General features: G+C 34.8%; 3 protein-coding genes and 3 long non-coding RNA genes across 9 annotated transcripts; 2 read left to right on the top strand and 4 right to left on the bottom strand.

Moving 5' to 3' along the window:
• Window positions 1–12553: 12553 nt before the first annotated feature.
• LOC127880589 (uncharacterized) lies at window positions 12554–69308 on the bottom strand. 4 transcript variants are annotated; one of them, XM_052427906.1, is made up of 4 exons: window positions 39742–40227; window positions 37721–37733; window positions 13842–14847; window positions 12554–13152 (listed from the first exon to the last, which is right to left on the bottom strand). In XM_052427906.1, exons 1-4 carry the CDS (start codon window positions 40074–40076, stop codon window positions 12794–12796), a joined length of 1713 nt encoding a protein of 570 aa, XP_052283866.1. In that variant the 5' UTR covers window positions 40077–40227; the 3' UTR covers window positions 12554–12793. The 4 variants fall into 4 exon arrangements, with proteins under 4 accessions (XP_052283866.1, XP_052283864.1, XP_052283865.1 ...); XM_052427905.1 differs by lacking the exons at window positions 37721–37733; window positions 39742–40227 and adding exons at window positions 16142–16251; window positions 68803–69308 and having other exon boundaries at window positions 12557–13152; window positions 13842–14860; XM_052427904.1 differs by lacking the exons at window positions 37721–37733; window positions 39742–40227 and adding an exon at window positions 16142–16719 and having other exon boundaries at window positions 13842–14860.
• Window positions 31187–33625, top strand: LOC127880618 (uncharacterized). Its single transcript, XR_008049656.1, has 3 exons — window positions 31187–31699; window positions 32947–33128; window positions 33322–33625. It is a non-coding gene; the product is annotated as an uncharacterized LOC127880618 (long non-coding RNA).
• Window positions 34636–37710, bottom strand: LOC127880597 (uncharacterized). Its single transcript, XM_052427918.1, has 2 exons — window positions 36715–37710; window positions 34636–36095 (listed from the first exon to the last, which is right to left on the bottom strand). The coding sequence occupies exons 1-2, from the start codon at window positions 37634–37636 to the stop codon at window positions 35710–35712; spliced, it is 1308 nt and encodes a 435-aa protein (XP_052283878.1). The 5' UTR covers window positions 37637–37710; the 3' UTR covers window positions 34636–35709.
• A 2606-nt stretch (window positions 69309–71914) lies between the features above and the next one.
• LOC127831121 (transcription elongation factor A N-terminal and central domain-containing protein 2-like) lies at window positions 71915–82547 on the bottom strand. The gene is made up of 3 exons (XM_052356110.1): window positions 82526–82547; window positions 72906–72994; window positions 71915–72154 (listed from the first exon to the last, which is right to left on the bottom strand). Exons 1-3 carry the CDS (start codon window positions 82545–82547, stop codon window positions 71915–71917), a joined length of 351 nt encoding a protein of 116 aa, XP_052212070.1.
• Window positions 82548–100590: 18043 nt separating this feature from the next.
• On the bottom strand, window positions 100591–107891 carry LOC127832229 (uncharacterized). The gene is made up of 3 exons (XR_008026752.1): window positions 107767–107891; window positions 105790–106799; window positions 100591–105104 (listed from the first exon to the last, which is right to left on the bottom strand). It is a non-coding gene; the product is annotated as an uncharacterized LOC127832229 (long non-coding RNA).
• A 3746-nt stretch (window positions 107892–111637) lies between these two features.
• LOC127831927 (uncharacterized) lies at window positions 111638–115711 on the top strand. The gene is made up of 3 exons (XR_008026569.1): window positions 111638–111742; window positions 113260–113328; window positions 113579–115711. It is a non-coding gene; the product is annotated as an uncharacterized LOC127831927 (long non-coding RNA).
• Window positions 115712–133204: the final 17493 nt, after the last annotated feature.

The following is a 133204-nucleotide window of genomic DNA, read 5'->3' as shown; positions in this document are numbered from 1 at the left end:
AAAACTTTGAAAGTTTTCACAAAATAGGCCTTATATAAGCATATGTTCAATTTTGTGACCCCGGGGCAGAGTCAAATTGGACCCCAGGGGCATAATCTGAAGAAATTTGGAGAGGACTATAAGATTGTCTCTAAATATCAAATTGATAGCCCTAGACCCATTGGTTATGGACGAGAAAATTTGAAAGTTTTCACAAAATAGGCCTTATATAAGCATATGTTCAATTTTGTGACCCCGGGGCAGAGTCAAATTTGACCACAGGGGCATAATTTGAAGAAGAAAGAAATTTGGTAGAGGACTATAGATGGATCTACATACCAAATTTTATAGCCTGTCAATGATTATGGATGAGAAGATTTTTGAAATTTAACAAAAAAAAGGCCTTATATAAGCAAATTTTCATTTTGTGACCCCCAGGGCAGAGTCAAATTGACCCCAGGGGCATAATTTGAACAAATTTGAAAGAGGTTTACCCCAGAAAACATTCTGAGAAATTTTATCAGAATTGGACCAGCAGTGTAGGAGAAGAAGATGTTTTAAGGAAAAGTTAACGCACGCACGCACGGACGCACGCACGACGGACACAGGACCATGGCATAAGCCCCGCTGGCCTTGGCCAGTGGAGCTAAAAATAGTATTTTGGCAAACATTACCGATGTTTATGCAGTTTGTGTTATTATTGCAAAGAATACACAATAAACTATACATTGACCTATATTTTTTATGTTGTTCAATCTTTTAAATTAAAATACATTAAGATAGTTTTATTAAGAAGGCCGATACGTATGCACATGCGACAACTTTTCAATAGAATAAGAATGCCGCTCACCTGAGACATGCATGTAAAAACTGTAATAAGACTTTGTGATGTTTTGTATTAGCTGTGATTTTATCTAGGTATATAATGACAAGTTTACCCCGAGGCTGGGTCAATTTCAATCCCAGGGACATATATAGACTGAACAAACAGATTGTTTAGTTGTTTACTATATAATATAAAGAAGTGAAACTCCAGCTGCTGGAGAGTATTGAATTTTCATAAAAACAATTAGTTGGTCCTTTATTTAAGGCAAGTGACCGATTGCCCAAACAGTACAAAACAGCACAATACAGCACAATACAAACCAACATAAACACAAAATATGAATAAAGCTGGGGTCACCGCCTTGGAACGGTCAATGCAAAGCAGTCTATATTAAAGCATGTGACCTCGAGCGCCTGGTTAGTTTTGACCCGATGAACATGATTTGAACAAACTTAGCAGAGAAACACTGTATGATGTCACACACCAAATGTTAAACGCCTTACCCTTGGGGTTTCAGAGCATAAGATGTTTTAGTTGTTTACTATATAAGTCTATATAAATCATGTGACCCTAGGGCTGGTTAGTTTTGACCCAAGGAAGATGATTTGAACAACTTATTTTGTGGAAAACCATACACACCATATCTTGAAACCATGACCCTTGAAGTGAAAGAGATTGTTAAAGTTATAATATTAGTCCATATAAATAATTTTTAAAATACAAACTTAAGTTAACAGTATAATACTGTTGAGCATGCTTTGAGTTGTCAGGCAGCCATGTGACAATAACTGACGGTGCAGAAGTTTTAGACTTTCTGAAAGAAACAGTCTCTCAAAACTTGCCTGAGATTCATAAGGCAGTACAATGATTCGTGTCTTGCATTGGACGAAGGACATCGACAACTTTCCTGACCTGTAGAATGCGTTGTGAGAAACATAATTATTTCTAAGACAGACTGTGTGAACATTTGCTGTTAATAACATCTTTAATGATGAATTAAATGATGTAGTTTTTTATCAGGCTACACAGTTTAAGCGACATTCCAAAAAATTATATGGACACTTTTATAGCCTATGCCCTATTTTGTATTGACATTTTCTAAATGTTTGGTCTTTACTTAATATTTATGACATTAATACAGAATGTTCCGAATCTATTTAAAAATATATTTATTCTATCAATCTATGGACAAAATAAAACACCGTTATGCAAATGTTAAAATAAAGACAAAATGTATTATACAATAATTTTGTAAAAGTACGAACAGTTAATTTACATTTTAACCCTTTCCCACTCAGAGGCAAAGTGTAAACAGCATAGAACCACAATAGCCTGCGACAAACTCAGTCTCTTCAGGTTGTATGCTGTTTGCTGCTCATACGTATCGAAGGGTTGGAAATGATTCAATTAAAACTCGAATTAGTAAGAAAGGTTTCAATTAAATATAACTTTCTAAGGTACTATCAATGCGTGAAAATAAGTGTCTAAGTTGTAAAGGGTTAAATTGAGGTAAACATTTTTTCAAGATAAGCAAGATTGGACAATAAACTAAAGTTTACTTAACTAAAGATGTCACTTACAGTAAATCCCCTATAAGTTTATAAGCCTCGTCTTGGAAAAACTGGGCTTAATGCATGTTCCTAAAGTGTCGTCCAAAATAAGCCTGTCCAGAAGAAGAGAATTCCTTCAAAACAAAAAATACTTTAAATGAACAGAATCTTCCCTGATAAGCATGCGCAGACTGCACAGCTTTATCTGGGATGACACTTTACATACATAATTAAACACCGTTTTCCGAAAGCCAGACTTTTATTTTTTCAACAAGGGCCAGCACTATTCCAAAATGGCAATTTAAAAAAAAACAACGATATATACAATGTTATAATTTCCAGCTGATGTGTAAATAAAAATTAGTTATGAACATGTTTTATTGTTATCATCATGACATTTAAAATAAATACATCATTTAATCAACATGTTTTGCGAATCAGGATTTTGTGTTGGTGTTCACAAAATCTGTTAGAGTGATTTCCCCTGCTAACACTTTGGTCCGTATATCCGCTTGATTGCTTAACACAAACAGGATATTTATAATAGTCCGTTTATGTGCGTTGCTAATGAGTCTGTTTTGTTTGCGGAATGTCTCAATGCCCTGGGCATGCTCACTGCAATAACACACACATATGAGCCTGATCTAGGAAAAAGGGGCTTAATACATGTGTGAAAAGTGTCGTCCAAGGTTTGTCTGAGCAGTCTGCAAAGCTTATCTTAGCAGCACTTTCCACTTATATGGTAGTTGTATATCAAAGAAGTCTTGTCTTAACAAAAATCAATTTTAGGCAGATAGTGGTGTCCATGATTAGCCTGTGTGGACTTAAAAGGCAAATATGGGACGACATTTTACGCACATGCATTAAGCTCCGCGTTCCCAGAGGTTGGACTTTATCAGATAACAAACACATAAGTGGTCCTCTAAGAGACCAACGTTATTAATCAGATACCTTGCTATCTTTATGGAAAATGTAATCATCACACAATTAATCAAATTAGAACCTCTGAGAAAAACTGACTAATGCATGTGCGTAAATGTTGTCTCAGATAAGCTTTGCAGTCTGCAAAATCAAGCTAAACAGGGAGACACTTTACGCTTTTATGAAGTTCGTTGTTTAAGGAAGAAAGTTCTAAGCAAAAATATAGTTTAGTTGGAAAGGTTCGTTCCTGATAAGGCTGTGCACAGGCTAATATGGAACGACAATTTACATACATGGATTAACCCCACATTTTCCTAGAGCAAAGGTCATATAAAACCAAGAGAGTTTAAAAAGAAAATTAAGTTCTCGCCAATTTTTACCTTTATTCTGAACCTTTTGTCAATATTTAATAAGCGACATAAAAGTTCCTTAGAATTCATGGAAATTACAAGGCAGGTCAAGTATTTGGGCTTGTGATATGCAATTCGTCTACATTAAATTCCTGCCGTGGCATTTAAAATTAAATTAAAAAGTATGCCTCTGAGCTTCCACAGAAAATAAGGTTGTCAGAAACAAGTTTATTGCAAACTTTTGCATTTACATCAGCACCCTCTTGGTGAAAAACAATATTTACAAGAGATAAGAACGCATTTGGGCAAAGAATTGATGAAAAACATACTGTGCAGATACCTGGTCACTTTTCCTGTTTTTGTGAAGCGGCCTTGACCCCCCCCCCCCGTATTTTGTGAAAAAATGAGTCGTGAACTGTTCAAAATTGTGTAAATGAGTCTCAACCTTTCTAAAATTATGAAAGTTTGAGTCACGAACTTATTGAAATTGTGAAAATTTGAGTTGCGAACTTCTTGAAATTGTGAAAGTTTAAGTTGCGAATTTCCCAAAATTGTGAAAAATGGTCATTCTTACAGAAGGAAAAAAAGTCCTGGAAACTGTTAAAATGGTCAGAATTCAGAAAATTCACAAGACAGAAAACAGCTCAATTGGGTTAATTTTTCAAGCAATAGAATTCGGCTGTAATGAAGTAATTGGGTTGCGCTCTCATAGAACCAGGCTTAATGCATATGCGTTAAGTTGTATCCCAAATTAGCCAGTGCAGTCTGGAACGGTACTTTTCGCTCAAACTTGGCTTTTACTAAGAAGGGACGTCCTTTAAATTGGGCCGACGCTTTACGCACATGCAGTAAGTCCAGTTTTCCTCGAGCGAGACTCAACTTATGATAGTTGAAAAGACAGAGCATGAACACAAATGCCGTATTCTACCAGAGCAACACAATCAACCAATAAACTTGCCACCTTTGATGGGAAATATAATAAATAACAGTGAATAAGATGTAGGTAATTTAGTGACCTTGTTTAGCAACACTGCAGAGACACGGATAGCACCGGATAAGCACGGACCACACGTTATCTTCACGTTATCTACACGGACCCTACCGTATCTTCACACCAATTGCAATCACGGTAGCGATACAGACCACACATGATTTGCCCGTAACTGATAATAACTTGTATTAAGGCAGATTGAGTGTAGGTGACTACATCAATTTGGCTGTCCGGTTATTGCTATGATTTGTGAACACACTTCGCATCTTTCCGTGTTTGAGTCTTGTTGGTGGTCGCCACTACGGACAGGTGGGGTTTCCTTTGGGTACTTCGGCTTTTCTAACAGCACAAGACCACACCTCAATTGTATTATTTTAATAAAACACAAATATGTGGAAATTGTAGTTATGATCTAGAATTATACCAAAGTGCCGACCAGCATGATATCTACTGTTAAAGTGCACCTTCTAGTTTCTAATGATCGTTAAAGGCTCCAACCACTAATTTCGTAATCAATTGTACAGGCAAATGCTTTTAAAAATAACATTTAAAGAAATGAAAAACATATTTCATGCATTTGAAATATTGGAAAAATGTATATTAAACAATTTGAAAAAAGGCCCAGGATGTAGGTCATTTTAACATTTTCTTATGAATTCATACATAATATAAAACTCGAAAGTCCATCAGGCAAAATATTGTTTTCTTTTTCTACATATTTTCCACGCACACGCTTAAGATAAAATTAAATTGGGATAATATATAAGTAAAAACACGACTAAAGTTAAAATGTTAAAAAACGACACCACACTTAAAATAGGAGAACACTTGGTTGTACTTTTTTCAAATTCCAGTGGGAGATAATTGTCTTTAAATTGTGTTAATTGTTTTATGGATTGTACGGGACTTTTTTGTCGACTTATTACAAGAAATTACTTTTCATTAATTTATTTGAAATTGAAGTATGACAAAGTAAACTATTACCAACTTTTACACAAAATCTTTCGAATGCTTAGGTATACTGCGCAGCATAATACTATGAATGGACCTGGTCCTGTTACTTAATACATGAGACAGAGCAAACAAGTTAAACCACTAAGAACCATGTGCTGTATTTTCATGTTGGCGTACGTGCCCATCACAGCTTTACCCAGGTCTCACAGCATTGAAATGACGTCCGTGTCTGATTAATTGCCAGCTTTTATCAATAAAGTTACATCGCGTGCAGTGGGTTTTCTTGAGAAGAGGATTACCTAAATTTTATATTGAGTGTCATTTAACCCGATATTGGTATTACATTGATATACACGTTGTACTCTTAAGCTCAAAGAATGCGTTCTTGTTGAAAACTCTCCTGATAAAACTTTCCCACTAGGTCACAATATAACGTAATCGACATTTAAAAAGAAATGAATTTAGTTACATTGTTTGGTTGCCAGTTTTAATAAAATGTTCTGCTATTTACATTCATGTACATTGTCATATTGTAAAAACATCTACTTAATTCAGCTTTAAAACAAATCTGACAATTGATGGAATGGATTTACGATGTTTTTCATGCATATGTTATCAAATTTACTAATGATATGCATGTGCGTGCCCGGCCTACGAACACTAACATAGTGCAACACATAAGTTGTCGTTAATGGCACACAACCTCAAAGGTCTTTAAGGGTGAACCAATCGTTGTTATCTGTAACTGAACTTTATATTTGCACATATCGTAGAGCTTAAGTCAATATAACCCTTCAAATAAAGTAAATGTGATGATCATACCAGTCTTGCAGGTTCTCGGGCGTTGGCACTTCTTATTAGTTATTCCACTTTTTTCCTACGTGTTTTAAGTGTGTGTTTTTTCTAAAATGCTCCTAGTGTAAATTTTTGTTCAACATTATATTAAAAAACAACGCCCATTACCTTTTGGTAATGAAGGGTGTGGTCCCTGACACACAGTGTGCTATCCAACTATGATTACATTAGATAAGCCTTTGAAATAACCCTTATACTGAAGATTATGTATTATCTATATATCAAATATTAGACACATACAGACACATAGCAAATAGTTTTGAATATAATATATACATCATTCTGTCTGTATCTGCTTACTCAATCATGTATATTTAACAATCCTCAGATGTTTGAAATCATATAAACTGTAAATTGATTTTGAGACATACGGTCATTGTTCTATGTAAAACACTTTTTAAAAGTTGCATATTTACTGTGTCATTATTTTCACAAAGCAGGACGTTTCCACAAACGCGTGCAACACATTTGGGGACCGCGGCACAGGACGCTGTTGGTGCACAGATGTAAGTATCAGGGTAGTGGAGAAAGCCATTTGAAAGATTGGTTCGCTATAAACCTGTCGCACGCTATTATAGTGATGTTTGTTTACTACTTGTTCGCTATCAAAATCAATAAAGTCCTTTACTCGTGATGTATACCCTTTATATCGGGCACTAGTTACAAATAGCCTTGTAAACATTTACCCTGAGGCCAAAACTCCGATCATATCGTGCTGAAGAAAGAGAACTCCTTATGAAAGATTTGTTCATTTTTGTTGATTAGTTTTTAGTTGTTCTTTGCGGACACTTAAGGTAAGTGGTATGTGTTGCAAGTCGGTCTGCTCTTAACTACGCTAAGAACGATAACCATCGCATCTGCCTGTTTATACTTCACCACTGGCACACTGCAGACAGTGAGTGTGTGTATGAAACCAACAGTGTTTAACAGCTTGTGCGACAACATGGGCCAGTTTGTCATTGAAATATGTACATATGGGCTGCTTCCAGGGAAAACGGGGCTTAATGCATGCCAAATAAGTGGTATCCCAGATTAGCCTGTGCACATTGCAATGCGCACAAGCTAATCAAGGACGACACTTTCTGATTTTATGGTGTTTTTCGTTTAAAGAGAGTTTCTAGTACTGGGATGACAATCAATTCATATGCATTAAGCCCTGTTTTTCCAAAATGAAGCTTAAATTATCTTGTCTATTTATGATTTCAAAAAAAAGATAAAAGTTATTACATACTGTGTAATCCGTATACAAACAGATGCCAAAAATCAAGATAGATTTCACTTTCACAATTATCAGTTGAAACACTTTAATTGTCCTTGAATGGAATGTGTTGTTTTAGGACTGTATTTTTGTTTAGTTTAAACCTATTTATTTTAGCTCGATTGCATCGAAAGCTTTAGACTAATTTAAAGTTTTACTTCTTTATATTATATAAACGTTCTTGATTCCGTTTCCTGTGCCTAGAACCAGTACTTCGTGTCTTGGTGGAGATCTAAAGAACGCTCCCACGATGGAGATCGAACCCGTGACCTCCCGGTCGCTAGGCACACAACATATTCATTACACCACGGCGACCTGTATTTTTGTTTACAAAATATTACATTGTTTATCTACTGAAGAAAATAAGGTAATAAGTTTAAATATAATCTAACCAACACCAAAAAGTGTCATTTTAGTCTCGAAAAGCTTTTCTATACTAAAAACAGGGTTTCTTACTTTTTTAGAAACAGTTTATTTGTATTAATACTTGATACGAATAGAAAATTAATTTTACTGACAATTTAAACATTCATGTCAAGTCAGATCAAGTCAAGTAAATTGTATTTGCAAAGTCGGATACACAAACAATTAACATAACCTCTAATGAGCTTTTTAAACCGACTTACACGTACATATATATTATACACATAAAACATGTTAAGATCACTGTTAAGATAATCTTAAGACAAACAAATTAAATAATGCATGTATTATCACAGCCAATATATATTATATATATATATATATATATACATATATATATATATAATATATATATATATATATATATATATATATATATATATATATATATATATATATATTTGTTAATATAAAGCTATTGTAGTACATCAAAGAGGGAAGGTACTTGGTAGGATATAAATACATTAAACATATAAAACCTGACATACAAACATTATACAAATATTACAGAGTTAAACTGGTGGTGTAGCTGCTGATCTTGACTATATGTCTAAAACCACCATAAAAGAAAGAGAGTAAAAACACTGAAAAACGAATATTGACACAACAGTGCAACAAGTTAAAAAATGTTGTAAGAGATCGTCTATCCCCTCAAATTTAATTTGTGAGAAACTAAGCAGCAGCTACCTAACAAGACAGAGAATACGTATAATTAAATTGATGCACTTTAAGCAAAGATTGCACATTGTTTAAGCCGAACATTCAAAATAGACATACGCTAGTACAAGTATGACTAAGGGCATATGATTAAGACATGTATTATAAGGAATTTAAAATAAATGTTAAAAAACATTGAAGAAGAAAAATGAAATGAGGATATGTATGCTGAAAAAATAGTCACATGAATTAACAGTGTTAACATACAATAAAGAAAAAAAAATACAATATGCAGGTATCTGTGGAGATTTTCTCTGGACACAGTCGAACAGTAAACCAAAATGTTGTGAAATTATGGCTTCAGTCAGAAATCAAACCTTCAATTGGAAAACAAACCTTCAATTAGAAAACAAACCTCTAATTGGAAAACAAACATTCAATTGAAAAACAAACCTTCAATTGGAAAACAAATACACAACAGATTAACAGTCAGATTTGGTGACTAATATGGACAAACATTTTAGAAGGCAAAAAAGAAGCACATAATGAACTTAACGTAGGTAAATAAGTACAGATTTTGATACCATTATCTTGTGTGCATAATTATTTGGTAAGAAATATCCTCAATTTATCCTCAATTTATAATTGGCTACCAGTCAAAAAACATGTTCATGCTTGGAAATTAAACTTACCTTACCATATACGTATAGATGTTTTGTTGTTAACCAAATTTCATGATAAAAGCAACTAGACTGTTTACATCAAAATAAAAAGCAGTGATTCGATCCCACCTCTGCGAAGGGTAAATAATAACAAAAATGTATTTCTAACAATCATTTGGATTGCTAATTTTGCATTCTATATACACAATCGTCTTAAGAAATGTGGAATCTTGAAAGACTTAGTATACAATACCACATTAGTCGTATAAGTAAATATATATAGAGTGTAGTTAACAAATCTGAAACAAATCTACCAGAACAAATGATTTTGTATCAAAGTTTTAAAGCAAAGGTAATTATTAATCACACTTACGTTGTATAAGCCCCACTCGTAATCACAATTACTTTGTATAAGGCCCGACAGTTAAAACCATTTTCTTTGTATAAGCTCCGTACTGAATCATACTCACTTTGTATAAGTCCACTTTTAATAACACTTACTTCGAATAAGGATACACATTTAACCACACTTAGTTCTTATAAGGCCCCACTCTTAATCACACTTACTTTGTATAAGGTCCCACTCTTTATCTCATTTTATTTGTATAAGGTCCCACTTTTTATCACACTCACTTGATATAAGGCCCCCCCCCGACTTAATCATGCTAACTTTGTATAATGCAACACATTTAATCATGCGCATTTTGTATGCGGCCCCACACTTGATTACATTTAATTTGTATAAGGCCCCACACTTTATCAAACCTACTGTGTATAAGGCCCCACACGTGATCACACTTAATTTGTATGAGACCCAACACTTAATCACATCCACTTTGTATAAGGCCCAACGCTTGATCACATTTACTTGGTATAAATTTATATAATTCATAATATTTTTATATGAATAAAGAGTCACTTAACACAGCCATATTCAACAAGAAACATATGAACATAAAATATATGAAAAATGTGTGTACATATTTGCATAATGGACTTTTTCTGCCATGTGCAATGCTTATGGATATGTGTCAATATATTTACATAAACACTTCAGCATCGTTCTTGAAAAACTGGCAATCCACACAGGCGAAAATCTAGTTAATGCAGAAAGTGCCGCCCCTGATTGACCTGTGTTGACTGAACAAGCTTATCTGGAAATACACTTTACACACATACATTAAGCCCCGTTTTCCCAGAGCATGGCTCATTTACAAATGCCACAACACCATTGTACAGGTGTGTTATGGCAATATTTAAACCGAAGGTAGCATAATGAATGAGACATTAATGTGGCCTCTACAGAGGTATCAAGGCTATTTTAAGAATTAACTAAGTGATCGATTACATAATTTGGAGAGTTCTGTTGTTGTCGTTATATTTTGTTACGATTATTGCTTATATAAAGTATAACATACATCCTTCATTGTATGAGCACGGATGGTCGAGTGTTCTCAGTGGTAGACTTTAACTCCAGGACTCCAGGGATCAGTGGTTCGAGTTATGTTTTATTCTTGATTTTTACTGGAGCCTTTTGAATCCAATGTTTAAATTTATAAATATAAAGCATTAACTGACAAACTTCAATACATGAAAAATCGGAACATATTTATGTATAGAACACAGGCCTGAAGTAAAATCTTAAAAATCCACTTCTTTAAAGCTACAAAGGCTAGATTTTAGGTAGTTTGAAACAAGGTAATTATGACTCTGTGATTATTTAGTTACAAACCAGATTTAAATAATGGCCAATATCTCTTGCAACAGACTGAATCCAAAGGGACCTTTTCATCTTTTGATTAATCAATTAACCTGTACATGCATGTAATTGTTATATTGGAATATATCCAACTCCATTGAATTTGTTTACAATGTATTTCATTACTATTTAAAACCGGAGAATGCATGGCAAAATACTAACTGTAATCAATTCAGGTTTACTGCATATCATTTGAACTGATTCTAATTATTGGTATTTCTAAAATGTTTTACAGCTACTTGTTTTCACTTGAATGCAAAAAAAACTAACTATAAAAGGAAGAACAAATTAAAACACTTACCAATTGCAATGTATGAACTCAAATAGTTGTACATTGTTTGTCTTAAAGGATTAAGTTACACTCAAATGTGTTTATATTGTTACGTCTGTAATGCCATATTTGTATATTTTTTTCGTAAGTTTTTATGAATAATAGGATGTATATCAAATAAATAAATGACAACAACAAATAAAATGTAATAATAAAAAGAAAAATGATACGACGATGTGTGTCCCCTAAGTTGTGAACCATCATCTCTTAGACCACACAAACCGTTTTTATCGTGTGATTTTAACAACAGAGCATGTCTAGAATTACGGGAGATGGAATGCATTGCATTTTCCGAGATGTCACGATTATACTGTTGGAATGCTGGTTTTAATCAAACTCATTACGTTTAGATGTTTGAAAGTCAATAAAAAAAATGAATTTGCATAAGTTCATGTATATCAGGGTAGGGAAGAGTGAAGAACTTTATGCTATAATTTATACAAGTGCACATAATGCAAAACATGCAATACCAATTGTTTAATATAAGAACACCATTTGCAAGACAAAACGCTTTGGCCGGGTTACTCAATGCACCGTTAAGATAACATTACCGTTTACCTCCGTTAAGTATGCAAACTCAGCGTAATTTCATCAGCCGTAAACTTCATGTTGCTTAAACAGTTAAAACGCTGATGTTAATTAAATATAAGGGAGCTTACACAAAATGTATTGATTTTAAAATCTTGGTCAAATAGCTTCGCACTGCAAACTCGGGTAAGCAATATTGCAAAATGCAATGCTGCATCGCTATAATTGTCATATATGCCGAAGCCGAATTAACATTTATTCATTTCAGTCAACTGGAAGAGAATATGAGAACATTTAATGGGTTATTAATTTTGATCAAAACCTGAGTTAAGGTCACTACAATTTATTAACAAAGGTGTTTTCAGTGCAGAAAAAACACTTTTCATCATACTTCAAAACCAAGGATCAAATAAATGTTAAAGCAATCTTCAATACATTTGAAATGTATGCAAAAGAAATGACAACCACTATACATACATCTAGTGTGATTTTAATGTCAGGTAAAAAAAACATAAATTATTCTCTGAACTAAAATCATTTAAACGTGTTAAGTGAAATAGAAATAATAAAGAATTGTCATAGATGTAACAAGTTCATACATTCATAGCACTTCTAATGTTCACATGAACTCTTTATTAATACTATCATTGTTATAGTATCATATCACAATGTTCTAATTGTACAACAATATATTCTCATGGCCATTTTAAATAATCTGAATAATAAAATAAGATGTATGCTAAAATACACTATTGTACTTTGAACACCAGGATACTGTTGTTTAATAAAAGTCCGACAACAAAGCAGGCGGTGTGTCTGTTGTAGCAGACTGACCATGGGCCATCCACTCCATCCTCCTCAGTAGCAAGAGTGGCCAGCTTCCTTCTCCCCTCACTGTCCACCTGTGTGATGTAGAAGTTGGGGCGTAGGCCTCCACATACCAGCACCTGGCCTGCAGGTGTCACGTGTACAGCATGTGGGGCGTTGAGTGCAGGGTCAGTGAAGGTGGCCAGGACTGACCCATCCCTGGCCAGGATGAGGAGCTTGTCATGGGATAGGTTAATGATGTACAACTTGTCCCCTGTGGGATGCACAGCACACCTCCATACTGAAATACAGAGTAACAACAAGATATTGAATAATCTGTATAGTAATTGATAACAGATCTTTTTGAAAATGTATTAATAATAGATTGTTAAATCAAATAAAGTATGCAGCAAATGATTAAGGTCTGCATTAAAATCTAATAAAAATCATTAATTAGTTTAGGCAGGAAGGTTTGTTTCAGCGTTTTGTTTTCTATCAATGTTTGGGATGTTTGTGTGACTTGCTGTCTACCACAACAACAAACACGGAGATACTAACACTGCAAAATGCACATGAATATATCAAGTGATGTCACTACATGCAGTAATAATATCCATACATATCCACATGATTACAATGTTAGTGATGCTTATATTGAGATATTTTACATTACAATCATCCACAACAGTAACTTTTAAGTATTTTAGTTCCTGAAATTGAAATATTATATATAGTTTCTTGATCAATTACAGAAGACAGCTGTTTTCTTTACATGTTACATGTTCATACTCAATTGTTGAACATCTCAAACACACCGAAAACAATTGACTAAAGGTAACAGTCTTTGAAAAAACAAATAATGTCTATTTATAGACATGTCAAACACTGAATGAAATGAACTTGACAGTATATTCTTTACTATGGCTGGAATAATACTTTATTTTTATTTTTATTCAACCTAACGATTTTAAGATTTTTTTTAATTCTGACCTGTTAATTTGCCTGATGTATCTTCATACATCTTGCTGACTTGTTCCCCACTGAGTGTGTACTTGTATAGTGCTGTGAGAGCAGTAATATACAAGTCTCCCTGGTGGAAGGCAATACCACTACATGTATGTTGTAACTGAAGCTTTCTTCCTATCACCAGCTGCCTGTTGTTGATTGTGATGAACTGGACCTCATCTGTGTTACTACAGATATTATTCAGAGTCACAGCCACCTCACTGGGTGTGATCTCACACATACCCGCTGGCGTGCCAGTAAAACTCCAGTGACTCACCACCTGGTACTGCTGGTCAAGAAGCTTGACATTCGCATTAGAGTTGTCTACAACCACAACCTGTCTGTCTGGGAGAACACAGATGGCTTGGATACTGCATTTATGTGAATCACTTGACATTTTCATATTGTGTACAGACTTCCCCTGCACAGTGAACACCTTGTTCGGATCTGATTGCCCCATCAATGTCTGGGTAATGTGTTCAATCTTGCCAAGACCTGACAGTTTAGACAAGTACTGTACAATTTCACGGTTAGGCAGAAATGTTATTGAAACTTTAGACTGAAGAGAATTTCCCTTCAGATATGTTTCAGACTGCTGTATTTTATCATTGCATTTCCTGATGGCTATAAAGGATAGTTCCAGTGTGCTTTTATCACTGATATCCTGTATGGCGTCACGAAGTTGTTTAAATTCATCCCTAAGCCTGATGCATTTGTCAACAGCAATTTTTGAAGAGGCGTGTAGTTTGGTCAGAGTATCTTTCATTTTCTTCAGTGTCTTTTGTTCGATTGTGTCTAAGGCTGAATTTATATTTTGGCGAGTTTTCTGTATCGTGTGTAACTGCTTATCATATGAACTTTGAACATATTGAATGCTAGCCTCTTGGTTGTCTTGAAGTTTTTTTATTTCTTCCAGAATAGTTTTGATAGAAACTGACAGTTTTTGAAGGTCTGTGGACTGACCTTTTACTTTGTCGGATATAAGAGTTACCTTTTGGCAGAGTCTGAAAAAAAAGAGAATTAAAAACACTGTAAACTATATACAATACTAAAATACTTTCTTTACAGCTTTGGCATGCGAATCTTTAAGTACTTTGGCAACATCAGAATGAGATTGATTATAAAGTCAAGCATTAAGAGTCCAGCATTATATTCACACATATGGCCAGTTACAGGGTCTCTGATTTAGAAATAGGTCATGGGATTGTATCTCCATACCCGTTTTATATCCGATATTAACACAAATTAAGATATATAAAGGTACCTTATATATTATTATATATAAATACCACATTTATTAAACGTCTTATACAAGAAAATGTATAGCAACATTAATTGCGAGGCATATTAAATTTCAATTTCAGACGTGATTGTGGTTTTCGATTTAAGACCTTAATAAGGCATTTAATTGAATTACCTCCCCTACACCTCCTCATAGTAATTGAAGGTGCCTTGAATGCGGGGTTGTATACTGACCCCGTTTTGATACTGACCTCGTAAGTATAGTTTGAAAACTACAGAGACCGCGTAACTGGCACTATGAAATAGTATATATATTATATATATATATATATATATACATTTATATATTGAAATCAAAAACCTAAGTATTTATTTCATCAGTTATATTACTGGAGGTATTCAAAGCCCCATTTAGTGATTTACTAAGATGGCTTTAAACTGCAGTCTTCTATTTATAATTACTGTACATGCAAAAATTAATAGTTTCTTGAAATAAATAAAAAATATTTCATTGATATTATAAACAAGAGCTGTCACCATAGGATGACAAATGCCCCCTATAAACGCTTTGATAGAAGTTATGCTTATTTTTCGAAACCTAAACGCAGATTTCGAAACCTAAACGCGGACCCTAAGCTCAAGGTCAAGGGGTAAAAATGTGAATGCATTTGGAAAGGCCTTGTCCATATACACATGCATATAAAATATGAAGGTTATATCTCAAGGGGCATAAAAGTTATGAGCAATTTTCGAAAACTAAACGCAGATTTCGAAACCTAAACATGGACACAAAGTTCAAGATAAATGTCACAGATGTAAATTTTTCACGCAGATTTCAAAACTTAAACCTGGACCAAAAGTTCAAGAACAAGGTCACAGGGGAAAACATTTTTGTGCGTATGGAGGGCCTTGTCCATATACACATGCACACCAATGATTTTGCTTTTAATGTTACCTTCTTGCAACAAAGATTAAAAACCCTGCATTTTTGTAATGGTAGTATTTTTCTATAATTAAAATGAAGAAACAATATATTAATATACCTGTGTTTAAGGAATGCACAATTTGTGCAGCACAGCTCACTGTGTTCATCACAATACATTTTCAGGCTTTCTTCTTTATGAATATCACATTTTAGAAGAAAATCTTCAACCTTCTTGGACACTGGCCATTTCTTCATATTTCCCCTTCCAAAGGGGGCATGTTTTGTAAACAACTTGTTGTGCATGTTAACACATTCTCCACAGTAAAACTTCACACAAGATTCACAGTAGAAATCAGCCATTTTATCCAGTTTTTTTTCTTCGCAGGTCGAGCACAAGAAGTCTTGGATCATGTCAGATCCCTTGTCAATAGTGGATTGTGAAAAGCTTTTTGTAATGTCAGATCCCTTGTCTATGGAGGATTGTGAAAAGGTTGCCATTTTACTAAATTAATTTTCACAAACACGGCAGCTAAGGATCCCTTTACCTTTGTTTCAACTTAAATATGTTAGTGCCTCTTAATGATTGTCAGCTAAATTAAACAGCTCAACAAATCTCGCCCATCCAATTGTCCAAAGCCCGTTAACAAGTTATGCATAACATAACCAGTATGAAACAAATATAAAACTCCTGTTTGTTTGAAGGTTTAAACTTAAGTAAACAAAGTAACTATGTAATCTGTGAATCGTATGGTATGATAAAACCACATGGTTAAACCTGAGTTTGCCATTGGTTTACTTGGGTATACAAAAGGAAAAATTTCAACTCGAGGTTGCATTAAATCAATAAAGCAAGAAGAAAAATTGCTTTAAGTAGCATCGATTATATGGGTAAAATATGAAGCATGTTAAACAGTATACCACTTGAAAGCCTATATAGGCCTTCAACCTAGCTGTAATTAATGTAATTTTCACAAATAAGCATTTCATTTAGGGACAATTTTATTAAGTAAATGATAAATTGAAAATCAATAAAACTGTCTTTGTCACGCCTGAAATATTCCACCTCATACCTATTTGTCTGAAAACATGGGTAGTTAGGTTTAATAGGACGAACTATATATAAAACAATAATTCCGCTCACCTGAGACACGCAGGTAAAAACTGTTATGTGCTGACTTTGTTGTTTTTTTACCAAGATTTTTACTCTGTGTGACACAGATTTCGTATGGTTTAAAACAATGTTTGAATCAATTAAAATATTTAGTACATTATAAGTTGTTTACTATATACGTCCATATAACACGTGTCCCCTCATGCCTAGTTAGTTTTGATCCCAGGGGCCTAATTTGAACATTTTAGTAAAAGAAACCCACACACACCATGTCTTGCAGTGTCAGAGATTTTTTAAAATTTTATTGTATACGTCTATATACATTTTGTTTGGAATACAGTAACTTTAGTGATTACAGCATTTTAAAAGATACTGCAGTGTTTTGCGTTTTCAGGCAGCCATGTGAAGATAACCCACCGTGAGGTTTGAGACTATCTGAGATAAACAGATATCTCAAAACTTGCCTGAAAATTCAATCAGAACAAAGATTCGTGTTTTGGATTGGACAAAGGACCTGGGTAACTATCCTGACCCCTATGGTGTCATTGTAGGGGCTGACATTGTTTACATTCAAGAAGTTTCTTAATATTTATTGAGAACTTTGTTTAAACTCAGTCACAAAGACAAGCTATTTCTTCTGTCCTGTAACATTTTAATGAACGAGACAATAATTTCTTAGACAGACTGCGTGAACATTATTCTTTGAATAAAATTTTGTATGATAAATTAAAGGATGTGATTTTATGTCTGGCTACAGTGTTACAGTGACATGCAGGTGAATAGATGCTGATTTAAAAAAGAATACTATTAAAAAACTATATGCAATATTAAAGCCCGGATTTTATTAACACTGTATACATATTCGATCTTTACTAAATATAATAGAAAATAATAAACAAGGCTCAAATTTTTTAACGATCGTTTATGTTTATCAATCTGGGGACAAAATAACATGAACATATAAAACTATTAAAAGAAAGACAAACGCAATTATACAATACATCCATACACATGAAACAATTATTAACAGTTTAAATTGAGGCAAGATAAAAAGTGTAGACAATAAACTTTTGGACCCATTTTTGGAAACACAATTTACTTAATGCATGTTTGTGAAGTTTCCCGGATTAGCATGTGGAGTGTGCACAGCCTTATCAGAGTCAACACTTTCGGTGTAAAGTAGATTAACCACTAGGAAGAGACTTCTGTTAAACACAAACTACCATAAAAGCGGAAAGTATTATCCCTGATTAGCCTGTGCGAACTGCACAGGTTAATCTGTGACAACACTTTAAGCATCAACCTTAACGCAACAATAATAAGTAGAGCTTTCCTCGGTTTGCAACAATGGCCGCCATTCCTCCAAAATGTTAGTATAAATACAATCAAAGAAGTACACACTTTTATACGTGTGTTTCACAGTTGATATGTGATAAGTTTCGCGTTTGAACATTGTTTTTAAAATCGTCACAATCAAGAACTGTGTTTAATCAAAATGCTTCATGGTCTTAAAAAATATGTTAAAGTGATAAACCCAGCTAACACTTTGGTTCGCGCAACCGCTTCATTGGTTAATAAAAAGACGAGATTGATTTAGTGCTCTAACTACCATTTTCATTCAGAAAAAAACGCATTTAAAGGTTTAACCTTTATTTTCTCAATTATTAAAATGTGGGAGATAGAGCAAAGTGGAATCGAAAAAGTTGTTCTGTGATGACTGAATATTGAATCCGATTATGTCATATTAAAGATATCGTTCTCACGAACACATCGATATAAAAAAATCATTTTTGAAAAATTGAGATAGAGCACTACTGTAGCAATAAAGCGACGATGTGTCTCTCTCAATTTCCTGGACAAGCTCACTGCCGTCCTGCAATAAGAAACATATATCATCTTTGCTATTGGAAAATGGTGTTAAATGCATTTGCGTAAAGTTTCATACAATTGTCGTCCCAGATTAGCTCGTGAAGTCCGCCCAGGCTTATCAGGAAGTTTCTAAATATTTGCTGAGAACTTTGTTTAAACTCAGTCACAAAGACAAGTTTTTATGGTATTTTTTTATTAGGAAGTCCCTCCTTACAAAAAGCATCCGATTAATGAGGAAAGTGTCTTCCCTGAATAGCTTATGCGGACTGCACAGGCTAATCTGTGACAACAATTTACACTCAAACATTAAGCCCCGTTTTCCTGGAACGAGGCTAAATGAAGTTTGGTAAAAACTAGATGTTGGAAGTTATCAGAGAATGGATACAAATGTGGTCATTAAAGAGACCAACATTACCAACCAATAAAAACTTCCATTATTGAAAATTTAATAAACAGTTAGTGAATAAGTGAATATATATTAAACCTTGTTTTTAGAAAACTTGGCTTGATGCATGGGTGTAAAGTGTTGTCCCAGATTAGCCTGTGCATTCCACACAAACTTATCATGGACGACAATTTCGACTTTAATGGAATTTTTCGTTTGAAAAAAGTCTCTTCTAAACGAAAATCCAGTGCAGGTGGAATGTGTCGTTACTAATTAGCCAGTGCGGACTGCGGACGACACTTCACGTACATGCATTAAGACCCATTTTCCCAAAGCAAGGATCATATGTTAAGTCTCCCGCATCGAAACGTTCTGTGATATCTGAAAGAATTTCTCTTGTGTGTTAAGAAGTACCTGAGTTGGTTTTGCGGAAAAAAATCCTTCGTGAAACTGTCAAAGTCATCACTTGAAGTGAAATTTTCAAAGTCATTACTTGAAGTGAAATTTTCAAAGACATGACTTGAAGTGACATTTAAAGTGATCACTTAAAGGGATATTTTTAAAAGCATCACTTAAAGTGAAATTTCAAAGTCATCACTTAAAGTGAAATGTTCAAAGTCATCACTTGAAGTGAAATTTCAAAGTAATCACTTGAAGTGAAATGTCAAAGTCATTATTTGAAGTGAACATTTTGAAGCCATAACTTGAAGTGAAATTTTCAAAGTCATCACTTGAAGTGAAATTTTCAAATTAATAACTTGAAGTGAAATTTTCAAAGTCATCACTTGAAGTGAAATTTCAAAGTCATCACTTACCGGTATCTGTAGCATTTTGTTCAATGTTCACATGATACTATAAAATCATTGTTATTCATTGGACGTAATTTTTTGTTGATCGCGTTGGTTGACTTATCCAAGAATTTTATACTAAGACATCGGAAAATGACCGAGGCAAATTCTCACTTTTTCTTAAAATCAGTAATCATCGAATGTTCGTGTCCACTGAAAAGTCGTTTAAACGATAACACAAAATTTCACACCGGCGACTATAAATAATGTTACAGAATACTTTGTGCCCACTGAAAATTACTTATACTGTTTATTTTGGCTCAATGAGTCATTGTCGACCTGAATTGCGCACAAGTCATCCGGGGATGACTAGAAGCCGATTCATGTCAACCTGGGGTGACTTCAAGAAGATTCTTGTCACCCGGGGATGACTAGAAGCAGATTCATGTCACCCTGGGGTGACTTCGAGCCGATTATTGTCATCTGCGGGTGATAGAAGCCGATTCATGTCACCTTAGAAGCCGATTTTTGTCACCCAGGGGTAATTAGAAGCCAATTCTAGTCAACCGGGGGTGACTAGAAGCCAAATTATGTCACCCTAGGGTGACATGAAGCCGATTCTAGTCAACCGGGGGTGACTAGCGTCGGCTTGAAGTCACCCCAGGGTGAAATGAATCAGCTTCTAGTCACCCTAGGGTGACTTCAAGCCGAATCAGATCGACAATGACCTAAGGAGCTTCATTTTGCAGTTAATATATGTACTGGGTTGTGATAAGGTTTGAAAAAACGGAAATCTTTGAACAGTTTTCTCAGGTCTAGTCAGTCTAACATTAACTTGGAAAGCGTTGTACCTGATTCGCCTGTGCGACCACAGAGGCTAACCTTGGATGACACTATGCACATGCATTAAGCCCAGTTTTCCCAGAATTAGGCTCAATTTTTTAAGAAACAGTCTATAATATCTACTAATTGATAAGAATAAAAACATAATTTTACTGAAAATAAAACATTCATGCAATGTTAGAAAAATTTCCGTAGAGTAAATGGAAGGTTTCAATTTTTTTTTTTAGATCTCAATATTGTGTTAATTTCCCATCCATATGAGTTCAACCTTAGTAAATAATTTACTGGACACAGTTGTATCCTCATTTTTGAAGCATTAAATAGCAAAACAACAACAACACTAATTTTTCCGAATTTACTCAAAACGTAGCGAAATGTTCCAATCCACAGGGACCCGGCCCTATTCCCAAAGCGTTGGAAAAAAACCACTGCCTATGGTGTTCATTGTTAAGCATTTCTAAATGTGACTAGAGATTTCAATAGCCGCAGATTATAGCATTTCGACGCAATTAAATTGAATTTTCTTTGTTTTTGACAGAAGGGATTTTTTTCTTGAACCAACTCATCAAAATTGTGACTAGTGATCATTCAACATCAATAATTCACATTATACGTGCCAGTGTAATGACCCAGCTATGTAACTAATTGACACCACCCCTGTGTATTGAAAACACCCTCTATGAATAAAAGTAACCCCATGGGACGTTACTTATCTCGATTCCATTCATGTCACTTAAATAAATTTGTATGTGGGAACAGAACAACATGAGCTGTTTTTATATTTTTCTCTTTAGTATGTGATTTGCAAAGCATTCGATCCTTTGAGTTGATTAAATTATTTAACAAGGTTGAGTGCAAATAAATAAAAATCCAATTATTCTATGGTCCAATTATATTTGAAATCTGTGAAAAAAACTTTCAATAGCTCAAAACTGAATTCATCCTCCCAAGTGAATATAGTTATGTTAAATGATGGTCTCATCAAAAAGCCACATGCTTCGTTATAATCACACAATATTGATTATTTACACTTAAGTTGTCAAAACTATCAATAGGATATTTCAGAATGGTTGAATACGGTTATATTCGTGCAAACTTAATGATCTGCGTTAAATATTTTCTAAATAACATCGTTGTATAACTCTTTGCGAAATTGTCATGTCAGGCAATTTCTTTTTAAACCCGTTGAATACTTTCATTACAAGTTTTACACTCATAACATCCATGAAAAATAGCCCCATATTTTGAATGGAATCAAATTACATGTACAGAAATCCTATTCAGTGAAAAAATTTTAAATGTACTTCTAATTAAAAAATCTTCAAATTGTTATCCATAATACTTATTTTTTAAATTTATTTCTGTTCTAGTAAATTTTGCCGATAACTGTTTCGACCCCTGAGAAATATTCAATGACTGTTCATGAACTATTCATTTACATAATAGTCTGTTCATGAACAAGTCATGAGCCTAACCTTTAGATGTCATGATCAAGATTCAACACAATCATAAACATTACGTAAATGACCTGTAAATAACTTAAACAATGCAAATTCACATCCATAAGATTTACATAAAATATGTTGACTTAAGCCATTAAACTGAGAGGATAACACATTCAATATGACTCTAAATTATAAGATGTTATTTATCATCATACTTAAGCTGTTTTTTTATTTAATAACAATTCAAAATATTGCGAATAGATATAAGTTATTGTTTATGATGAGACAATATTTTCTTTGGTCACATTGTTTAAAAAGGCAACACAAAATTGGACCCTACATGGTAAACCGTAAGAAGTTTGTTGTATTGAAAGTATTCAATGCCAAGTATTTGGCAAGATTTACAGAAAATTTCTAAAAATACCATGAACTGTACTTAATTAACTACAAAGTTCATTTACTGTGTATTTTATGACCAGTATCATTCATGAAATTATCCAAATGTTAATGAACATTTGGTTAATGAACTTTAAGTTTATAAGATTGTTTTGACTTTGTTAATAGCCATTTGTTATTTTTATTCGTTTTTTTCAGACGCAATTTTGCAAATCAGTATGGCTAAGCTACGGTAGCCCGTAACCCATGACTGCCTGTGTGGATAACTGCAGTAAAATTTAGCAGACGACACATGTTTAAAGCGTTTGCTCAAGCCACCTCATCTGCATATTTTCTTATTCTGAAGGTGGTCCAAGTCTGAAGGTCGTCTAACTGTGACGGTCGTCCAACTCTGAAGGTCGTCCAACTCTGAAGGTCGTCCAACTCTGAAGGTGGTCCAACTTTGAAAATGGTCCATCTCTGAAGGTCTTCCAACTCTGAAGGTCGTCCAACTCTGAAGGTGGTCTAACTTAGAAGGTCATCCGACTCTGAAGGTCTTCCAACTCTCAAGGTCGTCCAACTCTGAAGGTTGTCTAACTCTGAAGGTGGTTCTAACTCTGAAGGTCGTCCAAGTCTGAAGGTGGTCCAACTCTGAAGGTCGTCATTCAGGGATTTCATTAGACTTAAACAACCAGGAGCCATATGACCATTGGTAAGGACTTTTGACGAGTCAACCTTTATAGTACAGGAGATATAAGTAGCACAGCTAAAATTATATTTACGTTTACAGCAATTGCAACACACCATATAAAATCAAAGCGCTGTAGGCGCTGAAGGCCTGGAGCTATATTTAGTGTGACGTAAAATGCATTTAGAATGTTTTGTCCGAGTTTTTCCCTTTGTCGGATTGACCCTAGCTGTTGAGTGCAGCAGCTCAGAGACTGTAAGAAAAGACAATATTTGTGTATATACTACAGTGTACATAGACGGTGGAGGACAACACGATACTGGTTGTGGAAACGAACAGGAAAACACTCATAGTTCCTTTGCAATGTGAAAACAAAGAAAATCGACTTTAGCCCAAGTTTCACTTTGCTAACGCCGGTCGACCGGCGAAGACCGGGATGATTCGTTGATCCCGGTGAAGTCCCGATTGAGCCCCGGTGAAAGCCGGCAGCGTCCCGGCATAGCCCCGGTTGTCGACGGTAGTGACGGGGTTGAGCTCCGGTGAAAGCCGACAGCGTCCCTGCAGAGCCTCGTTATACCGTAACACCGCACTCACCGGGGTTATACCGGCATCAGACCCCGGCAGAGGTACGGCAACGCCCCGGTTTCACCCCGTCGTCGCCGGTAATGCCCCGGCGGAGCCCCTGTGTATGCCGGTGGAGTCCCGGCAGAGCGCCGGTTTACTTATGCAACGTAGCTATAGCGTTACTCTAACGGCATTCTCGGGGCTCCACCAAGGCGTTGACGTAGCTTTGCCGGGGTCTGTATGGGCCCCCGTGGAGCTACGGTGCCGTTCCGGTTGTTCCCGGTGCCGTCCCGGTTGTTCCCGGTGCCGCGCCGTCGTTGCCAGTCCTTTTCTGTGACTCCCGGTTCATCCCGCAGGTATTAAACGTTTTAATACTTTCCCAGTGGAGCTCCGGTTATCCCCCGGGTTATCCCGGTCGCCCCATGGAGCCCCGGTTCATCCCGGTAGAGCCCCGGTTCATCCCGGTAGATCCCGGATCACGCACCGGGGCTCCGCCGGCATCATAGTGAGACTGGGCCTTTACCCTGATAAAGAACGGTGTACAGATTGTGTACGTTGTGTCACGTATAACTTTTCGCGCTCGATTTGCGCGCTCGATCTGCGCAGTGAAATATCATATCCGGTAACTTCGTATATTTCCGAGAATGTTCATAATATTTGTTGGTGTTTTTTTCAGTTTCTTTTTTCTTAAATGTATCGTTAACGCAAAATAAAATAACAATATCTTAAAATATGTTTATAAATACCAAATATAATGTCTTCAAAAAATTATCAGAAACAAATTCTTCTTACTGTCTCTGTAGACACTCGTATCTTTTCGGCCTATACAGTCAAGTGAGGAACTTATTCTCGCATTAAAATGCACATATTAAAAACTTTCTCGTAGCCAATCTTAGTAATTTTGCTTCAATAATATTTTCCTACAACTTTTATGACACGGTCATGTTATGTAGTGATGTTCTGTATTTACAAGGCGGATTATTGAGATCTGCGAAGAACTTCTTTTCTTGCGCATGAATAACGGAGTAAATCGTAGTTTTGGGAATTTGGGTTTTGGCAGCCAGCCATTTCTGACTGTCTCAGAAATTTGTATCATTACTATGGCCTTGGGGCTAAGCCCCAGGCCAAAACTTGTATTGTATTGTTTAATTATACTGAAGTTTTCCGAGTATGGCGCTCAACGGTGCATAACGGGGAACGAATTTTATATTGCAACAAGAATATCAGTGAAACTAATGGATGCTCCCTGATGATGTGCTTTGTCAATGTATGTGTTAATAAACACCTTAAAAATCTATTATTAGCCTCGGTGACTTAAACCTTGACCCCAGTTACCTCAAACCTCATCAAAAGGTAGAGGTCCATGCACGGTACCTATATGCCAAATATGAAAGCGATTTGTAAAGTATTGAAGACTCTTTGAGAAACGGTAGCAAAAGTGTGACAGAAGGATGTCTATTATTAGCCTCGGTGACCTTGACCTTGACCCCACTGACCCCAAACTTCATCAAAAGGTAGAGGTCTATGAAAGGTACCTACATGCCAAATATGAAAGCGATTGGTAAAGTATTGAAGGCGCTATGAGAAACAGTAGCAAAAGTGTGACAGAAGGAAGGAAGTACGGAAATACAAACTGGCAACTATATGCTCCACCGAAAATATTTTCGGGGAGCATAAAAATGAAAAAAATAGTTCAAGATACAAATCTAGCAAATCAGACTGAAAACGGGTGCACATTTTTATTGCGCAATCAATTAATTCGTGTCATTGAAAGCGTTCTTTTCTATTGAAAGAAGGTAGTGTTTAAAGATAAGAAGTACCCGGTATGGGTTGCTTAGCGATATACGTTTGACAATTTCTATAGACTATCCCCTTGAGACTATGGAGGAACTGAATAGGTTGCAATTACATATTTTTAAGTTCTCAATATCTGTCTCCAATGTAAATATATACTTTAAATTAGTTTACCAAACATGGCTACAATTTATATTTATTTAACTGAGTTTTGTTGGAATGTGAAAGCTATGTTTGAAAGCTAAACAACATATTTCTCTTTAGAACACTAACAGCACAGACATTATATTGCTAAGTTGATCCTCTCAGTTGATAACACGTCTGAATAACTATAGTGGAAATTATGTACATCTAAATGTTCTGTGGTCCAATTATGACGGTTGAACTTTATTCAATTCTCAAACTGTTCAATAGCTCCACAAATGAAATTACCCTCCCCAGTGTTTCAAATGAGGTCATGTATCCTCATACATCTTGCTGACAAACGTTCCACTTAATGTGTACTTGTACAGTGCAGTCCTAGAAGTGATATAAAGGTCTCCCTGGTAAAAGACAATTCCGTCACATGTATGTCGTATCTTACGATTCTTTCCTTTCACAAGCTGCCTGTTGCTGACTGTGATAAAATGAACCCCATGTTTGCCAGTTTTTTCATCATTCAAGGTAACAGCCACCTCACTTGGTGAGATTTGACACATGCCCTGGGGAAAGGGGTCACACTACAGTGACTCACCACCTGGTACTGTTTGTCAAGCAGCTTGATAATTTTATTGTCAACGTCTGCAACCATGACCTGTCTGTCTGAGAAAACACAGATGGTAAAGATTGTGCATGGGAAAGAATCACTTAATATCTTATATGATATAAATTCGTCACATCCCGCACTCCAGTTTAAATATCTGAAATGTTTATGTATCAAACACTGGCCTGAAGTAAAATCTTTAAATCCACTTCTTTAAAGCTACAAAGACTAGAGCCTAGACTGTTGCCTAAAACACGATAATTATGACTCTGTGATTATTCAGTTACAAATCATATTTGACCGAACCATGATGAAAGATGAAATAGTCAAGCTAATGATTCAGACATGTGCAGGGAAGGTCTTGTTAAGATGTGCCAGTGATTATGAAAAAAAGAATTTATACATTTGAGCCTCGTTCTGGAAAAACTGCGCTTGATTAATGTGCGGAAAGTGTCATCCCATATTAGCCTGTATAGTCTGCATAGGCTACTCAGGGACGACAAGTTGAGCTCTTTGGGCATTTTTTTGTTTAAATGAAATATCTTCCAGTTTTTACTGAAAGTGTTGTCTCAAATTAGCCTATGTGGACTGTACAACTAAATATGGGAAAACAATTTATGAAGATGAATTAAGTCCAGTTTTCCCAGAACAAGGCTCACGTGATGTCTTAAAAAGCTGTGCCAGTGTTATTGAAAACATACTTTAATCATTTGATAAAACACACGTTATTCCGTAACTGCAGTCTCGGGTAAGTATTGTGACCTTTGAATAGGTTACATATTCCAGAATCATGGATATTCCTATCGAGTGTTGATACAGATATCTGAATACTTATTCACTTCGCTACATGTTTTATTAGTTCAAGTTAAATTTGAGTCAATTAAATTGAAAATAATCATTTTTTTTGTTGTTGTTGTATTGCCGTGTTAAAAACGGTGTCTATTTTGAGAACAGATGCCGCGTGTCTCGTCCAGGAAAATGGAGATATCTAGGAAAACGATGTATGCTGTGTATTTAGGTTTAAATCGAATAATCATTAAACTTGGTTATAATTTATGTGGGCAGAATATCTCTGCCAAGTTTGACAACCAGCCATATTGCATTTCCGTTGAATTGTAAACAGGGGGGCCAAAGACGCTATGTCGCTCAAATGAGATCCGAAGGAACCACACAATTTTGAGAACCTTAATGATGTTTGAACGCCTATATGAGGTCCACAATCATTCCAACCTCCCCGTCTTTGTTAAATCTCCATTATGAAATCGGCACAAGCAAATGAGGAAAGGAAGGTTGGACAACATCTCTCTCTCTCATATGAGCCTCGCTCTGGGAAAAAGGTGCTTAATGCATGTGCTCAAAGTGTTGTCGCAGATTAGCTTACCCGATAAATTCCTCCGCCTTGCCAGATAATCATTCTCCATCCACGTCAGCGACCTATTAATATATATATATATATATATTTGTTGTTGATGTTTTTTTAAAAATAATAATTACTGATTTTTTAACATTTGAATATTTTTTTTTCATTTCAAATCCTTGTGATTTCTTAACAACTCACTTCAAGGTACAAAACATACATGTGCTCATGTGAGTCTTGTAATAGAAAACAGGCTTAAGGCAGGAGCGTAATTGTTCATCCCAGATTAGCCTCTGCCATCTGCACAGGCTAATCAGTGACGTTACTTTCAGCATAGGATGGTTATCATTTAGAAGAGTCTTTATTTAAACGACAAATTCCGTGAAAAGGGTCTTCACTAATCTGAGATAGCACTTTACAATCGTGTAATAAGCCAAGTTTTCCCATTATGAGGTTTATATATGTATGTGGAGTAGTTTTAGCATGTGCGCCCACATTTTCTCCCATGTCTGCGATACAACAATGTGTCTTATACTGGACAGTTTTTTTAAAGAGATATATTTTATTCTGTGACAAAACTTGGATACATAGTACACATGATTATATACCAGGATATATACATAGATGATAATTTGTACACATACTGTGTAATCCGTATACCAACAGATGCCAACAATCAAGAAAGATATCACTTTCACAATTATCTGATAGAAAACGTACTTTGAATGATATTTATTATTTATTTGGGAGTAAATATAATCTAAACAACACCAATACGTGTCGCTATAGTCATAGAATGTTAACCTTTTCTAAAACAGGGTTTCTAAATATTTGAGAAACAGTTTAATTGTATTAATACTTAACACGAATAAAAAAATAATGGTACTAACAATTTAAACATTATTTATTTTAAGGAATTCAAATATAAATGTTTAAAAAACATTGAAGATGAAAAATGAAATCAATATATGTAAGCTAAAAATAGTCTTGCGTATTAACAGTATAAACATAGAATAAAGAAAATACACATACAATATGCAGGTATTTCCGGAGATTTTCTCTGGTCACAGTCTAACAGTAGAAAAAAAATATTGTGAAATTATGGCTTCAATTGGAAAACAAACAACAGATTGACAGTCAGATATGGGAAATGATATGAACAAACATTTTAGAATGCAAAAAAGAAGACGCTACAAAGGCTAGAGGCTAGATAAATTGAAACAAGATAATTATGACTTTGAATTATTATTCAATTACCAATCATATTTAAACAATGGCCAATATCCCTTGCAACTGACTGAATTCAAAGGGACCTTTGCACGTTTTGGTAAGTTGACAAAATAAAAAAAATGTTTCAGATTTGCTTATTTTGTAACATGCTCTCCAATATCAATGCGTCTTTTGACGATTACAAAACCTAAAAATTATAAAATGCTACAAATAAAAAAAAATATTATAACATTTTGCGATATTACGAGGATTGCTTATATATAGTATATACATTTCAGACTTTATCAGTACGGATGACCGAGTGGTTTAAGCGCTAGACATTTACTCCAAGGATAAGTGGTTTTAGTCCAGTTAACGATTACTGTTTTGCTTTCTTTAAATTTATTATTGTGTTATACGGGAGCTATTTAGTTATAATGTTCACATTTATCAATTTAAATCATTAAATAACAAACTTCAGAACATGCCAAAATCTGTGAAAAAAGTTCCTTTAATAGCCTTCAATAAATAACAAATCACAACTAAAGATCAATCAACGTACTGGTATTTGAACTATCTTTGGCACAATTACCGTGGTTCTTTGATACCGTCTTTTGATAACAATATAAGCAGTCACAAATACGCCTGTAACAATGTTCTATAATACAATACAAAATTAAAAGCATTAAATGAATCAGTAGACACTTTGTGTGATTGGCATATCAGATACAACACATTGTTCTAGACTTGTTAGGGAGCCAATCTTCAATTTACATGTACATGCATGTAATTGTTATCTTGGAATATATCCAACTCCATTGAATTTGATTACAATGTATTTCATTACTATTTAAAACCGGAGAATTCATTCCCAAACACTAACGGTAATCAATTAAGGTTTACTGCATATCATTTTTTAATAAGATCATTTAAACTGGTTCTAATTATTTGTATTTCTAAAATGTCTTGCAGCTACTTAATTTTACATGCATGCAAAAAAGTCATATATAACTATAAACAGAAGAACAAATTAAAACACTTACCAATTGCAATTCAATGAATGAACTCAAATAATTGTACATTGTTTGCCTTTAAGGATTTAGTTACACACAAATTAGTTTATTTTGTAACGTCTGTAATGCAATATGCGTACATTTTTCCGAATGTTTGTATGAAAAATAGGATGTATATAAACAAATTAATAACAACAAATAAAATATAATAAAGAAAAGAAAAATGATACGACAATTTGTGTACCCAAAATTGCACAATACGAACCGAACATCATCCCTTAGACCACACACAACATTTGTATCGTGTGATTATAACAACAAAGCATGTCTAGATTTACGGGAGATGGAATGTACTGAATTGACCGAGATGTCACCATTGTACTGTTGGAATGCAGGCTTATATCAAACTCATTACTTTTAGATGTTTGAAAGTCAATAAAAAACATTAACATGAATTTTCATAAGTAACTGTATTTCAGGGTAGGGAAGAGTGAGGAAGAACTATATGCTATATAGATAATATATGGCTGGTAACTTTTGATATCATGTGATATCAGAAGAGTCTGATATGGCGTAGGAAAAGGCGAGGCTTGCCGAGCCTTTTCACACGCCATATCGGACGAGTCTGATATCACATGATATCAAAAGCCACCAACCATATATTCTATTTATTATGCCACATTTAAAGTAAATAAGAAAATATTAACAAAACAAACAAAAACACTAAAATCACAACACCATTATTTTGTATGATAACACATTCGACATGTACATGTACTTCCAAGTACACGTGAACAACTATTTTCAAAGCGAATGTGTAGAGTGAAAATTTACAACAATAAAGACAATAACCAGATGGAACGGGATTTAAACGTATTGCGCAAATTGAAAGTGATAAGAGTGATTTATATTCGATATTTCACTTGACTGGTGAGTTCTCTAAGCCGAAAAATAGTGTCATTTTGTCGTACGAATGAATCTGCACTAAAACTTAATTCACGTCGTAAATCGAATTATTTCTATCGTCAGTTGTGAAAACGAAAGTACGGTTGATATTCAAATGCATAATGTTTCTCTTTCTGAAATATTGTTTTAGTATGTTGATGCTGCATTTACAAATATAAGTGTATATGAAGTGAAAACACCAAAAATAAACAACTGTTGCGATTGACACCTATAAACTGTTAGATGCCCATAATATCACTTTAGCGGTTTCCCCGAAAGACAGGCCTTCGCTGCGAAGTCAAAGTGGATGGGGAACGCGACCGCTTGTGGATTTCAAGTTGCTGGAACTTTCTAAGAAAGCTGCTTTTGTGCAATATTCAGCGATTGTGCAAGCTGTGTGTTTGAAGTCGGAGATATATATTGCTGATATTAATGATGTTGTACACACGTACGTTCTTGTGACGAATGATCTGCATCCTATCAGTGGGAGAGCATTCAGAATCCCACATTATCTGCACCATATGGTTCCTCAACTGGTCGAGTGGTTGGTAAGTGTCATCGTTATACATGCACACTACACATGTTTCATTATTTGTGCTATTTTTGACACCCATTTTCATCCTGATGAACCAACGGTCAGTGCCAGTAGTCCAACTGTCATTGTTGGTCTGTGTGCTTGAGAATGGGTTGTTTAGCTCCAATAAGCCACGGGGCTCTTTTTTGGATTAAATGTCTGGCAGTGGGCTCTTTTCATCTGTGTGCAGCAACCTCGGCCCCCTCATTTTGTGAAAAAATTAGTCGCATACTGTTCATATTGTGAAAAAATGAGTCGCGAACTGTTCACAGTTGTGAAAAATAGGTGGTGACTATTTAGTATTGTGAAAAAATCAGTCGCTAACTATTGAAATTTGTGATAAAAATGAGTCGCGCAGTGTTGAAAATTGTGAAAAAATGAGTTGCACAATGTTAACAATTGTTAACAATTAGCCGGGCAATCTTGAAAATTTTTGAAAAAAGTTGCACAATGTTAAAAAAAAATTACAAATGAGTTGTGACTGTTCAAAATTGTGAAAAAAATAGTTGCGCATGGTTCAAATTTTAGAAAATCTGAGTCTCAAACTGTTCAAAATTGTGAAAAAAAATTAGTCGCTAACTGTTAAAAAATGTGAAAAAATTAGTCGCTAACTGTTTAAAATATTGAACATTTGAATCGCGAATTCGTGGAATTTGTGCAAAAACAGCCATTAGCTAATAAGGAAAAAGCCCCAAGTCTTTTATAAAAAGGTTTTTAGTTTAAAGAAACTCTTATGTTTTATTTTAAGTTTACGGCCATTTCATATGCCTATTTTATCATTTGTTATGTCCCCCACCCACTATAGTGGGGGGACATATTGTTTTTGCCCTGTCTGTTGGTTTGTGTGTTTGTTTGTTTGCTCCAACTTTAACATTTGCCATTACTTTTGCACTATTGAAGATAGCAACTTCATATTTGGCATGCATGTGTATCTCATGGAGCTACAAATTTTGAGTGGCGAAAGTTCAAGTTCAATGTCATCCTTCAAGGTCAAAGGTAAAAAAAAAATTATTTGTTTTAATCAAAGCGGCGCAGAAGGGGACATAGTGTTTCTGACAAACACATTTCTTGTTTTGATAATGATATTGTGTGCCTGTCTAAATTGTAATTTGTTCAAGTTGTGCTTTAAAAATGTTATTTTAATAATCTCTATTTTGACATTTTGTCTCATGTTGGATTTGTTTTATTTATTATAGTTTTTTTAAATAATTTTAATTGCAGAAAGTTGCAACCACACATTGCGATGGGTCATGATCATTCCCCCAAGTTTATGGCAATACAGTTCCAAATTTATCAGTTTAACTGGTCTCAGTCTTTCTCTACCCCTCAAAGAATTCAAGATATACCCCCTCTGCATTCCGGCACAGCTTCAAATCAACCCATCTAATTACTTGTTTGGAAAGGTAAAACTTTTTTCAACAAATTTATTACTGAGAAAAGTGTTTTTATGTTATTGTTTTATCTTTGAATGTTATAGATCTTAATTCAAATAAATAGCCTAATTATAATTTATAGATCTTGATTTTTATTTTAAAAGAATTTGTGAAATGAGTGCTTAATTATGTTTTTATAAAGGTTTACTTATTTCATTTTCAGGTGAACTAGACTACCAAACTACCAGTGCACATAAACTTTTTTTCTCTTTTGCTAGAGATGTGGACACAACACCACTTTTATGTACAATTTTCATTTCAGACACTTAAAAATTGAATAGTTCATGTATTATTCGATATCATATGGCAGGTATTGACTAAGAAAGAATCTTTATTATTTAGAATTTTTCTTAAAAATTGACTTGTTCATGTGTTATAAGTAATGGCAGGTATTGACTATTCAGAAAGCATCTTTATTATTTAAAATGTTTCTTTGTCGACATTAATGTATTGTGTATGATATTCACTTTTTTGCCTTGCTATATAAAGAGTGACACAAAAAAGGAAAGCATTTGCATCTTTAAAGTATAAGTTGTCCTGAATTATTCTTTTGATCAAATCTGTAATGTTTATTTGTTTATTAAAACGTATGAAGTTAATTTTTGTTAAGTTATTATGCTGTATAATGCGTGTTCTTTTTAAGTGAAGCAAGGGAGGCCCAAATTTGTATTTGTTTTATTTTTCCCATAGATGAATGGTCATTTCTATCTCGCTTTCCATTTTTTATAAACTTGTTAAATGATATAAGTTTTAATTATTACTTACTGTTTATAGATTTTCTGAATACAATATGAATGATTCAGTGTTTTTACATTTTAACGATGTAAGCGACATTCCACGGCTACAAAAAGGTAGTTCTCAGTATGGGCGAGACTAAGCAAACATTGAACGCTGCACAAAATTATGGTGAACCAAAATGTGGGCAGAGCTAAAAAATGATATTAATGGGCGGAGCTTAAAAGTGTTATCGGATGGGGTATCCGATAACACTTTAACATATCATGTCAGCGTCTCTAACGTTAATGTGTAGTAGTGGCATAATAAAATATATACTAGCGCACAGAATGCAATATGTGTAATACCAATTGATTTATATAAGAACACCATTTGCAAGAATAAACACTCTTGGCCGGGTTGCTCAAGGCACCGTTAAGATAACATTACCGTTAAGCTTTACCCCCGTTAACCCATTTATGCCTAGCGTCTAGAAAAAAGGCCTTGGCAAACAGCGTAGACTCAGATGAGACGCCGCATGATGGCTTATGTCAAACTCATTACTTCAAAATGTTTGAAAGTCAATTTTAAAAAACCCATCAATTGTAATAAGTTTATATGGGTAGGAAATATTGAAGAAAAATTACACCAGTGCACAGAATTCAATACATGTATAATACTTCTTGTTTTATAGGTTTATTCAATAGACAAACTGTTCATGAGTATACATGATCAAAACATAGTAACATATATAAAGGCATGACATGTGATCAGTATTTAATTTCATAATTTGTTAAATAAAGTACATGTATCAATACATGAAAAGGTCTATGACACATTTTTTGGATAACAACATTTAGAATATATTTCAGAAACAATGCGATAACGGTAACATAGAAAACAACCAAGGCGAATCTACTAGTCAAGTTTGGGTAATGCATTATATACAGTTAATCATAATAATATTTATACAGGTTTCTTTGACTAAATGCTTATATATGTGTTTCCAAGAATAAACGCTCTGGCAAATATAAAGGGGTAAACACAAAAAGTATTGATTTTGTTATGTTTCAAACTGCTTAACACTGTCTACTCTTGATCGTATAGCTAGGGACTGAACACTTGGGTTCATGTTATTTCAATATAATACTTATTGTTTACATGAGAACATCATTTGCAGCAATAAATGCTCTGACAAATATAAAGAGGTAAACACACAATGCATTGCTTTTGTTACGTGACAAACTGTTGTAGATGCTTAGCATGTCTTAACTTGATCAAATTGATTCACCCTGTACACTTGAGTTTACATTATTGCAAAATGCAATGCTGCATGTGTATACATTTCATTATATCCAATGCTGAATTAACATTTATTGAATTAGGTCTGCTGTCAGAGAATATCTAAACATATATTTGGATCTAAATTTAGATCGAAACCGAATTAAACAGCGACGCTGAAAAATGTTATTACAAATTGATAAAGAAAGATGTTTTCAGAGCAGGATGGTTTTCATTATACTTCAAAACCAAGGATTCAACAAATACTTCAAGTAATCTTCAATAAATGTGTAATGTATGTGAACACAATTAAAGCCAATTGACATAAATCGAGAGTGATTTTAATGTGTTGTAAATAACATAAATTATTCTCTAAACTAAAATCTTCAATTTCAAATTTCAACCTTTTAAGAGAAATAGAAATACGTAAAGAAATTTATAAATGTAACAATATGATGCATTATAGAGAAGTTTTTATGTTCAAAATCATAAACTCTTTCCTATCTTTGAAGTAATGCCAATAATACTAACCGTGTAATAGTATAATATCACTATGTTACAAATGTACAACAACACATTCACATGGCAAATTTAAATTATCTGCTTTGAAAACCAGGATGCTGTTGTTCTCTAAAAGTCCAACAATGATGCAGGCGGTATGTCTGTTGTAGCAGATTGACACTGGGCTCTGTATTCCATCCTCCTGTGTAGCAAGAGTGGCCAGCTTCCTTCTGCCCTTACTGTTCACCTGCAGGATGATGTGGGAACTGCATCCACAGAGCAGCACTTGGCCTGCTGGTGTCACATGAACAGCACCTGGATCTACCGCGTCAGTGAAGATGGCCAGGACTGACCCATCACTGGCCAGGGTGAGGAGCTTGTCCTGGGAGGCGTTAGTGATGTACAGTGTGTCCCCGGTGGGACTCACAGCACACATATACACTGCAAAACAGATAAACACTAATATATAGAATATGTATAGTAGTAAAACCAATTATCACTAAAACTGTATTAACAATGCGTTATTAAATACTAGATGCAACCTATTATAAAGATTAAATCATAATTAAAATTTCAGTTTGGCAGAAGTTCAAGTGTTTTATGTTCTTGTATGTTGTCTCAATGATTGACATGTTTGTATGTGACTCATGCTCGAAGAATCAAATTCTTTCACAGCATCATAGAAGGAAACAATTACACTGCAATATGCACCTGGATGTGTCAGGTGGTGTAACTAAATGCAGTAATAATTATCAATTCATTCACAAACGACTGCAATGTTATGGACACTATATACTGAGATATTTTATGTGAAAATCATACAAAAATAATGAGAAAGATTTGTATTACTGAAATTTAAATTACAATTGGAAATTTTAAATACACCCAAACCCACGCATGTTCTAATCTTTTTATAATCATGTCAAACAGTGAATAAACTGAACATGAATTGACATTGTATTCTTCACTGTGGCTTGAATAATAAACTGATGATACATTCTAAATCCATTTATTCAACATATTCCTAACGATATGATTATCAATTAACTATGAATCGTACCTGTATCACTGTCTGATTTTTCCTCATAAATCTTGCTGACAAGTTTCCCACTCACTGTGTACTTGTATAGAGCAGTATCAGTAGTAATATACAGGTCTCCCTTGTGGAAGGCAATACCTCTAGATGTATGTTGTAACTGAAGCTTCATTCCTGTCATCAGCTGCCTGTTGTTGACTTTGATAAACTGGACCTCATGTATGCCAGTTTTTTCATCATTCAATGTCACAGCCACCTCACTGGGCGAGATTTGACACATGCCCTGGGGATAGGGGGTCACACTACAGTGACTCACCACCTGGTACTCCTGATCAAGCAGCTTGACTTTCTTATTTCCCACGTCTGCAACCAGGACCTGTCCATCCTGGAGTACACAGATGGCCCAGATTTTGCATGGGAATGAATCACTTGATATTCTCACATTGTGTTGAGACTTCCTCTGCACAGCGAACACCTTGTTTGGATCATCTTGTAATTTCAATGTTTGGGTACTGTGTTCTATCCTGCCAAGACCTGACAGTTTGGACAAGTACTGTACAATTTCACTGTTAGGCTGGAATGTTATTGAAACTTTAACCTGAAGAGAGTTCTCCTTCAGAAAATTTTCATACCGTTCTATTTTGTCTTCGCATTTCCTGGTAGCTATAAAGGATAGTTCCAGTCTGCTTTTATCACTTATATCCTGTACTGCGTCTCGAAGTTGTTGCAATTCATCCCGCAGGCTGATACATTTGTCAACAGCATTTTTGGAAGAGGCTTGAAGTTTGGTCAGGGTATCTTTCATTTCCTTCATGGTCTTCTGTTCAATTGTGTCTAAGGCTGAATTTAAATTTCGGCGAGTTTTCTGTATTGTGTGTAACTGTTCATCATATGAACTTTGAACATATTGAATGCTCGCCTCTTGATTGCCTTGGAGTTGTTTCATTTCTTCAAGAATAGTTATGATAGAAACTGACAGTTTTTGAAGGTCCGTAGACTGGCCTTTTATTTTGTCGGTTATAAGAGTTACTTTTTGGCAGAGTCTGAAAAAAAGGATAATTAAACACACTGTAAATTATATCAAATACTAAAACACTTTCTTAAAAGCTTTTGTCATGGGAATCTTAAAGTTCGTTGGTAACATTAGAATGAGAGTATAAATTAGTCCAGAAATACATGGATTATATGTATACAAAAATGCATTTATTGAAATCTACAACCCAAGTATTCATTTCATCATTTGTTTTTAAATAAAATCAAAAACCCATTTAGTGATAAACTAAGGAAGCTTGAAACTGCAGTCTTCTATTTATAATTACTGTACATGCACAAATAAATGGTTTCTTGAAATAAAAAAATATGTCATAGACATTATTAAACTAGAGTGTTAACAAGGTTTTACTATAGCCCTATATAGCCATATTAGGAAACATGCACCGCCTGCTTGCGGCCATGTTTATCATTACAGGAACCATTTTCGAACTCGTCCAAGATAACACTGGGACGAATCTTCTGATCAAGTGTGATGAAGATCGGACAATAAATGTGGCCTCTAGAGTGTCGACCATGTTTTTCAACAGACCAGAACCATTGTCGAATTCATCCAAGATATCATTATAACAAATGATCTTACCAAGTTTCCTGAAGATTGGACTATAAATGTTAGTTTTAGAGTGTTAAGAAGTTTTTACTATAGCCATTTAAGGAAAAAACGCCCCGCCCTCTATTGTTTATGTTTTTCAACTAACCGGAACTATTTTCAAATCAGTCCAAGATATCATTGGGACAAATCTTCTGACAAAGTTTAATGATGATCGGACAATAAATGTGGCCTCTAGAGTGTAAACAAGGTTTTACAATAGCTCATAGCCATATAAGGAAAAATGTCCCGCCCCCCTGGAGGATAGGTTTTTCAACCAACCGAGACCATTTTCGAACTCATCCAAGATATTATAGCGACAAATTTTCTTGCCAAGTTTCATGAAGATCGGACAATAATTGTGGCCACTAGAGTGTTAGAAAGGTTTTACTATAGCCATATATAGCCATATAAGGAAAATGCCCCGCCCCCTGGTGGCCATGTTTTCAAGCAACCGGAACCATTTTCCAACTCGTCCAAAATATCATAGGGACAAATCTTCTGACCAAGGTTCATGATGATCGGACAATAAAATGTGGCCTCTAGAGTGTTAACAAGGTTTTTCTATAGCCATATAAGGAAAAATGTCCCGCACCCTGGAGTCCATGATTTTCAAGCAACTTGAACCATTTTCAAACACAGGTGGTTAGCGTGTGGCTATAAGATTAATTAGTGAAAACATCAGTTTGAATGATACATCATCATTTTTTTCAGAAATGTTGAGTTTTCTTTATAATATGATAATTTATCATTCAAAATGATGTTTTCACTAATTAATATCATAGCCACACGTTAACCACCCGTGTTTTCAAACTTGTCTAAGATATCATGGGGACAAATCTTCTGACCAAGTTTTATGTCGATCAGACAATAAAATGTGGCCTCTAGAGTGTTAACAAGGTTTTTTCTTTAGCCATATAAGAAAAATGCCCCGCCCCCTGGCGGCTATGTTTTTCAACAAACCAGAACCATTTTCGAAGTCGTCCAAGATATCATTGGTTCAAATCACCTACACAATTGGATTAAGATCGGACAATACAATGTGGCCTATAGAGTGTTAACAAGGTTTTTCTATAGCCATATAAAGAAAAATGCCCGAATCCTGGCGGCATTGTTTTTCAACAAACCGAAACCATTTTCGAACTCGTCCAACATTATATGGGCATCAATCTTCTGACCATTTTCATTTCAATAAACGTGGCCTCTTATGTGTTCAAAACGCAAATGTTGACGCCGCTCGACGCACGACGGACAAAAGGCGATCACAAAAGCTCACCATGAGCATATTGTGCTAAGGTGAGCTAAAACAATGCAAATAATTTTTCCTCCTTGCAAAGGAGATTGAAAACCCTACATTTGTTTCTTAACTGTAGTGTTTTTTTCTATAATTAAAATTAAGAAACAAAATTTACCTGTGATTAAGGAATGCACAATTTGTGCAGCAAAGCTCACTGTGTTCATCACAATACATTTTCAGGCTTTCTTCTTTATGAACATCACATTTCAGAAGAAAATCTTCCACCTTCTTGGCCACTGGCCAATTTTTCATATCTCCTCTTCCAAAGGGGGCATGTTTTGTAAACAACTCGCGGTGCATGTTTATACATTTTCCACAGTAAAACTTCACACAAGATTCACAGTAAACATCAGCCATGCTATCCAGTTTATTATCTTCACAGGTCGAGCACAAGAAGTCTTGGATCATGTCAGATCCCTTGTCAATGGTGGATGTTGAAAAGGTTGCCATTTTACTGAATGATTTTTACAAACACAGCAGCTTTCGATTTTTTTAACTTTGATTTAACTTATACAGGTTAGTATCTCTTAATGCTGGTAGGCTATTTCAATGAGATGAACAAATCACGTCCATCGAGCTTTGGTCCTTAGTCCGATAACAAGTAGAGTCTAGCACTAACACTATCAAACAGAGAAACCACTCAAGTTTGTTCAAAGGTTCAAATCCAGTAGGCAAAAGTAACTTTCTAATCTGTCACGTGAACTGTAGTGTAGGATAATCAAACTCAAATTATTGAAGGCCACTTGTTCGCTATTGCACACTCGAGTTTATTGAGAGTGTGTCTAAAGGCAAAAGTCGAGATGTGTGTTCACTGTTAAGCCTCCTATGGATGTTATAGAGATAACTTAATCCAACTAACACCAAATATCCCTGTTTATACTTGCTGCAAGCATAGAAGGCATGACGACAATTGTATTATGAGGACCTTTTAATATAAAATATCACACCCAAAGTGCGTTTGCGTTATGGTCAACACCACAGTTCGTTGATGTATACCATTTATATTGTGAAAAGAAACGCATGATCATCGTTGTTGTCATAATTCGACATCATTATCGCCATCAAAGTCAGCATCGTTATTTATCATATCGTTTCTGTCATTATCGCCTTTACCGTCATAATGATCATGAGCATAATCAGCTGCATTTTTCTTATCAACCGATTATCAATTTTTCAATAAGCGGTCAATTACTATTCGCTTTGTTATGAACATATCAGGAATAGTCATGGTAGTCAAGGGTAACTGAATTAATGATTCAAACATGATATTTAAGGTGCCTTTTCACGTTTAAGTATATTGACAAAATTAAACAAAATTGTTTCAGATTCGCAAATGTTCGTTGTAGTTATCAAATTGTGAGAAACAGTAATACCATTTACCATGCTCTAAAATATGAAATATGTTCATCTTTTGACGATAAAAAAACCCTGAATATTATAAAGCGTTGCAACTCGAAACGATTTAATTTAATTTGGAGAGTTCTGTTGTAATCGTCATGTTTTGTTATACTAGGAGGATTGCTATATAAAGTATAAAATACTTCACTGATCGTTTGAGCACTGATGGCCGAAAGGTCTAAACGTTAGACTTTTACTCCAGAGATCAGTGGTTCGAGTCCATTTTAGGGTCACTTTTTTTCTTTCTTTAATTTTATAATGGTGTTTTTACTTGAGCTTTTTAGTTACAATGTTAACATTTATCAATATAAAGCATTTAATAATAACCCTAAATACATGCCAAAATCTGTGAAAAGGTCCCTTTAAAACTCTCATAATGATGATATATAGCGTATATTATAAGATGACAAGGTCGAAATCATTACAATAACAAGACGTTTGTAAAGATGGTGATAACGATAAAATCTTGATAACGAAGACGATGGTAACCATATCTTTGACGGAAATATGGATTGTTGTTAATGATGATAATAATGAACATGATGGTCGCAGTGGTGTTTTCGTGTTTGCCTTTGATAATGATTGTGATGTTCTGAGGCTGATGACGCTGATGGTAAGGAAGATTTCGATAAGGATAAAAAGGGAAGATGTTGAGGAGAAGAATTATGAAATTCTGCTATCAACTTTTGTTCAATGATCACTAACAACAAACATGGAACACAAAAACGTTGTCAATACGAAAGTCTGGTCAACAGCAATGAAGTGCGTTCCTACTGTAAACATAACTGTGATGCAAAAGGAAAAAATAGTTTTTTTCTAACAGAAAATATAAATATAAATTTTAAATGTCGGGAAGTTTGGTGACACAGTTATTTTTGCAGCGTTGGTTCAATAAATTATATATGTTAATTAGTTAATGATGGTTAATTACTTATAATTTTGCGACACTTTGTACATGTTTCAAGTGTAAAATATCGTTAATATATCTAATCATTTATATCAATATAATCGCGCCAATGACAACTCAATGTCCACTCAAAGTCACACGTAATTTATCTGAAGTCAAAAGTTTTGATACAATCAGAATTGATTAATACCCGTGTATGAGTACAACGAAGATAGATTGTGAGAAGATATCATAATCAACATTTAATATCCACAAAGATGTTCTAATTAAATTGTAAGGTATAAGAAATTGTCTGTTTGTACATTCTAATGTAAAATTGATTTGCAGTGTGTGAGTGATAATGTTTATTAAGTACATTTTATCTGCTGCTTTTTAAGCTAAATTTTCCCAAACCTGACGATAAATTGTACTATGAAATATGTTTTTATTGGTTATTGATGAGCTTGTTAAACATGAGTTATCTTGTTAAACTGTAATTATTATTTTAAACTTTTAATATCCGTACAAGGAAATAGCTGGTTTTAAGGCTAAACCGTTGTGAACAGCAAGGGGAGGTGATCGTTGCGAGTAGTTGGATTTTACCAGACCTATTAATAGCCTGAGTTTAACCAGACCTATGCTTAGCCCAAATTTTACCTGACTACCCGACTTTTTGAAGCATTTATGTTTGTTCAACACTTAACGCACATGCATTACGCCCAGTATTCACAGAGTGAGGCTAATATTTATTTTTAATGCCTTGAATTTCAAAGATTATTATCGAAGGCAAATGGTCTTAGCCTGCGGCGTTCCAGTCTGGCTCAAGATGCCTTGATAGCTCTACACATTGACCAGGTCATGATAAAAGAAGGAATACTCAAGCTTAATGATTCAGACATGTGCAGGGTAGGTCTTGTTAAGCTGTGCCAGTGATTATGAAGACAATATGTTTTTACATTTGAGCCTCGTTCTGGGAGAATTGAGCTTGATTAATGTTCGAAAAGTGTAATCCCAGATTAGCCTGTGTAGTCTGCGTAGGCTACTCAGGGACGACATGTTGAGCTTTTGGGGTATTTTTCGTTTAAAGGAAGTCCCTTCCAGTTTAGGATGAAATTGTTGTCCCGAATTAGCCTGTGTGGACTGCACAAGTAAATATGAGAAAACAATTTATGAAGATGCATTAAGCCCAGTTGTCCAAGAACAATCCTAATGTTATGTCTTGGAAAGTTGTACCAATGATTTTGAAAACATACTTTGAACATTTGATAAAATACAAGTAATTCCGTTAGTGCAGAGACGTAAATGTTATTGAAGTCTCTTGTATGTCGTGACCTTTGAATATGTTACATATTCCAGAAACATGGATAATTCTATAGAATTTAGATACATATATCACAATAATTATTCCATTAGCTACATTTTATATTAGTTCCAGTGGAATTTTAGTCAATTAAATTGAAAATCGTCATTTCGTTTTGTTGTATTGCCGTGTTAAAAACGGAGCCTATTTTGAGAACACCTGCCGCGGGTCTCGTCCCAAAAATGGCGGTATCTAGGAAGACGATGTCTGTTGAATATTTTACATGGTTTGAATCGAATAATCATGAAACTTGATGATAATTAATGTGGGCATAATATCTCTGCCAAGTTTGATAGCCAGCCATATTGCATTTCCGTTGAATTGTATACAGGTGGGCCAAAAACGTTATGTCGCTCACGTGAGATCAGAAGGAACTACACAATATTGAGCACCTTAATGATGTTTATGTTTCAAATGTAGCTTATTAGCTTGCTTTTTACCCTGAAACATTTTTGCAATTCTGCTGAGATTTCACTCAAACAATGTTTTAGATAAAGCTACATGGTGATTTGGCAAAAGTTGATTGCTTACAACAAGCAGACCAAGCGTGGATTTGCATTTTTTAGGCCAGTCGGATCAAGGTCAAGGTCACTGTAACTTAAAATATAAGAACTCTTTCTGCTAAAAAAAACTTGAGCTTGGAAGGTTGTGTTACACTGATATTTTGTGTGCAGGAAGCTTACCTTCGGACCTTAATTGAGATTTACACAATTATATAAATTTAGTAGATGGGTAAAAACATTCGGTTTTTATTATTACAAATAAAGGGCATTTCAAGGTATGTTCATATATTAAGAATAACAGGCAAAAAATGACTCCTGATCTGGAATTTTGAGGATTCAAACTAAATAATGTAGGAGAAACATTTGTTTATTTATGTTTTATTTAAAAGTACATAACGTGCAGCCATTAGAAAATGTTGTATTCGATTATTAAAGCCAAAAAAATATGAGTATAAAGAAATACAGAATTTATCATTCGAGAAATTTAAAAGCAATGCAGATATTCGAGCCTAGCGAGTATAAGCCAACCCGAGCTAACGGTATTATTGGATATTTAAAATAAACTGAACTTAAAACGCAACAAATAATAAGATGATAAGGCATTTCCAAATTGCTTACTGCATACACATACCAGACGTGTAATTTGATTCTTTTTCAATACTTGGGAGAGTTTGCATGAATGTTTAAAATGGAAACAAGTGCAATGAAAGAAAAACAACAGGTTTCAATCTAAATTGTCTGAAATTAAAACTTCGCAAAGAGTTCTACCAGGCAATTATTTAAAAATGCATTATATTGATCATTTATTTAAAATACCAGTTAGAATGGCTATTAACCTATCCCCACCATTCTCAAATAACATATTGATATTTCTTTTACATCACAAGCGTAGATAATACACACATTGGAATACCACAGCATGTGGTTATTTGATCCAGACCTTTTGACGTAAATGAATGCAACGGGCTACTGAATATTTGTGTTCGTATTTTATTTGGATGTTAAACATTGAAATTGGACCAAAGAATAATTTGTGGTTTGTTATTTGCATACAACTAAGTCAATTCATTTTATACAATTAAAGGATCTATTCAGCAAAACCATTCTCGTGCCAATAATATACTAAAGAGGAATATGGAAATAGAACTGCTATGGTGTTTTTCCCATTAAAACTTTATTTCAGAGACATTAAAGACACACAACTCGCCTCTGACGTTGAAATACATCTTAATGTAATGTGCAAAATTGTCATTAAATCTTTAGCCTAGTTCGCAAGTAATGTATTATTATTTTTCAAACGGTACCGCTTTTCAAACCGAATGTAGGATTTCTAGACATATACGTTCATTCATTTCGACAAACGCGATTATGTTTAAGTTTTTATGCTCAAGAAGACGGATTTCTACCCTGTAACCACCAGATATATTCTAATTGGCATATATAGAATTAAATCTATAGCCTAGTAAGCAAGTAATTTATTATTTTTCAAACGGTACCGCTTTTAAAACCGAAAGTAGGATTTCTAGACGTATATGTCTATTCATTTCGACAAACTTGATTATTTTAGACGGATTTCTACCCTGTAACCACCAGATATATTCTAATTGGCAAAGATAAAATTAAATCTATTGCCTAGTTAGCAAGTAATTTATAATTTTTCAAACGGTACCGCTTTTAAAGCCGAAAGTAGGATTTCTAGACGTATAGGTCCATTTCGACAAACGCAATTATTTTTAAGTTTTAAAGCGTAAAAAGACGGATTTCTACCTTATAACCATCAGATATATTCTAATTGGCATAGATAAAATATGTTATCTATTTATACTTAAATTTACGATGCCAAAAAAGGTGTGTGGCTTTATGTAATACAAAGAAAAATGAAACAAACACAGGACAAATGCTTAAAGATATAATTATAGTCAGACATATTAGGGTTAGTAAAATGTATTTGAACAATTATCGCCGGCGAATGTTTTCAAATGCTTGGGTAGAACATTTACGAATGCAACAGTTTCGCATGAAATATACATGTACACTATATGCGAGATTGACTTCAGTTACAGTATGTAAAACAGCGTATGTAACGTAATACATGGATTAAAACGGGTCAACATCTACGACGTATATTTTAAATGTAAAACATTGTTGTATAATATACTTTAAATGTAACGACATGTTTGCATTACAAAATGGAACCTAGATCATTGTTAAAAATAAAATACTTCGAGGGTAAGAAAGTTGTGCATAATGAAATTGAACCCCATTCTAGGAATCTCAAATATCATACATAACAGCGGTCAACAACATAAACTGACCCATTTCATCATAACATGTTACGATATTGTAGGCCATATCCATGACCGACATGTGTGTGGTACTTACTAAATCCATAGGACACCATTTAGTATGCAAAGAGAATCAGATTTTGTATTGGACAGATTCGACAAGCGTATACATTGGAATCATTTGAATTGTTGATCCCGTAAGTGTCTGGCCGCCCGACGTATTTTTAATTATTGGACTTCAATATTTTGCGATCTTGAAAGTTACTGAATGTATCTTATTGATTAGATTTTTTACGGACTATGTTACAAGTAAACTCGCCCGTAACTTATATACAACGTCAAGATATCTACCCAAATGCAAAATAGCGTGTTTCCTAGTGTCAGACATGATGCGCCCAAACAAATGTTTTGATATATTACATTCCAACCAGTTATCCATGAAGATACAAATCTGGGTAAAAAAACATAAATACAAAAAGAAAGAAGTGTATTGTCTTTAAGGTAGGTGTACCAATGTTATGATTTTAAGCTATACTAAACAGCAATCTTTAACCACCCTTCGGCTTTGCAGAGATCTTCTTCTTTAAAAAAAAACTAACGAGGGCTTCCAGGTCCTCTACCCGACGGAATTCTTTTTAGCGGATAATTCTTGTACCGCTCCCCAACAAGGTTCGTGTATGGTTCCTTAACTTCTATGAAGAAGCCACCGGCAACCTTTCTGTTCCTCTCCAAGGTGTCTGCCGTCGTTCTCGCTCCGCGTTAATGCTCTCTGATGAAAATAACGATGCAGGAATAGCATGGTCGTTTTTATTAAATAAATAGATACAATAAAAATAAACTGGGTGCACTTGTGGTCCACTGGTGCGCACCGCGTTCCATGCTTTTGTACTGCCAGGAGATCGGCAGAGCAGGTCGAGATGGTGATCCCGCACTGGCCGTTGTTTTCGCCTACCCGCGGTCAAAAAAGGATGACGCCATCAGGACAATGGTACATGCGGCAGAGTGTGTCAGAAGAACAGTTTGTACGGAACTGAGAACAAAAGAAATGGATCCTATTTCGGTCCAAGGCAATGGTTGTGAAGATGACGCATGTGAAATGTGTTTTTGCACGTTGTGTACTTGTTGCGACAGGCGCTCACGAAACTGTAGTTGTTTTAGAGCGTGCCCGGACAAACTATTGTGAAGTTCTTTTTATGTTTATGCGCTTGTTTTATGTCAATTATCATGGAGTAAACGTTATTTTGATTTATTAACTTTATTAGGTGGGAGTCTGTAATTTAGACTCACACTAAAACTTACACCAGCGCATCAATAATAGTGTAATGTTAGCAGACGTAACATAACTCTACTCTATGCTATCAATTTACGACAAAGTCAATGTTTTAAGTTGAATGTCTTCAATATCGATGTTATTACTTTTAACACCAATTAACAATAAAAGGTAATTCTACAATAGATTCAAAATACGACCAAAGTAAGAAGAGTAAAGTCCTGAATCCTAAATGAGTAGTGGTAATACACACTGTATTGACATGCTATATATATAGTCTATCTAATGTACATGTTTACCAAAAAATCAGCATATAAACACATAGGCATTCCTCGCGTGTCATTACTTTATTATCTCTTAATTATATGTTTTCCGCTATTCTTTGACAGTTGAAATACATCCAATCGGACTTTGTGTCGCTTGGACGCGTGGTTCCTTATTGAATTGACGTGTCCAATTTGCTCTCAGCTTCCAGATTACATTTTGGACCATCGACTCTCCATCCCGTACATACGTAGTATGTTTTATATCCTCGTCTTTCACGTTTTTCCTATATTGTTTTCGGTAATGATGTACCTTACTGAAAATTATAATTGCATGCTTTTCTTTTTTATGAAATAAATTTCTATATGCGAACTACGTTTATTTAGTTTTCTTATTTAATTATTTCTTTTATTTAGTTATCTATAATACTGATTTTTTTTAACTTTGCTATGTGTCATATTGAATATATTTCTTATAATTTCAATAGGTTTATTTCTTCATAATTTTACTACGTTATGCTACTATGTTACTACTGGGTAATCGCTCGTCCCGCACCCGATGTGCAAACAATTGGTGCACTACGGCCTAGCCGATAGTGACACTTTTATTCGGCAACATAACAACAGCTTCCAATAAGGTAGTTTACCATTCTATACATAGATGGTGACGTCACTACGTTATTGTCACCTCTATACTTAGACGCATCACGCACCTCCATTTGGAGGCATTTATGACTACGACACAAAGAAGTCCGCGGATGAATGAAGAATTTGCTTTATAAGTAAACATTCATGCTATGATTTAAAAATTAAGTATTATTTTGTTCAGTCTTACGGTCTTATGTTAGTATCAATTAAAATTTTCGTTAGTTTTCAACAATTTCGCTCTTTATTCATTTTTTTTAAAACTGTACATTCACTTTCGGTTGTATAACAACATGTATCCTTTATTGACGAAAGTTTGCAATGAAATAGCGTTTTCAAAACCGCTTAAAAAGTTTCAGAAGGTGTGTCTGATTCATGTTTTGAATAAACACAATGTCATAGCTATATTGCCGACTAGTATGGGAACAATTTGATATTTCAAGTGGCTCCATTTGCATTGCAAGAGAAGTTCAAATTGACTTGTTCAGTTTGTTAAATTTTGACACCCTAATTATATATCTTTTTATAAGTGTCTGATAGATTTTTTTTTTAAATAATTGAGATCAATGAAAAATTTAGTAAAAGCACAGCATTGATGTTCTATGGTGGTCATTTTTAGTGGAATAGTATGTTACAATATAGTTCTGGCTACCATAACTTTAAATGTCGCTTTTTATGATTATTGACTGGCGCGACTTTATACAGGTACAGGTCTGTCAATACTATATAAACTGTACGCTGAAGTTTCTTCAGCTAGTTACAATAAAACAATTATAACTATTGTATTAATGAATTTAGATTATGTGTCATCTTTAAATGGGGTAGTAATTCATTATATGAGATTAGCACATTATATAGTTAAAAAATAAATAACACTTTAATGACTTACCTTTGTAAAATAAAGTAGCATAGATTATGTTGCAGGTCATAAAATGTAAAACTGAAATTGGAGAAGCTTTACAAATATTTAACAGTGACAACACTGTTGGTTTTCCAAAAAAAAATCCTTCCTATCTACCTGCCCTAGTTTTTGGGGGCAAATTTAAATATTATTAATATCATTGAGTTAACTTATTTAAATATCAATATGTTTTGATTACATTAGCTTATTATATTATTATATTATTAATAATGAAATACTTTGCAAGGAAAGTCCATTTCTGTTTTAATTAGTCTTAATTAGCTACTATTAAAATTGAAAATATCAGTGACATCCAATACTTGGATTATATGCGTATATATGAATGCATATTTTCTTTGACAGTTACATAGTACCCTATTTAATTGGATTAAAAACAACAAATAACTATAGTTCCACAACCCAGCCCAAGTTGACTCAAACTGAATTAATTCATCAATTGATCCTATTTAATTATATTAAAAACAACATGTGTAAGATTTTTAGAATATCTCATGTATTCCTCTAGTATTCCTCTAGTACACCAACGTGCACATCTTACTAATGATTTACATGCACTCCTTAAACAGTTTAACAAAAATAATGAATGATTAATCCAAAGAAAACAACAAACAAGCTGCTTCATATAAAAAGTTAATTACATAAGATTACATAAGCAAAATAATCATTTTGATAATAAATCAAGATTATACTTCAACCAAACCATTATAAATTAATTGTGGGGTGGGGGGAGGTCATGTAAGCACTAAAACTAAAATGGGGGAAATGTCTGGGAATGGAACATCTTAGGGGGGGGGGGCGTCCGGAATTCCTGCTAAGGGCGACAGTGTTGTTAATGTGTCTTTAGAAGAAATAACTGAAGGAAAGTACTCATTGGTGTATCAGGGCTTCCCCTGGATCAAAAATGTCTTTAGCCAAAGTTGCCTTGCTTTGGCAAAATTCTTCTATTTTTGGCTATTTTTAAGTTTTGATGAAGAAAAAGTAGTAGCCAAATAGAATTTTCTTTAGCCAAATAGATCAATTTGTAGCCATTGGCAGTGCTCCAGCTAGGATTTGAAAAGGGCAGGGGGGGGCTTTTTTGTGAAAAAGGGCACTTTCGACGCGCAGTATTTTGTGAAAAGGGCATGTTCGAGCGTGCGGGTGTTTCTGGAATGCTTTCTATTGCATGTTAAAATATATGTTATAAATAATTGTATTATTGCCATTATTATTAAACCATTCAAATATAATGTCTAAAATGAGGATTAAACTAATTACAATGTAATAAGAGATTTATGAATTATTATATGTACAAAAAATAATAATAATATTTTTTTATTTTTTTTTTGGAGGGGGGGCAGGGCGGCGGCTCGGGGAGGGGGGGGGGGCAGGGCGGAGGTTCGGGAGGGCAGGGCGCGGCGCCCTTTGATTTAGGCCTAGCTGGAGCACTGCATTGGCTTATTTGGCGAATGGCAGAGTAAGTACTGGTGTATGCCCATCCAGAAGCATTTCTGAGCATATCAATTGGAACAGCAATATTGAGTGCATTTGAAAGAGATATATCTGATTCATGCATTGCTTTTGATGAAGCCCACATGGCCCTTTAATGGTAGCTTACCTATTAGGGATTTTATACTTATTTTTTACTCCACAATCTAGCTCTTTTTTCATAAAATGAGAAGTTTTATTATCCAACAGGTTTTGTGTTTGAACCTCACAAATTTTATAATACCGAAGTCCCATCATATAATCATCATCACAATCAGCAGCAGCATTATCATATTCATCATCATCATCGTTAGCAGCAGCATAATTGTGTTGTATTATCAGAATTCAATACAAATACAAACACAACCATTACAACTCTTACTACTACTACTACTACTACTACTAATTAATTAATTATCTACTACTACAACAAGAACAACAACAACAACAACAACTACTACTACTACTACTACTACTACCACCACCACCACCACAACAACCACCACCACTACTACTACTACTACTACTACTACTACTTGGTACACCAGGACTTGTTATCCATGGAGACGATAATGAGAACTCTCCCAAAGTATTGATCGAACCCACGCCCAGCGGACAACATTCTATACACCATAGCGACCATAAATTAATATTTGAATATAAGAACATGGAATTCACAAAATGACTGAAAATGCTTTAAAATAAATGCAAATTTGAAAATTGAAACAAAACAACCTAAGCAATACAAAATAAGAAACACTACATTATTAACACTGATAACATGAACATTTTAGGATGTAACACCTTATGTACATGTACCAGACCTTTTATGTACTACCGGTACTTTGAAACTTTACGTACCACCTACATAAAATATAGGCGTTATTGTCAATTCATTCATAGCAGTCCAAATGAATTAAGGTCATTCTCTAAACATTATTAAAGTCTAATGAAGGAAATAATTTGATTTTTTTTACAGTTTGAACATTAAGGTCATCTTCTCTTCAAAGTATCACATTTCAATTATACAATATAATACAAACATTTTAGACTTTATAATCCTTAGTCAGGATAAGATAAGAGACAATGAATTTTTATAATTTACTTCAATTTCAGGTAAGACTTATAAATCATTTATTAAGTACTACATGTACTTGGGCTAATAAATTAAACTAAGACACTCAGTGACACTTAGACAATCTGACAAAAAATAAAATCTATGGCCAATATATAAGTCTAAATTCATAAATACTATCACACAAAATTCATTTCATCAATAACACAAATTCATATTAAATTAGTTATCTCTATCACGGAGTGTATATTGTGTAATATAGAGTCAGTGTCTCTATATATTATAAATATGGTACATAAAGTGTCAGATAGTGGTACATAAAGTGTCGGTACATAAACGGACTGGTACGTAAGGTGTGACATTCAACATTTTAAAAATCAGTTAACAATATATGGACTTCATTGTTTTGCATATACGCAATCAAAGCATATTTATTAAAAATTAAAACACATTGTTCATGGCTGTATCTTTTTATTTATACATGCATCAACCATTCTGGTTATTAATACATTTTAAAAATTATATATATAAACAAGAGCACCACATAATGGGTGCCAAGCTAGGCTGCTGTGCAGTTTTGAATAAATGAATTTATTATTTTTAAATTAGAGGTTAGTGACCTTGACCTTTGACCCCAAAATGGGTGTGGTGTGTAGAAATCATCAAGGTGCATATACATGTGAGGTTTCAATGTTATAGGTGGAAGCACTTTGATTTTAGAGCCGATGAAAAGGTTTAACAAAGACCTATAATACACCTATATATAGGTCTTTGGGTTTAAGCACGACGCGGACGTCTGACGACGAGCTGTCTATGACAATACCTAGGGTTTTCCCCGAAAACAGCTGAGCTAAAATTGAGCGCCATATAAATTAAATGGAAAACTGTTTTCCATTTAATTTGTATGGCGCTCAATTTTAGCTCAGCTGTTTTTCAAAACATACAATATTATGTCAAGAAAAATAAAGCTGTAAAAATCTCACCTGCTGGTCTTTGATGTTGCAATTAGCACATTCAGCATTTTCAGTATCTACTAAATAAATATATGAAAGTGCCAAATGTCCAAGATACCATGACGTCCTCCTCAAAATGTTAGATCCTTCGAACTCCATTTATTTTATCCCTGATTAATCCTCTCACACATTAGGCCTACATGTAAGATTCCTTGTTATGTTCACAGCGTTTATTTTAAATCGTTTACGTTCTCAAATTTCAGCATGTATTTAATTATAAATATGTTTTTATGATTAAGATTTATTTACTATTTCGAAGATACAGTCTTGCAACGTGTTTAGTTAGTCTAAGTTACGTGTTTAGTGATTCTTACAAACAATAGACTGACATGAAAAGTTGCTCCTTTTGAAGCACAAACTGCATCCAAATATATATTACTGCTGGCCCGGTTTGATGGGGCCTGTTTTTGATAATAATTAATTACCATTTTTCACTTCCGTGTTTATTAGGTTTACCAACGCCATGATGGAAAAAAGTCCGTTTCCCACAATGCTTAGCGCTCATTCACACAGGTCAGTAAGACCGTTGTGACACAATGGGTAGTTTACCTCAATCTACGTTAATTGTAACACTGTACTAGAAATGTACAAGTTATATGAATAAACTTTCTGTTCTGTTAATTGCTAACTTTAACTTTTTGTTAATGTATGCTGCTTGTCTCTGCTCCAGGTATACACCTGGCCCAGGTCTTTACATCTTTATCTCCAGCTTATCTCCATTTAAAAATAGTTCGCATTTACTACTATTTACCTAGATCTACGTTAATTGCTCACCTTATTTTTTTGTTAATGAATGCTTCATTTTAGAGAACAGTAAAAATATTTCAAATTCTGTTACACACTAACATTCATGCAGTAACTTATGTGTATGCTCCTTATTTTCTTGACCATAGACATAGTGGTTGAGAAAAACTTTCGTTTTCCAACGTCCTATTTTCATTACTGTTTCGAGTAGTGTCCCGATGGACACTGCTTGCGTTGCACCTGTTGGTCTAACCGACTGAGCACTAAATCCTCGATCATTGAAGCCTGCAGCTGTAATGCTTTCTTGTAAGATATTTGTACCTGTATCAGCACTAATATGTTTATACGGTGCATTTAAAGCGATAAATAAGGGTCTATAATCTCCCTGTCGGGACTGTTTCGTTCTTTCAATATACATCTTAAGACAACTTATAGGATCACATGATGAATCATCACAAGGTGTTAATTTCAAATCCCTGTCTATGTGTGTCATTTTAATTGCCCAAAAATGTAAGGTCATTGAGCCATCATTTTCAAAATGCACATCATCAACTGACATAAATGTCGGGTTAAGTAAACTTGTCTACGTATCAAAGTTTTTCCCTTTTGGGGCCAAATCAGATAGCCAATTCATGTACACAATTGCAAGAAGAGTTATAGCTTTCAAACGTAACATTTTTATAGTTAGTTTGTCGTTGGATTCCATTTTATCAAACAACTGTACGAAAGCCTATATGGGCATCGGTTTTTGACGAACCATTGGTTTCTTAGTCTCTGTTTCTACAAGTGATGTAACCAGTCTATGAATATCACTACTATCTGTAGGCCATTTCTTGCCAATGTCTGGAAGAACGAACTTAAAGCTGCTAGCAAAATCTAAAACGATGATTCTGAACGTTCAGACTTATCAGCGATAGGACACAAATAATCTGCTAAATTGGCTGTTGTAGAAGTATCAGTTTCCCCATAGCTATGTAATTTGGAAAATACTTAATATACACATTGTAAGTAGATAATTTTGATTAAGCCAAAGAATAAACAGCTTGTTTTGCCGCTCGTGGCGACCAGCCTAAGCAACGTAATCTGTTCGCCCACATACTATCCAAACGAAAATATTGCACCTGCAATTTTGCATAGATGATCTGGCCCCGATATCATCACAGTTCGTTTTGACATTGGAAGTTCCACTGGCAGGTCGATTGTCATTTGCGTTAACTGTCTGAACCATGGCTGCCTCGGCCAAAGAGATGCTATCACTGAAGCTTCTGTGTTTTGACGATTTATCACATTTAACACTCGCGCAATAAGCGCAAATGGTGCATTCCCATAATTGTTCATTTGTTCCCAATTTGTCTGCGCAAGTGCGTCTTCCCCGGATGTGAACGGATCGTAAATTATATAGTTGTATGTCTTTAAATGAGTCGACGTTATCGATGCGAATCTGTCCACATCGTGTTGACTCCATTTGTGGTCAAGCATTTTGAACAATTGTGGATGAAGAATCCACTCGTACGACGATTCTATTCGGGAGAGTAAATCCGCTCTCCAGTTTTGCGTTCCTGAAAGGTATTTTGCCTGACGTTTTATATTTGCCTCCATGGACACTATATGAATCGAACGCGCTTTTGTGTCTAGGGATGCTATGGAACCACCCATACCGTTTATCATTGCGACTGTAGTCACATTGTCGGAAAGAACTTATATACTGCGATTGCGAAATTTTTATGGTTTTGTTTAATGGAAGTATCTTCTCACTGAAATTCAAGATAAGGCGGAAAGTTTTGTCCCTAATGAGCCTGTGTAGACTGCACAGGCTAATCTGGGACAGCACACGTGCATTAAGCCTTGGTTTTCCCAGAGCATTGCTCATTTTAATAGAAATATCTTTGTAGTCATTTGTTATGTATTCATCTTTATTTGATGTTGATGTTTTTATATAATAATTATTGATTTTGTTAACATTTGAATAAACAATTTATCAAGTTGATTTCTTGTGGTTTCTTACTTCACAACTCACCTCTAAGGACAAGTAAAAAGTCAACGGATGTGTGCTCATGCGAGGAAAACGGACGTTATGAATGAACGTATTAAAGTGTCATCTTAGATTAGACTGTGGCGATTGCATAGGCTAGTCAGAGACAACACTTTCTGCCCAGAGTGGATAATCATTTATATGAGACTTCCTTTAAATAAAAAATTCCATAAAAGCGAAAGGTGTCATCACTGATAAGCATGTGATGACTGCACAGGCTAATCTGAGATGGCACTTTACACTCGTGTTATAAGCCAAGTTTTCCCATTATGAGGTTCATATATATACGTGGAGTAGTTTTAGCATGTGCGCCCACATTTTCTCCCATGTCTGAGATACAACAATGTGCCTTAAAATGGACAGTTTTTTTGTAAGAAATATATTTTATTCAGCGACAAAACTTTGGTACATAGTGCACATGATTATATACCAGGATATATTAGCACAAGCTAATCAGTGACGACACTTTCCGCTTTTATGAGCCTAGTTTTTCCAACACGAGACTCATGTAATTTTATGTCTTACATATTATGTGCATATACTTCTCAACTGAATAACTTTTATATAAACGCAAATTTAAAGAAGAAACCCACAAATTGATGACGATAATCCACATGAGCTCTTTATTGACTTGAAACATCATTTGTTTTTCCACAAATGATGAACGTTTGCAGGCTGAAAGAAACATGTGACTGGGCGTGCCTGTTTATTGTTTGGAACCCGGCAGTGATGAGGGGCTGTAAAAATAATATAGAGACGCGACCGAGACGCATCCACCGGGCATCCGCAAGGGGTTCCTTGTATGGGAAACGAATGGGAAACGGGATTGCCCACTGCACATGCGCGTATGCCTGGTTTTCCTTGTGGTTTTCCTTGTGGTTTTCCTTGTGGTTTTCCTTGTGGTTTTCCTTGTGGTTATTTATGGTTATTAATGCTAATTAAGGGTGAACATACACTAACATATTCCTCTTACTTGAGGGCCGAACGCGATTGTTTGGCCACTTTGTCAATATCCCCAAACCTATTTGTTATGCTGTATTATGGAAAAACAAAATGACTAATTGATTTCTGAAATTCTTCGTCGATAACTTGGAAAATACGTGTAGTACTAACAAGGCGTTTACAATCGGCAGAGTACTGTTAACGCTAAAGTGTCCCGGGTTCGATGACAAGTATTTCATAGAGGATATGTGTTGGTTTCGGTGGCATATCGATTGTCATTCACGAATGATCATATAACATATATGTTTTCTATGATCACGAGTGAATTAAAATCGATATTCGTCCGAATCCAACACATTGTCTTCTAATTAAATTAAACGTTGTTTTTGATATGAGTCGCATAATGGGGAAAACCGGGCTTTATGCATGTGCGTAAAGCGTTGTCCCAGATTATCCTGTGCAAACCGCTCATGCATTAAGCCATGTTTTCCTTTCATGCGACCCTATTATATCTATATCTCAGCTGTCACGAAATGCTTACCAGTAAGTACTGCATCAGCACAATTCATTTGAAAGACAAAATGAGCCTCGCTATGGGAAAAAAGGGCTACGCACGTGCATGTCCTTTCAGCGCAGTGGTTGGTATACACGCTTCTCACCAAGGCGATCCGGGTTCAATCCCAGACTCATTTTTGGCATAACGCGAGTAATTTAGTTTCTTTACTATCGTGTTTACGTTTTTTTATAATGCAAAACTGTTTGATAGAATTAAGAACATGATATTGAAGCGATATATGCGGAATGTTGTAACATTGTTTGAAAGTAAAAAAAATATTACTTTAAAATTAAACAAACAGATGTTTAAATCTATATTCTATGACCACGCTGATCACGAATTCGTTGGAATTTTTAAGATATCTAAAGCCGTTCAAACGTTATCCATTTTGGAAAAAAAATACATATGTATCATATAATACCAAAAAAAAATATGTTTTTTTTTTTTAAATAAAACATAAACAGTTTGTAGTGTTGTTTAAAAGTTTGGAAAAAAAATGAAAAAAAAAGAAAAAAGTTATAATCAAACATATATTGCATTAAGCACCCTTTTCATAGACCGTCCCATTTACGTGCACAATTGAAATACGCTCGCTCGCTCTCTCGTTCGCTCCATCGAAATCAAACAATAAGATAGTGAAATCTATATGAATGTGACTCGCTGAATCCGAATCCGTTGTTAATTTTCCGATATCTTGATCCGAAAAAGAATTATTGAGTTTAAATGGTAAAATTCGATAAGAATGCAGCACACTTTTAACAGAAGCTCAAAATCCAGTATACCTTAAAATCCAGTGAAATAAAACAATCAGATAGTCCAATCGATGTGATTTTGTCTACCTGAACCCGATTCCGGTGCTACTTTTCCGATATATTGAACCGTTAAAGAATTATTGATGTTAAATGGTGCCGTTCGAAAAGAATGTAGCAACCTTTTAAAGTAACATTACTATTGAAAATCAACGAAAATTTCGTACAATATTTCGTAAAATAAAACTAAATCAGTTAAAAATCAGTGTTCCTTGTGGCAATTGCCGAAATTTCAGCGCCAGGTATGGTAATATAGATGTCTGTAGATACAAAAATGCTCGTTTTTATTATTGTTTTGCATATTTAATTCCATTTTAATTTCCCGCAACGATATCTATTCATACGACACATGAACACTTACATGGTGTTCGTGTGTCGTATGAATAGATATATTCGCGGGAATAATGCCTTAATAGAAAAGAATACATTTTAAATAGAAGCATACTAATCACTCATTTAGTCACTCAGTCAGTCACTCACTCAATCACTCACTCCCTCACTTACAGTCAGTCACTCACTCAGTCAGTCACTCAATCACACAGTCACTCACTCAGTCCATCAGTCATTTTGTTTCTCGGATCAAGATTTTGGTATTAATTATCGGATACAGTTAGCCCTTAAATAATAGTGTAAGTTCGTTCGCACTTTTGTGTTTGAAAAGTCTTTTCGCTTAGCTCAAGGCAATATTGATATCAACAAGTGAGTGTCTGTAATATTAATACACTGATGTGTGTATTAATTTTCCTATTTTCAGTATAACCATGTCGAGTGTCGAAATAATACGCTAATCTTTCTTAAAAACAACTCAATTATTCTGTCCTTAATTATTTAATAAGGCATTCGCAGAGGATTCTCGTTAAAAACCAGTCGTGATATTTTAATCTATATAAACTAATAATTGTAAATAAATACGGTTTTAATTGTAAAAAATACGGTATTTTAGAACTTTGCTTTTTTCGTCAATCGCGGTTGACGGTCCCTTTAAATGACCACCATCAGAAAACGGCGCTTCGCGTGTATCGTCCGTCTCCAATATAAAGAAGTGAAACTCCAGCTGCTGAAGCAGTATTGAATTTTCATTAAAACAATTAGTTGGTCCTTTATTTAAGGCAAGTGACCGATTGCCCAAACAGTACAAAACAGCACAATACAGCACAATACAAGACGACATAAACACAAAATATGAATAAAGCTGGGGTCACCGCCTTGGAACGGTCAATGCAAAGCATTGGGGGTTTACACCTGGTTATAGAGCGCTCAACCTCACACTTGGCCCAGCAATATTCATAATACATTTAAAAAAAAATTAACGGCATAGCATTGTAACTCAAATTAAACAATAATACAAGGGAATTAAAACGCATTCAATTTAATTACTATTAAACCTCAAATGTAAGGGTCACACTTTAAGTTTAAATAAAAGTCAGGTCAAAAGAGTTACTTAAACTGTGGTTACTGAGCAATTATCTGCAACTCATCTTGCTACCAGTTGTTTATACAAAATATTTATTATACTCGATATTTTACATGACTCACCCAGTCCTCTAAGCCGAAATAATCCGGAAAAAAAATAGTGTCTTTGTGTCGTATGAACGATTCTGCATAATATCACTTTAATAGTAAAACATACATTTTAACGCATAACTTTTTTATTTGTGCTTGAAAAACAACAATTTTAATAAAACATTAACAGTTTACAGTGTTGTTTAAAAGTTTGAAAACAAATTTGAAAACAACTCAAACATACAAAAGTTACTAATAAAAATAATAATAAAAAACCCCATATGTATCATATAACAAAACAAAATTCAAAGTTTTTGTTTATATTAAAACATAAACAGTTTATAGTGCTGTTTTAAAGTTTGATTTTTTTTTTTAAATGATAAAAAATAAAAAAAGTTATAAGCAAAATAAGTTTTGCATTAAGCACCCTTTTCATACAAACGTCCTATTTACGTGCACAAACGAAATACGCTCGCTCGCTCGTTAATTTCCCGATATATTGATCCGTTAAAGAATTATTGATTTTAAATGGTAAAATTCGATAAGAATGCAGCACAGTTTTAACAGAAGCTCAAAATCCAGTATACCTTAAATTCCAGTGAAATAAAACAATAAGATAGTCCAATCTATGTGATTATGTCTCCCGGAACCCGAATCCGGTGCTACTTTTGCGATATCTCGACCCCTGAAAGAATGATATTGCACGTGGCTTATAAAGTTTGCAGTTATATTTTTGTACGCTGCTATTACCCCTGCGCTTAATTCTAGTCGCTGAATATAAGAACACTTTCTGCTTAAACAACTTGAGTTTTGAAGGCGGTGTTGCACTGATATTTTGTATGCAGGTAGCTTACCTGCAGACATCACTTGAGATTTACACAATTATGTGAATATAATTACATTATTTAATATGAACATCTAGTCTCATGACATTGCGGTAAAAAAGAATATTTTTTTAAAGATATTCTTATATTCTATATTGTTATAGCATTGATCTCAAATGATTAACAACGCAATTGCAAATCTAGTAATAAAAAAATGCTTCACAAATAATAGACATATATTCAAAATGTTTCTAAGCTTGTTTTAAACGAGGCCTTAAACCTTATGGTATAACAAGGAATGGCATAATACAGTTTTTGCTCTCGTTGACTTCCATTTCACATTAACTGGATGGTAAGACATTTGATTTTATGACAAAGTGTACGATAGCATCAGATAATTATATATGAGTGGCGCTCTGGAAAAAAGGGGGCTTACTGCATGTGCGTAAAGTGACGTCCTGAATTAGCTTGTGAAGCTCGCAAGATAATCAGGGACCACATTTTCGCTGTTATGGTTTTGTTTAAAGGAAGTCTCTTGGAACTGAAAATAAAGTTTAGGCAGAAAGTTTCGTTCCAGATTAGGCTGTGTGGACTGCATAGGTTTATCTTGGACGACAGTTTACGAATTTGTATAAATTATTGTTTTTCCAGAGCCAAAATAAGCATCTTTGCAGTCATTTTGATATGTATTCATCTAAATTTGATGTTGATGTTTATTTGTAATAATTACTGATATTGTTAACATTTGAATAAACAATTTATCAAGTTTATGTCTTGTGGTTTCTTACTTCACAACTCACTTCTAGTAAAAAGTCAACAGATGTGTGCTCATGTGAGTCTTGCTCTAGCAAACAGACTTAATGCATGAGCGTAAAGTGTCATCCCAGTCTGTGCAATCTGCACAGGCTAATCAGGGACGACACTTTCAGCCTGGAGTGGTTTTCATATAGATGATACTTCCTTTAATAACAAATTCCGTGAAAGGGTCTTCACTGATTAGTCTGTGCAGACTGCACAGGCTAATCTGGAACAGCACTTTATGCAGTAAGCCAAGTTTTTCCAGAACGGGTAGTTTCAAAATGTGCCCCCACATTTTTTCCCATGTCGGCAATACCAAAATGTGTAATAAATAAACCAGTTTTTTTTAAGATACATACATTTTATTCTGTTACAAAACTTTGGTATATATTGAATTTGAAGCTTTACCGGGATATACATAGATGATAATTTGTACACACACTGTTGACTCTGTATACAAACAGATGCCAACAATAAAAGATTGATATCATTTGCACAATTATCTAATGAACAACTTTAATTTGTCTTGAAGGGTATTTGTTGTTTATTTGGGACTTTATTTTTGTTAGCAAACAAATTACATTTTTTATACTGAGAAAACAAGGTAATTAGTTTAAATATAATCTAAACACCACCAACAAGTGTCACTATAGTGTCGGAAAGCTTACTTATACTAAAACAGGGTTTCTATTTTTTTTAGAAACAATTTAATTGTATTAATACTTAATACGAATAGAAAATTAATTTTACTCGCAATTTAAAAATTCATGTATTTTAAGGAATTTAAAATAAATGTTAAAAAACATTGAAGAAGAATAATGAAATGAAGATATGTATGCTGAAACAGTGTTAACATACACCCAATAAAATACACATACGATATTCAGGTTTTTGTTTAGATTGTCTCTGGACACAGTCTTACTGTAAACAAAAATATTGTGAAATTATAGCTTCAATTGGAACACAAATACATCAGATTAACAGTCAGATTTGGTAAATATGGACAAACATTTTAGAATGCAAAACAAGATGCCTATAATGAACTTTAGGTAGGTAAATAAGTACAGATTATGATACAATTTGTTGATAAGAAATATCCTCATTTTATAAATGGCAACCAGCCAAAAAATATGTTCAGGCTTAGAAATTAAACTAACCTTACCATATACTTATAGATGTTTTGTTCTTAACCAAATTTCATGTTACAAGCAATTCGACTGTTAACATCAAATAAAAAGTAAACAGTGATTCGATCCCGCATCTGCAAAGGGTGCATAATAACAAACATGTATTTCTAACAATCATTTGGATTACTAATTTTGCATTATATATACACAATCGTCTTTAGGAGTGGCATCTTGAAAGACTAAGTATAAAATACCACATTAGACTTACAAGTAAATATATAAAGAGTGTAGTCAACAAATCTGAAACAAATCTGCCTAAACAAATAAGTTTTTATCAATGTTTTAAAGCAAGGGTAATTCTTAATCACACTAACTTTTTATAAGCCCCACTCTTAATCACAATTACTTTGTATAAGACCCGACAATTATAAACATTTACATTGTATAAGCCCCGCACTTATTCATACTCACTTTGTAAAAGACCACTCTTAATCACATTTACTTCGTATTTGGATCCACACTTAACCACACTTAATTCTTAGTAGGCCCCACTCTTAATCACATTTACTTTGTATAAGGCCCCACACTTAATCCCACTTATTTTGCATAATTCCCCACACTTAATCACGCGTAATTTGTATAAGGTCACAAATTTTATCACACTCATTTTGTATAAAGCCTCACACTAAATTATGCTTACTTTGAATAAGGCCACACATTTAATCATGCTCACATTGTATACGGGCCCACACTTGATCACACTTACTTTGTATAAGGCCCCCACTTGATCACATATACTTTGTATACGGCCCCACACTTGATCACACATAAGGTGTATAAGGCCACACACTTGATCACATCCACTTTGTATAGTGCTTGGTATACATTTATATAATGCATATGAAATGTGAAATGAATGAAGAGTCAAATTACACAGCCAAATTCCACAAGAAACATGTGAACAAAATATATATGAACAATGTGTGTACATATTTGTATAATAGACTATTTCTGCCATTGCAATGGCTATGTATATGTGTCAATATTATATATAAACATAAACACCTGAGCATCGTTCTGGAAAAACTGGCAATCCACACAGGCGAAAATCCAGTTAAGGCAGAAAGTGTCGCCCTGATTGACCTGTGTTGACTGGACAGGCTAATCTGGAAAGACTTTTTATACACATGCATTAAGCCCCGTTTTCCCAGAGCAAGGCTCATATACAAATGCAACAACACCATTGTACAGGTGTGTTATGGCAATATTTTCAGGTAGCATCATGAATGAGTAAAAAATGTGGCCTCTAAAGTGGTATCAAGGCTATTTTATGAATTATCTTAGTGATCGAGTTTTTGTACATGTGACCCAGATTTAAAGTCGGCCTAGATAATTACTACATGATTATGCTTTGTCACCTTCAGCACTCCATGTTCAGGTTTAAAGAGACCTTTTCACGTTGTGGTAAATTGACAAAGTTAAAAAAGTTGATTCGGATTCGAAAATTTTCGTTTTAGTTATGATATTTGTGAGGAAACAGTAATACTGAACGTTTACCATGCTCTAAAATAGCCATTATATGCATCTTTTGACGATTTAAAAACCTGAACATTATAAAGCGTTGCAGCGCGAAACGATTAAATAATCTGGAGAGTTCTGTTGTTGTCGTTATATTTTGTGAAACTACGATGATTGCAGTGTTTTAGACTTGTTAGGGAGCCAATCTTTAATTTACATGTACATGCATGTAATTGTTATCTTGGAATATATCATGCTTAATTAAAATTGATTGCATTGTATTTCATTACTATTTAAAACCGGAGAATTCATGCCAAAAGACTAATGGTAATCAATTTATGTTTATTGCATATTATTTTTAATAAGATCAATTAAACTGGTTCTTACTATTGGTATTTCTGAAATATCTTGCAGCTACTTAATTTTACATGAATGCACTTTTGTAATTTTGGCTTATGTGAAACTCATTACTTTAAAATGTTTGAATATCAATTATACAAAAAACAATTATATGAATTTTTATAATGTAAGTGCATGTATATCAGGGTAGGGAAGAGTAAGGAAGAACTATACGCTATAATATATACTATTTCACAGAATGCAATATATATATGATCTGGCACGAGTTGTCATATTATACCATATTTTATTAAACCAGTTCAGGAATTTTGTTAGTAAGCGAGCCTTTGGAAAATTTTCTGGACGAGTTTAATAAAACATGGTATAATATGACAACGAGTGTCGGATCTTTTGAATCACATGCTTTTAAATGATCAAATTAAATAAATATTTACGCAAACATAATGATAATCCCGAATGTTGATTACATTTCGTGACGTAATTTGACGTTGCAACGTCATTTCAGCAAAATAACAAAATGTGATTGGTCAATAAACGAAAGAAAATAAATAGGAAACAGGGTATAGTATATGATAAAATTCTAATTGTTTTATATTAGAAAACCATTTGCAAAAATAAACACTCTGGAAAATATAAAGGGGCACACACAAAATGTCTTGATTTTAATGGTGTAAAATCTTGTTCGAACAGCTTCGCATTGTACACTCGGGTTAACAAAATGGCAAAATGCTGCATCGCTATAATTTTCATATTAACCGATACTGAATTAACATTTATTCATTTAATTGAACTGGAAGAAAATATTTGAACATTTCATTGGGTATTAATTTTGATCCAAACCTGAGTTAAGGTCATTACAATTTATAAAGAAAGGTGTTTTCAAAGCAGGAAACAACAATTTTCATCATATTTCAAAACCAAGGAGTAAACAAATTTCAAGTAATCTTCTCTACGTTTGTAATGTATGTTAAAAACATGAAAGCCAATATACATAAATCAAGTGCGATTTTGATGTAAGGTAAATAAAATAAATAATTCTCTGAACTAAAATCATTTTAACGTGATAAGTGAAATAGAAATACACAAATAATTTTCATAGATTTAACAACTTAATACATGCATAGCACTTATAATATTCACATAAACTCGTTATTAATACTATCATTGTTATGGTATCATATCACAATGCTCTAATTGTAGAACAGCATATTCTCATGGCCAATTTGAATAATCTGAATAATAAACCAAGATGCTTGTTAAATAACACTATTGTGCTTTGAACACCTGGATACTATTGTTTCTAAAAAGTCCGACAATTATGCAGGCGGTGTGTCTGTTGTAGCAGATTGACCATGGATAACTAGCTACATCCTTCTCCGTAGCAAGAGTGGCCAGCTTCCTTTTTCCCTCACTGTCCAACTGTATGATATAGTAGTTGGGGTATTTGCCTCCACATACCAGCACTTGCCCGGAAGGTGTCACATTTACACCAGATGGCCGGGCCAGTGCTGGGTCAGTAAAGGTGACCAGGACTGACCCATCCCTAGCCAGGATAAGAACCTTGTGCTTGGAGTATTTAGTGATGTACAACTTGTCCCCTGTGGGATTCACAGCACAACTGTCTACTGCAATACAGAGTATCATCAAGCAATTAAATAATATGTATAGCAATTGATAACAAATCTCGTTAAAACTGTATAAATTGTATATTGTTAAATACAATAAATTATGCAACAAATGATTAAGGTCTGCATTAAAATCCAATAGTAATCATTAACTAGGTTTGGCAGGAAGTTTTGTTCCAGTGCTTTGTTTTCGCTCAATGATTGGGATGTTTGCATGTGACTGGTGCTTCAAGAATTGATGTCTACAACAACAACACAGAAGGAAATACACTGAAAAATGTGTCAGGTGATATAACTACATGCAGTAATTATAGATTATCCATACATATACACAGGATTACAATGTTATTGAAACATATATTGAGGTATTTTACATGACAATCATACATATAAGTAACTTTAAAGTATTTTTGTTTCTGAAATTGAAATATTATATATAGATTCTTGATCAATTATAAAAGAGAGTTGTTTTCTTTACAAGTCCATACTCAATTGTTGAATATTTCAAATACACCAAAAACTATTGACTCAAGGTAACAGTAATTTAAAAACACATTAAAGTTCATTAATTTTATAGACATGTCATACACTGAATGAACTAAACGTGACATTGCATTCTTAACTGTGGCTGGAATAACGCAATGATGCTACAATCTATATCTATGTATTCAACCTAAAATATAAATTTCATAATTTTGCTATTCTTACCTGTATGATCACCTGATGTATCCTCATACATCTTGCTGACAAATTTCCCACTGAGTGTGTACATGTACAGGGCAGTTCTAGAAGTAATATACAGGTCTCCTTGTTGGAAGGCAATACTTCCACATATGTGTTGTAACTGAAGCTTTTTTCCCATCACCAGCTTCCTGTTGTTTACTGTGATGAACTGGACCTCATGTGTATCTGGACCATTAAGAGTCACAGCCACCTCACTGGGTGTGATCTCACACATACCCACTGGCGTACCAGCACCACTCCAGTGACTCACCACCTGGTACTGCTGGTCAAGAAGCTTGACATTCGCATTATCGTTATCTACAACCAGGACCTTTCTGTCTGGTAGTATACAGATGGCTGTGATAATGCATTCCTTTGAATCACTTGATATTCTTACATTATGTTCAGACTTCCCCTGCACAGTGATTACCTTATTTGGATTATCTTGCCCCATCAATGTCTGGGTACTGTGTTCAATCTGTCTAAGACCGGACAGTTTAGACAAGTACTGTATAATTTCACGGTTAGGCAGAAATGTTATTGAAACTTTAGCCAGAAGAGAATTTTCCTTCAGATAGGTTTCAGACTGCTGTATTTTATCCTTGCATTTCCTGATGGCTATAAAGGATAGTTCCAGTTTGCTTTTATCACTGATATCCTGTATGGCGTCACGAAGTTGTTTCATATCATCCCTAAGCCTGATGCATTTGTCAACATCACTTTTGGAAGAGGCTTGAAGTTTGGTGAGAGTATCTTTCATTTCCTTCAGTGTCTTCTGTTCGATTGTGTCTAAGGCTGAATTTATATTTTGGCGAGTTTTCTGTATTGTGTATAACTGCTCATCATATGAACTTTGAACATATTGAATGCTAGCTTCTTGGTTGTCTTGAAGTTTTTTTATTTCTTCCAGAATAGTTTTGATAGAAACTGACAGTTTTTGAAGGTCTGTGGACTGACCTTTCACTTTGTCGGATATAAGACTTACCTTTTGGCAGAGTCTGAAAGAAAAGAGAATTAAAAACACTGTAAACTATATTAAATACTAAAATATTTTCTTTAAAGCTTTGGCATGGGAATCTTTAAGTACTTTGGCAACATCAGAATGAGATTGATTATAAAGTCCAGCATTAAGAGTCCAGCAATATATTCACACATATGGCCAGTTACAGGGTCTCTGATTTAGAAATAGGTCATGGGGTTGTATCTCCATACCCTTTTTTTATCCGATATTAACACAAATTAAGATATATATGGGTACCTAATATATTATTATATATAAATACATCATTTATTTAACGTCTTATACAAGAAAATATATAGTGACATTAATTGCGAGGTATATAAAATTTCAATTTCAGACGTGATTGTGGTTTTTGATTTAAGACCTTAATTTGACATTTGATCGAATTACCTCCCCTACACCCCCTAATAATAATTAAAGGTGCCTAGAACGCGGGGTTGTATACTGACCCCATTTGTAATACTGACCTCGTAAGTATAGTCTAAAAACTACCGAGACCACGTAACTGGCACTATATAATAGTATATATATATATACTATAATTATATATATATATACAAACATTTATATATTGAAATCTAAAACCTAAGTATTTATTTCATCAGTTATATTACTGGAGGTATTCAAAGCCCCATTTAGCGATGATTTACTAAGATGGCTTTAAACTGCAGTCTTCTATTTATAATTACTGTACATGCCAAAATTAATAGTTTCTTGAAATAAATAAAAAATATTTCATTGATATTATAAACAAGAGCTGTCACCATAGGATGACATATGCCCCCTATAAACGCTTTGATAGAAGTAATGCTTATTTTTCGAAACCTAAACGCAGATTTCGAAACCTAAACGCGGACCCTAAGCTCAAGGTCACAGGGGTAAAAATGTGTATGCGTTTAGAAAGGCCTTGTCCATATACACATGCATACAAAATATGAAGGTTACATCTCAAGGGACATAGAAGTTATGAGCAATTTTCGAAAACTTAACGAATATTTTGAAACCTAAATGCGGACACAAAGTTCAAGATCAAGGTCACAGATGTAAATTTTTTACGCAGATTTCGAAACTTAAACCCGGACCCTAAGTTCAAGATCAAGGTCACAGGGGTAATTTTTTTGTGCCTATGGAAAGGCCTTGTCCATATACACATGCACACCAAATATGAAGGTTATATCTCAAGTGACATAGAAGTTATGAGCATTTGTCGAAACCTAAACGCAAAGTGTGACGGAAAGACGGACAGACGGACAGTCCGATCACTATATGCCCTCCTTCGGGGGCATAAAATGATTTTGCTTATAATGTTACCTTCTTGCAACAAAGATTAAAAACCTTGCATTTTTGTAATGGTAGTGTTTTTTCTATAATTAAAATGAAGAAACAATATATTAATATACCTGTGTTTAAGGAATGCACAATTTGTGCAGCACAGCTCACTGTGATCATCACAATACATTTTCAGGCTTTCTTCTGTATGGACATCACATTTTAGAAGAAAATCTTCAACCTTCTTGGCCACTGGCCATTTCTTCATAGCTCCTCTTCCATAGGGGGTATGTTTTGTAAACAACTTGTTGTGCATGTTAACACATTCTCCACAGTAAAACTTCACACAAGATTCACAGTAGAAATCAGCCATTTTATCCAGCTTCTTGTCTTCACAGGTCGAGCACAAGAAGTCTTGGACTATGTCAGATCCCTTGTCAATGGTGGATTGTGAAAAGGTTGCCATTTTACTGAATGATTTTTACAAACACTAAAACTTTAGATCTCTTAACCTTTAATCTAACTTGATTATTTTGGGAACATTAAATGCTGGTAAGCTAGAATAAACAGCACAACAAATCACACCAGTTTAGCTTTTGTCTATCATACGTAAATAAGTAATGACCAACACTACAAGATAAAACTTTAGTTTGTTTTAAGTTTAAAACTTCAGTAAACAAAGTAATCAGTCACGTGAACTGGGTAAGATAAAACCATATGAATACACCTGAGTTTATCGTTGGTTTCTTTGGCTGTGTTTAATCAATAAAGCAACGGGAATTATTGCTTTAAGTAAACTTGATAACGTGGTTATAAACAGGAAGCATTTTTAACTCTAGACCACTCCAATTACAAGTTAGGACTCCAATATAGCTTTAATCTTCGTCATAGGGAATTGATAGTTTGGTTTTATACCACAGTTTTCAAGATTGACCTAGGATAACATTTTTAAATTGAACACGAGTATTTTGGCAAATTATTACCTATTATACTGCAGCTTTTGTTGTTATGTCAAAGAATACACATTAATCTATAGATTGACGTATTAAACATGTATGTTTTCCAATCTTGTGCCTTAAATATTTAGATGTTTTCATTAAGAGGGCCAATACTACGGATACACATGCGACAACATTTAAATAGAACAAGAGTGCCGCTCATCTGGGACATGCAGGTGATAACTGTAATAAGAAGACTTTGTGATGTTTGTGTAATACCTGTGATGTAATCTAGGTATACATATAAAACAAGAGCACCGCATAACGGGTGCCACGCTCGGCTGTGAAAGCTTGTAAGATTTTTTTTTTAGAGGTCACAGTGACCTTGACCTTTGACCTAGTGACCCAAAATGGGTGTTGTGTGTAGAACTCATCAAGGTGCATCTACATATGAAGTTTCAAAGTTGTAGGTGGAAGCACTTTGATTTTAGAGCCAATGTAAAGGTTTCAGCACGACGCCGGATGGCAGACGACGAGCAGGCAATGACAATACCTCGGGTTTTCTCCTAAAAACAGCCTCGCTAAAACAAGTAAACCCTAGGGTGGGGTCTATTTTATCCAATGGACATAATTTGAACAAACAGATTTTTTAGTTGTTTACTGTATACATGTAAGTATATATAAATCATGTAACCTCGAGGGCCTGGTTAGTTTTGACCCCAGGAACATGCTTTGAACAAACTCATCAGAGAAACACTGTATGATGTCACACACCAAATGTTAAACGCCTTACCCTTGGGGTTTCAAAGCATAAGATGTTAAAGTTGTTTACTATTTAAGTCTATATAAATCATGTGACCTTGAGGGCCTGGTTAGTTTTGACTCCAGGAACATGATTTGAACAACTTATTTGTGGAAAACCATACACACCATATCTGGAAACCATGACCCTTGAAGTGAAAGAGATTGTTAAAGTTATAAGTCCATATAAATAATTTGTAAAATACTCTTACTTAAGTTATAACAGTATTTTCAAAATACTGTTGAGCATGTTTTGTGTTTTCGGGCAGCCATGTGACAATAACAGATAGTGAAGAAGTTTTAGACTTTCTGAAAGAAACAGTCTCTCAAAACTTGCCTGACGTCTCACAAGGCAGAACAAAGATTTGTGCTTTGCATTAGACGAAGGTCCTCCACAACTTTCCCGACCCCTATGATATCATTCTAGGGGCTGATATCATTAACATCAAAGAAGTTTTCGAATATTTGCTAACAGCGTTGTTGAAGAGATATGCTATTTATTCTGTCCTGTAGGATGCGTTATGCGCAAGATAATTATTTCTTAGACAGACTGTGTGAACATTTGCTGTTAATAAAATATTTAATGATGAATTAAATGATGTAATTTTATATAAGGCTACACGTTAAAGCGACATTCCAAAAAATAATATGGGCACTATTATAGCCTTATGCCCTATTTTTTATTGACACTTTGTAAATGTTTGATCTTTACTTAATATTTTGGACATTAATAAATAATGTTCCCAATTGATTTAAAAATATATTTATTTCCATCAATCTATGGACAAAATAAAACACTGTTATGCAAATATTAAAATAAAGACAAAATGTATTATACAATAATTTTATAAAAGTATGAACAGTTAATTTACAGTTTAACCCTTTTCCACTCAGAGTCAAAATGAAAATTGCTATGTGCAAATAGCATAAAACCAGAACAGCCTACGAGTAACTGAGTCTGTTCAGGTTGTATGCTGTTTCCTGGTGATCAGTATAGAATGGTTGGAAATAAAGCATTTAAAATTAGAATTTAGTAAGAAAGATCTTGAATAAAATATAACTTTTTAAGGACTTCAAATACGTAAAAATACGTATCTAAGTGATAAAGGGTGAAATTGTGGTAAAAATGTTCTCAAGATAAGCAAGATTCGACAATAAACTGATTAGTTAAACTAAAGGTGTCATTTACAGGGATGCCCATATGCGAGCCTCGTTCTGGGAAAACTGGGTTTAATACATGTGCCTAAAGTGTCGTCCAAAATTAGCCTGTGCAGTGCGTACTGGCTTATAATCGACAACACTCTTCAATTTTTTTAACGCTAAGAAGAGAATTCCTTCAAAACAAAAAATACTTTAAGTGGAAAGTGTCCTCCCTGACAATCCTGTGCAGACAGCACAGGCTTATTTGGGATGACACTTAACGTACATGTATTAAACACCGTTTTCCCAAAGCCAGGCTCATGTTTGCAACAATTGTCGCCATTGTTCCAAAATGTCATTTTTAATTAAATCGACAGTATATACAATGTTATGTTTTCCAGATGATATGAAATATTAAATAAGTTATGAGCATGTTTTTGTTTAATTGCCATCATCATGAAATGTATAATTACATTATTTAATCAACATGCTTCCGGATTTTGTGTTGGTCTTCACAAAACCTGTTACATTGATTTTCCCAGGTAACACTTTGGCCCGTATATCCGCTTGATTGGTTAACACCAACACAAGATTTCTTATAGTCCGCTTGTAAGCATTGCTTATGAGTCCTTTGTGTTCATGGAAGGTTTCCCTCTCGATTGCCTGGGAAAGCTCACTGCCGTCCAGCAATAACACACACATATGAGCTGTGATCTAGGAAAACAGGGCTTGATACATGTGCTTAAACTGTATCCCAGATTGCATGTGCAGTACGCTTTTATGTTTTTTTGCGTTTAATGGAAGTCTATTCGTTGCAAAATTCCACTTAAGGCGGAAAGAGTCGTCCCGCATAAGCCTGTGCAGACTACACAAGCTAATCTGGGGCAACACTTTACGCAGATGCTTGTAGCCCAGTTTTCACAGAGCGAGGCTCCAATAGCGACTTTGATAATTAATTGCAAAAGTTTGTTTTGTGTCTTTTCAGATAAAATAATATTTATTTTCAATTATCAGTTATTGATCAGCAAATCAAATAACCTAAAAAGTTCTTATAACCGTTTTATCATTTTTAATAAGTTTACATTTCTTTGCTATGTATTTCATGTAGTTTTAATCCCCGAAATTTCAAATTTAACAAGATGATGTCCAATTATATACAATATATATCAATATACATTGATACCCTGCTATTCTGAGCGCTAATTTGCGAAAAATTAAGTGTGCTATCCTAAATATCAATACTAGACGCATTGAGAATTTTGACATGAACAAGCTGGGTGCTAGTAATACATGGTTGCGCTCAATACATGTTGAGGTAATGTAAATATAAGATGACATAATAAAATGGTATTTCTTTTACCTCCACTTTTAACGCGTTGCACAAAATGTTCCTCGCTTTGGTTCTTGTAATTTCAGTGTTCAAGTCACATTTCACCTCAATCATAGGTCTCTCAATATGTTAAACAAAGTGTGTCTTCCATTTCTCGTACACGTTCTTAGCAGCCCGTCGTATATCTGCATCTTCACACTTACGAAGTTTATTTAAAACTTTGCCTGTATAAAGGGGATGTCATGCATATATTTTATTGATTATGTTATTGCTTAATGCACAATTTTCATGATTTAGTGAATACATATTAATGTAAATAATATATGTTTTGAATGTTAATGCTTTTGTGGAAAGACATTCTACTACTACTTATGTGTTACATTTTTTTTACATTTTACTTACAATGGAAACCATTGGGTGATTTTCTCTAATCAAGCTGCTTGCATGGACAGTTTCTTGTTGGGGGATTTTTTTCCCACAAAAGCTTACTGTTTTGAGGTAAAGCACAATAATAGTGAATGGCGGACATTCGTTCATACGCTAATTTTTATCCAGGTGGACGTTCGAACAACGTTATTTTGACAATCCGGATAATGGTGCCTAAATTATTTGAACAGCCCGGACTTTGGTTCTTGCATGATTTCTAACCTGGTCATTATAATCACATTTTATCCACATGAATATTACACTCTGGACATTTTTAAACGGCATTTTTAATATGCCATTATTAAATTGTGTGCTAATTTAATATTTGTATCATAATTTGTATTCAGGTTTTATAATTTTTCTTGAGCATGTGAATGGTAACATTAAAAGTTATTCAAATATATCGACTAACACGAAGATCCGTAATTATTGAAACTTTGCGGAAATCGGGGCGACTTTAACTGCCACCGTATCGCAGACTTAGACGTGTTTTTCTTAGCCTATGAGTAACCCTCGAAGCATAGCACAGGTAACCGCGTTCGTTTGTTAGAAGATCTAAGTTTGGAGTGAATTTGAGGGAGTACTATATATACATGTAGATATTGTTTTCACAGTCTAGTTTATGCCTATAATTGTACGAAACAATGTCATGGTGTAAACATTATGTAGGAGCGAGTGTCCGGACTGTCGAAATATTGAAGGAACGATTGACCGAGTTGTCAAAATAACGTTTGAACGAATGTCAAGGTAATCCAAACAACGTAGGAACGAATGTCAGTATTGTCAAAATTAGCGTAGGAACGATTATCAGTGGGAATGAACGTCCAGATCCTATTTAAGCGCTTAATACATATGACCTTTAACGTATTTAGCGTGTACCGGAGAAAAGAAAACACCGTCATTGAGTAGGGCCTAGACATGTTGAGATATGGAACTGAACAACATAATCAAAACAAACATTTTAGTTGACCAAAACGTTGCTAAATAAGGTTTTCATAAAATACAAACATTATAAACATAACATTTAAATAGTGTCATGTACTTCGATAAGTTTAGTGCTTTGTCTTATTCGTTATTCAACAATCCTCTTGAACGTTCGATCGTTCATGAAAAATATCACACACCAACACACCCATACCTTAAGAGATTTCATATTTATAAATTGCTTATGTATTAAATTATAAGGCATGGTATATCTTTGTTATGTTTAATCATCGATATTTAATCTTCAGGCAAACTTTACTCTGATGGAAATTGGTAAATCGTATGTTTGTAAAGATGAAATAAAATATACACTAATCGCACTAAATATTATGTCGTTGAAATATTATTCAGGTGTAAGAATGTTTGATGTTTATGTTTTAATTACTTTTACGTTTAATGACTTAACACATGCCTGAATGCATATGTTTGAAGTTATTGTAACCATTGTAAGTGCTCATGCAAATCCCGAATGTAAAAAACAAAATATCCACTGTTATATAATCATCGATATTCTCCGCCTTAGAAAGTTACACGCACAGCCTCGTTCTGAAATTCGACGCGTCACGTGCTATATAAAAATAGCAAACAGATTTGTTTTAGGTCTTCTTTTTTGCAAAAAGCATTGATTCACTGGAATGTTGCTTAAGCTTTGTAACCTGAAATAAAATTGCATCCTTTAATTCATCATACAAGATTTTATTCACAGCAAAATGTTCACGCAGTCTGTCTAAGAAATAATTGTCATGCTCATAACGAATTCTACAGGACAGAAGAAATGGTATATCTCTTCAACAAAGTTCTTAGCAAATCTTTGAAAACTTCTTTGATGTAAATGAAATCAGCCCCTAGAATGACGTCATAGGGTTTGGGAAATTTGTTGAGGTCCATCGTCCGATGCAAAGCACAAATCTTTGTTCTGCCTTGTGAGTCTTCAGACAAGTTTAAAGAGACTGTTTCTTTCAGAAAGTCTAAAACTTCTTCACGGTCTGTTATGGTCACATAGCTGCCTGAAAACGCAAAGCATGCTCAACTGTATTTTGAAAATACTGTTTTAACTTAAGTTACTGTAATATATAAATTATTTATATGGACTTATATAGTCAATAACTTTAACAATCTCTTTCACGTCAAGGTCATGGTTTCAAGATATGGTGTGTATGGTTTTCCACAAATAAGTTGTTCAAATAATTTTCCTGCACCCGATTGTATAAACGCTGGTTAAAGTTACCACTCGGTAACATTAAAACCTTGGTAAGTTTGCGGTTATTCAGGTATTGATACCTTCAAGGTAACTCGATTGTATAAACACGATATACCGCAAAGTAACCTTACCGCGCATAGTGATATTTAACCACCGGTAACTTTAACCAAAACATTGCCACAATGCATTTTCTAATGACGTATTTTTCGCAAGAAATGTCACGCTTATAAACAGCGACATGTATTTTTTTTTATCAAATTCATTTACAAATTAATTCAAAATAAAATAAAGTGTAAATTTAAACAATGAGTTCATCAAAATGACCAGGGACAAATTGATAACGATGTCGGGATTTGCATCATTTAGCGGAATCCCTGGTGCTTCCAAACTGCAAGAGAGTGCTTACAAAGACGTCTTTTTTCTAGTTGTTCTAGATGTAACATAAAAATTATACATGGTCGTCGTAACATGCTAGACTATTCTTCTAATTTGGCTTATGTTTACAACAAACTTACTTTCTTTCTTGTACAATAAGGGAATTTACCATAGACAGATAAAACATTGTTTAAGTTTAAATATATCTGTGTACGCAGAAATTTGCAAATGAAACCGAGTTCACCAACGGCTATTATTTGTGTCGTGTTCTGAGAAAATTGGGCATAATGCATGTGCGTAAAGTGTCGTCCCAGATTAGCTTGTTAAGTTCGCACATGCTAATCAGGGACGACACTTTCCGCCCAAAATTCATTTTTGCTACGAAGGGACTTCATTTTAACAAAAAATGTCAAAAAAGCGGAAAGTGTCGTCTCTGATTAGCCTGTGCGAACTGCACAGGCTTATATGGGACGACACTTTACGCACATGCATTATGCCCATTTTTCTCAGAACACGACACATTTGATTAACTGCTCCGATTCATTTTAACAGCAGTAATGTACATACAATACATGACGTAGCGTGTGACGAAGAAGAAAGTTTATTGAGTTCTCATTTGAATATAATGATATGATGGCATAAGGGTCTTTATTTAACTATGCTAAAAAAGTTATAAAAGACCCTAGATGCAAACTTGTCAATTATTGAATTAAATGGATTATTTATAAAGTTTAAAGGATTATTCAAGGTAAGATACTTGTTCGAACGTGTTTTGTTTTTTGTTTGTCCTTTGGTTGTTCCCTGTTCTCGGAAATGATTTTAACATGGGCGCCATTGATGCATCGGATAACACACGGCATACCCATAACAGAATATAAGAAACACGTTCTGTGCTTCCTTAAATTCGTCGTCCGAAGTCGGAAATCGTATTGCCCTGTAAATTAAGTCAAATAAAGTGTCAGTCGCTGCAATATGTTGTTTACTCGTCGAAATTGTGAAGGTCGTCGATGGTTAGCTTTTATAATGTCGCGCGCCGTGGCCATTTTGTGTAAGTTACCTTTAGGTTACTTGTACTTACCCACCTAGTGAAGCAGGGTTTGTTTTAACTGGGTTTTAACCGATCGGTATAACTAACCGAATTTTATACAAACGCTTGACGACCAGTAACCAACATGTTACCGACTTTTAAACGCCGGTCTGTGTTTAACCACCGGTTTAACTGTTTATACAATCGGGTGCTGAGGTAAAAAATACCCAGGCCCTAAGGTCACATGATTTTTATAGACTTGTATAGTAAATAACTTTAAAATCTTATGCTCTGAAACCCCAAGGTTAAGGGTGATATTTGGTATGTGACATCATAAGGTGTTTCTCTACTAAGTTTGTTCACATTTTGTCCCTGCGAATGAAATTGACCCCGCCCTATGGTTGACTTGTTTTTTTTATATGTATGCCTTGATAAAATCACAGGTGTTACACAAACATCACAAAGTCTGCACATAACAGTTTTCACCTGCATGTCCCAGATGAGTGGCACTCTTGATTTATTATGCCCCCTTCGAAGAAGAGGGGATACATTGTTTTGCACATGTCGGTCGGTCCGTCGGTTGGTCCGTCGGTCTGTCCGTAGTTTCAGTAACTCGAAACAGTAAAATGGTTTCCGGATGATAACTCAAGAACGTTTAAGCCTGGGATCAGGAAAGTTCATAGGGACATTGGTCATGACTGGCAGATGACCCCTATTGATTTTCTGGTCACTAGTTCAAAGGTCAAGATCACAGTGACTCGAAGCAGTTACATGGTTTCCAGATAATAACTATAGAACGCTTAAGCCTGGGATCAGGAAAACTCATAAGGACATTGGTCATACTGACAGATAACCCCTATTGACTTTCAGGTCACTTTATCAAAGTTCAAGGTCACAGTGACTCGAAGCAGTAAAATGGTTTCCGGATAATAACTCAAGAACACTTAAGTCTGGGATCAGCAGCTGCCACTACAACTGATAGCCCATTAAGGGGGCATGCGTGTTTTACAAACAGCCCTTGTTTTATATAAGAAATATTTCATGTTAAAATACGTTGTTAATTATTGTACTACACAAACAAAATATTATTATGATTCAACTTGCTTATATAAAGTTGCTGTCTGAACTAAGTCTTTTTTTCCAAATAAAGTCAACATGGTCAAAATAAAGATTACATTCAGAGGGGAATTTTAAGGTTGTGGGCCCAAAATAAGTCCTTAAGACTCACTGATACTCAACAGTTCTATTTCAAACCATCAACTTAAAATATTGAGACTGGATATTGGAAAATGATACTTTTGGCAATAACTTTATTTAAAAGGACCCCATATAAAGTAAAGAAGCGCAATTGTTCTTTTGTCATTGTCAACACGTTTAAGTAGACATATTAAAGAACTTGTTCACAGATTTGGGCATTTTGTAAATTTGGCAGTAATTCCTTTAATTGCTGGATTTTAACAAAGGAACTGTAGAGCTCGATTATAATTTTAAAAACATAATTTAAGAAGGAAAAAAAATATTGCCTCTAGCTTGGTTTGAACAAGTGTTCTTTGGATGAAAAGGATATCCTCTAACACGGTTTTTCCTCATCACTTTGGAAATGGTACCGGTACTGGTAAAAAATTTGGAAAATCAGTGGCGTTTTCATCCAAATTAGGTTTATTTATCAACTATGCTGAAATTTTATAAAACATGTACAAATAATAGGTCACATATTAACATCAAAGTGTTGAGTGATTTCCAGCAAAATCCTGTTTCTATTAACACTAAACAATGAGTTAATTAAACTAAGCACTATGACCTGAAAGCATGCTTTCAGTGTATCAACTGTCTATATCGTGACGCTGCATGCGCCCCGTGTCCCGCAGGATAACCTGCCACTGACTGAACAAGGTTTAAAATCAACATCTGACAAATTTGCACTGGACTCAATATGTGATACATAATACCAAAATTTTAGAAGTCAGAATTTTATAAATGCGCGAGTGATAATCAGTCCTGGCGATTTGTTTATCCAGCGATTTTTTTCCTACTTGATAAAGTACCGGAAAACAGCACTTTCCCAATAAGAAACAAACTACATATTTACTTTGTAGTTTCCCTATGCAGTTGTATGGCTTGAACCTGAGTAAATATAATTTTGACAACTTGACAACATTTAGTTATGAATTTTAAAGTATTTTGAAGCAAACAATCAAATACACAATTTTCTCAATATGATGACTTCACGACGCGAAATTTCCAAATTTCAGAGTTTTTCGCGCACAATTTCCCCAAATGGACCGGTTCTTTTCCCAATTGAGCCAAAACAATCGCTGTTATCTGATATCATGTTACAACCAAATGGGCAACATACTACCTAATGAGTATAAGAGTATGGCTCCAAGGCACTGAATATGCAAATGATTTTACATGTATTTCAATTACGCATGAATAATCCAGTGTCACTATAAATTGATAATGTTGTGGCAGTGTGTATGCGTCGCTATTCCTACCACACTAATCAGTCCTTACGGTCTACTCCTTTACGACAAAATCGTGGCCAGTAACTTAAGAGACTGATGATGGCAACCGGATGTAATCTTCGTGGAAATTGTTCATTTCATGCCTAATATTGTCAAAACATTTATTTTGACAAATAAAGTTGTTAAAAAAATTATTACAAAAGATTGTCAATGTTTTGTGTCATTCTCAAATGACCATTATTAGATTTGAAATCCCAAATAAACTTTTGAATATTTATATGTTAACGTGACGTTATCAAATTATTGCTTCAAATAAACAGTGTACATGCATTTCGTCTTCATCATTTGTCTTCAGACAAAAAGCACCTGAAAATTATGCCGCTTATGTAAAATGTCATTTTACCGCATGAAAAGCCTAGGTATATTGATTTTTTTGTTTTAAAACTATATACCATAGACACAATTGAAATCTTTTAATTTCTGCAAAAAAAATGATTGTTCATTTTAATTAAATTAGACCCCGAATGAGTTTGAATAGATGTTTCCGCAAAATTAATTTCAAATCAGCTATATCTTTGTAGTTGCGGTCTATGATTCTTAATTGAAGCAGTGATTTTATTGTATACAGTACTGAGTAAACAGAACATCCGTACAAAACTGGAATATGTGTTGGGTGTTGTGAAAACACGCTTCGCAGGTATACTGACCTATTGTGTAGACTGTGATGTTTTGACAAAAGGGATAGCATGTGTGTATACAGTTTGCTGAGGTGATCTACATGTTTGATTTATCATTTTTGTTTTTAATAACTTATTTAAACATTTAAGTTTAATAAGTTTAATGTGTACACATAAACCAATAATTCTTTAGTGCCGTGCCTGACTCAAAGAAACAAACTTCTGAAATCAAGAGGCAGAAACAAACAATTGATATTAACAATAGGTATGAACATAGACTATGTTTATGCTGCTTAGCACTTCAAATTATGTATTGGTAACTTTGAATAAAAACTTGGGATTGGACCAGATTATAGGGTTTAGAAATAGCGATTAAAAAAAAAGAAATTTAAATGAAAAAAATCAAGCTTAAAAAACATTTAAATAACGAGATATTGTTGTATCTGAATATTTCTACATATTTTTACATATATGGTTTATGGGTTGGTTGGGTTTAAGGTCATCATAAATACATGTATACATATATAGAGGAGAAAAAAATTAGCTATTGTTATAAAATTGTGTACATAGATCTTTAATATCCAATCCTCACCTTGTATTAAAACTTTGCTTTTGAATGCATGTGTGGATAAGGTACAGTTTTACCATACAGGTAATCATAACTAAATACAGGAAACAGTTTCATTTCTAAAACTCATTAACGAATTGAGCTATTGTAATTCAGCTTTTTAAATATATCATACTTGAGATCTTTCACACGATTACGTATAATGTGTATAATGTGGGCCGCGTCAAGATCACCTATAAGTGTTCAAACGCAGAAATATGCTCAAAATGCGAATGTTTACCATCAAATATTGATACTATGTATATGCCTCAATACATCACTTGTTTTAACAGATACGGGAGTAAACCTTACTTTGCTCTTATTGTGTTTAAGCGTTCTTAATTGTTCGACTTTATAAATGAAGTTATGTCAGCATTCAGTCCTCCATAAGCTCTTTAGTACTAAATGATTTATTGTTTATCTTCTCTACCATGACAATGATACTTTACAAGGGAACATTAAATTATATTGAAGTTGACATTGTAAACATCAAAACATAACAACGTGTATAACTTTCCTCTTAAAATACGTTTCTGTAAATATTGGCAAGTATCATTTGTTTATTTGTACCATGATTTATATGTTCTTTAAATTGTGTATGGGCTGTGAGGACCGATTTATATATGTCTCAAGGGGATATTTTTAAGGCTTGTTGAGTGTTCTCATAGTTCCTCGAAGATATAAGTGTTTACTGAAACCATTGATTTATTGCATTTTTTTTTTATCCGAAGATTCCATTAATCAAACACATGAAAAGTTGTCATAATCTTACTTAATATATATCACATTGAAGTGTATGTCATCCACAATTGAAATTTTCAAGATTACAATACCAAACTTAATGTCGGAATAATGCTCTAGGTCCATTATACAGCTTAACTTTGTGTATTTGTATTATTCTCACACAACACAGAGGTATTTTCCTGTCGATACAGAAGTAATGCAGATCATTATGTTATGAAAATAAGTGGAAGAAAAATCGAAGATATTGTTCTGTAAATACAAGTTTTATTCTCGATATTAAAGATGTAACAAACAACAAATCATTTCTTCGTTAGTAATGCAATTATCTTAGATTACAAATGTTATTTTGAAGTTCAGACAAAGTTCTCACACGTTTGTCTTTTTATCTCATCTATTTTTGAAAGCTAGTGTCATCACCTGAGCGTTGGCGTCTGCGTTGGCGTCCGGTTCAGTTTTGTGTTTAGGTCCACTTTTCTTATAAAGTACGAAAGCTATTGTATTAAAACGTGGTGCACTTACTTACTATCATGAGCGGACTGGGCAGGCAAATTGAGATAACTCTGGTTGGCATTTTGACAGTATTATATGCCATTTTTATACTAAGACAATTGAAAATGTGGTTAAGTTTTGTGTTTAGGTCCACATTTTTCCGTAAATATCAAAGCTATTGCTTTCATACTTGCAACACTTACTAATTATCATAAGGGGAATGCACGCAAAGTTATATAACTCTGACTGGCATTTTGACAGACTTATGGCCCCTTTATACTTAAAATTTAAAATTTCGTTAAGTTTTGTGTTTTGGTCCACTTAATTCCTAAAGTATCCTAGCTATTGCTTTCAGACTTGGAACAATCGCTAACTATCATAAGGGAACTGTACAGGACAAGTTGCATAACACGGGTTGGCATTTTGACGAAATTATGGCCCTTTTTTGACTAAGTGACGGTGAATATTTTGTTAAATGTTTTCTTAAGATGTTTAAATGTTTTCCACTTTACTTCTAAAGTATCAAGGCTATTGCTTTCACACTTCAATGATTTTCATACTATCATGAGGATACTGTACCTGGCAAGTTGAATTTGATCTTGACCTTTAAATGAATTTGACTCTAAAGGTCAAATTATTTAATTTTGCTAAAATTGACATTTCTTCTTTATTTATGATCAGATTTGATACTTACTTAGAAAAAACAACAACACTTACCTTACATACCACAATAGGCTCCATCCAAACCATCCCCACGTACCACACCAGTATCCCCCTCCCATTTTCCCCCAATTTTTCTTGTGTTTGAAAGATGATCTAATTAATGACTACATCCTCACACTATAACCCCTTTGCACCCCTTGGTTAGCTTGGATGTAGCACTGGTCTGATAGTAATATATTTGATTGTTAGTTGATATAATTGGTCTTGGGCTAATCTCTTATCTGGAACCATACTGTTTCTGCATTAATCAACTTGTGATATATCCACAGATAAGGCACATTTTAACAGCCAAATAGCCCAAAACTCCATGACACGAATGGGAGCTTTGTATGTACTAATACACAACATTGGTAACTGGTGTAAATTTGACTAGTAGCCATGAACATTCTTGAAACATATGAAACTAAGAAATCAAAATAATATCTATGTATATATTGTTTTCTAAGGCTATTAACAACTGGACATTCGAGTAAGAAATGGAACTCATCTTCGAGAACGTCACAGTGTTAACATAAACACCGCTTGAGAAGTTTAAAAATTGGTCTTTTTTAACTGGTATTTATGATATTACGCACAAGGTAAATTAAATTTTCGGCTAATTATAGGTGTTAACCTTTGATCGGCGTATACTATGTTTTAAGGTTTCGCATCTAATTGTATGAACTAAAGGCCGTGGTGTCAAAATTATATAGGAGCGACTGTCCGGTTTGTCAAAATTATGTAGGAGCAAATGTCCGGGATTGTAAAAACAATGAAGGCGCGATTGTCCGGGTTGTACAAATCATGTGGGAGTGACTGTTCAAGTTAAAGTTCAAGTCACAACAACGTAGAAGCCAACCTCCGCCTTGCCAAAATTAGCGTAAGAGCGATTGTCAGTGGGAGTGATTGTCCGGATACCTATTTAAGTGAAATGCCAAGCTGTTCATTGTTTATGAAATTAATAAAATGTACTAATCCATGCGCAAAACCCTTCTCAATTTTCATTTTTATCTGCATAGTTCAATATAACATACTAAATGGTGTTCGTAAATAATATAAATATTTTAAGTCATGCTTTCCAATTCCATTTTGAAATTTATTTTAATAATCTGTGAAATAGACAGTATTTTATTTCAGTAAAATCAGTACAAGAAAGTTTACATACTATTTTTTTACCAATACTTTCATTTTCTCATACTTTTTAGTTAAGTGAAATATTTTTTAAACAAGCCCAAATGTTACTTTCAATATTTTTGGATAGTTAACTGTTTGCCTTATTTATTCATCAAATGAAATGCATGTGTCCTTTTTTATAGTTTTTCCACTTCCACTTAACATATTTGTTCTTAATAATAATATAAGGGTTGTTATTTATGGTTTGTTGCTAAGCCATTAATAAATACATGTGCATAATATATTATTAATCCATGTCTTACGAGTAACATCATCATTGACAAAACCGAAAAGTTCATTGTTTCCCTTTTCCGCACGTTTTTTGCACCCGAAAACAGAACACGAAGCCATGTCGAACAACGATTGTCTTGCAGAAATCCAACAAAAAGCATACGTCTTTTAATAAAACTTGTATAAAAAGAACTATATTAACATTACACGATATTGAGTGTCAAAGTTGACTTACAGCGCGAAGTGTTCACGCTTCGATCCGTAATAACAATGGACGAATTTCCGTGTTATACGCGTTGTGTAAAATTACGTCACTACCAAAATAGGTGGCGGAAATACCCGATCAGTTTACGGAAAACAAGATCATCGTTTTTTAGTATCATAAAATTTGTTGCCATTGCTCTTGATGATTCCACTCGTTTTAGAATATACATATTTATAAAATAGCATTTTTCGTTATAAAATCGGCATTGGACCTTCAATAACTTCTAAGTCATTGCCATTGCAGAAAAAATCAAAGCGCTAAAGTTAATGAAATTGTTCGCTTTTGCCTATTAATCTTACACGAAATTCAAAATTAGGTTATAGCTGTTTAAATTGCAAGTTTGAAATGAACACTCAAATTTATTAAGAGAGTGTATTATCGAACATGTTGAGATATGTGTGCACTGTTTATCATCTTTTTATTTTATAGAGATAACTTAGACAAAATAACAACAACATGTCCCCACGTTCTGATAGCATAGAACATATGAAAAACTAGTATATTTAGAACCAGTTAATAAAACATGCAATCACCTTAATATTAAATGAATATTGTTGAGATACCAAATCCTATTTATTCGAGAGAAATCCCCTGAACTTAGGCTACATCACTGTGTCTGTGCACTGCGTACAGGATGTAACAATGTCCAGTGTAAGGAATTCTGGACTACTCTCTGCATTTTCAAACAACACATAGACACAAATTGTAGCCCAGTTACAATAATGCATTATATTCCGTATCGCAGAATTTCAGGTTCTGTACTCGGTCACTTAATAGTGAGGGGAAGACATAATTGAGTATGGATACACACAGTTTTGCTTTAAAAATGAGCAAACAAACACCACCGAAATAGTATAGTGTCAGGATAAAAGGAAAATCGTTTAATTATCTAACCACAAATGTTTGCCATACTCGGCCAGCACGTCTTAATATCGTTCCTGAACGCCCGAATATGCTACCCTTATTTGCCAGTTTGCTATATTTGCTACATTTGCTATTTTGAATTCAATTAAATATCGAAAAGCATTGTGCTAAAATGAGCCATTTACAATTCACAATGAGATTTTTAACAATCGCTTCATGTGAAAATAGGTCTTATGCCATATGCCACCCATCATAGCTATAGCCCACCAAGTCTGCGCATCTCTCAGTCTGGTCAGAAGATACATAATTAGACCATAATACATTGAGCGATTTTATAGCAGACAGCATGGCCCCTGACCAGACTGCGCACATGTACAGGCTGGGCTTGAGCTACGGTAGCTGAAACGCCATAAGATCCATTTTCGCTTGACGAGGCTATGAAAGTGTGGTTTGAATTTGTCGAAAGAAAATTGCGTGTTAATCAAATATTAACATAAGGTATATTTATATGGTGGAGAAATAAATTCATAATAAGCCATGTGAGGACACGTATGATGTGAACTCCCTTAGTATGATTTTTATCTACAAACAATAATGTTTGGTTTGACTATGATAACACAGAGTTCAAGCGGTGAATAAGCAACTAACAAGTGAAAAAATATCACCATTGTTAAACTTTTGTTTTCAATTTAAATGTTTAGAAACGTAAATTTCAAACTTTATTTAAAATCAGCATTTATGCATGAAATCATTTTTTATAAAGATATTTCTTGTTATATTAAGTTGTTTTTTAGAATCGGTTTTAGCAATTAGTATTTTTGTCATTGTCTTTAGTATACTTGTAGTTATTGGTGAACTCATGTTCAACTTCTTATACATTGAGAACTGTAAAATTAAACGAACGTAATCTTATACTATTGTGTTTTTATCACCAGTGCAATTAAGGATACATGAGATATCGCCGCTACCTTGTTGAGAACAAAAGAACGTTTTCCACATATATCAAATTTAACCCCGCTGTATTTGCAAGCACTATCCGATCAATAACTCATCAACGAAATGACAGATTGGCTTGATACTTTACATGTGCATTGGCCTTGTACATAAGATTACCCTTATTAAAATTGGAGTCACTCAATCAATGGTCAAGGTCACTGTCACAATAAGTCTGAAAATCGTTTCTGATCAATAACTCGTCAACAAATTTACCGATTGGCTTGATATTTCCCATGTAAATTGGAATTATACAGAAGATGACCCCGATCAAAATTTAGGGTCACTAGGTCAAAGGTCATGGTCACTGTCAAAATGAGTGGGAAAAAAATCGTTTCAGATCAATAACTCGTCAACGAATTGACCGATTGACTTGATACTTCCCATGTGCATAGACAACAAATGACCCCTATTTAAATTGGGGTCATAAGTTCAAAGCCCTGTTTTTGGGAAATATGCCTCCGATAGCGAACTCTTGTTTCAAATCATGTCACTTGGATCAAACGTGTTTACCTCTTTTTTATTTGTATATAGTGATAATTTGGATATGTTCAAATTTGCCTCAGACCTTGTCACTTCTGTGTCACACAACTAGATAAGATCAATTATTACACAAACATCACAACATCTGCAGATAACAGTTAATGCCTGTATTGCGCAGGTAAGTGGCTCTCTTGTTATATTTAAATTGTCTTGAGCCTTGAAAACCATAAGTGGCTTTTGTCATATTATACGAATATCAAATCAAACTACCAGTACCCTCTGACAAATCGCCATGAGGAGAATATTTCAGAAATGATGAAGACAGTTTCATCAATTTTCAATTTCTCATTTATCCAATAAGTTTAACTGTAATATGCATTATTTCTTCTTAAAAAGGACATTCATTAAAGCTGGATTTGAGTCCTAACTTGACATTAAAGTTCAAAGTGTTTGTTTTGTACCCATATTATCTGGTTCACTTAAAGCAATTATTATCTATGCTTTATTGATTAAACACACCCTGAATTTTAAATATTTCCTTTTGTATGCCAAAATAAACCAACCATAAACTCAGGTTTAATGATATTATTTTAACTTACCCTACTGATTTCATACCGTAATTATTCTAAGTTTTCGGACACTTAAATAAAAAAATCCGAACATTAAGATACGGAAAATTAAAAAAAATTACACGTGTCCGAAAATTTAGAGACAAAAATTTTGTGTCCAAAAAGTGTAATTATATTCAAATTAAAGCATTAAATAAATGCACAATAGTGTTTCTACTTTAAAATAAAAACAACTTTACAGCTGTGCATACTCTTTCCTGAACAAACAAGAAAAACATTAAAAATACTGCTTCCTTAATAGAAACATATCATTTTTAAAGCTTTATTTACCCAGCTACGGAAATATTATGGACCATTGACCACAGGCATGCGTCTCCCAGGTTTTATGACCTTAATCCGTCTGTTAATCCCCATGATCAAAGTGTTACAAGATAAGCGAATACAGTGCCGAAATCTGGGAAAAAGCGCTGTAAATTATTATGTCCGAAAATTTAAAGTCATTTATGATAGACAAAAACGCGCATGTCCGAATATTAAGAGTCACGAAAAATAATTATCTTGGTCTAAAAAGAGGGTGTCCGAAAACTGAGAGTGTCCGAAACCTGAGAGTGTCCGAAAACTTAGATTTATTACGGTAGTTACTTTGTTTACTGAAGTTATAACCTTCAACCAAACTTGAGTTTTGTCTTTGATTGATAATAGAAGTGTTAGGCGTTAACCGACTTTGGAAAATTGCGAGACGGGTGTGATTTGTTCAGCTTTTTAATTTAGCTGACCAGCATTAAGAGATGCTAAAAATTTTCAGGAAAATCATAGGTTAAGAAATCTAAAGCTGCCGTGCTTGTAAAACTCATTTAGAAAAATGGCAACATTTTCGCAATCCGCCATTGACAACGGTTCTGACATGGTCCAAGACTTCTTGTGCTCGACCTGCGAAGACAAAAAACTGGATAAAATAGCTGATTTCTACTGCGAAGCGTGTGTTTAGTTTAACTGCGAAAAATGTATTGGCATGCACAGCCAATTATATACAAAACATGCCCCCTTTAGCAGGGGCGATATGAAGAAATGGCCCGTGGCCAAGAAGGTGAAAGATTTTCTTCTGAAATGTGATGTACATAAAGAAGAAAACCTAACAATGTTGTGTGATGAACACAGTAAACTGTGCTGCACAAATTAGGCATTCCTGAATCACAGGTATATATTTTTTTACTTCACTTTAATATAGAAAAAACACCTTAAGAAACAAATATTGGGTTTTTTCACTTTTTTGCAAGAAAGTCAAATTATTAGCAATAAATTAGCAATTTTGTAGTATCAACGAAATATTTGTTATTTAAAGAAACAATTAATTTGTTTATGTACAATAATTATAAATATAATACTGCAGTTTTAAGCATCCTTTGTAAGTGGGTCAGTTAAATCTCTGATGAAATAAATACGTACGGTTTAGATATACAATGTATATAAATGAATATTTGTGTATATACCATGTTACCATATAGTTGGAGTCTAATATATGATCTACCTCATTGTGATTTTACCAAATTGTTTTAGATGTATATGATAAAACGTTCAAAATATGTTAGTATTGTATATCATTTAAACTGGTTTTGAAATTCTCTTATCTTTAAGACACTGCCAAAAGGTAACTCTTATATCAGACAGAGTAAAAATTCAGTCAACAGACCTTGAAAAACTGTCAGTTAATATCCAAAGTATTCTTGAAGAAATGAAGAAACTTCAAGACAACCAAGAGGCTATCATTCGGTCGGTGCAAAGTTCATATGATGAGCAGTTACAAACAATACATGAAACTCGGCGTAAAATAAACGCAAAATAAACGCAGCCTTAGACACGATTGAACAGAAGACACTGAATGAAATGAAAGATACTCTGACCAAACTGCAAGCCTCTTCCAAAAGTGATGTTGACAAATGCATCAGGCTTCAAGATGAAATGAAACAACTTAGAGACGCCATACAGGACATTAGTGATAAAAGCAAGCTGGAACTATCCTTTATAGCAAACAGGAAAGTGAGGAGAAAAAACAAGAGTCTAAAATCTTTCTAAAGAAGAACTCTCTTCAGGCTAAAGTTTCAATAGCATTCAGACGGAACCATGAAGTAATACAGTACTTGTCCAAACTGTCAGGTCTTTGCAAGATTGAACATAGTACCCAGACATTGATGGTACAAGATAATCCAAACAAGGTGTCCACTGTGCAGGGGAAGTCTGTACAAAATGTGAGAATATCAAGCAATTCCCATCAATGCAATTTCATTGCAATCTGTGTTCTCCAGGATGGACAGGTAATGGTTGTTGACCATTCTAATTGTCAAACCAATCTTCAGTCAACAAAATGAAGCTGGTATTAGGAAAGAAGCTTCAGTTACAACAAAGATGTACGGGTATTGCCTTCCAACAGGAAGAGCTGTTTATAACTGCTGATACTGCACTGTACAAGTATACTGCGAGTGGGAAACAAGTCAGCAAGATGTATGAGGATACATCAGATAAATATACTGGTTAGAATCATAGTTTATTAATCTTCATTTCTTGTGGAATATACTTAATAAATAGACTTAAAATTTACAATCAGTTTTTTAATTCAGCCTAAGTTAAGAATAACATTTTTATCTTAAGTTTATTTAGACATTCACTGTATAACATACATGTATCTATAAATAGACACTGAATGTTGCTCAATTACGATTTGTAACATGAAATCGATAGTTTTGGTTTATTTTAAAATTTTAATAGTTGAGTTTGAACTTGTTAAAATTTTAATTAAATTTAAAGTTTGTAACAGTTAGAGAAACGAGCTACAATATTTGCGATTAACAAATGTAACTATTACTATCTTTGTGCATTATTGTCATGCAAAATATATCAGTGTAAAGTGGCAATGACATTGTAATTATGTGTACATGTATGCATAAACTAATATTACTGCATGTAGTTACACCATCTGACACATTCATGTGCATATTGAAGCAAAATTATTTTATTCTATGTTGTTGTGGAAGACTTCAATTCTTCAAACACATATCACATACAAACATGTCTAACATAAATAGAAAACAAAAGACTGGAACAAAACTTCCTGCCAAGCCTCAAGATCAATTATGATTGGTTGTATACAGATCTTAAATATTTTTTCTCTCTGTTGTTGAGGAACGCATTATTAAAACAGTTTAAATAAGATTTTGTATTAACTACTGTACATATAATTCAATATATTTATATTACTCTGTTTTGCAGTACACAGGTGTGCTGTGAGTCCCACAGGGGACAAGTTGTACATCACTTATACCACACAGAAAAAGCTCCTCACCCTGGCCAGGGATGGCTCAGCCCTGGCCACCTTTACTGACCCTGCACTACAATTGTCATATGGTGTACATGTTACACCAGCGGGCCAGGTGCTGGTATGTGGATTGGGGTCCTGCACTATCCTACAAGTGGATAGTGAGGACAGAAAGAAGCTGGCTACACTTGCTACAAAAGAAGATAGAGTGCTGGACCCAAATGCAGTCTGCTACAACAGACATACTGGCTCCATCATTGTGGGACTTTATTGCAGCAACAGCATACTGGTGTTAAAAGTACGATTGAATAATGTTACATGTATCTTGATGTATTATTTAAATGATATAAATTTCCACGGGATTGAGTTGTTGTGAATAAGAACGCGGTTTATGATACCAAGTTAGTGTTTTATTTTGTAAATAAATAATTTTGTTACATGTCGTTCAAAGCATATAAATTGTTTTTGTGAACATAAGAACTGCTATAGAATGTAATATGTAGTTATTGTCTATAATAATTGTATTTGTATTTCTCTTTGACTTATTAGGTTGACATGAACGTCTTTTCAAAATACAAATATATTTGTTGTTTAGAATAAAATTTATTTAATATAAACAATCACAATTAATTTAGGAAATACTTTATTTAAAAATAAAAGAAATGTATTGAAGGTTACTTGAACTTTGTTTGATCATTGGTTTTGAAGTATGATGAATAAATTTGTTTCCTGCACTCAAAACACATTTATTTTGTAATCTTAAATGGCTTTATTTCAGCATGTTGTTATTACTCACTGTTCTCTACTCTAATAGAGTCATGAATGTGCATTGTTTTTATATTTGGCATTCGTTTATTTTAACGTAATAATTTTTTTATTAGCCAGAGCTCCAGCAGTACAATTGTGACATCTTTGTGAATACAATAAATGTCATCTCCTGTAATTCAAGACATGCCTTGTTGCTTCAATCGTACAATAAAAACGGTTTATGTAGTATAAGGGATGATGTTCGATTATTATTGTTAGGGAACACAAATTTTCCAATAATTTGTCTTGGCTTTATACTGTTTCATTCTTGCAGTTATTCCCTAACTCAATTTGGATCCAATTTTTGTATTTGATTTTCCGAAAAAAAAATACACTGATTGTTCAATGGGTTATACAGAGAAAGAAATTTGTGTGTGAAACTAAATTGCTGCATATCAATAAAGACAAACTACCCCATATGCAAGATTATTTGAGTAATTACATTACAATCTGTAAGTGTTTTAAATTTGTTCTAATACTTATTGATATATATGACTTTAAAATGTGCATTCTTCCAAAATTAGGTAAATGCAAGACATTTAAGCAATACCCAATTGTTGCCAATACTTACAACCAATTTAATGGATATTTTTTAAATGTAATTAATTTTGTATTAAGGATGTTTGCATGAATTTTCGGTTTTTAAATATTGACGAAATCCATTGTAATCAAATTCAATGGAGTTTCAAGATAGCAATTACCTGCATGAAAGGCGGGAAGTGGATTCTTAACAATTCTCAAACAATGTGTCGTATCTGATATGCCAATCACAATAAGTGTCTACTGATTCGTTTCAAAATGTTTAAATGTTGATTGTATTTTAGAACATTTTTAAAGACATATTTGTTACTGATTATATTTTTGTTCAACAGTTAAAATGAAAAAAGCACTGTACGTGTGCCAAATATATTGAAATACCAGTATTGTAGTGTTTTTGTTGTTTTATGATTGCTTTCATATTTAGTCTGTTGAAAAAGATGAGATCCATCGTTTAAATATGCTTTGTAATTCAATAATCACAGATCCATAATTAGAACAATATTGGAAAAGGTCCACTTGTTAATGTTTGAAAATTATCTAGGCTCTAGCCTTTGTGGATTTAGAAAAGGGAAGATTTAAAGATTTAAGTTTTGATCAGTTTTCGATGGATACATATTTTCAGATTTGTATCTAACCTGGGCACGAAGTGCTCAAGGTGACATTTTGTGATCATCTATACAATATCTTTGCCGAGTTTGCATCTGGGTCACATGTGTCCAATAGCTAGGTCACATTTATTACTCAATCTGCGGAAACTTCACATCAGTTAATCTCTGTAAATTCGATCTCACAGGTAATCACAGACAATTTTCGGTCAGCTTTTCTGAAAAATCTAATATAAGATATATAAGATTTGTAATACTTTTGTGCTATACTATTTATATTGATGAGTCAAAAGATGTGTCCAGCAAACCACAAATTCGAAGAAAAAAACAAATTGACATTAGCTGAATTCTTATTGATCAGATCAATTTGACTGATGGTCTTTTTCCTAACAAAAACCAACATCAACGCTGTATATATTTTTAAAAAGATATTTCTTGTTAACATTATTGTCAACAGTATTGTAAATGTATATAATATGTTACTTGTTGAGTGCTGATGATTTAGAATGCATTTTACATTATTTGTACTTGTGCTTAAAATTTAATACAAATACCGGACACACACTATCGGACTTACTTGTATGTTTTGTTGAGTTGGGTTTAGTTCAAATTATGCCATTCGGGTCAAAACTGTCCCAGCCCTCTGCGGATAATTGGTTGCCGCAATATGTATATAGTGAAAACAATTCTCAAAAAATGTAAGGCTCAGATGTTTTGTATTTCTCAAGTGTGTTCAATTCATGCCCGTAGGGTCAAAATTGGCCCCACATTGGGGGTAACTTGGTTAAATGATATCTCTGCCGAGTTTAAACATGTTTAAACATTGTCAGTGGAAAACATTGTCGCCAGGGGCGCAAGTTTCATTACATGGCACTAGAAAAAACTTGTGAAGACTATTAAAGTCACATGTTAAGGTTGGGGAATATAAATGTGTCCTTCTTTCCTTCCTTCAGTCTGTAGGATGTCCGCTGTCCTGTGAGTGCAGTGGTTGGTACAAGCGCTTCTCACCTAGGCGATCTGGGTGCAAACCCCATTTCCAGAAGCATGTGAGTTTGGTTTTTGTCACCACACTTGGCAAGTGGGGTTTTCGCTGGGTACTCTGGCTTTCCCCGACAACTAAAGACCACATACTACTGAAAATAGTTCAGTAACAACTATATAGCTTGAAAGTGCAGCTACAATTTAAACTTCGCCCAACCTTTCATGAGTTTAGTAAATTAATTAGGGCGGAGTGCTGGGACACACATAATGCAACATATAATGCAGCCACAGGGTCCTCACATAATGCAGGTTCAGGCACGGAATGAGCTCATAAACCTCGACATGCACACATACCTTCTGTCTGTTCCACTTGTTTTGTTTCGAGTGTAACTTATAAAGTAATGTTGCTACAGAGATGAATTTGCGAGAGTTGCAACTGGAGCTATGGTTCATTTATAATATTAGCCATAAAATACATTTTTTTAACACGTGTCTTGCATTATTCAGAAAGTATTGCTGCTTTGCAGCGGAAATTGTAAACCCGCATGTGAACTTGCGCATCTTCCTATTTTTGGTTCATAGGGTTTTGACATAGCTGTGTTAAGGCCACTTTTTTATATTTTTTTTTCACTTGTGTTGCGCATAACTCGAAAAGTATTGCTGCTTGAGGGCTTAAAGTTAATAAACATATTAATCCGTGATTGCGTGCGAGGCCATATTCTGGTTACATTTTGTAAAAAAAAATCGAGTAATGGACGCTTTTTCAAACAATAAATACTGTTTTAACTTTTGTTGCATGTAACTCAAATTCCTGCTTATGGGCCGATACTTGTCAAACATATTTTCTAGCGTTTAAATTGCATCACCTCAATAATATGGTTCAGTTTTTTGTCCGATACAAGTAGAGTTTTCAGCCAAAAACTGAATGTACGGGCTTCTGTGTATTACTGACACATTTAAAGTGGGTTCAAAAATGGTTGTATAAACATCACAAAAGGTCCTGAGAACTGTTCAGTTCCCTGAAGTCTCCGATAAAAAATAGAGCTTCGGCCCTCTTGTTGAGTACGTGGCATAAAAAAGTTTCTTTCAAGAAAGATGAAGTTCAGATTAAGAAATATCAATTTATGGATATTCAACGAATTGCCATGAGATAGATACACTTTACAATGTCAGCTTGATTGGCAAAGTAAACTTTGTAACTTTGTATCAGTACTACAACTCATGAACAAAACACAGACTGACAACATGTATATATTACAGCATATTGTTGTTTCGTAGTGTTTCCTACCCTAATATACTTAACTCATTGAAATTGTTTTAAACTAATGTTACATAAGCTGTCTTACAATCACTGCAAATGTGCACTCTCGTTGAATGCAATACAATTTATCTGGCAGGGTATCAAGGTCAGAATGCAAAAATCATATGTGTAAATCGTTCTTTCAATGTTTTCTTGTTTGCTTAGGCAAGAACAACATTTAAAAAGATAATTAATATTTGCAAAAGGTGTCATGCTCCTGACGAACAATTATATAGTGGTATACATTTATTAGGGCTGGGAATGACTATTCGAATATTTTCAAACAGTGAATTCCTATTTGAATAATTGATTGTAATGAATAACAATTTCAACAAGTCCTACGTTTGTAAAACAAAATGCCCCCTTCAGCGCTTTGAAGCCACACAGCACTTATTTTGAAGAAAATTGTTTAGTCCAACTTCGCCAAAAATCAAATGACCGAAACAAAACTCAGTCATGTGGGAAGACTTACACACCAAAAATCAGCTAAATAGCTGAAAGTCCAAGGCCCATAACTTCACCAACAATCAATGAACTGGAAAGAAACCAACACTACACCAGTATGTCGTGTAGTTTGGCTCACATATTAAAAATCAGCTCAATATCTGAAAGCGTTGCGCACAAAACATACGGAAAACAGTGTTTATAGAGAAATTTGTTACGTTCAAGGCAAATAACTTCACCCAAAAATCAATAGACTGGATCAAAACTCACACTTCATGTGTTGGTCATGAAGGGAGACTCACAATCCAAAAATCAGCTCAATGTCTGAAAGCATTGCGTAAAAACCCTCCGAAAAAGCGGAATGCCGGACGTACACACCGGTGGGCATAAAAAGTGCAAAGTCGCATGCTTGATTCAATGCAGACGACTTTTGTGAATCAGTCATTGTTTAGATAACAGCTGGTATAAATTTTCGAGATAGGAGCTGTGCATAAATTACGTTTCTCTCCTGGAAGGAGGGAAGGGTTTAAAGAAAGTGTGACCGTTTGTGACAGGAGGAGGGGCTCAGGCAATGTGTGACGGCACACATTTATTTATTGTTTAATTTTCTTTCTATTTTTGTAGTAGAATTTTATAGTTTTAAAAACAATTGTCAAAAATTGTGTCAATTTTAATTATTTTTATTTCGCTGAATAACTGTGACGACCATTGACAATAACCTATTTTAGTACTCTTTACGTTATTGTATTAATGTTACACTTCTTTAATTTTTGTTGTAGATAAAAAGTTTATCAGGTGTTATTTTATTTTTCTAAAGTGTGACGTTCTTTAGGGTCTGAGATTTGTGACAGTTTGTGATAAAGGGAATGAGGGGGTTAAAAATGGTCGTAAATAACGTGATGTACCTTATGGACGGTCCCATAGTTGGCAATCCGTGGGATAACGCCGTTATTGGTTTTATCAAAGAGTATACGCGGGTATTAATACACCTCATTTTATCTTTTGCCTATGATGTTATTGACATTTCAGCGTCTCGTAATTAGGACAACAGACAAACGCGACCTAGTTTATATGTCTAGGTATACACAAGTTGAGCATTGGCAAACAAAAAGTCTTGACACGATAATGCCACGTTTGATTGACCACACTTAATATGTAAGCAAGCTATGACAAGATAATGCCGCATTTGATAAATCATAGTTAATATGAACGCAAGCTTATCTGCTTGTCAAGACACCCAACCGCACAAGGTGTTTTATTGATGAACTTTGGCAAATACATTAGACAAATACTTCTGTTTAATGCTGTGTCATCTTTGGAAAGCTGTGATAGGGCACGTAAACCCTTAGATTTATATAGGACTTGGTGCTTCAATCGTAGTTGGTTTTTTCTTGTTCACTCTGAATCATTTTGAATTGAACATGATAAAAAATATATCAGCGTAAACTAAGATGACTTTGAATTTGTATTTTTATATTTAACATTTACCAAGTAGTTCAAGCTAAATTTCTCAACTGTGTGTATGCTTTGGATACAAGAAGACCAATATGTTGTGCCCACAAATAACAAATTAGCCTAAGAGTTGTAGATATAAAGCAAATAAACAAAAAAAATAACTTCTTATAGAAACTTTTCCAAACGTTAATATCACAATTTTGTAGTCTAAGATAGTGAATAGAAGATTTGTTCCAACTAAGGCAGAAATGATTTTTTTGTTACAACATAGCTTAAAAAACTTCCGATTTACAGCAAATTTCATATAATTACTTTGACCTATTTTTATAACATAACGATCTGCACTTTACTGAGTGATTTAATAACTCATTCCTTCTTTTTATATGGGGAAACATCCATCTGTCGTTTTAGAATAATACATGTACATGTGAAAAGTTTAGCCGGTGAGACAAAGGGCGTTAATCTGACGATCGGTTTTCTAGTGATCACGAATAGTGTAACCTTGAAAATGTCATTTGCCGATGACTAACACTTTGATATGATAAAAAAAACATTGAACAAGCTTAACCTTGTCTTATTTATCGCATTTTTTTATTTTATCACAAAGACGCAATACATAAATTGTTAAAGTGAACTCTTAAGTATTTGAGACACTCTTGAAACATTTAACAAACATTGCAAATATTTTCTTAAGACACTTGAAGCATCAATAAACAAGGCTTAAAAGCCCACACAAAATATGCAAGAATAGATTTATCGAGGTACAAATTAAATAAGGTTTACGAAGACACATATATTGCAAACTGTGTGCATTTTGCATTATCTGTACGGTGCTCACCCTTTCTTGATCCAAAGCAATCTTTGAAAGATAAATAGTGCATTTTGCAAAGAAGGGATGAAGCATTTTTAAACATAGGGTGCTGAAACTATTAAAATGCCATGATTTCAGATATTTAACGGAACAGAACACAATATGCCCTGGGTAAGTTTGGCGAGTGATATAACTCTGCTGTGGTGAACTAATAATTCCACGCTCTCGGGAAACGATGCTTTATGCATGTGCATAAACTGTCGTTCCAGATTAGCCTGTGCAGTCCCCACATGCTTATCAGTGTAAATACCTTCTGCCTCCACTGGATTTTTGTTAAGAAGAGACCGCCTTTAAACGAACAATTCAGTACAAACCGAAAGTGTCGTATATGATTAACCTTGACAGGCTGCACATGCTTATGTTCGACGACACTTTACGCACACAGATTAAGCCCAGTTTCACAAAACAAGGCTCAGTTAGTGCAACTGCAAAAGTTTGTGTACATTGTTTTGAATATTCGTATGAACAATGGGATGGATATTAAATAAAGGAGTAAAAAGAAATAAAAAAGTATGAAGCCAACAATATTTTGTCCTGTTTCACTGTTTTTATTCATGTCCATACTTAATGTACGAACTCCAAGATTGTGCACAAGAAATAAACACTGGACATTAAATGAACTGTAAAAAACTAAAAATGAACGCTTCAGAAACTGAATGCATAGTGTTTGGAAGTCGCCCTAAATTAAATAAGTGTAACACTCAGGGCATTGATGTATGTGGTGACAAGATCAAGCGACACAGTGGCATCAGATATGTGTGCGCATTTTTGGATGAAACGCCGAACGTTAATGAACACATTAAGAGAAAGTGGAGATCTGAAAGGTTGAATTATTTAAAAATAAAAAGCCTTCGTTTATACTTAACACAAGACGCCACAGAAACACTATTTTTTTCTTTAGTCATTTCCAATTTTGACTATTGTAACGTTAGTTTGTACGTCATCTCCCAGTGTGAATTGGCAAAATTACAGCGTGTTCAAAGTATGTTTGCAAAATTGGTTATAAGCCTTAGAAAAAGGTACAGTTCAAAACAATCACTTTATGACCTGTACTGGCTGCCAATCAAGGCAAGAATCCAATTCAAAGTTCTTACATACATGTTTAACTGTACAATTGGTAATGCCCCTGCCTATTTGACCGAACTTCTATCCACTCCGATTTCTAAACGTAATCTTAGATCATCAGCATCATCAATTTACTGTTTTAATGTATCTTTCAACAATTAAAGATCATTCAGTGATAGAAGCTTCAGAACTGTAGTTCCAAAACTAGTAAACAACCAACCTTTGAGTTTAAGACAATGTACTTTAATAGACACTTTCAAAAAACAACTTAAGACATACTTTTCGGTGACTATTTTGCATTATTTTAGGTAAAACGTGATGTACCTTTGATCAATTAATGAAGAATCTCCTCTTTTAAAGAAAAGATTTAGAAAAAACAACACAAATGTATATATACTCGGGAAAATACATCATTTTTTAATGTTTTGTATCGACTTCTTTGAAACTTGGAACTGGTGTTCGTTCTGTGAATTGCGAATGAGGCTTGCCTCGCTCGCTTATTGTGAATCGGTCGCTGTATCACTCCATATAATTGTATGTTTTTAATTTGTGTTTCTTTTTTAATTTCTATTGTACAACGCCATTGAATATGTTTTATACGTAGTAATAGGTGTTCAATCAAATGCTCAAGTTTTAAGTATATACAATCAATTTACAAACAAATGAAAATGCAAATACCTATTTTACCATTTGTCTTGTGTTTTAAACTGTGTAATAACTATCAATACTCAAACTTACAAAACACGATAGATTCTTAAAAGAAGTTTTCAGATTTACAACTACACTAAAACTATGGTTCCAGTGTTAAAATTACATAAAACCGTATAATGTAAGATTTGCGTGTTGCAATTATAACGGACATAATGAACAAAAATGTAACGTAACACAAGGAGTGCATTATTACAACATAATCAATTATATTTATGAATCCAATATGCAAATACCAAAAACAAACCTAATCAAGTAAACACAATTTGCAAGTTTTATAAGTTGGTTGCTAGGTTAACTGCATTTTTTCATGCAATTATTAATTACATATGAAATGAGAGTTTCTGGGTAAACAACAGTTATTTTTGTATTAATGAAATAATGAATCACATATTAGTTTTATAACTGTCAAATAAACTTAATTTGATTCACATGTGTTTGCATAAACATTTAAAACAGATCTTAGGCTAGCTTTAAATCCCTGAACATATTGGATAAGTTCTTTCCCTTTGCATTCAACAAATGTATTTGTATTACTTTCATTGAAAGAATTAAGTACTTGCCATTAAACGGTTTACTTGCATCATCCAGAAGTAACATTTTGCTGGTTATTAGTATTTGTATATTTGCATTAGTTAACATATCAGAGATATCTGTAATGAGTTTTTGTACGGTGTTACATTCCCAGAATAAATGTGCAATTGATTCTTCTGACATTTTTCAAAAAGTGCATGTATTACTATTCGACAAAAGTATATGTAATATTCGTGGATTCCACACTTGTCCATGTACTTGTTTGCATTGTATGATATCATTTTCACGGTATTCATTCCATTATGTTTGGCATTTTGGGGTGTCAGAGTGCCACTTGAACACATTTTATAACACAAATTTAAAAGAAAGTGATTAGACAATTAGTCTCCCCAAAAATTTCGCAATAAGAGCAAAATATCATCCCATTGACCACACAAACCATTTTAAAAACAAACCATGTCGTGAATTACAGGTCATGGAATTTATTGCATTTACCGAGATTTCACGATTGTACTGTTGGAATGCTGACTTATGTCAAATTCATTACTTGTATATGTTTGAATGTTAATTATAAAAACAATTACATGAATTTTCGAAAGTGCATGTATTTCAGGAGAGCGAAGAGTGAGGAAGAACTATATGCTATAATAAAAACTAGTGCATAGAATGTAATATATGTAAAACTAATTATTTCAGAAAGCAGCTCAGTATCCCATTCGTTATCCAAGATTCGATTCATTCATCCGGTTATAGTTATTCGGATTACAAAGTGTAAACGTCCACTACCATTTGTCTATGTCATGTACGTTCGGTTACAGTAGCAAACTTATCAAATTTAGCCCTGATCTTTTGGCGACATCCACTTGTTCTACGCGAATTTATTTACAAGAGCGATGACTGAAAAATAATTACAAGAACAGCTAGCTTTGTCAGTTCATATTTATTATAATGTTTTAATGTGATACCTTACGTAAACACATTCATATTCTATATTTGAACAATAGAAAACATATGAGAGGAACAATCCAAATTCTATAAATGGAATTAAATGGCCAATGGCGGAATATAATTTACACCAGACTAGCACTAGAGTAAATAAACCTCAGCTATAGACTAGCACTATAACCGAGTCATGTCGAGGAGACGACCGGAAGTACTGCCCTAAAGATAGCCTAAAGATTGCCCAACCCCAGTTGCACTATTTATTTAGCTTCTCGTTTATGCAATAATCGCCATCACACAACCCACACCATTTTATGCTATTTCGCCAATGAATGCAATTCCTATTTCAACGAACACGTTGCTGGTTCGAAAATAGATATTATACATGCGCAATCGCTAAGGCCATCCGCAACCGGCAAAATAAATTCTCGGTACGCCGTACTGTGCAACATAACATACATGCGCAATCGCTATCCGCAACCGGCCAAATAAATTATCGGTACGCCGTACCGTGCAACATAGCATACATTCGCAATCGCTAAGGCCATCCGCAACCGACAAAATAAATCCTCGGAACGCCGTACCGTAGGTTTTCAAGCCAAAAATAGCTATTTAGGTACGCCTAAGCACGCCATGCCATCGAGCGAGTACTAGAACACCCATACCATCCCGAAAATAATTTTGAAAGCATTCCTGCCATCCTCACACATACGAGCACTACGTGATAGGTGACAACACAATGCTATGTTTACCTCCCCCGAACATATGTACATCAATATATAGTTACCTATTTATAATTTTAATGGTTCCGATCACCTCCAAGACATAGAATTTCGGCCTAAATGACATTTTTAAATGACGTACCAAACATATAACATGAGTTAATACTGACATATGTTATTGTGTCAGATTGTCATAGATCTCAATAATTTACTGTCGTGATAAAAACTATATCTCACACAAGTATGCAGCAATAAAATTACCTTATTATACGCATTCATTTCATTTCAATAAGGCACACTTCACAGCACTTTTATATGGCACATTTCAGTAGCAGAAACACTCAAACATATTGGGTGACACTTTGTTTCCCATAATGTCTAATATATAACAATCAAGTAAAATCGTAAAATAAAATGACATTACAACTTTGATTTATGAATTATGTAACACAGTACAACTATGATGTGTATACCTCACTTCTATTATTTATCCCTTAATGGTGATTTCAAGGCCAGAGTAAAAACCAGAGATAAAACTTCATCAGAAATTATCAGATGCCAAATGTAAAATAACTCTGGAAAACTATACCCGAAAACAACCAATATTAACATGTAACTGTGGACATTATGTAACTCAACAAACATAACGGGTCATTTTAGCCAACTTTTTAATGCGATTCGAATTTAAAGAAGTAAAAGTTTACTGGTCGAAGTATAGCGTAGGACTGACCAAACAATGAAAACCCCGTGCACATTCCCTCCTATGTCCGCCTGAGTGTCCATCACTCACGTGACAATCATACGCATAAACGAACCGAACATTTACCTGCGGTGTACAATGCGTTATTTTTAGACCCACGTTCTGTGCTAAACTCCGTAACGCTCAGAACTGAAAGTTCAATTCACTGATGTCGCGTCTCAGCGACATACTGGATATTTTACTAGTTCTGGACGATAGCGATATATCCATGCAAAGGTCGCTATCCACGGTTTCAGGCCCGACGATTCAACAGACGTCTTACCGACGAGTCGTGTACAGTTTGTGAATGTAACCCGAACGTTTTCCGTGGTCGCCCGCGACAGATCAACAACCTTCTATTAATACACATTCATGTCGCTGCAAGAAGGCACACGTCACAGCACTTTTACACGACAGGTTAAGTAGCAGAAACACTCAAACACATTGGGTGACTCTTTGTTACCCATAATTTCCATTCAATGAGGTCGCGTCTCAGCAACATCCTGGATATTGACCTAGCTCTGGACTATAGCGATGTATCCATGCCATGGCGCCGCCGCTATCCACGATTTGACGCCCGACATTTAAACCGACGTCATAACGATGAGTGGTGTACAGTTGGTGAATGTAACCCGAACGTGTTCCGTGGTCGCCCGCGTCAGATTGGCAGCCATTCTGTTATAAATATCTCGGCAGTACATTTGAACATCACAAAAAGGTTTAACATATTAACAACAATCTCTTTGGGTGGGTGGGTCCTCACACATACGAGCACTACGTGATAGGTGACAACAAAATGCTATGTTTACCTACCCCGGACGTATGTACATCAATATATAGTTACCAATGTATAATTTTAATGGTTCCGATCACCTCCAAGACATAGAATTTCCGCTACAAATACAAATTCTATGGCATGTTTAAAACTAGTTTTAATAAACACTTGCGCAACGAATCTAAATATATATTTTGAGTCCGACGTCAGATAAGTGAACGTCATCATTTCTGAAAAACCTGGTGTTTTCCCATACTATTATCCTCGCCGGAAATGCCATTTTAATATATTTAATATATTTTTATTCGCTGATTCTGAATAAACGATAATAAATTCCAACGTAAGAGATATTCTTGACAATACAGATTCAAGCTTATATTGAGCGACCATAGGCAGAATCGAACATAACATAAAAAATCGATATATGGGGCTCTTTTATCTACGACAGGCCTTTGCTAGATCGCCCTGGAGCATTACAAAAATATGTTCGAAATGCAGTACCATACGTTAATCCTATGATAAAATGACGACCCCGAGAGCTGGCCATACTTCTGCTAACATATACAACTCCCTGAATTTATTAAATGAACATATCGCCGTTAAAAGCTAATTGCGTGTTTTTTGAAATGCCTGCGAGTTGCAATTATTTAACTCTATATTAAATACATTCCATAGATAAGCCGCCATTGGAGTTGCTGCCGTGTTCGCAAACGGGCCCAGTCTTCGAAAACGCTATAACCACGTGACCATTGCATCATTGTTTACAACGCCATTTGCCTGAAGGATGAATAATAATGTCATTACCAGCCTAAGCTCACGCTGTCTTACACCTGCACATTTCGTTTAAATCATGTTTACATTATGTTTTCCCATAGTGCCGCTTTAATTCGTAAATGCACTCCGTCTGTTTTATGACCACATTTTCAATACTCGTATAACCCGCCCCATGTTAACTTTACTATCGACCGCTTGTTTTTGCGTAGTTTAAATTTCAACTTTAAATATCGTCTGCTATGATTTATTTTACCCTGTCAATATAAAATGCACTTTAACGTTTAATTCATGGGCGCAGCTCACTCTTTATTTATACATGTCATTGACTTGCACGTGTATAGTGTGTCGTGTTTTTCCAGTTGTAATGCATTTTTCACTTACGAAGCCACGTTTGTTTTGTACCGATATCGTATATATTATAAATGTTGATAACTTGCTAGTGCACAGGGAAAAAATTAAAATATATCTTTAAACGTACACAGTATTAACATTTATCGATCCAGATCCAAACACAACCACACTGATTGTGCTATTTAGTAGTTCTTCTTTGTTTTGAAATGCGCGGAAGCGGACAACATGTGAAACCGGCGCTCACGTTACCCAAAACGTGCATAGGTCACAGGTTAATAATAGTCTGGAGGATTCCGTTTTGTACATGAATAGCCGACCTAATATGATCGAAATCACTCCCCTATTATGAGTATTCAAGCTTTACGCAAACCGTATTTTCTGTCTCGCTTTACAGAAATAAAATTGAACTGCCTTGGCAAGATCGTTGGTTTTGAATTATTGTCATCAATCCATCAGGCAATGAATACATACATGTATATATATATATATGTACGCAAAGGAAATGACAGACAATATACAGTATCGAGTTTGATTTGGATGTCAGGTAAATAACATAAATTATTCCCTGCACAAACATCATTTTAACGTGTTAAGTGAAATAGAAATTGTCATAGAACAATTTAATACATTTATAGCACTTCTAATGTTCACATACACTCTTTAGTAAAACTATCATTAGTTTACTATCATATCAAAGTGTTCTAATTTTACAACAACATATTCTCATGACCATTTATATAATCTTAATAATAAAACAAGATGCATGTTAAACAAACACTATTGTACTTTGAACACCAGGATACTGTTTTTTTCCGAAAGTCAGATGAAAATGCAGGCGGTGTGTCTGTTGTAGCAGACTGACCAAAGGTCAGCAATCCCATCCTTAAGGGTAGCAAGAGTGGCCAGTTTTCTTCTCCCCTCACTGTCCAACTGTGTGATGTAGAATTTGGGGTATATGCCTCCACTTACCAGCACTTAGCCTGCAGGTGTCACGTGTACACCATGTAGGGCTTTTAGTGAAGGGTCAGCAAAACTGGCCAGGACTGAACCATCCTTGGCCAGGGTGAGAAGCTTGTTAATGGAGAGATTAGTGATGTACAGCCTTTCCCCTGTGGGACTCACAGCAACCATATGTACTGCAAAACAGAGTAACATCAAAATATTGAATAATCTGTAAAGTATTTGATAACAAATCATATTAAAACTGTATTAATATTGCATTGTTAAATAAAATACATTATGCAACAAATGATTAAGGTCATTAAAATCAAATAATAATCATTAATAAGGTTTGGCAGGAAGTTTTGTTCCAGTGTTTTGTTTTTTCTCAATGTTTGTATGTGACTGGTGCTTAAAGAATTGACGTCTACCACAACAACACAGAAGGTAATACTAACACTGCAAAATGCACATGAATGTGTCACGTGATGTAACTACATGCAGTTATATTAGATTATCCATACATACACATATGATAACAATGTTATTGACGCTTAAATTTAGATATTTTACATGACCATCATACATACAAGTAACTTTTAGTTATTTTTGTTCCTGAAATTGAAAAATTATATATAGTTTTTTGATCAATTATAAAAGACAACGGTGTTCTTTACAAGTTCATACTCAATTGTTGTACATGTCAAACACACCGAAAAATATTGACTAAAGGTAACAGTCTTTTAAAACGCACTTTTTATAGACATATCATACACTGAATGAACTGAACTTGATGTTGAATTATTATCTGTGGCTGCAGTAATACAATTATGCTACATTCTATTTATTAAACATAATAATATTAAGATTTTTTATTCTTACCTGTAAATGTGTATGATTTATTCTCGTACATCTTGCTGACTTGTTTTTCACTCAGTATTTACTTGTACAGTGCAGTATCTGCATTGATATACAGGTCTCACTGGCGGTAGACAATACCAGTACATGTATGTTGTAACTGAAGCTTCCTTCCTATCACCAGCTGCATGTTCTTGACTGTGATAAACTGGACCTCATGTATTTTAGGAGCATCATTCACAGTCACAGCCACCTCACTGGGTGTAATTTCTAACATACCAACTGGCCTGCCAGTAACACTCCAGTGACTGCTCACCTGGTTCTGCTGGTCAAGCAGCTTGACATTCTCAGTATTGTTGTCTGCAACCAGGACCTGTCTGTCTGGGAGAACACAGATGGCTGCAATACTGCATTCCGTTGAATCACTTGATATTTTCACATGTTGTACAGACTTTCCCTGTACAGTGAACACCTTGTTTGGATCCTCTTGCCCCATCAATGTCTGTTCAATCGTCCGAAACCCGACAATTTGGACAAGTACTGTATAATTTCACTGTTGGGCTGAAATGTTATAGAAACTTTAGCCTGAAGATAATTCTCCTTCAGAAAGGTTTCAGACTGCTGAATTTTATCCTTGCATTTGCTGGTGGCTATACAGGATAGTTCCAGTTTGATTTTATCACTTATGTCCTGTATCGCGTCTCAAAGTTGTTTCAATTCATCCCGAAGCCCGATACATTTGTCAACATCACTTTTGGCAAGGGCCTGAAGTTTGGTCAGAGTATCTTTCATTTTCTTCAGTGTATTCTGTTCAATTGTGTCTAAGGCTGAATTTATATTTATTTTGGCGAGTTGTCTTTATTGTTTGTAACTGCTCATCATATGAACTTTGAACATATTGAATGCTCGCCTCTTGATTGTCTTGGAGTTTCTTCATGTCTTCCAGAATAGTTTTTATAGAATCTGACAGTTTTTGAAGGTCTGAGGACTGACCTTTTACTTCGTCGGATATAAGTGTTAGCTGTTAGCAGAGTCTGAAAGAAAAGAGAATTAAAAACACTGTAAGTTATATAAAATACCTAATACTTTATTTAAAGCTTTTGGCATGGAAATCTTAAAGTACTTTGGTAACATCAGAATGAGAAAGATTATAAATTAGAATCCAGCAATACATGGTATATATGTATATACAAACATTCATTTAGTAGCATCTAAAACCTAAGTATTCATTTCATCAGTTTTTTACTGGATGTAAAATCAAAGGCCCATTTAGTGATTTACTAAGAATGCCTTCTGTCTATATTTACTGTACATGCAAAAAATATTGGTTTCTTAAAAAAACAAAAAATATTTAATATAAAAAAAAGTTCTAAAATACCGTATAGTTTTGCAATTATTAGTTTATGTTGATTAAAATATCACGACTGGTATATAACATGAATTGAACAAAGTTGTTAAGTTTTCATATTTTCAGTATATTCGGCAATAAATTTTACTGGGCATAGGTACCAGGTAACTACCAGTTTACTATAAATAACGCAAGTAGATTGATCATCATCGTCACGTTGTAAACCCATGAATACAAATTGTGCATGCGTAGTGAATTGTACATATTTTATATTAAAAACAAGCAATCTACTTGCGTTATTCATAGCGTGTATATCTTTATGTCACCTATTTTTGCGATGTACTTTCGATTTCACATTGCGGATTTTCATTACCGAATATACTGAAAATATGAACTTGTTTTAAGTTATGTACGTTAATATACCAGTCGTAATATTTTGATCAATAAAAACTAACAATTGTAAAAAAGACGGTATTTTAGAACTTTTGTTTTTTCGTCAATCGCGGCTGATGGTCCCTTTAATGACAAGTTAGGACTCCAATCTAGCTTTAATCTTTGTCAGAGGGAATTGAAAGTTGGGTTTAATACCACAGTTTTCAAGATTGGCCCATGATAAAATTAAAATAGCACAATAGTATTTTGGCAAAACATACCGATTTTAATGAAGTTGTTGTTGTTATGTCCAAGAAAACACATTAAGCTATACATTGGCGTATTCATCATGTATATTTTCCAATCTTTCAACTAAAACTATTTAGATGTTTTCATTAAAGGGGCCGATACTACGGATAAACATGCGACAACATTTAACAAGAACAAGATGGCCGCTCACCTGAGACATGCAAGTGAAAACTGTTGTATGCAGACCTATTGATGTTTGTGTAAAAATTGTGTAGTTATACATATAAAAATCATGTAAACTCTAGGATGGGTCAATTTCAATTCCAGTGACATAATTTGAACAGATTTAGTAGAGAAGCACCGTATGATGTCATACACCAAATATCACCCTTAACCTTGGTGTTTCAGAGCATAAGATTTTTAAGTTGTTTAATATTTTAGTCTATATAAATCATGTGACCCTAGGGCCTGGTTAATTGTGACCCAATGAACATGATTTGAACAACTTATTTGTGGAAAACCATACACACCATATCTTGAAACCATGACCCGTGTAGTGAAAGAGATTGTTAAAGTTATTGACAATATTAATTTATGACAGTATTTTGAAAATACCCATGTATTTAGCCATGTGGCGATAACAGACAGTGAAGACGATTTTGACTATCTGAAAGCAACAGTTTCTCAAAACTTGCCTGAAGACTCACAAGCCAGAACAAAGATTCTTGCAGGACCTTGACAACTTTCCTGACTCCTATGATGGGAATCGAAGAAGTTTTCACAGATTTGCTAAGAACTTAGTTGAAGAGATATGCTTTTTCTTCTGTCCTGTAGAATTTGTAATAAGGGTGATAATTATGTCATAGACAGACTGCGTGAACATTTTGCTGTGAATACAATATTGCATGATGAATTAAAGGATGTGACTATACTTCAGCTTATAAAGATATTGTGACATGAAGGTGATTCAATTTGTATTGCAAAACATGAAGACATTTAAAAGAATTTTATGCAATCATATTGCCTAGATTTTATTTACATTTTAACATATTTGATCTTTACTAAATAATTTGGACATTAATAATGCATATTCCAAATTTATTTAAAAATATATAAATTTCCATCAATCTATGGGCAAAATAAAACACAATTATGTAAATATTAAACAAAGCCAAAATGTAGTATACATACATTGTATAAAAGTATAAACAGTTATTTACAGTTTAACCCTTTCCCATTCAGAGGCAAAGTGAAAATTGTTATGTACAAACAGCATAAAACCAGAACAGCCTGCGCAAAACTCAGTTTGTTCAGGTTGTATGCTGTTTGCTGCTCATCAGTATCAAAGGGTTGGAAAAGAGGCCTTTAAAACTTGAATTAGTAAGAAAGGTCTTGCATTAAATATAACTTTTTAATAAACTACAAATGCATAAAAATACATATCTTAGTGGTCAATGGTTAAATTGAGGTAAAAATGTTCACAAGATAAGTAAACTTTGACAATAAACTGATAAATAAAACTATTGCCCCTATATAGCCTTGTGCTGGAAAAACTGGACTTAATCCATGCGCCTAAAGTGTCGTCCAACATCAGCATGTGCAGTGCGTACTGGCTAATTATGGCGACACTTTTAGAATATCGTTTTTTCGCTAAGAAAAAATACTTTAAGTGGAAAGTGTCTTTCCTGAACAGGCTTATCCAGGATGACAGTTTACGCACATGTATTAAACGTCTTTTTCCCAAAGCCAAGCTCATATGTTTGCAACAATGGCCGCCATTGTTCCAAAATGGTTATATTTTCCAGCTGATATGTGAATAGAAGTTAGTTATAAACATGTGTTTTAAAAGCGTCATCATGAAATTTATAAATACATTCTGTAATCAACATGCTTCAGGATTTGTGTTAGCCTAAAGAAAATCTGTTGCATTGATTTCCCCTGCTTACACTTTGATCGGTCCATCCACTTGATTGCTTAACACAAACACGAGATTTCGAAAAGTCCGTTTAAACGGGTTGCTAATGAGTCTTTTGTTTTCATGGAACGTCTCCTTCTCGATTGTCTGGGCAAGCTCACTGCCGTCCTGCGATAACACGTTGTTCTGCGACAACAGGGCTTAATACATGTGCGTAAAATGTAGTCCCTGATAAGCCTGTGCGGTCTGCAAAGGCTTATATGGGAAGCACTTTCCACCTAAATGGAATTTCTATATTAAGGAAGTCTCGTCTAAACAAAACTCAAGTCTAGGAAGAAAGTGGTGTACATGATTAGCATGTGTGGACAATAAAAGGCTAATCTGGGACGACCTTCACGCACATGCATTTAGCCCCGTGTTCCTAGTGATTGGACTTTATCAGATAAGAGACACAAATGTGGTCTTCTAACAGACCAACGTTATAAACCACTATATCATCTTTCATGCTATCTTTCATGGGAAATGTAATCACCAAACAATGAATACGTTTTAGATAAATTGAACCTCTGTGAAAACTGGACTTAATGCATGTGCGCAAAATGTCGGCCCTGATAAACCTGTGCAGTCTGCAAAATCAAGCTGAACAGGGGGACACTTAACGCTGTTATGGTGTTCTTTGTTCTTTGTTTAAAGAAAAAACATGCTAAGCGAAAAAATAATTTAGTCGGAAAGGGTCGTCCCTGATAAGCCTGTGCACTGGCTTATATGGAATGACAATTTACAAACATGGATTAACCCCCATTTTCATAGAGCAAAGTTCCTATAAAAACCAACAGAGTTAAAAATAAAAAATAAGTTCTCGCCAATTTTTGGCATTACGATGAACCTTTTATAATATTTAACACGTGACATCATAAAAGCTCATTTGATTTCATGAAAATTACATGTAACAGGCAGGTCAAGGATTTGTGGCGTGTGATTTGCAATTCGTTTACATTAAATCCCTACAATGGCACTTAACATGAAATTGAACGTATGCCCTCTGAGCATCAATAGAAAATAAGGTTGTCAGAAACAAGTCTATTGCAAACTTTGTGCATTTCACATCAGCACCCTCTTGGTGAAAAACAATTTTTACAAGAGATAAGAACGCATTTGGGCATAGAATAACATATTGTGCAGATACCAACGCTTTTTTCCTGTTGTTGTGAAGCGGCCTTGCCCCCCACCCCCCCCCCCTTGTGAAAAAAAGAGAAGTGAACTTTTCATAATTGTGAAAAACAATGAGCCGTGAACTTTCTAAAATTGTGAAAATTTGAGTCATGAACTTTTTGATATTGTGAAAATTCGGGTCGTGAACTTCTTGATATTGTGAAAATTTTAGTTGCGAGTTTCCCACAATTGTGATAAAAGGCCATTCTAACAGAAGAAAAAAAGCCCGGGAAACTGATAAAATTGCCAGGATTAAGAAAATTGACAAGACAGAACCCAGTGCACCTGGGTCACTTTTGCAAGCAATATAACTCGGCTGTGATAAAGTAATTGAGCTGCGCTCTCTTAGAACCAGGCTTAATGCATATGAGTTAAGTGTCATCCCAGATTAGCATGTGCAGTCTGGGACGGCACTTTTCGCTTAAACTTGGATTTTACTAAGAAAATACGTCCTTTCAAAGGGGTCGACACTTTACGCACATGCATTAAGCCCAGTTTTCCAAGAGCGAGACTCAACATATGAATTTGGAGAAGACAGAGGATGGGCACAAATGCCGTATGCTACCAGAGCAACACAATCAACCAATTAAACTTGCCACCTTTGATGGGAAATATAATAACCAAACAGTGAATAAGATATAGGTAAATTAGTGACCTTGTTTTGCAACACGGCAGAGACACGGATATCATCGGATAAGCACGGACCAACACGTTATCTACACTTTATCTACACGGACCCTACCATATCTTCAACAACAATTAGAATCACTATAGCGATACAGACCACACATGATTTGCCCGTGACTGACACTAACTTGTTTAACAGCAGGTTGGCTTTAGGTGACTAAATCAATTTGGCTGCCCGGTTAGTGCAGTGCTTGGTAAGAACACTTCTCACCTGGTAGTGTTTGAGTCTGGCTGGTGATAGCCAGACCGAAATAATTGTCTTTAGATTGTGATCATTGTTTATATGGATTGTAGGGACTTTTTGTCGACTTTTTTAAAGGTTATTACAAATTAATTAACTTCAATAATACAATACATATATAATATTCTTATAGCTATTGTCAGCCTGTGTATCCTAGTATATTATATTTAATTTTAAAGGCATCATTCTCAAAAATGTTATTTTAAAATTGAAGTAAGAACAAAGAAAACTTTTACAAACTATCACACAAATCTTTCGAATGCCTAGGCATAACCACATGAATGGTCCTGGTCGTGTGACTAAATACATGAGGAAGAGCAAACAAGTTAAGTCACTAAGAACCATGTCCTGTATTATCATGTAGGCATACGTGCCCAATCACAGCTTTCCTCAGATGGCACAGCATTGAAATGACGCACGTGTCTAATTTATTGCCATCTTTTATCTATAAAGTAGCATCGTGTGCGGTGGGTTTTCTTGAGAAGAGGATTACCTAAATTTTATATTGAGTGTCATTTACCCGATATTGGTATTAAATTGATATACACGTTGTACTCTTAAGCTCAAAGAATGTGTCTTGTTGAAAACTCTCCTGATAAAACATTCCCACTAGGTTAACGTACACGTAATCGACATTTGAAAAAGATATGAATTTAGTTACATTGTTTGGTCGCCAGCTTAAATAAAATGTTCTCTTATTGGCATTTATATACATTGTAAGATTGTAAAAACAAATACTTTATTCGGCTTTAAAAACATGTAACAAGTGCTTAATAGATTTACAAATACTTTATTCGGTTTTGAAATATCTATAAATTGCTTGAATAGATGTACGATGTTTTTCACGCACATTTTATCAAATTTACTGATGATACACATTTGTGTACCCTGACTTCGCACACTTACATAGTGCAACCTATTAGATGTCCTTAATTAAAGACTACCTAAAAGGGCTTTAAGAGTGAACCAATAGTTTTTATCTGTAACTGAACTTCATATTTGCAACTATCGTAGAGCTATAGTCAATACGACAATACGAAGTAAATGGGATGATCATAACAGTACTGCAGACTTTCGGGCGCTGGTATTTCTTATTAGTTATACTATGTAGTTCCTACTTATTTCTAGTGTTTTGTTCTAAAATGCTCCTAATATTCATTTTTGTTCAGCATTATATTTAATAAACGCCCAGTACCTTTTTAGTACTGAAGTGTGGGTTCCCTGACACATAGTTTGCTGTCCAACTATAATTATATTAGATAAGTCTTTATATATCAAATATTAGAAACATAAAGACACAGAGCAAATAGTTCTGAATAGTATTATATATACATCATTTTGTCTTTATCTGCTTTTCCAATCATGTACATTCTACAATCCTCAGATAATTGAAATCAGAAATCATGTAAACTGTCTATGTAGAACACTTATTAAAAGTTGCATATTTACTGTTTCATTATTTTCACATAGCAGGACCTTTCCACAAACGCCTGCAACACATTTGGGGACCTAGACACAGGACGCTGTTGGTGCACAGATGTAAGTATCAGGGTAGTGGAGAAAGCCATTTGAAATATTGATTTGCTAAAAACTTGTCGCACTGTATTATAGTGATGTTTGTTTACTACGTGTTCGCTATCAAAAGCAAGCAAGTCCTTTACTCCAGATTTATATCCTTTATATCGGGCGCTAGTTACAAATAGCATTGGAAAAATCTACCCTGAGGTCCCAAATCCGATCATATAGGGCTTAAGAAAGATGTGTTCATTTATTGTTGTTTCATTTTTAGTTGTTCGCTTGCTGACAACTAAGGTTTGTGGTATGTGTCGCAAGTCGGTCTGCTCTTAACTACGCTAATAACGATAACCAATGCATCTGCCTGGTTATACTTCACCACTGGTACACTGCAGACAGAATGTGTGTATGACATCAATAGCGTTTAACAGCTTATGCGACGACATTGGCAAGTTTGTCATTGAAATTTGTAAATATTGGCTGCTTTCAGGGAAAACGGGGCTTAATGCATGTCAAATGAGTGGTGTCCCAGATTAGACTTTGCACACTGATTAGCCTGTACAATGCGCACAAGCTAATCAAGGACGACACTTTCTGATTGTATGGGGATTTTCGTTTAAAGAAAGTCTCTTGTACTGGGATGACAATAATTGTATATGCATTAAGCCTTGTTTTGCCAAAATGAAGATTAAATTATCTTTATATTTATAATTGGAAAAAAGATAAAAGTGATAATAACTTCAAAGTAACCTCCCGACCTAGGGTTTTACGTGCTCGTCCCCCTGTTGTGCCGTGAGGCAGAAACAGTTGATCTGACAATCCGCCTAGTGTCGGAACACGCCCTGACTCGGGTAAGCCGGAAAATATTCAAAGAAGTGCACGGGCGACTTTTCGAGATCTGGGAGAAGTACGAAGACGATGACATGACAACTTCTCAACTTTTTCAGCACATGTCCGAGAAATTGGACGAGCTGGAAGAACGGGCACAGATGCACAGGCCATACTGTACTTCAACCAAGGAGACTTGGTGTCAACAGCAATGAGGAAAGACATAAAAGAATATTGTTTACAAAATTAAATGAGCAAACGTGTAATAATAAATTCTTTCTTCGGATTCCACACAACGGTTAAACCATTTGTACGTTGCAGCGTTTGTAATTCTGATCTGGAATTGGAACGGCAGTTTGGAAATCTAAGAGTTGTTTGAACAATGTACTGCAGTTCTCTACTGACTGGATACGCTTAAGTGTGCCCAATAGGATATATTTTGTAAATAAACAACAAAAGAAGAATTCTTAATTATGATTATTTGGTAAAGATGCTGTTATTTTATATTGTGAATTAAATAATTTCATCCTTAAATATTGACTTTGACTTACCGGTCCTGGGGGCCGTTTCATCAAACATCATGTGACAGATTTAGAATATAATGCATATTTCTAATAAACATTAATAACGATGCTGCGAAGCAGCTCGTCTAAGTTATCATACCATGAAAAAAAAATGGCGACCTATGCAAAAGACCGAGCCAGTCCGATTGAGAAAGCTCGATTTTCCTAATCGGCATACCTCGCTGATTATCATTGATAAAGGTATAGGAAGTTCAGCTATAAATAGGACAGCATATTCTGGGAAAAAAGATATAATAATAGTTTAAAAACGTTAATTTTAAATCAGTTATATTTAATCCATTATATGTTTATAGATCAATGAAACAACTATGCATTTTCTGTATTGTATTTGACATAAGTCGTGATTCAGTAAATAAATTGCGAATTAAATTGTGTATAATTAAGGTTCAACGCGATCATAAGTGTAAAGAAAACGAATTATTTCGAACCTGCCATTTGTAAACGTTGTAGCGATGGTATATAAACAGCATAATAGCCGTATGGCATCTGTGAAACTCGCTCTTCTGCGTGCTTTCTCATTGTGCATATTTAATAAACTTTTCAAACAGAAATTACAGAGCCACATCAGTGGACATACTATGTTTGATAATTCATTCGTTTGTTTGATATTGTTTGCTGTTTTAAACACATAATAACCTTACAATGTGTTCATGTGCGAACTCACGTATCCAAGTGCTCTTACCACTATGTGCTCATACCTACTTTCGGGAATCATCATGAAATTATTGCCGTACTTAACAAACAAACATGCCTAAGCTTATTAAATTAGAGAAAAAAACAATAATCAAAGGAGAAATTTTTTATGTTCATGCACATCGGCATGTGAAATATCGTCCGTACACATAGCATCATTAACTTAGGAAAGGAAACAACGAAATATTAAGTTTGGTATGATATACATGTGAAATTAAAGAGCATGGTGTAATTAAAGAGCATTCCAGTTTCGAATTTTTATGCTGAAAAGTAATGTTATAACCCACAAACGTTTTACTGTAACTGAAATTTTTTTTAAGATAAGTGGTACAGAAAATACACGTTGAATATCTTTTTAAAGAGATTTCTTGTTATATTTGATCGAGAAGGTAACCTGCCTCCCAGTTTCGCTGAATGGATCAAGTTCCCCACGGGTACTACTTCCCCGTACCCCCAATTTTGTTCGTACCCTACATTTTTCGTACCCACATTTTTGCTCGTACTCAAAATGTTTGTCCTACCCATTTTTTTTCCTACCCAAATTTTTTTTCGTAATCAAAGATTTGTTCGTACCCATTTTTTGGGCATAATTGTGTACCCAAAATTTTCGTACCCATTTTTCTTTCCTACCCAAAATTTCCGTACCCACATACACAATTTTGGTGATGTAGATAAACTTAAATAGATGCTTTTATATCAATCCTCTTCAAAAGCATCGTCACACCAGTACTGTCAGTACTTTGATTACTAAACATGAAATCATAATATTGCTAATTTCGGTTAATTGGTACATGTCATAATGTTCTTACCCATGGTCCAAATTTTGAGTGCATGTTGTTTAACAGCTTTTATATGTTCAATTGTCCAGTTTTAATTGTACATTTGAATTGTCGTACGAACTTTGATGAAACAGTCCCGATGCATCTCTAAAGTTTTTGCCTCATTATGATACCGGAAAATATGTACGATTTTTTTTTCTTAAATTACGTGCTATGAAAAAAAAATGATTTATCAATATCTCTTTCTGATCGTTTCCAGGTAAACATAGCCATGTAAGCAATTAAAGTTAAAAAAAGGCTCTAAATATAATAAGTTGTATTCTATTTTACACCTTTAAAGTGCATGAAATTACACCAAGGGAAACTAAAGTCTACAATTAATGGAAAATGTTGACTTTGTGATTTACTTAAAGAATCAATTATGTATAGATACTACATTTCATGTGAACCATGTAATGTAAAATTATATTATTTGAGAGCAATAACTGTTAAAGGTCAGTTTTTAAATATTTATCGAGCCCCATGAACTGGAGTCCTATGTGTCGTTGGGTAAACCATCAAACCAGCCAACTTTAATTGTCATTTTTAGCTCATCTATGTTTAAAAAAAAATATGAGCTATTGTCATCGCCTTGGCGTCGGCGTGTTTGTCGGCGTCCGGTTAGGAATTGTGTTAAGTCCTCTTTTCTCATAAAGTATCAAAGCAATTGCATTAAAACTTGATACACTTACTAACTACCATGAGGGGACGGGGCAGACAACGTTAGATAACTCTGGCGTGCATTTTGACAGAATTATGTGTCCTTTGTATACTTAGAAAATTGAAAATTTGGTTAAGTTTTGTGTTAAGGTTCATTTTCTTCCTCAAGTATCAAAGATATTGCTTTCGTACTTGCAACACTTACTAACTGTCATAAGGGGACTGTGCAGGTAAAGTTATGTAACTCTGACTGGCATTTTGACAGAATTATGTGCCCTTTTTATACTTAGAAAATTGAAAATTTGGTTAAGTTTTGTGTTTAGGTCCATTTTATTCCTAAAGTATCAAAGCTAATGCTTTCATACTTGCAACACTTACTAACTATCATAAGGGGACTGTGCAGGCAAAGTTATGTAACTCAGTATCAGTATAGGCTGAAAGTGTTGTCCCAAATTAGCCTGTGTGGACTGCACAAGTGAATATGTGAAAGCAATTTATGTAGATGCATTAAGACCAGTTTTCCCAGAAAAAGGTTCATGTTATGTTTTGAAAAGCTGTATCAGTGATTTTGAAAACACACTTTTAACATTTGATAAAACATAAGTAATTCCGTAAGTGCAGATACGTAGATATATCCCCGCTCTGGTAAGTGTCGTGACTTTTGAATAGGTTACACAGAGGATATTTGTTGGATTCGGTGGAATATCGATTTATTTCACGAGTGATCATAAAATTATATATACCAAGTCTAATGACAGTGCAGTCAAATAGAATCATCTTTTAAAGTTATTCTTACAATCCAGATTGTTATACCATTGATTGCAAATGATTGACAATGCACTTGCAAATCTAGTTATCAAAGAATTATTCACAAAATATATGTATTTACCATGTTTCAGGCTTGTATAAAACGAGGCCTCCATCCTAATGGTCGAACAAGGAATGCGTGCATGTAGTTTCTGCTCTCGTGGACTGACTTTTCACAGAAACTGAACGTTTAGACATTCGATTTAATGCCATGTAGCTCTGTAAAAAGGGGGCTTAATAAATGTGCTTTAAGTCCATTTCTTGGATAGAACCAGTACTTGTTGTCTCATTGGGAGATGTAAAGAACGCTCCCACTGTAGGGGAGTGTTCTGAAATAAATTATAAAGCATGTTGGTAAAGATAAATGACTGGCCTATAGTTTGATATTTGTGGTACATCTTTAATCCCCTTTCAATAATAAGGTGTCTTCTCCATCGCAGAGACACTGGGTAATCTGGAGACAAATGGGAGGTATTCTGAAAAGCCTGCGTTTGTTCGTATAGCTTCTTATGCAGGTTATAAGTCATCTGGTTTCAATTGAACCTGGTAAAACAGGGTTTAATGCATATGCATAAATTGCCATCCCAGATTAGCCTGTGCTGTCCGCCTAGTCTGAATTTTCTTTTAAGAGACTTTCAATAACAAAAGGTACCAACAAGCAGAAAGTTTAGTCTCACATAAGCCTGTGTGAAATGCAAGGCTTATCTGGGACATTACATGAGGCACATGCATTAAGCCCATTTTCATAGAGCAAGTCATCATTGTGTTATATTCTCTTTTTGCAGAGACGGGTGTGTCCCTACTTCTTCACAGCTCGGCCCTGCTTACGTACAAAGTCAGCTCCAACATTCAACTCATGAAGGGCAAGCGGTACAAATGGAGACGTACATCGCCGATATGAGGTCCACATTCCTTCCAACCTCCTCTGCTGGCTTTAATCTCAAAATGAGGTCCGCACAAGCAAGTGGGGAGGTTTTATTTATTCCAGCATCAGTCTCTAATATCAGCCTCGCTCTTGGAAAACGGTGCTTAATGCATGTGCGTAAAGTGGTGTCCAGGATAAGCAGTATGTACAGGCTAGGATTAGCAGTATGTACAGGCTATGATTAGCAGTATGTACAGGCTAGGATTAGCAGTATGTACAGGCTAGGTATAGCAGTATGTACAGGCTAGGATTAGCAGTATGTACAGGCTAGGATTAGCAGTATGTACAGGCTAGGTATAGCAGTATGTACAGGCTAGGATTAGCAGTATGTACAGGCCAGGATTAGCAGTATGTACAGGCTAGGATTAGCAGTATGTACAGGCTAGGATTAGCAGTATGTACAGGCTAGGATTAGCAGTATGTACAGGCTAGGATTAGCAGTATGTACAGGCTAGGATTAGCAGTATATACAGGCTAGGATTAGCAGTATGTACAGGCTAGGATTAGCAGTATGTGCAGGCTAGTATTAGCAGTATGTAGAGGCTAGGTACAGCAGTATGTACAGGCTAGGTATAGCAGTATGTACAGGCTAGGATTAGCAGTATGTACAGGCTAGGATTAGCAGTATATACAGGCTAGGATAAGCAGTATGTACAGGCTAGGATTAGCAGTATGTACAGGCTAGGATTAGCAGTATGGTCAGGTTAGGATTAGCAGTTTATACAGGCTAGGATTAGCAGTATGTACAGGCTAGGATTAGCAGTATGTACAGGCTAGGTATAGCAGTATATACAGGCTAGTATTAGCAGTATGTACAGGCTAGGATTAGCAGTAAGTACAGGCTAGGATTAGCAGTATGGTCAGGCTAGGATTAGCAGTATGTACAGGCCAGGATTAGCAGTATGTAGAGGCTAGGATTAGCAGTATGTACAGGCTAGGATTAGCAGTATGTACAGGCTAGGATTAGCAGTATGTACAGGCTAGGATTAGCAGTATGTACAGGCCAGGATTAGCAGTATGTACAGGCTAGGATTAGCAGTATGTACAGGCTAGGATTAGCAGTATGTACAGGCTAGGATTAGCAGTATGTACAGGCTAGGATTAGCAGTATGTACAGGCTAGGATTAGCAGTATGTACAGGCTAGGATTAGCAGTATATACAGGCTAGGATTAGCAGTATGTACAGGCTAGGATTAGCAGTATGTGCAGGCTAGTATTAGCAGTATGTAGAGGCTAGGTATAGCAGTATGTACAGGCTAGGTATAGCAGTATGTACAGGCTAGGATTAGCAGTATGTACAGGCTAGGATTAGCAGTATATACAGGCTAGGATAAGCAGTATGTACAGGCTAGGATTAGCAGTATGTACAGGCTAGGATTAGCAGTATGGTCAGGTTAGGATTAGCAGTTTGTACAGGCTAGGATTAGCAGTATGTACAGGCTAGGATTAGCAGTATGTACAGGCTAGGTATAGCAGTATATACAGGCTAGTATTAGCAGTATGTACAGGCTAGGATTAGCAGTATGTACAGGCTAGGATTAGCAGTATGGTCAGGCTAGGATTAGCAGTATGTACAGGCCAGGATTAGCAGTATGTACAGGCTAGGATTAGCAGTATGTACAGGCTAGGATTAGCAGTATGGTCAGGCTAGGATTAGCAGTATGTACAGGCCAGGATTAGCAGTATGTACAGGCTAGGATTAGCAGTATGTACAGGCTAGGATTAGCAGTATGTACAGGCTAGGATTAGCAGTATGTACAGGCTAGGATTAGCAGTATGTACAGGCCAGGATTAGCAGTATGTACAGGCTAGGATTAGCAGTATGTACAGGCTAGGATTAGCAGTATGTACAGGCTAGACTTAGCAGTATGTAGAGGCTAGGATTAGCAGTATGTACAGGCTATGATTAGCAGTATGTACAGGCTAGGATTAGCAGTATGTACAGGCTAGGATTAGCAGTATGTACAGGCTAGACTTAGCAGTATGTACAGGCCAGGATTAGCAGTATGTACAGGCTATGATTAGCAGTATGTACAGGCTAGGTTTAGCAGTATGTACAGGCTAGGATTAGCAGTATGTACAGGCTAGGATTAGCAGTATGTACAGGCCAGGATTAGCAGTATATGCAGGCTAGGATTAGCAGCATGTACAGGCTAGGATAAGCAGTATGTACAGGCTAGGATAAGCAGTATGTACAGGCTAGGATAAGCAGTATGTACAGACTAGGATTAGCAGTATTCACAGACTAGGATTAGCAGTATGTACAGGCTAGGATTAGCAGTATGTACAGGCTAGGATTAGCAGCATGTACAGGCTAGGATTAGCAGCATGTACAGGCTAGGATTAGCAGTATGTACAGACTAGGATTAGCAGTATGTACAGGCTAAGATTAGCAGTATGTACAGGTTAGGATTAGCAGCATGTACAGGCTAGGATTAGCAGTATGTACAGGCTAGGATTAGCAGCATGTACAGGCCAGGATTAGCAGTATGTACAGGTTAGGATTAACAGTATGTACAGGCTAGGATTAGCAGTATGTACAGGTTAGGATTAGCAGCATGTACAGGCTAGGATTAGCAGTATGTACAGGCTAGGATTAGCAGCATGTACAGGCTAGGATTAGCAGTATGTACAGGCTAGGATTAGCAGTATTTACAGGCTAGGATTAGCAGTATGTACAGGCTAGGATTAGCAGTATTTACAGGCTAGGATTAGCAGTATGTACAGGTTAGGATAAGCAGTATGTACAGGTTAGGATAAGCAGTATGTACAGGCTAGGATAAGCAGTATGTACAGGCTAGGATAAGCAGTATGTACAGGCTAGGATTAGCAGTATGTACAGGAAAGGATTAGCAGTATGTACAGGCTAGGATTAGCAGTATGTACAGGCTAGTATTAGCAGTATGTACAGACTAGGATTAGCAGTATGTACAGGCTAGGATAAGCAGTATGTACAGGCCAGGATTAGCAGTATGTACAGGCTAGTATTAGCAGTATGTACAGACTAGGATTAGCAGTATGTACAGGCTAGGATTAGCAGTATGTACAGGCCAGGATTAGCAGTATGCACAGGCTAGGATAAGCAGTATGCACAGGCTAGGATTAGCAGTATGTACAGGCTAAGATTAGCAGTATGCACAGGCTAGGATTAGCAGTATGTACTGTCTAGGATTAGCAGTATGCACAGGCTAGGATTAGCAGTATGAACAGTCTAGGATTAGCAGTATGTACAGGCTAGGATTAGCAGTATGTACAGGCTAGGATAAGCAGTATGTACAGGCTAGGATAAGCAGTATGTACAGACTAGGATTAGCAGTATTCACAGACTAGGATTAGCAGTATGTACAGGCTAGGATTAGCAGTATGTACAGGCTAGGATTAGCAGCATGTACAGGCTAGGATTAGCAGCATGTACAGGCTAGGATTAGCAGTATGTACAGACTAGGATTAGCAGTATGTACAGGCTAAGATTAGCAGTATGTACAGGTTAGGATTAGCAGCATGTACAGGCTAGGATTAGCAGTATGTACAGGCTAGGATTAGCAGCATGTACAGGCCAGGATTAGCAGTATGTACAGGTTAGGATTAACAGTATGTACAGGCTAGGATTAGCAGTATGTACAGGTTAGGATTAGCAGCATGTACAGGCTAGGATTAGCAGTATGTACAGGCTAGGATTAGCAGCATGTACAGGCTAGGATTAGCAGTATGTACAGGCTAGGATTAGCAGTATTTACAGGCTAGGATTAGCAGTATGTACAGGCTAGGATTAGCAGTATTTACAGGCTAGGATTAGCAGTATGTACAGGTTAGGATAAGCAGTATGTACAGGTTAGGATAAGCAGTATGTACAGGCTAGGATAAGCAGTATGTACAGGCTAGGATAAGCAGTATGTACAGGCTAGGATTAGCAGTATGTACAGGAAAGGATTAGCAGTATGTACAGGCTAGGATAAGCAGTATGTACAGGCTAGGATTAGCAGTATGTACAGGAAAGGATTAGCAGTATGTACAGGCTAGGATAAGCAGTATGTACAGGCTAGGATTAGCAGTATGTACAGGCTAGGATAAGCAGTATGCACAGGCTAGGATAAGCAGTATGTACAGGCTAGGATTAGCAGTATGTACAGGCTAGGATTAGCAGTATGTAGAGGCTAGGATTAGCAGTATGTACAGGCTAGTATAAGCAGTATGTACAGGCTAGGATAAGCAGTATTTACAGGCTAGGGTTAGCAGTATGTACAGGCTAGGATTAGCAGTATGTAGAGGCTAGGATAAGCAGTATGTACAGGCTAGGATTAGCAGTATGTACAGGCTAGGATAAGCAGTATGTACAGGCTAGTATTAGCAGTATGTACAGGCTAGGATTAGCAGTATGTACAGGCTAGGATTAGCAGTATGTACAGGCTAGTATTAGCAGTTTGTACAGGCTAGGATTAGCAGTATGTACAGGCTAGGATTAGCAGTATTTACAGGCTAGGATTAGCAGTATGTACAGGCTAGGATTAGCAGTATGTACAGGCTAGGATTAGCAGTATGTACAGGCTAGTATTAGCAGTATGTGCAGGCTAGTATTAGCAGTATGTACAGGCTAGGATTAGCAGTATGTACAGGCTAGGATAAGCAGTATGTACAGGCTAGTATTAGCAGTATGTACAGGCTAGGATTAGCAGTATGTACAGGCTAGGATTAGCAGTATGTACAGGCTAGGATTAGCAGTATGTACAGGCTAGTATTAGCAGTATGTACAGACTAGGATTTGCAGTATGTACAGGCTAGGATAAGCAGTATGTACAGGCCAGGATTAGCAGTATGTACAGGCTAGTATTAGCAGTATGTACAGACTAGGATTAGCAGTATGTACAGGCTAGGATTAGCAGTATGTACAGGCCAGGATTAGCAGTATGCACAGGCTAGGATAAGCAGTATGCACAGGCTAGGATTAGCAGTATGTACAGGCTAAGATTAGCAGTATGCACAGGCTAGGATTAGCAGTATGTACTGTCTAGGATTAGCAGTATGCACAGGCTAGGATTAGCAGTATGAACAGTCTAGGATTAGCAGTATGTACAGAATAGGATTAGCAGTATGTACAGGCTAGGATTAGCAGTATGTACAGGCTAGGACTAGCAGTGCGTACAGGCTAGGATTAGCAGTATGTACAGGCTAGTATTAGCAGTATGCACAGGCTTGGATTAGCAGTGTGTACAGGCTAATCAGGGACAACATGTTTTACTTGAGTGAATTGCTTTGTTCAAACAAAGTATCATTTTTACGCAAATTCAGTTTAGACGGAAAGTGTGATTGCACAGGCTAATCTAGGACAACACTTAAGGCACATGCATAAAGCCCCGTTTTTCCAGAGAAAGGGTCATTTGTAAAATGTCCCTTACCGAGAAGTTCTTTGATTTAAGGCAATCTCTTTTTAGCTCTGCTGTTTTCGGAGAAAACTCGAGGTATTGACATAGCCAACTCGTCGTGTCGTCCGCTGCCTTCGTCTGCCGCCCGCGTCGTGCTAAAAACCTTGACATTTTGCTCTAAAATCAAAGTGCTTCCACCTACAACTTTGAATATGTGGATGCACCTTGATGAGTTCTACACGCCACAGCCATTTTTGTGTCACTAGGACAAAGGTCAAGGTTATTGTGACCTTTAAAAAAATAACTAAATTCTGATAAGCTTTCATTTATTCAAAAATGCACCTGTAGCCGAGCGTTGGCACCCGTTATGCGGTTCTCTTGTGTGATACTAGTTCCTGGGTGTGCTTTGTAGAAATTAATTATGTGAAGTGTTCAAAGTCGTCACTGCAAGGGGAATTTTAAAGAAATCACTTGAAGAGAAAATTTAAAAGTTATCTCTTATCTGAAGCATTGTGTTCAATATTCACATTATACTGTTATTATTTCGTAAATTGAATGCGTTCGAACTATCTATGGATTAACACGAACTTATCCAAAAAAATACAGACACAAATTGCTATTTTTTGGCAAATATAAAAAATACACGAATTTATTTGTCCAGGAAAGTCATTTGTTAAAAAAACAAACTTGACAAAATTCATGCCTAGGAAGGTAAATGATTGTACAGTTTTCTGCTGTATGCTCATTGAAAATATATAATACTTATGCACTTAATATATTTACTTGGTAATGGTATGTTAAAAAAAGAAATCTGTGAATAAGTACCTTTTATGTTTTTCTAACCATTGATTACCTTTTCTGCTAATTATATCCATTGATTACCTTTTATGCTTATTATAACCATTGATTACCCTTTATGTTAATTCTAACCATTGATTACCTGTTATGCTAATTCTTACCATTGATGGATGACCTTGGGCATGCAAGGAGAAATTGAGCCTCGTTCTGGGGAAAATACATGTGCTAAAAGTGTCATCCAAATTAAGCCTGTGCAGTCTTCAATGGGTTATCAGGGACCATATTTTTGCTTGTATTGTTTTGTTTAAAATAAGTCTCTGCTAACTGAAAATAAAGTTTAGGCGAAAGTGTAGTCTCAGATTTGCCTGTGTGAACTGCATAGGCTTATCTTGGATGACACTTTACGAACTTGTATTAAGTCTTGTTTTCCCAGAGCAAGACTCATTTCAATATAATTATCGTTGAAGTCATGTGTTCTGTATTCACCTATATTTGATATTGATGTTTTTTTTATGATAATTACTGATTTTGTTAACATTTGAATAAACAATGTATCAATTTGATTTCTTGTGGCTTCTTACTTCACAACTCACTTCTGAGGACATGTACAAAGTCAACAGATGTGTGCTGAGGCGAGACTCGCTCTGGAAAAATGGGTTTATGAATGAGCGTAAAGTGTCATCTCAGATTAGCCTGTGCCGATTGCACCGGCTAGTCAGAGACAACACTTTCTGCCTTACATTTGTTATGTACTCACCAATATTTGATGTTGATGTGTTTTTTAGCTAACCTAAGCACAACGTGCTCATAGTGAGCTTTTGGGATCACCTTTTGTCCATCGTTCGTCGTCCGTCGTGGGTCGTCAACATGCTTCCTTGTTAACACTCTAGAGGCCACATTTTTCGTCTGATCTTCATGAAACTTGGTCCAAAGATTTGTCCCAATGATATCTTAGTCAAAATCAAAACTGGATCATGTGAGGTCAAAAACTAGGTCACTATGTCAAATTAATGAAAACGCTAGTTAACACTCTAGAAGTCACATTGATTGTCCAATTGATTGTCCAATCTTCATGAAACTTGATCATAACATTTGCCTTAATGTTTTCTCAGCTGAGTTCAAAAGGATTTTGCTTGGTTGAAAAACATGGCCGCCAGGGGGCGGGCAATTTTCCTTATATGGATATAGTAAAACATTATTACCACTCTAGAAATCACATTTATGGTCCAATCTTTATTTTAATTGGTCAGAACATTTGTTCGAAAATGTTTCCGGTTCTTTAAAAAACATGGCCGCCAGGGAGCGGGGCAGTTTTCCTTATATGGCTATAGTAAATCCTTGTAAACACTCTTAGAGTCACATATATAGTCCAATCTTCATGAAACTTGGTCAGAATATTTGTCCTAATGATATCTCAGCTGAGTTCGAAAATGGTTCCGGTCCGTTGAAAACATGTTTGCCAGGGTGGGCGCAGTTTTCCGAATATGTCTATAGTAAAACATTGTTAACACTTTAGAAGTTACATTTTAAGTCAAATCTTCATGAAACTTGGTCAGAATATTTGTCCCAATGATATTTCAGCTGAGTTCGAAAATGGTTCCGGAGCGTTGAAAAACATGTCTGCCAGGGGGCAGAGCAGTTTTCCTTATATGGCTATAGTGAAACCTTGCTAACACCATAGAAGTCACATTTAAAGTCAAATCTTCGTGAAACGTGATCAGATTATTTGTCCCAATAATATCTCGGCTGAGTTCCATGGGTTCGGTCTGTAGAAAAACATGGCCGCCAGGGGGCGCGGCAGTTTTCCTTATATGGCTTTAGTGAAACCTTGTAAACACTCTAGAAGTCAAATTTATATTCAAATCTACATGAAATATGGTAAGACCATGTTCTTATGATAGCTCAGCTCAGTTTGAAAATGGTTGCGGTCTGTAAATAAACATGGCCGAAGGATAGCTCTGCTCAGTTTGAAAATGGTTACGGTCTGTTGATAATCATGGCCGCAAGGGGGTTGGGCAGTTTTCCTTACATGGCTATAGAAAAACCTTGATAAAACTCTAGACGTCATATTTGTAGTTCAATATTCATGAAACAATTTCAGAACTTTTGTTCTTATGATATCTCAGCTGAGTTCCAAAATGGTTTCGGTTTGTTGAAAGACATTGACCGCCAGCGGGCGGGGTAGTTTTCCTTTCATGGCTACAGTAAAACCTTGTTGACACTCTAGAAGTCATATTTGTAGTCAAATCTTTATGAAACTTACTCACAACATTTGTTTTTATGATATCTAGGCCGAGAATCTTTATGGTTACGGTCTTTTGAAAAACATTGCTGCCACGGGATGGGGCAGTTTTTCTTAAATGGATTTATAGTGTGACCTTGTTCACACTTTACTTAAAAATTACCAATGTTATGTATTTTATGCATATTATGATATTCATGGTTTCCATGCAGTCATCTTCATATTAATTCTGCCGATAAAATATACAGTTAAATTGCCAATTTTTTATATTTATTTTTGTTCCTTTATGAAGAAAGATCAAGTGATGTTTTGTATCTTAAAAGATCAATGTTGAATTTCTAGTACATATTCTCATACTCATTTACTTCTTTACAACCGACTTTGATATATGATAACAATTGAACATAATGTATTTAATTATGCAAAAACTATTTCATAAACACTCAATCTATTGAAAAATACAAGTGTTTTCAGTATCTAAAGCTGTTCTTGCAAAACAAGTTGTAACTAGTCACCCCCTATATCATCCAAAGATTCTGAGATGCTTATCTCATGATATCAAAGCTGGATAACATCTTGTGGAAAAATGTACATTTTCCTTTGCGGATTTTCATTATTAAATTATTGTCCACACAAAACTACCCATAACGCATATATGTATATATCTGCCGAAACAACAACACATTTCTTTCCACAAAACAACGTTGACAACCCTTGTTCTGTTTGTTTTGGAACAATATGACTGAATTTGTAGAACTACTTGACTATTTACATTGTATTCCTAATGTCAGTACACTTGGAGACTTTTCTAACGCATCACTTACTTATATCAATATAGTTACCTTATTTTTGAACGGCTTGTGTTGGAATTTCGACCAAGAATAACTCAATACATATCTGATAATTCCTGAAAATTTAATTGACATTGAAAAATAACAAAATATAAAACTTAAAACGCATAAACTTACACGTCTTAATAACTGACCGACTTGCAACTTGCCGATTGAGCCGTTTCGCTCCTGAGCATTTCATATGAACCATATTGTTCTTTATGCCCCCGGTAGGGTGACATTTAGCAGTTGCACTGTCAGTCCGTTTGTCTGTCTGTCTGTCTGTCTGTCTGTCTGTCTGAGTGTCCGTCCGAAAACTTTAACATTGGCCATAACTTTTTCAATATTGAATATAGCAACTTGATATTTGTCATGCATGTGTATCTTATGAAGCTGTACATTTTGAGTGGTGAATGGTCAAGGTCAAGGTCATACTTCAATGTCAAAAGTAAAAAAAATACAATCCAAGGGAACTAATAAGCTTTAAAAGGGAGATAATTTCTAAACCTGCCAAATGATATATAGAAAATTTATTTCAAACTGGCGCAATAGGGGGCATTGTGTTTCTGACAAAAACAACTCTTGTCTTTAATTAATGTTATGTTTTTCTTGTGTAAAAACTTACCTAGAATTATGAAATTGAAATTAACTTGGAATAAAATATCGCCCTTTTACTACACTTGTTGATTTTTCTAACGCAACACTTTTAAAACTTACATATCTCAGTAATGAGTAAATATTTTTATTTAAAATTGCACATGTGATCATTTGACTACAATATGTGCAAGCTAACGATGAAATCATTCATCCGTGACGATCGGACGTTTGAGGAAGTGGAACGGTAGCCTGTAAAATGCAAAGTGCACGAATGCGCTCCTGAATATTCATACAAGCTATATTGTTTTTTTACTACATTTTATGTCTTCCTTGTGTAAGAACCCACCTAAAATATCTAAAGTGAAATAAAACTAGAATTAAATCGTGTTTCACCATTTCCACTTGCAAAAATATGGAACCACACCTACCCCACGTGCTAAAGCGTCTAATCGTCACGGATGAATGATTTTATCGTGAGCTTCCATAGAATGTATTCCAATGTTCGTATATAAAATTTTAAATCAAAATCTTTACTCATAACTGAGCTATTTAAGTTTGAAAATAATTCGATAGAAATATATTCACCAAGTGTATGTCAAGTGTGAAATGCAATCAACTCAAAGATTGAATAGTCGCACACTAATATGAAATGTTGGACAACTATTTTGCAACCGTTATCTGTATATCACGCGTCAGGACAAAGTACAAATGGTTTAATCATCCAATGTTTTAAAATAGGAAAACCAATATATGAAGTCAGATACTATTTGAATTATCTTACATTCAAATAATCTTAGTATTTTATAAGCATTATCTCATCTCGTAAAATCACCTGACTTGAATACATGTAGAGAGGTAGAGCATCCATAGTACGTTAGCGGGTATCGTCCACATTTATCATAGGTCGTATTTTTGACTTTAAATATATGTATAAAACTAAGATAACTAAATATAGGATTGAATTTATCAGCTTAGTTACATGCACATATACAACAGTCTTTGTACTTTGATGTTTACATACTCTGATTTAAATGTGGTGGGTATGTCACGAGTACTATAACATTTACAATGAAGGGCCAGTACATGTTTTTATAAGATGTTTCATTTAAGTATAACCCTACTAACTAACGATGTTCAGCTCCTTTAGAGCACTTGATCACCTATCTAGAAAAAATACAAAACAGTTTGATAACATTCCCAGTGACCTAGGACTGATTTTAGATGTGAACAGAAAACCTTTACTTGTTCATAGATCACAGACAAGAGCAAATATAACGCGTACTGATGCTTGCTAAACGATGGCTGTACGGAGTTCACTTCTTGCACTGAAAGGCTCATATGTGCCCGAATACTTAATATTATCCGACATAGACATTTAAGGGGTCAAGAAATTTTCATACACATGTATAAACACGCAATTTTCTGAGGCCTTAATACATGTACCTCTTAAATGACCTTTGCAATTATATTTTGTTCACCCCATACACGACACAATATGACAAAAATAACTTCTTCCAGAATTCTTAACACCCTATTTAAGGGAATATGCAATGCCACATGTAATAATGTTCACTTCTGGTGTTACGTTTTGCAAATGCTTTGCCTATTAAAAAGCAAAATTTTTGCTTAAATCTGATTTCCTTAGTTGGTTTAAAGTGGTACCCTAGACAATGTGTTCGGGCTCAATGTTTCTGGTCGGGGCAGTTTGTCTTATAATATATTTTAGTAAAACCTTGTGAACACTCTGGGTGTCATTTGCTGAGACTGTTTATCGCATGTGTTTTGAAGGTAGTTCGCACGGTCAAATTGAGGAAAAAGCTTTTGGACACTCTAGAGGACACATGTATTTCCCTATCTTCATACAAATTGGTAAGAGCAGTATCCTATTGATATCTTGCTTGAGTGTTAAACTGGGTCACTAAGGCTCAACAACTAGGTAGATTTGTACTGTAAGTAAAACTTAAATACAGTCTAGTTGCCTCATTTATTTTTAAACTTCATTAAACTTGGTGACAACATTGGTCCCAGTACTTATAAGGGATGCGTACGAAACTGAATTATGTGGAATGAAAAACATGGTCAATTCAAAGGGAAAGCTTGTGATCACCCTGTAGGCTACATTTATTGCCCGTCTTCATACAAAGTGTTAAGATAATGCTTCCCAATCATAGCTTAACCAAGTTTGAAACACAGTCACTTCGAGTTATTAACTTGATAACTTGGTAGAATTTAAAAAGCTCGTGAACCTTCTTGAGGCCAAATGTATCGCCAAATCTTCGTTAAACTTGATCTGAAAATTTGTTTTTTATTATGTATCGGCATTCGTGAGATATAATTACAGGCCATTTAAAATCATGGGTGCCATTATGCCGAGCATTTTTGTATATGGCTATAGCAAAACCATTTGGACACTCTAGGTATCACATTTCTAATCCACTCAGCAGAGTTCTAAAATGGTTCCGGTTTTTGGAAAAAAATGGCCGCCAGGGAGCGGGGCAGTTGAGCTTATATGGCTAACGTAAAACCTTGTTAACACTCTAAGACACATTTATTGTCCAATCTTCACGAAACTTGTTCAGAAGATTTGTTCTTATGATAGCTATTTTGAGTTTCAAGTTGGTTCCGGTCCGTTGAAAAATATGGCTGCCAGGGGGCGTGGCATTTTTCCTTATATGGCTATAGTAAAACCTTTTTAACACTCTAGGAGTCATATTTATAGTCCAATGTTCATGAAACTTGTTTAGAACAACTGTTCTTATGATATCTAAGCTGAGTTTGAAAATGGTTCTGGTCCGTTGAAAAACATGACAACCAGGGGGGCGGGGCAGTTTTCCTTATATTACTATAGTAAAACGTTGTTAACACTCTAGAAGTCACATGTATCGTTCAATCTTCATGAAACTTGGTCAGAATATTCATTCTAATTATAGCTCGGCTGAGTTCGAAAATAGTTAAGGTCCTTTGAATAAATGGCCGCCAGGGGGCGGCGCAGTTTTCCTTATATGGATATAGTAAAACCTCGTTAGCGCTCTAGAAGTCACATTTATTGTCCAATCTTCATGAAACTTGGTCCAAAGATTTGTTCTATTGATAGCTCCGCTGAAAATGGTTACAGTTCGTTGAAAAACATGGCCGCAAGGGCAGCAGAGCGACAGTTTTCCTAATATGACTATATTAATTGCATGTTAAAACGCTAGTTGTAATGAGGATGTTGGTGCACAATGATGATGATGATGATGATGATGATGATGATGATGATGATGATGATGATGATGATGATGATGATGATGATGATGATGATGATGATGATGATGATGATGATGATGATGATGATGATGATTTAATCATAAATACTGCATTACTCAAATTAATTATTGCCATTACTTCAGATTGTTATCTTTATCTTTTGCAGAAATTCAACATAGTTGTAAAACAAATAAAAACAACAAAAATGGTTACATATGAATGTTATTTGACCTTCCATTCAATTATCCTACTGTCTATAAAGCTCATTTATACCTGTGCTTGCATTCTTTCAGTACAATAGTGTTGATTGAAGACGTTTTACATAGCCATTTGTGTAAAATTCCTTGGAAATTTGCCCCAATTAACGGGGCACTCCCAAGACCTTTGATTGATGTCAGATGGACATCATTCATTAGATAGATTACAACTTGAAAGGTGTTAGGCCTACAGTTTTAAATCAGTAAGTAGTTTGTGTGTGGTTATCAAAGATTTGAGATTTAAACAGGTTTTATTTTTGTTTCAGTTAGAAATATCATTGTGAGGTTAGTCTAAAAATTGTACCAGTTGTTTAAAAACTCTATGTCGAAAATGTGAACAATTTGGTTGTTAAAAAGCAACAATATTATATCACATCTTTTAAAAAGCACAAAACAGTGTTTGGTTTAAAAAAGAGTTGTTTTGGCAGTTGTGGTTGTAAAAATAATGTTTTAATGCTTCATATTTTGTGTGCATTTAAATTACAAATAGTTGTTTTGATATGATAAATGTTCCAATGTCTTGTGTGTGTTTACTTCTATATTTGCACACATTTGTAACTATGCGATAGGTCAAGTGATGTTTTTTACCTTAAAAGAAGACTTATGTTGAATTTCTAGTTCATATTATCATACCCATTTACTTCTTTATAACCGACTTTATATAAAATTAAATATATTGTATTTAATTATAAAAAATCTTTTTCATAAACACTAAATCTATACAGTTGTGTTCAGTATCTAAAGCTGTTCTTGAAAAAAAAGATGCGGAGATGCTTATCTCATTATCTCATGATCTCAAAGCTGGACAACAATTTGTGCAAACAATACTTCTATTTTATTTTGATGATGCTCATTATTAAATAACTTTAATCATATTACTTTTATCAAAAATATAGCTTTGTTGCAACCGGTAACACATGTCTTTTTCAAAAACATAAACACACACAAAAAACTACTAAGTACTTATAACGCATATATGCATGTATCTGCCGAAACAACAAACCCTTTCTTTTCACAAAACAACGTTAACAACCCTTGCATAACGTGGAAACTCAGCTGTGCGACCTAGGACCACCATGACCCTCTTGTTTATAATAATTTTTGATTTTGTTAACACGTGAATAAACATTTTATCAATTGGATTTATTGTGGTTTCTTCTTCACAACTCACTTTAAGGTACATTTTAACAGACATGGGCTCATGTGAGTCTTGCCCTAGAAAACAATATTAATACAGGAGCGTAATGTTTCATCC

Source organism: Dreissena polymorpha, chromosome 5 (genome assembly GCF_020536995.1).
Source record: "Dreissena polymorpha isolate Duluth1 chromosome 5, UMN_Dpol_1.0, whole genome shotgun sequence".
NCBI lineage: Eukaryota > Metazoa > Mollusca > Bivalvia > Myida > Dreissenidae > Dreissena > Dreissena polymorpha.
The sequence above is the reverse complement of the archived record's forward strand: the minus strand, read 5'-3'. Positions and strand labels throughout refer to the sequence as shown.

Coding starts and splice junctions, on each gene's coding strand:
- LOC127880589 (XM_052427904.1), bottom strand. CDS start 16,521: ATGGCAACCTTTTCACAATCCTCCATAGACAAGGGATCTGACATTACA. Junction 14,861..16,141: donor TGTGCATTCCTTAAACACAG/GTATATTAATAT, acceptor CTTTTTTTTCAG/ACTCTGCCAAAAGGTAACTC. Junction 13,153..13,841: donor TACATCAGGCAAATTAACAG/GTCAGAATTAAA, acceptor TCTGTATTTCAG/TATGGAGGTGTGCTGTGCAT.
- LOC127831121 (XM_052356110.1), bottom strand. CDS start 82,547: ATGGGAGGGGGATACTGGTGTG. Junction 72,995..82,525: donor GGGAGGGGGATACTGGTGTG/GTACGTGGGGAT, acceptor CCCTTTATACAG/GCAAAGTTTTAAATAAACTT. Junction 72,155..72,905: donor AGAAATGGAAGACACACTTT/GTTTAACATATT, acceptor CTGTTTTCCTAG/ATCACAGCTCATATGTGTGT.
- LOC127880597 (XM_052427918.1), bottom strand. CDS start 37,636: ATGAAACAACTCCAAGGCAATCAAGAGGCGAGCATTCAATATGTTCAA. Junction 36,096..36,714: donor AAAATCAGACAGTGATACAG/GTACGATTCATA, acceptor TCTGTTTTGCAG/TGTATATGTGTGCTGTGAGT.